Raw genomic sequence first — 144,179 nt, forward strand, 5'->3', positions numbered from 1 at the left:
GTTAAAAGTAGCATCATCATTGTTTCAATATGTAATCCAAATAGTGCTAGAATGGAATTAGCTGGTACGTTTCTTGCTGAGAGGGTGTTCCTTCAGCAGACAATGAGCAGTCTGCAGCAGCAGTCCTAAGACTATATTAGAGTACTTTATATTAGAGCTGTCATTTCCCTGCCCACAGCATACTCTCCCAAGCAATAGTCATTGTGAATGATTCTATTGGAAGCAGCTCCATACTGAACACATTACTTCCCTCTCATGCAGAGTAAAAGAGTACACTATTAGATGAGCAGCTGTCTGGGTCTTCTTCACTCTCAACGTGTGTCAAATCAAGGACAAAGTAGAGCTGATAGGCAGGCTGCCAGGCAGATACTGGATCTGTTCCTGCCCTCCGGCGGTGATTCAGGGAAGGGAGTGACCTCATGCGGCACCTCCAGCAGAGTACCCTCCTGCAGACACACACACACACACACACACACACACACAGTTGACATTGACTTGTACGTATAAACACAGACCTTCATATAGCTGACAACACTGGTGTACTGATAATAATAATACACATTACATGGGAGGGGAATAAGGGACAGTTTACTCATGTTGACATTGATCTTTTGTATTCATTTTATTATATATATATATATTTAAAATATGTACATAAAAAAACATCATGATCAAACTCAGCAGTGAGACAGAGAGCACTAAAGTGGACAAGCGAAAAACTGAAAATAAAAAGTGAGGATCAGGAGGGGACCTGCATGACGCTCGGTATTAAAGAACGCGTGTTCCTTTATTAAGCCATGGGAGAGTCACAAAGAAGTGTGCAAATTACACAGAAAGACTAAGAAAGAAAAGATTTGAGCAGTTCCATCATAATCACATTCAGGAGTACTGCCCAAACAAAGCCCGCCCCTAACTCCACCCCCACGTGTTGTCCCACCCACATTTCCTAAACCCCTCCCTCATATCCGTCGATGGACCGGACACAATATTACCACAGTATATTTTCAATTAATATATTAAAATCAGTAGAATATCAAGAATTCTTGGTAGGAAAAGCACATTCAGAACAAATCAAAAAGGGCACCGTTATGGCGTGAAACCAATTTAGCGAGTCTGTGTGACCGAGTGTGCGTGTGTCTGTGTGGAGCGTTGCAAACAATCGTTTCATTCGCAGAAGGACTTGTGAGATTCAAGAGAAAAGCCAGCCTGTGCTCAGGGAGCAGGAATGTCACGCACACAGACCGTCCCCGACCCCACACACTACTGTTCCCTCCCTTCCTACCAGCGATTACTTAGGCCTACCAGATCCTCAAATTCATCATACCAAACTGAATGAGCATAAAAATGAGAGCTGGTACACAATCCAGTCTGGTTGAGTCCTGCATCACAGGCTTGGCCAAACCACATGTGTAAAAGGCTCTACCAAAAAGACTACACCCTAACATTAGTGCTAAGACGGCTGCTGTATCGACTAGCCTAAATAATCACATCTACAACAAATACTTTCTGTTCACACACAAACAGATACTGATTTCAGCCCTCGCGTCGCTCTTCTAGACATTCACTCCAGAATGGTTGGTAGCCGTGTTCTGCAGACAGTAAGCGCTCACTAACTCGTCAGCATACATTGGACATCACAGGTTTTTAGAGGCCGCAATTGCACGTTACGACATGGAGCTCTGAGTCGGGAGGCTGAGTCACCTTGACCTAAACTATCTGTCGAAGACCGACCGGGAAAGCTCCCAAAGTCCAAGCCAGATTCCGTTTTATCAATGAGTAGGAGGAGCCATTCAGAGAACATTGTTGTAATATTTTGATTGGCTTAAAGAGGAGGATGGGACTTCATATCCGGTCTGCATGCCAAAACCAGTCAATCCCTGCTACCCCTGAACGGTCAAGCACGGTCAAACTCACTCCGACCCAATGAACCAGAATCTAGGACTTATTCTAAGACCGTAACGTGACCATGATGACCGTAACCATGACATAACATGCTCAGACCCAATGAAATGCTCAAAGCCAAACTGAACAAGGCTTTATGACCATATAACACGACCGTACAACATGACCTTACAACACGACCTTACATAGTTGTCGTTAGAGTACGAACCTTCCCGTCTGCTCTTCACATAGTAATAAATATATACAGGTAGAAGGTTAGAACGGTTACACACTGCCTACTGCACCAATGTCAAACTGGCAAGACCAAGGGGCAACCATGAGGACAAAATGGATGTGTCAATTCCCCAACAGGCCCACTATAGTGCTGTAACGAGTCTATGGGTCCAGTCATGGCTAACAGTAAGTCACTCTAATTCCAACCAAAGCCAGAGAATAGATTTTCCTAAAGTCCCGTTGTAACCATGACTACTTCTACAGAAAAATGGATCGAAAACTGAGGTTGTAATAACCGACAAAGGCCAATATTCTTTGTTGTCAAGAACACAAAAGCTTAGTGGCCATATTAGTAGTATAAGCCGTACTGTAGTGCATTACATTAATTCAAAACTAGCGTTGGTTAAGGTCAGGGGCTGGTTAAGGTCAGGGGTTGGTTAAAGTCAGGGGCTGGTTAAGGTCAGGGGCTGGTTAAGGTCAGGGGCTGGTTAAGGTCAGGGGCTGGTTAAGGTCAGGGGCTGGAGTGTTTTCTCCACATTCCTGCTAGGTTCCATAGTTCCATAGGAATGCCTCTGAGAAACAACACACAGCCATGAGAACCATGAGGACAGACTGAGAAGGGAACGGCGCAGAGCAGGTTCCTGTAGAAGGGGGACTAGTCAAGACAGCCAGGCCCATTAACACACATTCTGATCAGCCAAACATACTCCATGTCTTAAGTTATATAGAGGCTACTGGAACTAGCTAGCAGTTAACAATGAAGATTGAAGAACACCAATCACGCACTGATCTAGAGAGAGGTAATGAGTTGGCATGTAGTCATAGTACTGGACGGAGACTTTGGTCTTGAATAGGGACTCCTCTGGAACATAATTAGCCAGGTCTGGATGTCTTAGGCCATTTAAACCATGATGGACTGGCTATGCCTCATAATGACCACACTAACTGACATGAAACCATGACAACCATAAAAGAAATGCACTGTGGGACACGTGATGACAAATGGTGGATGGCAACACGGTCTGAGAAGTCGGTCCTGGCCGAGGCGTGAAGAACCTGTGGTGTGACATGGTACAGAAGTTATGCACGCGGTCAGTATCTTTAGGAGTCCAGTGAGGCACAGCAGGGAACAGTAGCTTTCAGAGACAACTCCCCAACTCCACCGACCAAACCGAAAAACATCCCAACCCACCCGATAAAGGAAGTTGGACAACATTTCAAGCAATTTTTACAAGCTTTTTCGATTAGAAAAAAACTACAGAAAATACAAATATCAAATAATAAAATCTTGTAATAACAATAAAATAATATGAACAATAATCTATGAATATGAAGTCAGAAAATTGCCAATTTCTTGTTTCATATGTCCTGTTAATTAGTTGAATATCGCTTGCCCGGCCACTAATCTGGTTGTACGTCAAGCCCCGTTCTCAGTATGTGTGTACACTGTCTGTTTATGTTGAAGAACCACCTTGGGCATACTGTAATATAGAGTCCTGACAACTTAAAGACATACAAACATGACTTAAGCATATCTCAAATATTTATGTGTCTTTTTTGTGTTTTGTCTTTTTTTACATGTGAAACCCTAACAAGAGGAGTGATGTGAGCTAACTAACACCATACAGTATATTAAAGCACTCAAAAACCAAGTCTCTCTCACTACATCCTCCCATCTGCATGTAGAGGGATGGAGGGATTCCAAGTTCGACCAAAAGTTCTCCTGTTCTGTGTCGAATCAACCTAAAGCTCAGGCTCCACGAGGAGTCAGAGCTATCCTTCCCAGAACCCTCTTCTCCACACAGACAAAGTGTATGTCTCTCCCCTCTCTGCTGATGCCTTCCTTCAGAGTCCGGTCTATTCATTCTACTTCTATGATACCCGTATCCTAGATACCCGTATCCTCATTGATTAATATGATGGATGACTCAGTTGTTAGTACGCTGGTAGTGGTGCATGACTGTCTGCTCCAACGCCAATTCAGTTCGTACAAATGGATGGATGGATACATGGGTATAAATAGTGCATTAGTGTTACTATTGCATGTGGAACGTAGACTGTAGGCTAGATTGAACAGGTCACTCACTTGATACCTACAGACAGACTTAAGATGGTGACACGTCGCCATGGCTACAAGGCACCGCAGCAGTCTGAGATAAAACAGGTCCAATACATACATGACAGATTATTGTAGCACTCTAAACTGAATTTTGCTATAGGACTTCTATTGGGTTGCAATGACAGACATAGCCTAAAGGAAACAAAACCCGGCCTGTGACCACTTCCTATGGGAGAATCACTCCGCCCCCTCTTCTGTGTGTGTGTGTGTGTGTGTGTGTGTGTGTGTGTACACAGGAGAGGGAGATAAGCGCTCGCCGGAATCTAAAAACTAATCTTCTATCACCCAGTTCTCCTCTAAGTCAACACCAATCTTTTCTCATATCTGTTTACGTTCCTGACTCATCGCTCGGGGAAAAAAAGAAAAAAGTTCAACCCAACTCCAACCTAACTTCTCTTCACTTTTTTGGGGGGAGATACGGTCTTAAAGTCAGTCCCCAGTTCTCACCCCTCAACTCCTCCCCCTATCCAACCACCCATCCCGCGGCAAGAGTAAGAGAACGGGAGATGGGAGGGAGGCTGAGGGATGAAGAGGTGGAGGAAGTGAAGCCCAGAGCAGGGAGGGTGAAGAAGAGGAGAGCATCCAGGACAGAGTCCAGTTTAACAGCACCCCCCTCCAGACTGCCTGACAGGGGTGCTGTCTATCTTCAGGTTGGGCTTGTCCCCTCCAGCCGTGGCCCCGGGTCCCATCCTCTTCTTGATCTCAGCAGCCATGGTCATGAAGGCCTGCTCCACGTTGGTGGCGTTCTTGGCACTTGTTTCCAGGAAGGGGATGGCCAGGGAGTCGGCAAACTCCTGCAGGCGGCAAATAGGAACAGAATAGATAGGGGTCAAACGCACGCACGCACACACACACACACACACACACACACACACACACACACACACACACACACACACACACACACACACACACACACACACACACACACACACACACACACACACACACACACACACACACACACACACACACAAACTCAGCAAAAAAAGAAACATCCTCTCACTGTCAACTGCGATTATTTTCAGCAAACTTAACATGTGTAAATATTTGTATGAACATAACAAGATTCAACAACTGAGACATAAACTGAACAAGTTCCACAGACATGTGACTAACAGAAATGGAATAATGTGTCCCTGAACAAAGGGGGGGTCAAAAAGTAACAGTCAGTATCTGGTGTGGCCACCAGCTGCATTAAGTACTGCAGGGCATCTCCTCCTCATGGACTGTACCAGATTTGCCAGTTCTTGCTGTGAGATGTTACCCCACTCTTCCACCAAGGCACCTGCAAGTTCCCGGACATTTCTGGGGAGAATGGCCCTAGCCCTCACCCTCCGATCCAACAGGTCCCAGACGTGCTCAATGGGATTGAGATCCGGGCTCTTCACTGGCCATGGCAGAACACTGACATTCCTGTCTTGCAGGAAATCATGCACAGAACGAGCAGTATGGCTGGTGGCATTGTCATGCTGGAGGGTCATGTCAGGATGAGCCTGCAGGAAGGGTACCACATGAGGGAGGAGGATGTCTTTCCTGTAACGCACAGCATTGAGATTGCCTGCAATGACAACAAGGCAAGTCCGATGATGCTGTGACACACCGCCCCAGACCATGACGAACCCTCCACCTCCAAATCAATCCCCTTCCAGAGTACAGGCCTCGGTGTAACGCTCATTCCTTCGACGATAAACGCGAATCCAACCATCACCCTCGGTGAGACAAAACCACAACTCATCAGTGAAGAGCACTTTTTGCCAGTCCTGTCTGGTCCAGCAACGGTGGGTTTGTGCCCATAGGCGACGTTGTTGCCGGTGATGTCTGGTGAGGACCTGCCTTACAACAGGCCTACAGGCCCTCAGTCCAGCCTCTCTCTCAGCCTACTGAGGACAGTCTGAGCACTGATGGAGGAATTGTGCGTTCCTGGTGCAACTCGGGCTGTTGTTGTTGCCATCCTGTACCTGTCCCGCAGGTGTGATGTTTGGATGTACCGATCCTGTGCAGGTGTTGTTAAATGTGGTCTGCCACTGCGAGGACGATCAGCTGTCTGTCCTGTCTCCCTGTAGCGCTGTCTTAGGCGTCTCACAGTACGGACATTGCAATTTATTACCCTGGCCACATCTGCAGTCCTCATGCCTCCTTGCAGCATGCCTAAGGCACGTTCACACAGATGAGCAGGGACCCTGGGCATCTTTCTTTTGGTGTTTTTCAGAGTCAATAGAAAGGCCTCTTTAGTGTCCTAACTTTTCATAACTGTGACCTTAATTACCTACCGTCTGTAAGCTGTTAGTGTCTTAACGACCGTTCCACAGGTGCATGTTCATTAATTGTTTATTGTTCATTGAACAAGCATGGGAAACAGTGTTTAAACCCTTTACAATGAAGATCTGTGAAGTTATTTGGATTTTTACGAATGACCTTTGAAAGACATGGTCCTGAAAAGGGGACGTGTCTTTTTTTGCTGAGTTTATATATGGAACATACAAGGCAATGCCCAGCTGTTGTTGTATTGTCCGTGGTGATAAAAAAATGGTAGTATCTTCATTAAATATAAAACATGATACCGCAGGTGAGGTTAAAAATGTTGGTATTGTATGTATGTGTTTAATTGTCAAAAAGTACTGGCAGTATGGTGCGTCATTTTGTCTGTGAGTTTAATATGCACTAGTGATGGGGGAAAATATTTATACAGTTGCATATCACAATATTATTTTGGATGATATTATATTTATACTTTTGACATAAAGTATCTTTTTTTTTTATCTGAACAATGAAAAAAAAAAGTTAAAAGATCAAATATTATGCATTCGATCCCCTCAGGTATTACCACATTGATGAGGATATAGATTTCTAGAGATATTGAACGTTCAAAACAAAGAAATTCGATAATTGATTTGTGTAGCCTGAAATCTCCTAAACACTACTCATTGAGCGTGCATTTCATCTGGGTTTGTAGGTGTTGTATGGTAGCTGTACCTTGGCTGTTGTGTAGTCCACTACTTTCTTGGTAGTGAGGTCACACTTGTTCCCCACCAGCAGCTTGTTGACGTTCTCGCTGGCATAGCGGTCGATCTCCTGCAGCCACTGCTTCACATTGTTGTACGACTCCTACAGAGCAGGACGGAGATACACAAGACAGAGAGTGAGATTAGTGACAGTGTATGGCTGCCTATCCTACAGGCATGTGAGAAACCGGTAGAGGGCTAATATGTCCATGCCAAACAACATTTTAGTATGTCAAAAGGACTTGGGAAGTACAGCATTTGATGAAGAATTGTTCAAACCCAGTAGGACTAGGTCTAAGCACAGATCACCTCCGAACTAATAACCCACCTGATCTGTGACATCATAGACCACGATGATGCCGTGGGCACCCCTGTAGTAACTGGAGGTGATGGTGCGGAACCTCTCCTGACCAGCAGTGTCCCACTGACAGAGGGAGGGAGTGGAGAACGACAAAAAGTGACATGGAGGGGAGAGAGTGTTGTTTAATGCCAACAAACGAAACAGACTAGGTTCATTTAAATGACTAAACACACACTCGCCTGTCATCACCCAAGTTCACATTATTCCTGTCCTGAAAGCATCTGGATTAGCACTATGTATGGTCAATAGAACATCACACTAACATCTATAGTTCCTCTCCTTGCATCTAAAGAGGCATGTTGGGAACAGAACTGGATCCCTGTTGTTTAGCCTTAGGGCGAGTCATTAAACTACAGAGCAAACACAGGAGGTAAAACTAAGCAACATAACTAGGTTACTGAACCGTTTATCAAATCTAGTCAAGCCTTTATAACATCAGGAAATGGGTGCCACTGTTGGAATAAAGGCGAGGGGAGTGGGTAGTGGTGGTGGTGGTGGTGTTGTTGGTAGTGGTAGAGGTGGTGTTGTTGGTAGTGATAGTAGTAGAGGTGGTGTTGTTGGTAGTGGTAGTAGTAGAGGTGGTGTTGTTGGTAGTGGTAGTGGTAGAGGTGGTGTTGTTGGTAGTGGTAGTAGTAGAGGTGGTGTTGTTGGTAGTGGTAGTAGTAGAGGTGGTGTTGTTGGTAGTGGTAGTGGTGGTGTTGTTGGTAGTGGTAGAGGTGGTGTTGTTGGTAGTGGTAGTAGTAGAGGTGGTGTTGTTGGTAGTGGTAGTAGTAGAGGTGGTGTTGTTGGTAGTGGTAGTGGTAGAGGTGGTGTTGTTGGTAGTGGTAGTGGTAGAGGTGGTGTTGTTGGTAGTGGTAGTAGTGGTAGAGGTGGTGTTGTTGGTAGTGGTGTTGGTGGTAGTGGTGGTGTTGGTGGTAGTGGTAGAGGTGGTGTTGTTGGTAGAGGTGGTGGTAGTGGTAGAGGTGGTGGTAGTGGTAGTGGTGGTAGAGGTAGGTAGTGGTGGTGGTGTTGGAAGAGGTGTTGGTAGTGGTAGTAGTAGTTGCACTGTTGGTAGTGGTAGAGGTGTTGGTAGAGGTGGTGGTAGGTCGTGGTAGTAGTTGTACTGTTGGTAGTTGTGGTGTTATTGTAGAGGTGGTAGGTAATTTATGAACATTTGAACATCTTGGCCATGTTCTGTTATAATCTCCACCCGGCACAGCCAGAAGAGGACTGGCCACCCCTCATAGCCTGGTTCCTCTATGGGTTTCTTCCTAGGTTTTGGCCTTTCTAGGGAGTTTTTCCTAGGCACCGTGCTTCTACACCTGCATTGCTTGCTGTTTGGGGGTTTAGGCTTCTGTACAGCACTTTGTGGCATCAGCTGATGTAAGAAGGTCTATATAAATAAATGTGATTTTTGGGGGGATTTTTTTTGTAGTAGTGGTGGTAGTGGTAGAGGTAGGTAGAGGTGTTGGTAGAGGTAGGTAGAGGTGTTGGTAGTGGTAGAGGTGGTGGTGTTGGTAGAGGTGGTGGTGGTAGAGGTAGAAGTGGTGTTGGTAGAAGTGGTAGAGGTGTTGGTAGAAGTGGTAGAGGTGTTGGTAGAAGTGGTAGAGGTGTTGGTAGCGGTAGAGGTGTTGGTAGTAGTGGTGGTAGAGGTGGTGGTGGTAGAGGTGTTGGTAGTAGTGGTGGTAGATGTGGTGGTGGTAGAGGTAGAGGTGTTGGTAGATGTGGTGGTGGTAGAGGTGTTGGTAGAGGTGTTGGTAATAGTGGTGGTAGAGGTGTTGGTAGTAGTGGTGGTAGATGTGGTGGTGGTAGAGGTAGAGGTGTTGGTAGTGGTGGTAGAGGTGTTGGTAGTAGTGGTGGTAGATGTGGTGGTGGTAGTGGTAGAGGTGTTGGTAGAGGTGTTGGTAGCGGTAGAGGTGTTGGTAGAGGTGTTGGTAGCGGTAGAGGTGTTGGTAGAGGTGTTGGTAGCGGTAGAGGTGTTGGTAGAGGTGTTGGTAGCGGTAGAGGTGTTGGTAGTAGTGGTGGTGGTGGTGGTAGAGGTGTTGGTAGTAGTGGTGGTAGATGTGGTAGAGGTGTTGGTAGTGGTGGTAGATGTGGTAGAGGTGTTGGTAGTGGTGGTAGAGGTGTTGGTAGTGGTGGTAGAGGTGTTGGTAGTGGTGGTAGAGGTGTTGGTAGTGGTGGTAGAGGTGGTGGTAGTGGTGGTAGAGGTGTTGGTAGTGGTCGTAGAGGTGGTGGTAGATGTGGTGGTGGTAGAGGTGTTGGTAGTGGCGGTAGAGGTGTTGGTAGAGGTGGTAGAGGTGTTGGTAGAGGTGGTAGAGGTGTTGGTAGTGGTGGTAGAGGTGTTGGTAGTGGTGGTAGAGGTGTTGGTAGTGGTGGTAGAGGTGTTGGTAGAGGTGGTAGAGGTGTTGGTAGTGGTGGTAGAGGTGTTGGTAGTGGTGTTGGTAGCAGTGGTGGTGGTAGAGGTGTTGGAGGTGTTGGTAGTGGTGGTAGAGGTGTTGGTAGTGGTGGTAGAGGTGTTGGTAGTGGTGGTGGTAGAGGTGTTGGTAGTGGTGGTGGTAGAGGTGTTGGTAGTGGTGGTAGAGGTGTTGGTAGTGGTGGTAGAGGTGTTGGTAGTGGTGGTAGAGGTGTTGGTAGTGGTGGTAGAGGTGTTGGTAGTGGTGGTAGAGGTGTTGGTAGTGGTGGTAGAGGTGTTGGTAGTGGTGGTAGAGGTGTTGGTAGTGGTGGTAGAGGTGTTGGTAGTGGTGGTAGAGGTGGTAGAGGTGTTGGTAGAGGTGTTGGTAGAGGTGGTAGAGGTGTTGGTAGTAGTGGTGGTGGTAGAGGTGTTGGTAGTAGTGGTGGTGGTAGAGGTAGAGGTGGTAGAGGTGTTGGTAGTGGTGGTAGAGGTGTTGGTAGTGGTGGTAGAGGTGTTGGTAGTGGTCGTAGAGGTGGTGGTAGATGTGGTGGTGGTAGAGGTGTTGGTAGTGGTGGTAGAGGTGTTGGTAGAGGTGGTGGTGGTAGAGGTGTTGGTAGAGGTGGTAGAGGTGTTGGTAGAGGTGTTGGTAGTAGTGGTGGTGGTAGAGGTGTTGGTAGTAGTGGTAGAGGTGTTGGTAGTGGTGGTAGAGGTGTTGGTAGTGGTGGTAGAGGTGTTGGTAGTGGTGGTAGAGGTGTTGGTAGTGGTCGTAGAGGTGGTGGTAGTGGTCGTAGAGGTGGTGGTAGATGTGGTGGTGGTAGAGGTGGTAGAGGTGTTGGTAGTGGTGGTAGAGGTGTTGGTAGTGGTGGTAGAGGTGTTGGTAGAGGTGGTAGAGGTGTTGGTAGAGGTGGTAGAGGTGTTGGTAGAGGTGGTAGAGGTGTTGGTAGTGGTGGTAGAGGTGTTGGTAGTGGTGGTAGAGGTGTTGGTAGTGGTGGTAGAGGTGTTGGTAGTAGTGGTAGAGGTGTTGGTAGTAGTGGTAGAGGTGTTGGTAGAGGTGTTGGTAGTGGTGGTAGAGGTGTTGGTAGTGGTGGTAGAGGTGTTGGTAGTAGTGGTGGTGGTAGAGGTGGTAGAGGTGTTGGTAGAGGTGTTGGTAGTGGTGGTAGAGGTGTTGGTAGTGGTGGTAGAGGTGTTGGTAGTGGTGGTAGAGGTGTTGGTAGAGGTGTTGGTAGAGGTGGTAGATGTGTTGGTAGAGATGATAGAGGTGTTGGTAGTGGTGGTAGAGGTGTTGGTAGTGGTGGTAGAGGTGTTGGTAGAGGTGGTAGAGGTGTTGGTAGTGGTGGTAGAGGTGTTGGTAGTGGTGGTAGAGGTGTTGGTAGAGGTGGTAGAGATGTTGGTAGTGGTGGTAGAGGTGTTGGTAGTAGTGGTGGTGGTAGAGGTGTTGGTAGAGGTGTTGGTAGTGGTGGTAGAGGTGTTGGTAGTGGTGGTAGAGGTGTTGGTAGTGGTGGTGGTAGAGGTGGTGGTAGAGGTGGTAGAGGTGTTGGTAGAGGTGTTGGTAGAGGTGGTAGAGGTGTTGGTAGAGGTGGTAGAGGTGTTGGTAGTGGTGGTAGAGGTGTTGGTAGTGGTGGTAGAGGTGTTGGTAGAGGTGGTAGAGGTGTTGGTAGAGGTGGTAGAGGTGTTGGTAGTGGTGGTAGAGGTGTTGGTAGTGGTGGTAGAGGTGTTGGTAGAGGTGGTAGAGGTGTTGGTAGAGGTGGTAGAGGTGTTGGTAGTGGTGGTAGAGGTGTTGGTAGAGGTGTTGGTGCTGGTAGTGGTAGAGGTGGTGGTAGTGGTAGTGGTAGAGGTGTTGGTAGTGGTGGTAGAGGTGTTGGTAGTGGTGGTAGAGGTGTTGGTAGAGGTGGTAGAGGTGTTGGTAGAGGTGTTGGTAGAGGTGGTAGAGGTGTTGGTAGTGGTGGTAGAGGTGTTGGTAGAGGTGGTAGAGGTGTTGGTAGTGGTGGTAGAGGTGTTGGTAGAGGTGTTGGTAGTGGTAGAGGTGTTGGTAGAGGTAGTGGTAGAGGTGTTGGTGGTAGAGGAGGTAGTGGTAGTGGTAGAGGTGTTGGTGGTAGAGGTGGTGGTGGTAGAGGTGGTGGTAGAGGTAGAGGTGTTGGTAGAGGTGTTGGTGGTAGAGGTAGTGGTAGAGGTAGAGGTGTTGGTAGAGGTAGAGGTGTTGGTAGAGGTAGTAGTAGAGGTGTTGGTGAGGTGTTGGTAGTGGTAGAGGTGTTGGTAGAGGTAGAGGTGTTGGTAGAGGTAGAGGTGTTGGTAGAGGTGTTGGTAGAGGTAGTGGTAGAGGTGTTGGTAGAGGTAGAGGTGTTGGTAGTGGTAGAGGTGTTGGTAGTGGTAGAGGTGTTGGTAGAGGTAGTGGTAGAGGTGTTGGTGGTAGAGGTGGTGGTAGTGGTAGAGGTAGTGGTAGAGGTGTTGGTAGAGGTAGTGGTAGAGGTGTTGGTAGAGGTAGTGGTAGAGGTGTTGGTGAGGTGTTGGTAGTGGTAGAGGTGTTGGTAGAGGTAGTGGTAGTGGTAGAGGTAGTGGTAGAGGTGTTGGTAGAGGTAGAGGTGTTGGTAGTGGTAGTGGTAGAGGTGTTGGTAGAGGTAGTGGTAGAGGTAGTGGTAGAGGTGTTGGTGAGGTGTTGGTAGAGGTAGAGGTGTTGGTAGTGGTAGAGGTGTTGGTAGTGGTAGAGGTGTTGGTAGTGGTAGAGGTAGTGGTAGAGGTGTTGGTAGAGGTAGAGGTGTTGGTAATGGTAGAGGTGTTCATTGTGTCAGACTCACAATCTGTAGTTTGATGGTCTTGCCGTCCAGCTCGATGGTGCGGATCTTGAAGTCTACACCGATGGTGCTGATGTAGCTCTCTGTGTAGGTGTCGTCCTGGAGGGAAGAGAGAGAGAGAACAGTTAGACAGATCCAGGAAGCTGCATTTTTTGACAGAAGGCACCAGAACGCCACTTACTAAATAGCTGTGAACAGTAATAGTATATACAGTAAGTATACTTACAGCAAAGCGGAGCAGAAGACAGGACTTTCCCACACCGGAGTCACCGATAAGGAGGAGCTTGAACAGGTAGTCACTGAAATGAAGGCCTCCAGCATTAGACCAAAGACTAGACATGCTAAACAGTGCTGCTACTTGACTCCAGTAATAAGCCCTACTACTGATGTGAAGTTGCATCAATTTCTTCTATTTAGGATTAGTGTTGTCACGGTACCAAAGTTTTACTAACGATATGATACAGAGTAGTATCGCAATACCACGGGGCTAAATAATTATAATCAGTGGCCTAGAGTCCTGTTTGCCCCGTCCCCTGGACGGCTGTTCCCGTTTTCTAAACGTTTTATGCATGTCCTACGCAAAAACCTGTCACTGAAATTCACACTTCTCACTCAATACAACACATTGAATTTAACTTCACACCCTTCAGTGTATAATAAAATACTGCATAGAATGGCTGATTTGCTCATATTTGCAAAGGCCAACCTGTGATTTGGCTGGAGGAATGGGAGGAAGGAATATATACTGAACAAAAATATAATCGCAACATGTAAAGTGTTGGTCCTATGTTTCATGAGCTGAAATAAAAGATCCCAGACATGATCGATACACACAAAAAGCTTATTTCTTTCAAATCTTGTGCACAAATTTGTTTACATCCCTGTTAGTGAGAATTTCTCCTTTGCCAAGATAATCCATCTACCTGACCAGTGTGGTCTATCAAGAAGCTGATCATTACACAGGTGCACCTTGTGCTGGGGACAATAAAAGGCAACTAAAATGTGCAGTTGTGTCACACAACACCACAGATGTCTCAAGTTGAGGGAGCGTGCAATTGGCATGCTGACTGCAGGCATGTCCAACAGAGCTGTTGCCAGAGAATTGAATGCTCATTTATCTACCATAATCTGCCTCCAATGTCATTTTAGAGAATTAGGCAGTACATCCAACTGGCCTCACAACCGCAGCCACATGTGATCACGCCAGACCAGGACCTCCACATCCGGCTTCTTCACCTGTGAGATCGTCTGGGGGGGGGTGCTGAGAATTCGTTTTTTCTGTAATAAAGCCCTTTTGTGGGCAAAAACTCATTCTGATTAGCTGGGCCTGGCTCCCAAATGGGTGGGCCTATGTCCTCTCATGGCCACTGAGCAGTTATGTGAAATCCATAGAATAGGGCCTAAATAATTTATTTCAATTGACTGATTTCCTTCTTTGAACTGTAACTAAGTAAAATCTTTGAAATTGTCGCGTTTATATTTTCGTTCAGTATACATGCATAATCATCTGCATGTTATTGTAGCAGTAAGGGGAAAACACTACATGAAACCTTCTTTACCCTTCAGTTAACAGACACACACACTTTCCCTCCGTTCCTCACACTCACCCTGGTCTCCCTCTCGCTCATAAACACACACCACTCTCTCTCTCCTGCAAATATATACACACAGCTCCCAACTTTTAAGACGTTAGGAACCAAACAGAATTTAAAGAGCACTTGTAAGAAAAATATGTTTGATATAGTTATTAGGCCTATATGAATCCTACTTTTTGAAGCACATCTCAAGAGCAGCAGACCCTTTTCCTTTCTTCCTGAGCCAATCAAATGTGCCTAGACCTACTGTCAGCTAGCTAGCATGACTGAACAACGCTGTTTGTTATCAAACCAATAATTGACGACCCAGGATTGGTTTAAAAGGGCCTGCGACATGGTTTGTGAAATTATATAAAACGTGTGCTTATCCCCCTGGTAATATGGGTCATATTTGAACCGTTTAGGCTAGAGACAAGACATCTGGTAATATGGGTCATATTTGAACCATTTAGGCTAGAGACAAGCCCTCTGGTAATATGGGTCATATTTGAACCGTTTAGGCTAGAGGCAAGCCCTCTGGTAATATGGGTCATATTTGAACCGTTTAGGCTAGAGACAAGCCCTCTGGTAATATGGGTCATATTTGAACCGTTTAGGCTAGAGGCAAGCCCTCTGGTAATATGGGTCATATTATATAACCATTTAGGCTAGAGACAAGCCCTCTGGTAATATGGGTCATATTTGAACCGTTTAGGCTAGAGGCAAGCCCTCTGGTAATATGGGTCATATTATATAACCATTTAGGCTAGAGACAAGACATCTGGTAATATGGGTCATATTTGAACCATTTAGGCTAGAGACAAGCCCTCTGGTAATATGGGTCATATTTGAACCGTTTAGGCTAGAGGCAAGCCCTCTGGTAATATGGGTCATATTTGAACCGTTTAGGCTAGAGACAAGCCCTCTGGTAATATGGGTCATATTTGAACCATTTAGGCTAGAGACAAGCCATTTTCTTTGCTGTAAAGGTGCAAGCATGCCTGTCGCGAACGGTGCTCCAGTTTCCCTCTCTGGCACTCAGAGGCTGCATGACAGTGAACTTGCAAAGTCTACACAGGCTGGTCTGTGCTCTTGGTAATAACAGGCGATGAAATGATACAATATATCAACATTGCACACTCTGCTCCAATGTAACAAATGTACAACTCTAACAGAAGACTCATCAGGGTGTGCATCCCCGCTCCTCATCACAGCTAAATTCTATTTTAAAAACTGATGGAAAAATAGATGAGCCTGAAGAGTGGATGGAGAGAAGCAGGTGAGTGAGGGCTGGTCGAGGATGTAGCTCAATGATTACAGCGGCCACAAGTGATATGCGCATGAACGTGAAATGGATATTATTGGACCTGCGCATACAAGGAGACTAATGGCTATTGCTTAAATTCAACCGAATTTATGAACAAGAAGTACTTTATAAACATCTTATACCAGGCGCCAGCAGGTTCTTCCGATCGGTAGGGATGAAAATGTGGTAGTGTCATATGAAACCGTACTCTAAAATGTTGGTATCATAAGTTGAATTATGTTTTGGTACTGTGATATTGCGGTGGTACCAGTATACCTTGCAACACTACTTAGGATAGTTTAGGATTGTAGGCCCAATATAGAGAAAGTGTGGAGAAAGACTCCTGAGGCAAGAAAATCATCACATTATGGTGATACCAATATTAACGTGTTCAAGCAACTACTTGTACATAAGTGTGCCTCTGGCTGTACACAGAACTACATGTTTAACATTACGCTGAGCGACTATCATCAATACTGCCATTACGCACAGTACGTACTCCCAAATCCACCTTTGACCAAGTATGGCTAGCTGCAGTCCAATATGGCGACCGGAGTATGGGCAAGTGGGTGTTTCGAAAGGAGTGGGTGTATGGAAAGCGAATCAGCAATCCCTCAATTAACCTGGGTGAGCTAACATTTCATACATTGGTAAATTAGTCTGGCGGCCAGCTGTCTAAACCAATTGATCATCAGTTATCATATTAAAAACTGCAAACATTTGCCTCCACCCTATGTCAAAATGTGTAGAATTGCAGGAAATGAACTTTAAAACGTAAATGTTCTCTTCACTGTCACGAGGGGGGCTGCTAAAATGTTTTGCCTGCAAGGTGGGGGGTATCAATGTGGGTATGCAGACCCATGAGCCACTGCAGCCCCTCATGATGAGTTCCGTTTTTTTGTGGCCCCCCACCCCCATCATTTTTATTTTATTTTTTTAATCACTCATTACTGCCTAGCACAGGTCGGCTGATTCAGCAGCACTACAGTATCGAGAAAGATCATTGGTTTTATTTAGACCTTTTTAAGTACATAACGTTGGTAACGGCAGTAATGACGATAGTTGTTCGGCGAAATTGCATATTTTGGTGAGTACCGAAAGAATTGACATAACGTTTGCACAGCTGGTCAATGGGACTTTGAATTGAAGGATCCTGTGCGTCAGAGCAGATCTCGTCTCCTCAAACCCATGTACTCTGGTTCAGTATAACATAGTTATTATTACCTAGTTAGCTACATTATGTTGCAGCTAGAGACAAAGAACAAAGCGCCTTCACAGAACTGTGGGTTCGTGTGTGTTTCTGACAAAGCGATCTCAAAGCAAGACATAATACTGTAACTACTGCACCGGTGTGACGTTTAGGCACAACGTCCTAATTCTCCGGTCGCCACCGCACCGAGCATTTCAGGGCCACACACACAAGTGACAGATGTTTGAGGGACAAGCAAGCTAGCTATATTTATTGACAATGCGTATATCAATGACGTGATAGCTAGCTAGCTATGTGTATGTAAAACATGATGCTAGCTAACGTCGGCTGGCACGGGAATGCGATCAGCTGACGCTAGCTAGCTTAATAGCTACATACCGCTCGAAACTCAAATGTTATGGAACTGCCCGCGCAAAACAATAGCTTGTAAAATATATGAGTGGTTCTCGGGGCGGCGGGTCTACTCACTATTCTGGATTCATGATTTGACTGACGTTCGGGATGTTTTTCTTTCGGCGATTTGACTGTTCCTTCCTCCTCTCACTCACAAGCAAAATATGACTTGTAGGTCTGGATATCCGAAGCACTTGAATGTCTATTTCACCTTCTTTTTTTACCTAACCTTATCCTTCTTGGGTGTCTAATCGTTATGAGGCTATATAACGTTTAAAGACATTCCTATTTTCTTCTGATTTGACAGGTTTATTTGATCCTTTTGATTTCTTTCTGTGTCCGCTCCTCGCTCGAAGTACAAGATGGCTGCGCAGGTGCGGCAGTGACATCAAATGACGTGGCACTACAGACAAATCTAGAATGGGTCTGATGATGGGAGTTGTAGTTCAAAGTCTACTGCCACGTTCAAAACAACTACGAACTCGGACATTTTCGACTTTAGTGCGTCCAACACAACTGGTAACTCGAAAAAAAAATGAGCTCCAACTCGGAATTCCAAGTCGGGAACTCGGACCTTTTTCTAGAGCTCCGACTTTCCGACCTAAAGATCACTGACGTCATGATTTGACCTCGTTTCTTTTCGAGTTCCCAGTTGTCATGAACACACCATACCTAGACATGGTGACACCACAGAGTTTCTAAGCCCAGAGGCGCAACATGGCGAGACTGCTGCGAACGCTAGCGAAACAGACCAAACAGACCGGCCGGGGTTTGAGAATTCAATGAGAAAAGTGAAAAATTATTCCATGGTTATTACTTTTTCGAAATCTAAAGGCACAACCTAGATCAGAGCCAATGTCTTAAGTAGTTGAACATGTTATTACTCCAACCTAGCGAAAGTGACAAACTGACACGTTTACATTTTTGTGAAAAACAACTTTATAACGGAGTGCCTTTGATTTGACGGCCTGCACATACGCAGTTTGGCACGAGACGAGTGTTAGACCCGATGACGTGTTTCTATGCATGAGCTTTGCAAGCCAACGTCGCCATGAGATCGTATACAAGTGTGATCGGGGATTTCTATTGGAGAAGCAGTTTTAGCTTATCTTCATACTGTACTGTCTTTGGTGACACATCACACTCTATTCTTGCGCAACATCACTCTTTCTTCATGCAAATTTGAATTCAATGGAAAAATGTAATGCTTTTATTTATGGGTTTCAAAGATCATCCCTAAAACAATGTACATTATAAAAAAAAATATAATGGATTATCAAACATTATTTACAGAAGTTGGAGTAACATTGTGACACACCAATCATCAGTAGAGAAGGTAATGCCCAGCAATCTGTCTGCAACACACACACACACACACACACACACACACACACACACACACAGACACAGAGAGAGAGAGATACAGTACATATAAAAGTGTCAAGGTGATTTGAATTGATCGATATTTGATATGTTGATTTGTGCCGTGGTATCTAACCACAGAGATAACACATGGAATAAACACATTCAAGCACGCTTGGATTGTTGTAGGCTATAACCGTAGCTGACAGAACATAAAACACCAAACTGACTGAAACACAAAAACACCAGAGAACGCTTTTAAAAAGCAGAGTCTCTTTCACAAATTGAATCTATAAAACACCCACAACACCATCCTAATGCACTGTCTACACAGCAGACTCAGTTTTCGTACACAACAGATATCCTTCATCATCTTTCTTGGGTGGAGATTTAGCATTAGCCCCAGCCCCCACAGGGGTGGGCAGGTACACGTTCCCCACTGCGCCCCCCTCGAAACCGGGGTTGTCATATCCATCGGCAACCCATGGACTGTGAGTGGCAGCCTCCAGGCCCTGGTTGATGTAGTGGGCCTCCTGGCTGGCCTCCAGCGGGGGCAGCTCAAACAGAAGGGCTTTGAGCATCTCCCCTAGCTCCCTGAAACCAGGCCTATGTCCCGGCTCCTTGTGCCAACAACTCAGCATCACCTCATAACTAGGGGGGAGATGAGAGGTGCAGGGAGAGAGATGAGTAGATATACAGTGAATATATACATTTACATTTTAGTCATTTAGCAGAGGCTCTTATCCAGAGCGACTTACAGTAGTGAATGCATACATTTCATGCATTTATTATTATTTTTTTTTTTTTGTACTGGCCCCCCGTGGCAATCGAACCCACAACCCTGGCGTTGCACACACCATGCTGGCGTTGCAAACACCATGCTCTACCAACTGAGCCACAGTTGCCACCATCTCTCTCCCTCATCTCGCGAAATTGAGCGAGATGAGGGAGAGAGAGAGGGAGGTAGAGAGCGAGAAAGAGGGAGGGAGAGGGAGAGAGAAAGGGAGGAAGAGGGAGAGAGAGGAATACAGTGAGGGAAAAAAGTATTTGATCCCCTGCTAATTTTGTACATTTGCCCACTGACAAAGAAATGATCAGTCTATAATTTTAATGGTAGTTTTATTTGAACAGAATAACAACAACAAAAAATCCTGGAAAATGCATGTAAAAAATGTTATAAATTGATTTGCATTTTAATTAGGGAAATAAGTATTTGACCCCGTTTCAATCAGAAAGATTTCTGGCTCCCAGGTGTCTTTTATACAGGTAACGAGCTGAGATTAGGAGCACACTCTTAAAGGGAGTGCTCCTAATCTCAGCTCGTTACCTGTATAAAAGACATCTGTCCACAGAAGCAATCAATCAATCAGATTCCAAACTCTCCACCATGGCCAAGACCAAAGAGCTCTCCAAGGATGTCAGGGACAAGATTGTAGACCTACACAAGGCTGGAATGGGCTACAAGACCATCGCCAAGCAGCTTGGTGAGAAGGTGACAACAGTTGGTGCGATTATTCGCAAATGGATGAAACACAAAAGAACTGTCAATCTCCCTTGGCCTGGGGCTCCATGCAAGATCTCACCTCATGGAGTTGCAATGATCATGAGAACGGTGAGGAATCAGCCCAGAACTACACGGGAGGATCTTGTCAATGATCTCAAGGCAGCTGGGACCATAGTCACCAAGAAAACAATTGGTAACACACTACGCCGTGAAGGACTGAAATCCTGCAGCGCCTGCAAGGTCCCCCTGCTCAAGAAACCACATATACATGCCCGTCTGAAGTTTGCCAATGAACATCTGAATGATTCAGAGGACAACTGGGTGAAAGTGTTGTAGTCAGATGAGACCAAAATGGAGCTCTTTGGCATCAACTCAACTCGCCGTGTTTGGAGGAGGAGGAATGCTGCCTATGACCCCAAGAACACCATCCCCACCGTCAAACATGAAGGTGGAAACATTATGCATTGGGGGTGTTTTTCTGCTAAGGGGACAGGACAACTTCACCGCATCAAAGGGACGATGGGCGGGGCCATGTACCGTCAAATCTTGGGTCAGAACCTCCTTCCCTTAGCCAGGGCATTGAAAATGGGTCGTGGATGGGTATTCCAGCATGACAATGACCCAAAACACACGGCCAAGGCAACAAAGGAGTGGCTCAAGAAGAAGCACATTAAGGTCCTGGAGTGGCCTAGCCAGTCTCCAGACCTTAATCCCATAGAAAATCTGTGGAGGGAGCTGAATGTTCGAGTTGCCAAATGTCAGCCTCGAAACCTTAATGACTTGGAGAAGATCTGCAAAGAGGAGTGGGACAAAATCCCTCCTGAGATGTGTGCAAACCTGGTGGCCAACTAGGTTGACCTCTGTGATAGCCAACAAGGGTTTTGCCACCAAGTACTGAGTCATGTTTTGCAGAGGGGTCAAATACTTATTTCCCTCATTAAAATGCAAATCATTTTATAACAGTTTTGACATGCGTTTTTCTGGATTATTTTGTTGTTATTCTGTCTCTCACTGTTCAAATACTTTGTCAGTGTGCAAACGTACAAAATCAACAGGGGATCAAATACTTTTTTCCCTCACTGTAAGTCAGAGAGTGCAGAAAGAAAGAGAGAAGGGGAGAAGAAGATGGATTGAGAGAGAAGGATGGTGAGAGAACAAAGGAAAAGTGAGAGAGAGGAAGGAAAGAGAGAGGAAGGAAGATGGATTGAGAGGGAGAGACAGGGTGAACATATAATTAATTACACAGACAATATCACCTCTGTGTACATGCTCCATGTTGCCCAACTCTCAGTTACAGCCTGTCGGGCCAATAAGGCTCACGTTGATTCAATTAGTTAGAGCTACAGAACCACAGGGGAAGTCCAGAAGCTAGCCAATAAATATTTGGGGAGAAACCAGTAGCACCTTATGTCCCACTGGGCACAGACGTCAGTTCAATATCTAGCTTTGATCAGTGGTGTAAAGTACTTAAGTGAAAATACTTTAAAGTACTACTTAAGTAGTTTTTTGGGGTATCTGTACTTTACACTACATTCCTGAAGAAAATATGTACTTTTTACTCCATACATTTTCACTGGCACCCAAAAGTACTTGTTACAATTTGAGTGCTCAGGCAGGACAGCAATATGGTCCAATTCACCCACCTATTAATATAACGTGTTGTCAAACCTACTGCCTCTGATCTGGAGGACTCACTAAACACAAATACTGCATTTGTAAATAATGTCTGAGTGTTGGAGTGTGTCCCTGGCTGTCCGTAAATTTTAAAAACAAGAACATCATGCAATCTGATTTGCTTAATAAAAGGAATTTGATGTATAGCATTTACTTTTACTTTATACCTTTACTCAAGTATGACAATTTAGTACTTTTTCCACATCTGTACTTAAGTACATTTAAAACCAGATACTTTTAGACTTTTACTCAAGTAGTATTTTACTGAGTGACTTTCACTTTTACTTGATGCATTTTCTATTAAGGTATTTTAACTTTTACTCAAGTATGACAATTGAGTAATTTTTTCACCACTGGCTTTGATTTACATTTGGTTGAGTTGTCAAATAACGCGAATTCAACGTGAAATCGACCAAAAATGTCACCCTGTCATTGGATGTAGGTTAAAAGTTGGGTAAAAAAATACAAAAATCCCTTACGTTGATGACTTTTTGGAATTCCAATCAGTTTTCCATGTCGATTCCACGTTACCATGACGTGGAAACAACATTGATTCAACCAGTTTTTTCCCAGTGGGGTTCAAACGTGGCCCAAGTTGTCAACAACTCTGTGTGACTCTGTAAACTAAAGTTTTCACTAAATACAGCTACACATTCAAATTCAATTAATTATTGCACTCACACATTACATTGTAAACGGAGGCTACTGGTTACCATATCTACGTTCACTAAACTAGCATCAGTTCTTGTGAACATGCATTGAGCTACAATCCCCCACTGATTCCATAACAAGTGAGGTCATATTACTAAACTAGACAAGAATAAAGTGAGGACTCACAGTTTGTCATCACACTCAGGAAGCTTGAGTCTGTGTCCAGCGTTCAGCAGTTCCAGGAGCTCATGGTTGTGGATCCCAGGATATGGTGTCCTTCCCCTGGACACTATCTCCCACATGGTGACCGCAAATGACCACTGTAGTAAAGGGACACACACACACACACACATAAACACACGCAAACACACACTTTCTTCAATTTAAACATGCATTGACATAACAGCCAGTTATTTACAGCCATCTTTATGATCACCCTCTGCTAGCTTCAGTATTGAGTAGCATACAGAGTTTGTCCTGGTCAGGTCATAGGGTCAGCTCACACTGCTGGTCCAAGTGATGGGTCAGTCAGATGTCATGCCAGTCATCTCTTAGTCATGTGTGACTTACCACATCACTCTTGCTGGTAAAGATGGACTCTGATAGGCTCTCTATGGCCATCCACTTGACCGGCATTTGGATAGTCACTGTCTGTCTGTAGTAGTTGTTGCTGTATGTCTTCTTGGAGAGGCCGAAGTCAGCCACACACACGCGCAAGTCATCCCCCAACCTGGGAAAGACACACACACACGTCATCCCCCAACCTGGGAAAGCCCCCCCACACACACACACACACACACACACACACACACACACACACACACACACACACACACACACACACACACACACACACACACACACACCCACACGTCATCCCCCAACCTGGAAAGACACACACACACACACACACACACACACACACACACACACACACACACACACACACACACACACACACACACACACACACACACACACACACACACACACACACACACACACACGTCATCCCCCAACCTGGGAAAGACACACACACACACACACACACACACACACACACACACACACACACACACACACACACACACACACACACACACACACACACACACACGTCATCCCCCAACCTAGAAAAGACACACACACACGTAATCCCCCAATTTGGAAAGCCCCACACACACACACACACACACACACACACACACACACACACACACACACACACACACACACACACACACACACGTAATCCCCCAACTTGGAAAGACACACACACACACACACACACACACACACACACACACACACACACACACACACACACACACACACACACGTTATCCTCCAACCTTGGAAAGACACACACACACACACACACACACACACACACACACACACACACACACACACACACACACACACACACACACACACACACACACACGTCATCCCCCAACCTGGAAAGACACACACACACACACACACACACACACACACACACACACACACACACACACACACACACACACACACACACACACACACACACGTCATCCCCCAACCTGGGAAAGACACACACACACACACACACACACACACACACACACACACACACACACACACACACACACACACGTCATCCCCCAACCTAGAAAAGACACACACACACGTAATCCCCCAATTTGGAAAGACACACACACACACACACACACACACACACACACACACACACACACACACGTAATCCCCCAACTTGGAAAGACACACACACACACACACACACACACACACACACACACACACACACACACACACACACACCACACACACACACACACACACACACACACACACACACACACACGTCATCCCCCAACCTGGGAAAGACACACACACGAGCGCAGACACACACAGATACAAACACAGAAAGTATGACTGGTAGTCAACTACGTTATAAACAATTTCATAATATGTACTTACAGCTACAAAGAAAACATGTTTACTATTGCATGGTGATCTGTAGGCATATTCACTGTGACGAGGCTTTGTTTCAATTGATTTACCAACTGGTGTATCCATCCATCCCACTATCCTGATATCAGTCTGTGGCTTGGTACCATGTCCTCGAAGGCCTGGAGGAACCTTACCCATCCTCATTGAACATGTTGGTAGGTTTCATCGTATAGTATTCCCTTATCTGAATACCAATGGTGTGGACATATGGTGTGGTACCAATGGTGTGGACATAGATTCATCGTATAGTATTCCCTTAGCTGAATACCAATGGTGTGGACATATGGTGTGGTACCAATGGTGTGGACATAGATCAGTGGAGGCTGCTGAGGGGAGGATGGCTCATAATAATGGCTGGAATGGAGCAATGGAAGGGCATAAATGTCACGCCGTGACCTTAGAGATTATTTTTATTCTCTATTTTGGTTAGGTCAGGGTGTGACTAGGGTGGGTACTATAGTTTTTGTATTTCTTTTGTTGGCCTGATATGGTCCCCAATCAGAGGCTGCTGTATCTCGTTGTCTCTGATTGGGGATCATATTTAGGCAGCCTTTTCCCACCTGTTGTTTGTGGGATCTTATTTTGAGTCAGTGCATGTAGCACCTCTGTCGTCACGGTTTGTTGTTTGTTTATTTTTTCTTTTTTTATTGGTTGTAAAGTTTCACTAAAATAAAATGTGGAACTCAGAGCACGCTGCGCCATGGTCCTTCTCTACACACAATCGTGACAATAAAACACATGTGTTTGATGTATTTGATACAATTCCACTGATTCCACTCCATCCATTGCCACGAGTCCGTCCTCCCCAATGAAGGTGTCACATAGACGAAGTCTTCCTTATCTGAGGCTCCTGTGTAAGTACACTCTGATTGACTGGCACCCCCTGGTGGACTTACATGCAGTTGCGTGCAGCCAGGTCCCTGTGCAAAAAGCCATGTGAACTCAGATACTCCATCCCTGCTGCAATGTCAACCATGAAGCGCAGAAGACTCTGGTGAGGCACAAACTGTGGGGAGGGAAGAAGTATTCATTTAGATTATACATATTAATCCGAGACTGTGCACGTGTGATGTGCGTCCTTGTGTCCATGCCTCTTTGTGTGTGTGTGTCTCACCATGGGAATATCCCCATAGCGGGTAGCAATGAGGAACCGGCGCAGGTCTGCATGCTTCATGAAGGGTAGGATCAAAAGAGGGACTGGCAAAGGAGAATCCTGCTCCTGCTCCAAAGTGACCCCTGTAGGAAAAACACAGATACTTTCAGAGGATGCCAATACTGCAACAAGAATTTGAATGATGAATGGAATGTTGAGTGATAGCATTAAAGTCGGCATTAAAATACGTTACAGAGTAAGGTGAGCTAGTAGGGCAGAATTACCAAGAAGTTTGACAATGTTGTTATGGTCGAAGTGCTGCATGATCTCTGCTTCCTTCAGAAATGACTCTAAGTCCTCCTGACTGTGGAGTCCAACTGAAGTCACATAGGGAGAAAACATACAGTATAAGCTATACAAACCACAGGTGAGGGCGGGCTCATTAATGGCTGGAATGGAATAAATAGAATGGTATCAAACATATCGGTTCCTGTGTGTTTGATAACATTCCACTCAGCCATTATTATGGGCTGTCCTCCCCTCAGCAGCCTCCTGTGCTACAGACATACAGTACTAAGGAATAGGCTGCATTAATGTCACATGGGAATATTTCAAGATATCCATTCATTTTACATGGGGATAATTCAAGATATCCATTCATGTTACATGGGAATATTTCTAGATATCCATTCATTTTACATGGGAATATTTCAAGATAATCCATTCATTTTACATGGAAATATTTCAAGATATCCATTCATGTTACATGGGGATAATTCCCTGAATGATGCGTACCTCTCATGGTCTTGACAGCTACTTTGATGTCCATCCCTTCCTCTGGAGTAAAGATCCCCTCGTAGACAGAGCCAAACTCTCCTGGAGGTACAGTCGAAACACATTATAATTCACTTGAACAGAATAGAAAAGAAAAGAAGGCTGCAGAGTAGAATAGAATGTTATATGATAAGTCTCCTTGACTGACCAGCTCCCAGCTCCTTTCCCAGGGTCAGCTGGTTCCTGTCCACCAGGACATCCCTAAGACTGGTAAGTAGATTGTCACCAACACTCTCCAGCAACTGGACCACACCAGGTACCACCACCACTATATGAGACGAGAGAAAGGAGAGGGGGAAAAAAGAACGAAGGGGGAGTCAAATGGGGACACAACACTGTTATCTACATAGTTCATTTGACAGTCCTGTCTATCTGAGTCAAATACTGTGTCTACTGTTTGTAGTGAATTCTTGGCAGTGTCACTCACTGTTGACTTCCTGAGGGGCAGCATGTGGGCCCTCATTAGGACCATAGGTCACACCAGTGTGAGAAGGCAGCAGCTCCACCTCCTGGTAATGACTGGAAAATAAATATATATATATGAACCTCTACATCCAAGCTAGATCACGAAGGCTCTGTCCCCAGCAGAGGAGGCTGGTGGGAGGAGCTATGGGAGGACGGGCTCATTGTAATGGCTGGAATGGAATTTTTGGAACAGAGTCAAACGTGATTTCCATATGTTTGATGTGTTTGATACGGTTCCAATAATTCCATTTCAGACATTACAATGAGCCCTTCCTCCTATAGATCCTCCCACCAGCCTCCTCTGGTCCCCAGGTGGGCATTCTGGTTTGCCTGAGCTTTGTGTATTTACCTGAGCTTGGTGTATTTACCTGAGCTATGTGTATTTACCTGAGCTATGTGTATTTACCTGAGCTTGGTGTATTTACCTGAGCTTGGTGTATTTACCTGAGCTTGGTGTATTTACCTGAGCTATGTGTATTTACCTGAGCTTGGTGTATTTATCTGAGCTTGGTGTATTTACCTGAGCTTGGTGTATTTACCTGAGCTATGTGTATTTACCTGAGCTTGGTGTATTTACCTGAGCTTGGTGTATTTACCTGAGCTTGGTGTATTTATCTGAGCTTGGTGTATTTACCTGAGCTTGGTGTATTTACCTGAGCTATGTGTATTTACCTGAGCTTGGTGTATTTACCTGAGCTATGTGTATTTACCTGAGCTTGGTGTATTTACCTGAGCTTGGTGTATTTACCTGAGCTTGGTGTATTTGCGTAGCAGAGAATAAACAGCAGCAGGGACTAGAATCAACAGCAGAAGGACTCCCAGTAGAGCTCCAATGATCACCCAGGGAGAGGGACCGCCGTCCACATGGGAGTGGTGGGGATCCAGGGAGATGGGACCAGGGGTGTTTATCACAAACGATTTCCCTGTAGACAGACGGGTATCTTCACATCATTTGAAGTGGGTTGGATTCATATCTGTCCTGACATTCCATGTCCTTCTAAATCAAAAGGAAATGAGCTGTATATATTATCCATAACCTTGCACATGTGTGCATCGGCACAGTGAGGCTTTTAACAGCCAAGGTTAGTGCTCTGAGTCATGATTATCTTTAAGCAGCGTTGTTTGCATCAGCCGTTTCGGTTTTGTTAATATACCATAACAGAGATGCCAAATGTGATGACATCATCCAAACTCACTATGAAATGTTATGATATGATAAGGGTATGATCACAGTAGGATGGTACAATTCTTATCTTGATCATGACTCACACGTTCTTCCTTAGTTTTAACCAATCAGCATTCAGGATTAGATCCACCCGTTGTATCAGCAGCAGCAGTTACAGCTGCGTTAGAACGAGGTAGAAGTAATGACATCATCCAGACCGACTCACATCTATGAATGATTATGGGTGCTGTTGATGACGCTGCTGCTGCCCCCTGGTGGAATGACATGTCATTTCTTGCCCGGACCGACAGCCGGTAGTCCAACCGTGGGCTGACCCATGTGAGGTTGACTGCAGTGACGGTCAGTCCCGCTGAGGCAGGGAGAAAGATGACCGCCTCCCCACACACTGCCCACTGACCATCAGTCCCTCCCTCTCTCTCTGAGCATTCCACGTCATACATCACTTCCTGCCTCCCCCCCAGGTCAATGGGAGGGTCCCAAAGCAGAGTCAGTATTGAGTCATTGAGGCGCTGGACTGTTACATTTACAGGAGCAGAGGGTGGTCCTGTGGAAGAGAAATACTACATGCCAAACAGCTCGAGATATTGGAACATAAGAAAATTAGGAAATGAAAGAAACATGGTTGTCATCTACAAACATGTTTCCCATTGTCATTAAGATTCATGAATGACCCTCTCTGACTCCTCCAATATGGCACATCCTTATTCAGTTGAAGCAAGTAGTTGAACTATTTACTACATTCTACACAACTCATCCATAAACCTTGTTTGATACTTCTGTGAAATTACAAAACGAATGTGGTTTGAGGAACTCGTCGGAGTGTCTTACGTGTGCACCCCATGACATACGGGTCACCCGGGAGGCTGAAGTACCCCTGACGACAGTCACACCCTTCTGCACCCTCCCTGTCCGTCTTCCTGTTGGGTGGACACGAGCGACAACCCCCACTCTCATTGGCTGCCTTGTAGTATCCAACTCTACAGGCTGTTGGAAGAAACCCAAATAAATCTGTCAAGGCTACTACACAGATAGACGGCTAGCCCTTATAAGATGCATGGGGCCAGGAGCTTTTCCCGATTATGCGACCTGACCTGGAAAAACTCCTGGCCCAAAAAATATACTGTGTATCTACTAGAGTCAAACTCATCATAGTGGTGTGTTTCGGATTGGTCTTCACATACCTTCGCAAGAGTCCACCTTTTCTTGGTGACCTGGGGCGCAGGTGCACCCCCCTTGCAGTGGACCCCACGCCCCATTCACCTGGCACTCCCTCTGAGGGGGCTCCACCTGCCCCTCTACCCCCACAGCGCCCTCAACACAGGACCCTGTCAATGGCCCCGCTCCTGCAGACGCTCCCTCAAACTCAACCAGGTGGCTGACCAAAGGAGGACATCTCCTGTAGTACAGCCTGACAGAGGATAGGAAGACGCAGGGCCCTGAGTAGGTGAATCCAAGATGGAAGCCGTCATGTGAGAGAGGCTCAGTGTTTAACACTAATTCCAGGCTGTTTTTAAGGTACTCCTTGATCCGATGCACTTCTGTTGTTGTGCTGAAAGTCTGAGAAGTGTTTAGATTGAGGGGATTCTGGGATTCACTAAATCTGGACAGTGGAGAGTCTGATTCCAGAAGGTGGACCTGGAGTGGACTCAGCTGATTGGACGATGACTCCTCTTCCTGGGCGAATTGTAGGTCCAAAAGCAGGTGCAGGGCATCCTTCCGTGCAATCCAATGAGTCAGTAGTGATCTTGAACTGGGTTTGTTGTTGACAGCACAGGCTTGATAGACTGGGACTTGGGTCTCTGAACCCATCCTCAGTAATTTCTCACTCCACTGTAGTGACAGGAGAGGATGATACAGCATGTTATTAGGCATACAGCCATAGGTCTACTGTAGGACAGGGCCAAAAACACCAGGGGCCACTTTCCCTCATACAGATTTAACCAAGTAATGGACTAAAAAGCATCTTCAACAGAGATTCTCGTGCTTAAACTGTGTCAGGGAAACCGGCCAAAAGTGTATTTCATGAATGACCTATAAAGTAACTGGTCTAAACCTCCACAGCATCTAGTGTTTCTGCTAGACATAGAGAGCAGAATGGGTAACCATTCTACTTACTGCTTTGGGGTTTGGATAAGATGTCCATTTCAGACTGGCCTGTTTGACTGAGTTGAAGAGCTCCACTGAAAGGAAGAGGAGAGAGGGGACAGAGGCGGGGAACGAAGGGAGAGGATTGGAAGTAAAAGTGGTTTATTTGACCCATAATATAAGCCTATTGCAGCTCTCAAATAATGTGGTGTTCTGGCATGAAATGTAAATACTGTAAAGTGCACAGACAGTGGCAGTCTATTTACATTATACAAAACTTTCTCTTCTATTTCATTTTTTTTTATAAATACAAGTATAATTTGATTCATTTTAGCAGTGTAATGTACAATACAGTAGCATATTACTACCAGGAGAATTAAAAAGAAAACTATTGTTAATCTGAAAATATGATCAAATATACAGTACAGACTATTTGTGTGGCTAGTCAACGTATACACAACAGCTGTATGAATGACTTACCTTCTCGCGAGGTTGTTTGCTCAAAGGTGCCACCACAGTATATACATAACCAAAGTACAACATTCCACCTGACGGCCGACATCGTCCGCACACTTCCCAGTCTTCTCAAGTTCTGTCAAAATACATCAGAACACGCTGTCTTCAAGCGATGAAGACGTGCTATTATGAGGAAGTTTAAACAGGAACCACCTTTTCCACAATGCATTTGGTCTGTAAGACGTCTATAGCTAAGCTGGGCTACATGTCAAATATTTTGGTCGTATTGCGATAGCGGGAACTTCTTTCAGCTTGGAATCCTCAGTTTGACCATAAGAATGTCGCTACGCCTGAAGGCCATTACATTACTTGAGTTCCCTCCTCTACCCACCCCTTGGTAGAATAAAAATAGTACAGAAAGGAAAATTAGAGTGCTGAGGACTGAAGTTAATTTGATAACCTCCATCCTGTCACTCAAATATCCTATAGTAGTAGCTCCATTAAAAGTGCACAGGTACCTAGTCCTACCTTTTTTATCAAAATAATTACATTTTGCAGAATACTTTTCTATTAGAATAATTTACATTAGAAGAATATTATAATTCTGAAAGTGTCAGTGGGAGGGCTGTTACTGTTTTTGTTGTCTCTGTTGTTTTTGTTGTTGATGACGATGATCAACCAATCAAATATTATTTATGGAGATGATTTTCAGTTTGTTAACTTCATCAAGCGTGTTAGAAAGGTGTAAAATCACTCATACAAAAATGCTCATAACAGGTCATATGAAGGCCGAGAAGACTTGAGAAGAGGCATATTATTCAGGCGTTTCTGCTGTCATCCAGGAACAGACTTACTGTTTTCCCATGAAGGATGCTTGTCCTCCCACTGATCAACATATGCCCAGTGTTGGTCAATATCTCCCACTTCTTCTTTTTTTCAGATTTTAAATCATATGACTTTGCTATTTGGGTCAATTTCTGCTTTCCACAGTACAAGTACAAAGAAAACAGATATTTGTGGCCTGCTTATAAGACTCTGAGGTGTAGCAACAATCGTTATGGAGTAATGATAAACAGTAGAAGAAGTAGAAGTCTAATGAAGAATAGCTTCTTAAAATGCACTCTAGGTTTTCATTTAGTTCAATTCAGTTGCGTAGGCAGAAATCTACTGATGGCAGGGCCAGCTAAAATGTGCAGTATGTGGGCCAACTGTCATCGATGACAGTTATGTTGTACAAATGGTCATCTTGGCTGGTTTTGCTTGTAAATACTTTTTTAGTTGTATTACGAACTTTAAAATATTTTTTCTACTGTCATTTATTGCACACAACAAACACGCTGACGTGATTTCACTTTACAGACCAAGTAGTCTTGTAGGCATAGTGGCGACCGGTCATTGTGAGAGACCCACCTGTTTTGCAAATGTTTTGCATGTTAGTTTGGCGACAATACGTATCACATATCAGTTTGCAAACAATGTAGAAAAAAAAAATATTGAGTTAATAAAGCAGCATATAAACTTAGTCTCTTTTTTGCTTTCTTGAGTAAGGCTGCTCTAAAATGCAGGTGTTTCAGCCTAGCTCAGTGCTTTCTGTGATGGTGGGGCAGCCAGCGGGAAATACGGAGCGTAGGGGTTGTTAATGTTCTCTAGTTGCGCCTTGATTGGCTCAGTGTTCTGTCACTCATGGGGACACTACGTCACCACAAAATCTATGGGGAGAACTCGAAAATTCAAGCCCCTTGGGTTCTGCCATAGATTTACATTAGAAGTGCCCATCCAATAAGGCTCAAGGTTATTAGGTACAGATAAAATTACGTCAAATCCCATTATATCTACTGTTGCTTTGATTGGACTGATCATGTCAACATCATACTTTCAAAATCTTAGCTAGCAAGCTAGACAAGCAGTCATCTTCAAGAATTATGTTGACAATCTACTGGCAAATCCTTGTCATGGGAAGAGAAATTATAGATTAAATATAGCGGTGCTCATCGGCAATTGGACATAAACAATATTCAACAAGTTGGAAATCGCTAATTCAACAATGAGTGGTTTGGAAGGAATCAGTGGCTAACTGCAAGCGTTAGCTAACTGCAAAGCAATCACTAGCTTGCTATTCAGTGGAGAGGTGGTCCAAGTCTGAGTTTAAGGCTCTCTTTTCCAAGCTTAAAAGTAAGCATTCACATGCAACACCACTGGCCAGAAAATATTAAATACATTGGCCATGCTGTCAATCCAGCATGACCTCTGCTGCATTCAAAACAACTGCAAACACAGAACGGGGAAATCTCAGACATCAGTGAGTTCAAAATAACTGGGAACTAGGAAAAGAACAAGCTCCGACTGGGAAAATACATTTTGAACAGTTATCCAACTCGGAATTCCAAGTCGGGAACTCGAGGCTCTTCCTAGAGCTCCAACCTGAAGATCACTGATGTCATGATTCAATCTAGTTTTTTTTCAGAGTTCCCAGTTGTCTTGAAAACTCCACAAATCCAGAGAATTCCAGACTTTGATGACAAAGCTTGCCCACAAGAAGGACCGCCGCGCAACCTTGCTGTTCAAGTGAGCACAGCACAATAAGGTGAGTCCAAAAACATATTGTATGCTGCTGCATAAATTATGTAATATTCCAGTGAGATATGTATACTGTAGCTAAGAAAGTAATACTAAGTCTGTGTTTTGTAGTAAGCTGTTAGTAGCCCATGTGCCTCACCTTAATAACTTGGTCCCTTTCCCCATAATAACTTAGCCTACTGTTCTAAATTGGTGGTGCACATGTAGCCTATAGCCTGTTTTAGAGAAATGTCATCATCAAACACTGTAAGAGCTTTCATTGTCTGCTTATATTTCCCCCCTTTATTTATCCTATGGTTCGGACTTGGTGTACAGGGAGAATACTGTAAGAACGGTCCATGTTCTGAATTCTGTCGCTCTACATTTCAAAAGTGCTGAACAAATAGTTATATTGACTACGTCCATCTTAGCTCACTCATTAATGTCAATCAAAATTACAGATTGCCTCTGATCCACTCATTGTCCCCTTATGCCATAGCTTTTACATCTCAATTGTCAGTAGAAACTACATTTGTTTAAGCAAGCCAGCCATGTTTTTTTATGGCAGTAAATAAGGCTGCATGACCTGTTTCGCTGCCAGACAAGGCTCAACTGATAGCCAGGTGTAGCGGTGGTAAGGATTCACTCCATTGTGCTGAAAAGAAATCTCTGCTGTTGGGACAGTTTTATGTAGGCTTTATGGGCACTGTTTGTCACCGTTATAGTGCAGTTCATGTATTGTTTAGTGTTGTGTGGTGGCTTTGCTGGCATGCATCAACAACAAAAATGTGAGTTTGCCCCACCAAAATTTACAAGCTAAAATTGCCACTGTAGGCACACGTAAATTCATTACTCTTGGTTATGTCTCAGTGGAGGGAGGGAGAGAGCGCGAGTCGAAGTGGAGAAGCGTGTCTCATGACTTCCAAAAGTGTTGAATAAAAACCAGCTCTGTAGTGCTGATCATTGTCTCTGTCATTATGGCCCTCAATTAGATCAATGCAATCAATGATTGATATAGAGGGGGATTGGATGCCGGCCCTTCATGGTGAAATCACTGATATCAATAACTTGGCAAATGCTCCAACATCCTCTTCTACAGTGCCTTCAGAAAGTATTCACACTTCTTGTCATTTCTACATTTTGTTGTGTTACAGTCTGAATTTAAAATGTATTAAATTTAGATTTTGTGTAGCTGTTTAACATTATTTTTTGAATGACTACCTCATCTCTGTACCCCACACACAGATAATTGTAAGGTCCTTCAGTCGAGCAGTGAATTTCGATGCCTCGCAAAGGGCACCTATTGGTAGATGGGTAAAAATAAAAAAGCAGACATTGCCTATCCCTTTGAGCATGGTGACGTTATTACACTTTGGATGATGTATCTATCAAGGCACAAGGCGAGACCCAGATGGAGACACAGGAGGCAGATGGTTGGAGTCTTACAATGTTTATTAATCCAAAAAGGGGAAGGCAAGAGAATGGTCGTGTGCAGGCAAAAGATCAAAACCAGTTCAGAGTCCAATAGGTACCGAAGAGCAGGCAGATTCAAGGTCAGGGCAGGCAGGATGTTCAGGCAGGCGGGAAAGTAGTCCAGAGTCAGGCAGTGGTCAAAACCGGGAGGACTATCAAAATAGAATAGAAAATGAGCACGCTGGTTTACTTGACTAAACATACAAGACGAACTGGCACAGAGAGACAGGAAACACAGGGATAAATACACTGTGGAAAATAAGCAACACCTGGAGGGGGTGGAGACAATCACAAGGACAGCTGAAACAGATCAGGGCGTGACAGTATCAATACACCCAATCACTACAGAGATACAGGCATCCTTCCTAGCTCCGTTGACAGAGAGGAAGGAAACCGCTCAGGGATTTCACCGTAAGGCCAATGGTGACATTAAAACAGTTACAGAATTGAATGGTTGTGATGGGAGAAAACTGAGGATGGGTCAACAACATTGTAGTTACTCCAGAATACTAACCTAAATTACAGCGTGAAAAGAAGGAAGCCTGTACAGAAAACAAATATTCTAAAACATGCATCATGTTTGCAATAAGGCATTAAAGTAAAACTGCAAATAATGTGGCAAAGCAATTAACTTTATGTCCTGAATACAACGTTTTATATTTGGGGCAAATCCAACACAACACATCACTGAGTACCACTCTTCATATTTTCAAGCATGGTGGTGGCTACATTATGTTATGGGTATGCTTGTCATCAGCAAGGACTAGGGAGCTAAGCAGAGAGGATAGGGTGCTTGTTCCTGGTCCATGATGTAATATAACTGTTTCATGCTGACAAAGCATTGTGGCTATGGCCCATGGGGATGCATTGTGTAGCCAGACATGCTCCATGTGTGCGGTTCGAGCCTGTTTCCTGAATGATTAAACAAAATGAAGAAACTCTTCATAGTTCACAGGAACATGATTACTTTTCACAGCACTTTCTCACTTTATAATTAAGTATAATATCCTTCTTAGTTTCAGGCCATACCAGTGGCATACAATGCATTACACACAAGCTCTCTGGACATTTTATTTTTGATATGCTCACATACATACAATATAGTTTTAAAAATGTATTGGAGAGGTCAGGGAAGTACATATTTCTCTATGGCCAGGAGCAATTTACATAATCCTTTGACACAAGACAATAAGGGGTTAACAAGTCTTGCATCAGGAGTGGGCAGTCCTGTATTATTCCAGAGATTCAATCTCTTTTCCTTATAAACAGGAAAACATATTTCAACATGATCCAGCACCCAATATAAACAACATACCTTTGATGGGATTCTTCCGATTAACATTGTTTTTATTGTTGGGCAGGCCCCTATACTTCCAGATCTAGAGCTCCGTGCCCTGGACTAACGGAATCATCATGGTGCCAATACGCTGAGACTAACAATGAGGACCAACTCTCAGTGGAATGGAAATGAATGGGTAAAAACAACCAGAAGGGAAATAGCGGCTGTATTTCTCTATTTTGAAAGTTACATATCTTGACATCTTGATTGCTGACATGCAAAACATTTTGGGACTATACCAACAATGGACTAATGAAATAAATACCAAAAGATAGTTTTGGAGTAAAAACAACCCGAAGGGAAATAGCATCCACGCATTGGCACAATAACAATGGCTTTCATGGTAGTAAGTCGATTTCTACGCTCAGCAGTGCTCGACTTGAACTCAAATATGTGCCGGTACTCATTTTGGTTGCTGAAACGTATTATATACTGCTCAAAAAAATAAAGGGAACACTGAAACAACACATCCTAGATCTGAATGAAAGAAATAATCTTATTAAATACTTTTTTCTTTACATAGTTGAATGTGCTGACAACAAAATCATACAAAAATAACCAATGGAAATCCAATTTATCAACCCATGGAGGTCTGGATTTGGATTCACACTCAAAATTAAAGTGGAAAACCACACTACAGGCTGATCCAACTTTGATGTAATGTCCTTAAAACAAGTCAAAATGAGGCCCAGTAGTGTGTGTGGCCTCCACGTGCCTGTATGACCTCCCTACAACGACTGGGCATGCTCCTGATGAGGTGGCGGATGGTCTCCTGAGGGATCTCCTCCCAGACCTGGACTAAAGCATCTGCCAACTCCTGGACAGTCTGTGGTGCAACGTGGCGTTGGTGGATGGAGCGAGACATGATGTCCCAGATGTGCTCAATTGGATTCAGGTCTGGGGAACGGGCGGGCCAGTCCATTGCATCAATGCCTTCCACTTGCAGGAACTGCTGACACACTCCAGCCACATGAGGTCTAGCATTGTCTTGCATTAGGAGGAACCCAGGGCCAACCGCACCAGCATATGGTCTCACAAGGGGTCTGAGGATCTCATCTCGGTACCTAATGGCAGTCAGGCTACCTCTGGCGAGCACATGGAGGGCTGTGCGGCCCCCCAAAGAAATGCCACCCCACACCATGACTGACCCACCGCCAAACCGGTCATGCTGGACGATGTTGTAGGCAGCAGAACGTTCTCCACGGCGTCACCAGACTCTGTCACGTATGTCACGTGCTCAGTGTGAACCTGCTTTCATCTGTGAAGAGCACAGGGCGCCAGTGGCGAATTTGCCAATCTTGGTGTTCTCTGGCAAATGCCAAACGTCCTGCACGGTGTTGGGCTGTAAGCACAACCCCCACCTGTGGACGTCGGGCCCTCATACCACCCTCATGGAGTCTGTTTCAGACCGTATGAGCAGACACATGCACATTTGTGGCCTGCTGGAGGTCATTTTGCAGGGCTCTGGCAGTGCTTCTCCTGCTCCTCCTTGCACAAAGGCAGAGGTAGCGGTCCTGCTGCTGGGTTGTTGCCCTCCTACGGCCTCCTCCACGTCTCCTGATGTACTGGCCTGTCTCCTGGTAGCGCCTCCATGCTCTGGACACTACGCTGACAGACACAGCAAACCTTCTTGCCACAGCTCGCATTGATGTGCCATCCTGGATGAGCTGCACTACCTGAGCCACTTGTGTGGGTTGTAGACTCCATCTCATGCTACCACTAGAGTGAAAGCACCGCCAACATTCAAAAGTGACCAAAACATCAGCCAGGAAGCATAGGAACTGAGAAGTGGTCTATGGTCCCCACCTGCAGAACCACTCCTTTATTGGGGGTGTCTTGCTAATTGCCTATAATTTCCACCTGTTGTCTATTCCATTTGCACAACAGCATGTGAAATTTATTGTCAATCAGTGTTGCTTCCTAAGTGGACAGTTTGATTTCACAGAAGTGTGATTGACTTGGAGTTACATTGTGTTGTTTAAGTGTTCCCTTTATTTTTTTGAGCAGTGTATTTAGGAGCTCCACAATACTTTTGAGCTAATATTCTATAAGATGAACAGGAGCTCAAGCAGTAGAGCATTTGAGGTGTCGGTACTCAGCTCCGGAAAGCTCCTACCCAAGTCAAGCACTGACGTTCAGTTATGGATATGTTTCAGCTTTGAAGCGTAGCCAGGTAAAATTGTTGGTTAAAGAATCGATTGACGTCAATATAATTAACATAATACAAAAATCCCCAGTATTAATTTCTTGTTTTCAATGCTTCCTCTTCCTCCCCTAACTTCATTCTTGGGAACCGTCCTAGAGCTTCAACGTCCCAAAACGTTTGGAAGGCTTTCTATACCCAACTTTAAACTCTATTATTGGACATTTCAGCTGAGGTCACTGAGTATGGACTGCATCACAATCCACCACATCCGCCTATGTCGGCCTTCCACATCTGCTGTGGAAGACCCACAGTGCTGTCTGTCAGACCAGGAGACATCCTGAAAATCAGTATTCTCACGAAAACATCTGTAGCGTTCCAACTGTTTGGGCTACAAACTAATATGACCCCACTATGGAAAGGGGAGACTCTCACGAAACACTTGTCTGAAGGTAACCCTGTTCTGGTTAAAACAATTAATGGAAGATATTATGGAAGTAGTTTTGTGCCGACAAAACAAAGGGGTGAAATCCTGAGCTTTCTTATATCTCTTACATATAGGACAGACACTTCTAAACCTTATTCCTTATGATTTATTTGTTTTATCTGTTTGTTATGCCATTTATGAATGTGTTATTCAACGTTTTTCTATCGGCTATAGCATTAAAGGCCAAATTCAATATAGGGGTTAAGTGAGAATATAAATGTACTTTATATTATATAATGCACAACTGATAATCCTGATGGATTCATAACTTCTTAAATGTATGATATCCATATGAATGAAACAGATGAACATTGAATTAAAATAAACAAGGTGGATGTCGTTTCCAAAAATAGTGATCCAAAATAGTGATCCAAGATACCTTTTAATTCTTCAAACATCACAAATAGTGCAATTGTACATTAAAACAAACAAAACCTTCCCCAAAAGCTATTTCAGAAAACTGAAAGTAAAATCTCTCAAACTCACACAGTGGTAGCAACATTAACACAGTAACTAACAACAGTGGGGCAGAGTGGGAACAAGCTGGAATACAAATTCAAACACTTCTAAAACAAATTCCCTCTCCAGTGTCACCCAAAATAACTCCGGGCAGAATCATGTTTTTACTCGGTTAAGTAGTTCCTCCCACTGAAATAGAAACGCCTGTGCTCATGATAACTTAACATTACACAAAGTGTAGAGGAGCAGATGTCAAACAAATATCAACCTCTGGTGCACTCCTGCCTGGCCAATAATATAGATGTAGGATCTTCATTTGATCACTCTTTTGTTGCAGAGAATTTTCCTGCACAGCAGGAAATGCAAACTTGTAGTGTATTTGAGTTTTAAAAATGCTTCTAAAGTTTGTAATTTCCACTTTCACATTTCAGACAATTATAAATGTATTAACTTATAAATTATAAATTCTTATAATTAAAATAATTATAAATGTATTAACCCCTACAAAAATGTCAATTAATTATAATCCACATAATAATTCACATTTCCTGTTGCTGCAAGATTATTTTGCTGCTGTAGCAACTGGCTCAAATTCAGATCCTACATCTGTAGTAATACTGCTGTAACGAAGTGCTGGAGTTTTAATACTAGAATATATTTTAGCTAAAGTAAAGTGTATTTTTTTAATAATGTATGAGGGTTATTTGTTTAACATACACTTTTGCATATTACAGATTTGCTAATAAGCACGTGCATAAGACTATAGCAATTGATAGTTGTAAAGTTAAGATGGAGACACTAAGAAACATGCAGTTGCCTGATGTTTTCCGTTTGAATATTCCTGTTCTCTAGCATTTTACAGCATCTTGAAATTGTTTTCCGTTTGAATATTCCTGTTGTCTAGCATTTTACAGCATCTTGAAATTGATCATTTTCAGACTCCACCGCTTCCTTATTTAACTTTCAAAACAACAAAAAACAATCAATGGAAAACAAGGCATTACAAGACTAATGTCACAAACAGTAACTGAATTCACTGCATAAACATTTGTGAACTAGGAACAGAGTTGAGTCCTAATTCTGGACATTTGTTTTTACTCTGGATCTGGTTAAAGGCACATTTGACAGGCAGGATATGTAGGATTATCTGTCGAATACCTATTCAATAAATAAAAGCATAAAATATTTCCAACACATTTAAACTGTTTTGTTCTTTTAGACACCAAGCTGCAGTATACTGTAGCTACAGTATAGACTTGTCCTTTTCCCCTTTCATCCAAGATCTCCCACTCTGCATGAGTGTTGGAGCACCGCAAGTAAACATTTAACATCTTCAATCACAAGACCTTGTCAACAATGTCCGTTCTGTTCTTTCGTCGACATCCACATACATTCACCTCAATATAGAATCAGACAACAGATGCTTGCTGTGTGCTGTCTGCACAGTCCAAGGCAACATACTGCAATAAATGAGGAAGCTCCTTTTGGCATTCTTTGTTTGCACAAATTGAGCACTTCACTTCCATCTCGCCATTGTAATTGTCAATAATCAGACTGCTTACTTGACAATAGGTGAAAAGGAGTGAATCAATCCACCTGCTGCATGGGTCTAATGTAGGTATCTGATGTAGCTAACCCCTGGAGCCCTGCCCCTTCCCTAATATCCCATTCAGTGGAAAATACCTTTTTGAAGTAACCCATTGTATAATACACTACTGTAACAGATTCTACAGTATCTTAGAAAGAAAGGTGCTATCTAGAACCTAAAATGGTTAATCGGCTATCCCCATAGGAGAACCCTTTGAAGAACTATTATTGGTTCCAGGTAGAACCCTTTTGTGTTCCATGTAAAACCCTTTCCAGAGAGGGTTCTACCTGGAACCAAAAAAGGTTCTACCTGGAACCAAAAATCCTATGGGGACAGTTGAAGAACCATTTTGGAATGCTTTTTTCTAAAAGTGTAAGGCACTTATCTGGTGATTAGTTAGTTAGGGATATGTCTTTGTGACTTGAAGTTTAAACACTAAATAATGGCATATAGTCATAGATTGTGTAACAAAGTGTAGTGTCCTCTTTGGCACTCTCAATCTCACACGCTAACAAACACACACACACACAATGCACACACACACACACACACACACACACACACACACACACACACACACACACACACACACATTCTGGGTGAAACCATTGAAGACTCATATCACTTAGCTTCCTGCTTAGCAAGAATGACGCAATGTTTAGCGATAAGGTGGAGACTCCACCCATAGTGGGGTATGAATACCACCATGGGGGAAGCCATGTCTTTGTCTGCATTACAGCCGTGTCGACCCTTTGGGAAGAATTAAACTTGGTTAAGCTTCTCTAGTGTCCATGAGTTATTTACTCAAAATTAAAACCTAACCGTACACACACACACTAGGCACAAAAAAACTAAACTTATATCCAATCAAAACACAATCTGAAGAGCAGGGTGACTGTTGACAACCAGTCATAGGTTGCAATGAGGTTCAGTCATATCATAGAGAGGGGCGTGAGTAAACATTGTTTTATGTCCTCTTAGTGCAGTCCCTTCCACTGGGCTGCCTGGTTCAGGTGTGACCTTCCACTGGGCTGCCTGGTTCAGGTGTGACCTTCCACTGGGCTGCCTGGTTCAGGTGTGACCTTCCACTGGGCTGCCTGGTTCAGGTGTGACCTTCCACTGGGCTGCCTGGTTCAGGTGTGACCTTCCACTGGACTGCCTGGTTCGGGTGTGACCTTCCACTGGGCTGCCTGGTTCAGGTGTGACCTTCCACTGGGCTGCCTGGTTCAGGTGTGACCTTCCACTGGACTGCCTGGTTCGGGTGTGACCTTCCACTGGACTGCCTGGTTCGGGTGTGACCAATGCCAGACCTCACTGCAGTGCACACTTCTCCTGCTTGCTCTTCTTGCTGTACTTCCTGCGTCTCTGCTCCAGGCCTCTCTCCAGCCTCTCGTCCTCCTCCAGAGCCCTAGGCGCAGAGAACAGGTAGAGAGACCTGCTAGAACAGTAGTCCCATAGCAAACAGTCACTCTCTCAGACTTAGGTTCAACTGTGTGGCAGAGGAAGACAAAACTCACAGAGACACCTGACATCTCATTCACCCCATAGCATACCGTCCTCCCAGATGAGCGTCTGTGTTTGCTGTGTGTATTCAGCGTGTGTGACTCAGCTGGGCCATGGGATGCATCCCAAATGGCACCAAATTCCCTATATCGTGCACTACTTTTTTACCAGGGGCCAATTAGGCTTTAGTCGAAAGTAGTGCACTATATAGGGAATACCATGGCAGTCTCACCCTTTCTCCTTGGCGTCCATGTCGTGGACCAGCTCGTCCCTCAGGTTGACCAGAGACACCAGCTCCTGCAGGAGCAGCTGCTCCCTGTGTTTATGGGCCACTGTCTTCTGCCACTCTGGAGGACAGGAAAAAGGGAGGGGAAGAGAGGGAGAGAGGAAGAGAGAGAGCAGAGAGGAAGAAGGGAAGAGAGAGGAAGAGAGAGAGGAAGAGAGGGAGAAAGGAAGATAGCAGAGAGGGAGAGAGAGCGGAGGAGAGGAAGAGAGGGAGAGCGGTAAGAGATTGAGGGTGGTACAGAGTAGAGAAGACAGTTGTTGCTTTGCCAACGTGCAATTGAGTTCCATGACCAGCTTTTAATTGCAATGTGTTTCATTTTAAACTATACCCTCATGATTCAACTGGAAGTAAACAAAGAATTACAATAAATGATGTAATTAAAGAAAGGATCACTTCCTCAAACCAGCAGGTGGACGGATACCACGGCATAGTAGGGAAGTCTGACTTTGTGAAACAAATATATTAATTGTGTGAGTCAATCACGTCCAAAGTTTACTGCTGTTGGAGACTATCTGTTTCGAATTCTAAATGAGCCTAGCGGTAGTAAACATGGGTTAGATAGAATGATCTATGAGCATTGTATTTGGGCAGAGGGAAAGTACAAAGGAGGGCTGTCTCTGAGTGCCAGAATGAGTCCATAAGGGTTGAATAGGAGCCATGTGTCTGTGGTTGGAGCTGACAGATCATAAATTACGGTTCTTATACATCTTCACTGTTTTATATCATTATATACTCTTAGAATTAACATACAGTTTCTATATATTCTTAGAGATTGAAAGTAGTGTTAGGTTTAAGCTCTTTGTGTATGAGAGGTGTAATTATCTAGCGGACGGCAGTAGACTGTGGGGATGTGTCCTCCCAATAACTCAAAGTAGTGTTAGGTTTAAGCTCTTTGTTTATGAGAGGTGTAATTATCTAGCAGACGGCAGTAGACCATTTCGAATCCCACCGTACCTTCTCCGCTATGCAATCTGGTTTCCGAGCTGGTCATGGGTGCACCTCAGCCACGCTCAAGGTAATAAACGATATCATAACCGCCATCGATAAGAGACAATACTGTGCAGCTGTATTCATCGACCTGGCCAAGGCTTTCGACTCCGTCAAACACCACATTCTTATCGGCAGACTCAACAGCCTTGGTTTCTTAAATGACTGCCTCGTCTGGTTCACCAACTACTTCTCAGACAGAGTTCAGTGTGTCAAATCGGAGGGCCTGTTGTCCGGACCTCTGGCAGTCTCTATGGGGGTGCCACAGGGTTCAATCCTCGGGCCGACTCTTTTCTCTGTATACATCAATGATGTCGCTCTTGCTGCTGGTGATTCTCTGATCCACCTCTACGCAGACAACACCATTCTGTATACTTCTGGCCCTTCTTTGGACACTGTGTTAAGTAACCTCCAGACAAGCTTCAATGGCATACAACTCTCCTTCCGTGGCCTCCAACTACTCTTAAATGCAAGAAAAACTAAATGCATGCTCTTCAACCGATCGCTGCCCACACCTGCCCGCCCGTCCAGCATCACTACTCTGGACGGTTCTGACTTAGAATATGTGGGCAACTACAAATACCTAGGTGTCTGGTTAGACTGTAAACTCTCCTTCCAGACTCACATTAAGCATCTCCAATCCAAAATTAAATCTAGAATCAGCTTCCTATTTCGCAAACAAAGCATCCTTCACTCATGCTGCCAAACATACCCTCGTAAAACTGACTATCCTACGGATCCTTGACTTCGGCGATGTCATTTACAAAATAGCCTCCAACACTCTACTCAGCAAATTGGATGCAGTCTATCACAGTGCCATCCGTTTTGTCACCAAAGCCCCACATACTACCCACCACTGCGACCTGTATGCTCTCGTTGGCTGGCCCTCGCTTCATACTCGTCGCCAAACCCACTGGCTCCAGGTCATCTATAAGCCTTTGCTAGGTAAAGCCCCACCTTATCTCAGCTCACTGGTCACCATAGCAGCACCCACCCGTAGCACGCGCTCCAGCAGGTATATTTCACTGGTCACCCTCAAAGCCATCTGCTAAATGACTAAAATGTAAATGATCTCCTCGTGTGTGGTTCCCACCGTGAATCACGGAGGAAAAGGTGTGATGGTGTGGTTGCGCTTTGCAGTTGACACTGTCAGTGTATGTTTGTGTGCGCTGCATGTGTGTGCACTGAAACTGCAACACACAGTGTGTTGCATAAATCTAGTTTGAGTTTTTCTCTGAGTCCGTCCATTGTACCAGAAATTAGAACCTAACTCTGCCATACGCAACAGCACACTATTCTCATTTCCTTTGCAGAGATATTTTTGTTATTGTATGGTTTGTAGTGTCACTATGACCACAGTAATGAGCTGAATCACAGAATAGAGTGGCATCATGGGTCTTGTAGTTCAGTATATTGGTACTGTAGTCTTACCTTCAATAGCCATCATGTCTCTCAGCTCTCGGTTCAGCATCTCAAACCTCATTTCCAGGTCCTGCTCTTCTTGCCTGTGGAGCAGAATGCCTTGTGGTTAGATCAATGTAATGTGTCTATAATATGTCAGTGTTTAGGCCTCCCGAGCGGCGCTGTGGTCTAAGGCACTGCATCTTAGTGCTTGAGGCGTCACTACAAACACCCTGGTTCGATTCCAGGCTGTATCACAACCGGCCATGATTGGGAGTCCCATAGGGCGGCACCCAATTGGCCCAGTGTCGTCCGAGTTTTTCCCGGTGTAGGCCGTCATTGTACATAAGAATTTGTTATTAACTGACTTGCCTAGTTAAATAAAGGTTAAATTAAAAAAAGTAAACAGTGTTGTTTAAAGCACTAGGTAACGATGGAGAACACGGTGGAGATGGTGGATCTTACAGTAGCTGTAGTTGGTCTTGTCTCCTGATCAGGGCGTTCTTCTTGTTGACCAGAGTGAACCACTCCTGGATCAGCTTCTCCTCCTGCATCTTCTCACTACCTACATGTACGGAGACAGAGGGGGCATCATTATAAAGATACGTTTTATTCAAGGGTATTTTTCTTTCTCTTTCTCCATCCCTCTCTCACCTGACTCCATCAGTTGCCGTAGTTGCCTTTCCACGATGTCTGCCCTGCTGTCAATGTGCTTCTGTTCAAACTCTAGGGCCTGCATCTCCCTCAGCACATACTGGCTGGTGTCCTGTACACACACACGCACACGGACGCACGCACGCACACACACACAGAGAGAATGATACTTCTTTCTGATACAGAACATTGGTATTTCCAGTGTTTATGACAGTGGCAGACAGCGACTTGTGAAAGTGACAGACCTCCTCAGCCGATCGTCCTTCTTCACCAGCTGTCCTTCCTATATGAAACACACACACACACACACACACACAGCGTAATGAGATACACAGCAACATTATGCAGTAGCTCCAATTACTGGAAGAGCATCAAAGTGGCAAACTAGACTGTGATGACAGGAGGAAATTAACAGTTTGATAGGCTAAGGACTCTAATCCTAACGACAGGAAGCCATCAAAGTAATTAGAGTGAGTCAATGCTCAGGGGATGGACGAGCCAAGTACAACAAAAACTGTGATTTGTGTCTGTACTCTATCTCTCTATCTCTCCTCTCTATCTCTCCTCTTCATCTCTCTCTCCTCTCTATCTCTTCATCTCTCCATCTCTCCATCTCTCCTCCTCTCCATCTCTCCTCTTCTCGGTGGTTCACAATCATAAAGTACCTGGGAAACTGGGGACTCGGTAAGTCTGTATGTATGTATGTATGTATGTATGTATGTATGTATGTATGTGTGTGTGTGTGTGTGTGTGTGTGTGTGTGTGTGTGTGTGTGTGTGTGTGTGTGTGTGTGTGTGTGTGTGTGTGTGTGTGTGCGTGTGTGCGTGTGTGTGTGTGTGCGTGCGTGAACTCAGAACACATCATACAAAATCAATACACTGTATGTACCTGTTTCTGATTTTATTCTGTCAGCTCCACTCTCTTCCTGTGCTGTAGCAACCTGAAACTACAACAAAGCAATCACTCACAGAAAGATTAAGTGGCAGAAAGTGGAGAGAGAGAGAGAGAGAGAGAGAGATAGAGAGACAAAGAGGGGGGATGAGAGGGAGAGAAAGTGAAGAGAGAGAGAGAGAGAGAGAGAGAGAGAGAGATATAGAGAGACAAAGAGGGGGGATGAGAGGGAGAGAAAGTGGAGAGAGAGAGAGAGAGAGAGAGAGAGACAAAGAGGGTGGATGAGAGGGAGAGAAAGTGAAGAGAGAGAGAGAGAGAGAGAGAGAGAGAGAGACAAAGAGGGTGGATGAGAGGGAGAGAAAGTGAAGAGAGAGAGAGGTCGTAGGCCACTGACCTCGGTTGAGTCTGCCTCGTCTATTGACCTGCGTTGTGACCGTCGTTTCTTAACCAGATCTGCATCCTTTAGGTGGGAGAACCCAGACTTGGCAGATAAAAAATGTGTCCTGGGGGGTACGACGGGGGCTTGGGCCCCTCCTGCTTCCCCTGCAGCCTGCAGCCGTTTGGTTCTAGGGGGTGGGACCACTTCCCTATTGGTGCCCTCCTTAGTGTCACTATCCGCCTTCTCTGCAGCGCCCACATTGGTCTCCATTGTGAAGGCCTCATCTTGGACCCGTTGACAATAGCGTGCGGCGGCCTCCGGGTCGGGGCCCTCCCGGCTCTCCCCGGCCATGCCGTAACTAGACTCACTGCTGTCCGCCTCGATGTGCAGCACACTCAGCTCCTGGCCCGTGAAGTAGGTGCGGATCTGGTTGAGGTAGGTCATGACGATGAGGCGGTCAGGCACGGCCAGGAGGACCATGTCCGAGGGCTCTATCAGCCGAGAGATGCCCAACTCTGCGAAACCGTCGAAGGCCTGGGGGGAAATGAGAGAAGATGGGTTGGGTGGGGAAAATATTCAGCAGTTAACCAATTGATGGTCACATTTAAGGCCTGGCTGTTGATAGTGATTATGACATGATGAGATAACATAAAGAAAACAAACTACCTTCTTGTTGTTGCGCTCGATGTCATATGGGTCCAGCATCTCAAAGTTTCTAAGCAGCAAAGAAATAGAGAATCAATACGCACTACAAGAACAGGAAACAAGTTAACACAAAAATGATGATGTCATTTTTAAAGGTTAAACAAGCCATAACACAATGCCTGCTCATGTTTATGTCTAAACGCGTCACAGAGGGGGTACCTACATCCTGTCCGGGTGGAAGTGGTGTAGCAGGGCACAGAAGGCCAGGCCGTTCCTCCAGGACGTGCTGAAGTTGGTGATCTTGACCCCCTTGTGTTCTTTGATGACTTCCTGACACCACTCCAGTAGGGACTGGCTGGAGGTAACAAGGCCAGGACTGGCCATGAGGCCCTAAGACAACAAATTACATCAGATATAATAGGTCAATTCAGAGTAAAATATAGGTGGCACTTCAGTTTTGTTTTTGTCATTGACAAAACGGACAGTTATGATTCAGAATTTCCTTTCAAAGGAAACTGATACAAAATGATGGTGGAGGATTGGTCAGCTGATAGACTATAAATAACATACTTCTGGGGAAGCAGCACTGCCTAGACCCATTTCCTGAGAGTTTACAGGTCTGCCTTTAGGCGTTGTTGGCTCGTCTGCTGCCCCCTGCTGCCTAAAAAGAGAAAGACAGGGATTTAATATGACCTGACTACACAGCATAATCTGGATGTTTAGTTCTAACAGTTAGTAGCAACACATTTCTAATGGTAAAGGATTAAATACATGGCATTTTATCAATCAGTTTCCTTTCATAAAAGCATTCTAGTCACACAGAATTATCAACAACTATATGTAAATGCACTCAAAAATGGCCACGCGTCAATCAACCACTGTATTGCACATGCGTGTCCAACTCAACATAACGTACCTCTCCTCATCTAAGCCACCAGCAGATATGTCTACTGACTCAAAGCCAAAGTCCATCTCTTCACCCCACATGTCTTTGCTCTCTACCTCCAACTGCTCTGTCTCTTTGGCTCCCTCAACATGTAACCAGTCGTCCTCAGCTGGTGTACCGGTGGTTGGAGAGGTCGTGTCAAGCACTTCTGCCTCTGAACCTCTCTCAATATCCTTGATTACAGTGTCTTTAAAAAACTCAGTGACCATAGGGCTTTCTGTGAAGGCCTGAGTGACCATGGTGGTATCTGTAAAGGTCAAGCTTTCCATGCTCTCCTCCAGTCCCTTCTCAAAGACAGCCTCTGCCCCTGAACCCCTCTCAATGTCCTCTCTTACAGTGTCTACGAAGAACTTACTGACCATAGCAGTTTCTGTGAAGGCCTCGGTGACCATAGTGGTTTCTGTGAAGATCCAGCTCTCCCCGCTCTCCTCCAGTCCCTTCTCACAGAGTTGTACTTCTGGTGACATCTCCTCTGAGCGAGAAATTGTGACAAAGCTCCCTTCGGAGGCCATGTTTGAGGTTAATGATATTGAACCTTCTGTAGCTTCCTGGCTGGTGTCTTGTTTGTCTTCCTGAGAGAGAGACAGCGAGCCCTCAAGGGAGTCTGTCTGGCTGGTGAATGAGAAGTCCATTGGAGGATTTCCATCAGAAAAAGAGGAACTAAGGCATTTTTTAGAGCGGAGAACTCTAACAGGCATGCTCAATTGTTCTATGTTTAGTTTACTCCTCCTTTTACGCAGAGGAGCAACCACCACTTCCCCAGATGCTGCAAGCTGGCCACCAGGGGGTACGGGAGCAAGACTACTGCTCCTCTTATTGCGTTGAGGTGGTACCAGCCCAGAGGCTGCAGGTGACTGTCCTCCATCTCTGGTAGACTGGGTGTTATCCCCAATAGAGGCATGCCAGGTCTTTGGTAGGGTAGCATCTGTTTGGACAGGTGGGGTTGGGTCTCGTTTCCCACGAGGCTTTGGGACTGGAAAGATCTCCTGCTTGCCTTCCATCTTTACTCCTGGTGCAGTGTCCTCTGTTGAGGCCTTTTGAGCTGGCTCATCTTCAAGTGAATCATTGGCTGTTTCAGTCACTTCCAAGGTCTGCTTCTCCGCCTCAACCTTTTCAAATGAGTCTGTGACTTCTGGTGAGGCCTTCTGAGCTGGCTCATCTTCAAGTGACTCAGTGGATGTTTCTGTCAATTCCGGAGACTGCTTCTCCACCTCAAACTTTTCAAATGAGCCCGTGACTTCCGGAGACTGCTTTGCTGCCACACCCTTTTCAAATGAGTCTGTAACTTCCGGAGACTGCTTCTCCGCCTCAACCTTTACAAAGGAGTCTATCATAAGATCCTCTATCTGGGCTGGAGCTGTAGACCCCTGGTTGGCAGCATTCAGGGCCTCTAAAGCCATAGCTTCATCTGCGCCATCCTCTGCTTTGCTTGATTCCACTGGGGGAGAATGAGGTTTCTTGCTGCGCCTGGGCGGGGCTATTTTTCTGATGATCGAGAGGGGGGCAGTCTCTCCCACACCAAAGTCGGGGTATAACTCTGTAGGTACATGATATGGAGTTAGGGGAACAATTGTGGCCTGACCAGTAGCAGTCTTTAAATCGTCAGCTTTCTGTCGCGGTTCGGAAGAGAGAGATGCTTTCCTGGTGCGTTGAGCTGGAATCAGCTTAGCGACCGCCTGGGCAATCAGATTCTCTGGCTCATCAGCTTTCTGAGATGGCTCTGGAGTGAAGCTGTCTTGTTTCTTCCCAGGGCATGGTAGAATCAGTTCAGTGGCTAACTGGCCAGGTTTCTGTGAACGTTCTGCACTGGAAGCACTATAGGTTCCCCTTGTGCGTGGAGCTGGGATAACGCCGGTTGCCTGTGGTGTCTCTTTAGTGAGGCTTGTCTTAGTATGGCGAGGAGGGACCAGTTCAGTGGGCACCTGGACAGGGGCATCAGTTTTTTGTTGAGGCTCTGTTGAAAGACAACGATCTATTTTCCTACCAGGATGTGATGGTACCATCTCAGCTGGTGCCTGGGCAGTGAAACCCTTCTGGCCATCATCTTTCTTTAGAGGTTCTGTCGAAAGACTACGGTCTCCTCTCACTTCAGTAGGCTTCTGTACAGATACATTCTCAGATTTCTGTTTGCGCTCTGAAGTGAGACAGTCTTTTCTCCTTGGAGGCCGTGAAGGGACTACCTTAAATACAATCCCTTGATCATCAGCTTCCTGTTGAGTTTCTGGAGAAAGACTACCGTCTCGTTTCTTTGCATGATGAGGAGCGACCAGTTCAGTTGTTACCTGTGCAGGGACAGCCTGGCCAGCGACAACAGCGGCAACTTCCGATTGTGTTTCATCTGAGGTGAGTGTCTGATCATCAGAGGGTTTATCTGGGATGGGTACTATATGTTCTTGAGCCTTGTCCTCTAACAGCAACTTGTCTGTAGAAGGTTGTGAGGTAGGGGCAGAGGCTTCCTCTGTGCTTGCATGTTGGGTGCTTAAGGTTAAAAAAAAATAAAAGGTGAGAAAATATCATGGCTCAGATCTTGCTATAGAATTACATTCTATTAAATTACTTTTGAAATGATAATATCAGTAAAGCAACCCCTCACATTCCACAAGCTGGCACACCTCACAGCACCGATTACATATCTCACTCCACTGAGCTGGAGAAACGTTCCAGATGTAGAAAAACTCAACACATTGACTGATTATAACTAACAAAAAGCCACAGGTTTTTCTTTACAAGACAAACATGCATGACATAGGTAGCAGCATAAACAGTACACACAGAGACACTGAAGACCTTAGTTAACATTAGAACACCTGGGCCCACAAACAAGTGCCTTAAAAATCAAGACGGAGCTTCAATTTGACACATACTGTAGACTTGTCCATCACAGTTCACTGAGTAGCAAGCATGGCTGAGCCAAACATTATGCGAACGAAAGACAATGTTATGACTTAATTCCGCATTTGTATTTTCAAGCAGTGCAGCCAAATAGTTCAGACACCGGTTTGCTGCCAGGACACTCACCCCTTGTCCAGGTGTAATGAAGTTGATAATTCTGTCTCGATAGGTGACATGGCTGAAGAAATGTCAACATAACCTGTTATCTGTCCAGAGTCCTGTGCTTTTAATGTTGATTTCTCCCCTATTTGCGCCCACAAGTCAAGGTAAATCTCCTCTTCCCCAGTTACCACAAATTTTCCTCTGGAGATCTCAGTAAGGTCCGCCTCCGTTAATGACGGCCATTTTCTCATACTGCTTAGGACTTTAACAAACCCATCCTCAGTGTCTTGTCTCATTGCCTCACTCATTGACTGTTTGTCTTCCAGATTCAACAAGCATGGCTCAACGGTGGTTGGGAGTTCAATCGTTTTTTTGGTTTCACCCTCAAGGTGCGGTGCCTTTCCAGACAATGCTTCCTGGGCCAGGGTAGATGTATCTGGGACAGGTTCAGAGGAGCTCTCTGATGGGACTGCATCTTCTGTTGGAGAGGAGCCAGACGGACCCAACATGGCTGCTACTGTTTCATAACTGTGAGAGAGGGATTACTTACTGTAATTGAGGGACTGAGCTTTAAAACAGACATGGTAAACATTCGGAGCATTCAAAACCATATAAAAAGTCTCAACACATTTAAAAATCTGAGAGATTAAACCCACATTATTCAAACTTCAATCCATCAATTGTATTAATTGTATGTGAGAGTTGCTAAAAGTACTTGATTTGACCAAAACAGGATTTGTTAAATCAATGATGAAGATCAAAAATAGAAAATGCCATTATAAGCAAACATTAATATAAATAAACTAGTGAACATGAGGGTGACACTGGTGACAATTAGACTAAGAATCTACAGAACACACCACACACTTTGCCGTGCTACATAGGAGCCTACAATCTCCCACTTACCCTCTGGAGAAGACACCCACAATGGTCTGTACTAGGCCAGAGGCCTCCTGCTGCTTCTCTGCCACAGACCCCTCAGCCTCCAACACCTCCCATCCTAAGACTAGCTCTGGTTCTAACACTGCAGAGGACTTCTGGATCTCCTCAGATTCCTCAGATGGGATTTTCTCTATTTGTGGGCTGTCGAGGACACTAACATGAGAGGTGAACATTGAAAAGAACATCCCTACAGAATCCATGCTACACACAGAAAAACACACAGTTATTGGCATGCACCACAACAACTCATCCGTCACAAATTTAGTAAGAATATCACTCTATAATATATTATCTCCATGTAACAGGTTCACAGACCTAAAACACATCTCAGATGCAGAGCATCACACCACGTAAAATGACCAAACACGCCATGTAGTCTTAAGAGGTTTGCCAGAGCTAAAATATCTGGCAGCAATGTTTCACTACCACTGCCACTGCAATCCATGCAGAGAGTCATATGCTCAAACACTTACCCCTTATCTAGAACATACTCTGCTGGTTCTCCAGTAACCTCTTTCTTCTCTGTCTGCATACTTGTCTCTTACAAACCAAAAAACAAAGTACGTTGCTTTCCACTTGCAATGTGAGACACTGGAAAACATATATATTGCATGCCTAACCACACACATCTTACCATTTGCCTCTATAGACTCTAGACTGTGAGGAGGGGCAGACGGGAAACCAGGAATGCTTGCTGCCTCGGGGCAAGATGGTGCCAGTGCAAGCATAGTTTTTAGGTTTTCATCTCCAACTGCACTGCCTAGGTCAGGCTTGGAAAGCACCATATCCTCTGACCTATTATCCTTCAATGGTTTTTCCCACAATGGCTGCATAGAACTCACTGATTCTTCTCCCCGAGTTCGAGCTAATTCAGATGGCTGTCTAGAAGGTAATCCTGGTTCTCTAGATTCACTTGGACAAGCTCGCATTAAGGAAAACACGGTTTGTTCTTCTATTGCTTTGAGTTGTGTAAAGGACGGGAACCCAGAAGTGAGACTCTCACATGGGCAAGATGGCGCCAGTGACACCCTATTTTCTCTGTCTTCTGGTGACCTATCTTTGATTATTACGGTCTTATCTTTCAGCTTCTTCTCAAACAATGGCTTCTGTTCAACGTGCCAATCTCCTGTCTGGAATTTGGCCGTCGATGGGAAACCTGGGAGACTGGAGCTTTTGGGGCAAGATCGTGCAAGATCCACACTATTAAGCTCCCTCTTAGGTTGTGGTGCAGAGCGGAAGCTAGGAATCCTGGCTTCTTCTGGCCAACATGGCACCAAAGCAACCCTTGCTTTCGTTTTGCTAATGCCTTTTGGGAGAATGTTTTCTTCATCTTCCTTCTTCTTTTTCAAGTGCTCAAACATAGGCTTTGGGTCAACAAGCCACTCTAATGCTGTAGCCCCGTCAGTGTATGCAAAACCAGGGAGACTGGACATTTTGGGGCAAGCGAGCACAAGACTCAACATATTTAGCTCTACCTCAGCTTTGGGATGTGGTGCAGAGGGGAAGCCAGGAATACTTGCTGCAGTAGGACATGATGGTACCAGAGCCACTATTCCTTTCATTCCTTGTTTGTCTTTTTCTGATATTTCCATCAATAACTTCTGCTTCTTCTTCATTTGCTTCTCCCATAATGGCTGATGATCTCTGGGTGGATCTGTGTGCCAATATTTTCTGTCAGTTTGCTGACGGGATGGGAAACCTGCAATACTGGAGACTTTTGGGCAAGATGGAAGAAGGTTGACTACAGTTTGCCCCAAGCAGACATCTTTGGGTTGTGGTACAGAGGGGAAGCAAGAGGGGAAGCCAGGAATGATGGCTGCTTCTGGGCAACATGGCACCAAAGCAACTACTGGTTTCATTTTGTGAATGTCTTCTTTTGATTTGTCTTTTGGAAAAACATCATCTTTCTCCTTCTTCTTCTTCTTCTTCAGCAAGTGCTCAAACATAGGCTTGGGGTCAACAAGCCACTCTAATTTTGTAGCCCCCTCACTGGAAGCTTTAGAGCAAGCAGGCAAAATAATCATCATATTGGGTTGTGGTACAGATGGGAAGCCAGGGATCCTTGCAGAGTGTGGACATGATAGCCTCAAAGGAACATTGGTTTTCATTTCCTCTTGGTCTGCTTTTGAGCTGTCAATAATGACTTTCCTCTCCTTTAGTGGTCTCTTCAACAATGGCTTCTGGTCAACAACCCACCCTGCCAACCTATCCTTCTCAATGGATTGAAAACCAGGGAGACTAGAAACTTTATGGCAGGTGGGAACAAGATTCACACTACTTGGCCCCACCTCAGTTTTTGGATGTGGTGGAAAGGGGAAGCCAGGAATCATGGATACGTCTGAGCCACATGACACCATAGCAACCATTGCTTTAACTTTCTCACTGTGTTCTTTCGATCTGTATTTTGGACAATCATTTTCTTCTTTATTCTCCTTATTTTTCTGCAAGTGCTCAAACATAGACTTTGGGTTAACAAGCCACTCTAATGTTGTAGCCCCCTCAGTAGATGCAAAACCCGGGAGACTGGACACTTTAGGGCAAGCTGGCATAAGACTCAATATACTTGGATCTACCTCAGCTTTGGGATGTGGTGCAGAGGGGAAGCCAGGAATACTTGTTGCAGTAGGGCATGAGGGTACCAGAGCCACCATGTGTTTCATTAGCTCCGTGTCTTCGTTTAATCTGTCCAAATGTGGAGTGGACATAAAGGTCATCCTTTTTTTCCCCTTCGGGGGCTTCTCCCAAATGGCCTCAATGTTGATTGTACACTCCTTTACTTGACTTTCAAGAGAAGGGAATCCGAGTGTGCCAGCCACTCTTGGGCAGGATGGCATCAGATCTGCCATGTTAGGTTCCCTCTCTAACTTTACTTCCTTGGACAGATGTGGTGATGGAAATCCCAGAATGCTGGCAGTGCTTGGACAAGATGAGACCATATCTGCCATTCCTCTCACCATGTCTCTCTCCTCTTTTGATCTATCGATAGAGAGCTCTGAACCATCCTTTCTTGGCATCTCCCATAATATGCTATTGTCCACTGGACAGTATTCTAACTGAGCCTTTGAACAGGATGCTTGAGTGGATAGAAACCCTGGTGCACTGGCAACTCTTAGGCATGATGGCGGCAGAGAAACCATGTTTTCAGGTCTGAGGAGAGGGGAGACCATGGTCAGAGGTGATTATGAAAACCAAGAAAGCAGAGTCTTCCAGTAAGAACAAAGCAATCAAATGGAAAGTTCTAAAACTATCACACACAAACCAAAACTCTTGCTCAAAAATATTATTTCTGACTATTCACAAAAATGACAGTTAATAATGCAACCATTTAAATCGAGATAAGAGGTGCATAAATACCATACAACGCACAACACAATCAAATGTAAATCATTTTTCAAAGCCTTTGCTCGCAAAATGTTATATATTCCTTCAAATTAAAATTCAGAATGCAAAATATTGGAAAATATAATGAATAAGTCTAGAAGCACAAATTCTACAATGTGATTTTATTCCATTGCTGCAGGGGGCTAAATGCTCTGTTTAAGTTGTTTTAAATCCCAACCCCAAAAACGGCAATAGAAATGCAACACCATGCAGATCAACAGTACTAAACCAGCACCCTGCAGATCAACACTACTAAACCAGCACCATGCAGATCAACACTACTAAACCAGCACTCTGCAGATCAACACTATTAACCAGCACCATGCAGATCAACACTACTAAACCAGCACCATGCAGATCAACACTACTAAACCAGCACCATGCAGATCAACGCTACTAAACCAGCACCATGCAGATCAACACTATTAACCAGCACCATGCAGATCAACACTACTAAACCAGCACCCTACAGATCAACACTACTAAACCAGCACCATGCAGATCAACGCTACTAAACCAGCACCATGCAGATCAACACTACTAAACCAGCACCCTACAGATCAACACTACTAAACCAGCACCATGCAGATCAACACTACTAAACCAGCACCATGCAGATCAACACTACTAAACCAGCACCCTGCAGATCAACACTAGTAAACCAGCACTATGCAGATCAACACTACTAAACCAGCACCATGCAGATCAACACTACTAAACCAGCACCATGCAGATCAACACTACTAAACCAGCACCCTGCAGATCAACTCTACTAAACCAGCACCATGCAGATCAACACTACTAAACCAGCACCCTGCATATCAACACTACTAAACCAGCATCATGCAGATCAACACTACTAAACCAGCACCCTACAGATCAACACTACTAAACCAGCACCCTGCAGATCAACTCTACTAAACCAGCACCATGCAGATCAACACTACTAAACCAGCACCCTGCAGATCAACACTACTAAACCAGCACCATGCAGATCAACACTACTAAACCAGCACCATGCAGATCAACACTATTAACCAGCACCATGCAGATCAACACTACTAAACCAGCACCCTACAGATCAACACTACTAAACCAGCACCATGCAGATCAACTCTACTAAACCAGCACCATGCAGATCAACGCTACTAAACCAGCACCATGCAGATCAACACTACTAAACCAGCACCCTACAGATCAACACTACTAAACCAGCACCATGCAGATCAACACTACTAAACCAGCACCATGCAGATCAACACTACTAAACCAGCACCCTGCAGATCAACACTACTAAACCAGCACCCTGCAGATCAACACTACTAAACCAGCACCCTGCAGATCAACACTACTAAACCAGCATCATGTAGATCAACACTACTAAACCAGCACCATGCAGATCAACACTACTAAACCAGCACCATGCAGATCAACTCTACTAAACCAGCACCATGCAGATCAACTCTACTAAACCAGCACCATGCAGATCAACACTACTAAACCAGCACCATGCAGATCAACTCTACTAAACCAGCACCATGCAGATCAACACTACTAAACCAGCACCATGCAGATCAACACTACTAAACCAGCACCATGCAGATCAACACTACTAAACCAGCACCATGCAGATCAACACTAGTAAACCAGCACCCTGCAGATCAACACTACTAAACCAGCACCCTGCATATCAACACTACTAAACCAGCACCATGCAGATCAACACTACTAAACCAGCACCCTGCAGATCAACACTACTAAACCAGCACCATGCAGATCAACACTACTAAACCAGCACTCTGCAGATCAACACTACTAAACCAGCACCCTGCAGATCAACACTACTAAACCAGCACCATGCAGATCAACTCTACTAAACCAGCACCCTGCAGATCAACTCTACTAAACCAGCACCATGCAGATCAACACTACTAAACCAGCACCATGCAGATCAACACTACTAAACCAGCACCCTGCAGATCAACACTACTAAACCAGCACCCTGCAGATCAACACTACTAAACCAGCACCATGCAGATCAACACTACTAAACCAGCACCATGCAGATCAACACTACTAAACCAGCATCATGCAGATCAACACTACTAAACCAGCACCCTGCAGATCAACACTACTAAACCAGCACCCTGCAGATCAACACTACTAAACCAGCACCATGCAGATCAACACTACTAAACCAGCACCATGCAGATCAACTCTACTAAACCAGCACCATGCAGATCAACACTACTAAACCAGCACCATGCAGATCAACACTAGTAAACCAGCACCATGCAGATCAACACTACTAAACCAGCACCATGCAGATCAACACTAGTAAACCAGCACCCTGCAGATCAACACTACTAAACCAGCACCCTGCATATCAACACTACTAAACCAGCACCATGCAGATCAACACTACTAAACCAGCAACCTGCAGATCAACACTACTAAACCAGCACCATGCAGATCAACACTACTAAACCAGCACCATGTAGATCAACACTACTAAACCAGCACCCTGCAGATCAACACTACTAAACCAGCACCATGCAGATCAACACTACTAAACCAGCATCATGCAGATCAACACTACTAAACCAGCACCCTGCAGATCAACACTACTAAACCAGCACCATGCAGATCAACTCTACTAAACCAGCACCCTGCAGATCAACTCTACTAAACCAGCACCATGCAGATCAACACTACTAAACCAGCACCATGCAGATCAACACTACTAAACCAGCACCCTGCAGATCAACACTACTAAACCAGCACCCTGCAGATCAACACTACTAAACCAGCACCATGCAGATCAACACTACTAAACCAGCACCATGCAGATCAACACTACTAAACCAGCACCCTGCAGATCAACACTACTAAACCAGCATCATGCAGATCAACACTACTAAACCAGCACCCTACAGATCAACACTACTAAACCAGCACCATGCAGATCAACACTACTAAACCAGCACCCTGCAGATCAACACTACTAAACCAGCATCATGCAGATCAACACTACTAAACCAGCACCCTACAGATCAACACTACTAAACCAGCACCATGCAGATCAACACTACTAAACCAGCACCATGCAGATCAACTCTACTAAACCAGCACCCTGCAGATCAACTCTACTAAACCAGCACCATGCAGATCAACACTACTAAACCAGCACTCTGCAGATCAACACTACTAAACCAGCACCATGCAGATCAACACTACTAAACCAGCACCATGATGGCAGGTAGTGAGGTTGAGCGCTGTGGCCCTTATACACTTACCGCATCTCATACACCTCCACCTGCCTAGCCACAGTAACCTCTTCCTTCCCAGAATGCTCTATGACTTCCTCTTCCATTTCTTCCTTACATATCATCTCCAAGTCCTCTACAACTTGACACTTTGCCAGGGCCACAACCTCACAAGTGGTTTGGCTGTGTGAAATTTCTTTTGGCTCATTGTCAACAGTTGCTCCCATCCCATACTGCAATGTCTGTCCCCCTTGGATGGGAGACTGACACGAAGGGCTGAAAGAGAGCGACACGAAGAGAGATACTAAATAAATGAGGGAAAAGAGCACAGGGCATGCGCCTTGCAGGAATAGTGCAAAAAGCACAGTAATGTCAGTCAGATGTGGATGAGATGGTTCAAAAGCGTTATCGTAAGCTGCCAAACAAGAACAGCTGCACTCCTGTAGCAAATCAACACAACCCACCTATCTCTGACAGTCAAGAATAATGGCATGTCTGCAGGAATGGCGAGCCACATTCTGGAGTGCAAGTGTCTGAAAACAGGGTTGAAATTCAACTGACAGGCATAGAAATGTACTTTAAAGTTTTAGAAAAACGCCATAATGCAGATTTGGAATTGTTTGCTCTCCTACTCCAACTCACTCACCCTTTTTCTAGAACGCCCACTTCCTATGCCTCATATCTGATCTGAATTCCCCTCTCCTCTTTGAGCCCCTCAAACACTGAGCCATGTTCAGATTCTTGTTTGTTCTCATTCAGCACTACTTTGGTTAGTTGAGGTTTGTAGCTAGGCTCTGTATCGCTCTCCTTCTTGCAGTCATAGATTTTTTATCTTTTTTATTTAACTAGGCAAGTCAGTTAAGAGCAAATTCTTATTTTCAATGACGGCCTAGGAACAGTGGGTTAACTGCCTTATTCAGGGGCAGAACGACAGATTTGTGAGGCGTTTGAGAATGTGTCCATGGAAAACCAGGGGCAATGGCCTCACTTGGGAAAGATGGCAACATAGCCACCATTCCCTTCTTGAATTCATCATGCGCAGGAGCCAGACTTCACTGTTTTCTCTTTCAGTGTATTTTCCCAAAATGGCCTCTCCTCCACAGGCCACTGTTGAATCGGAGTATCCTCTTGACTTAGCGTTTTTGTAGATGGGATCCTTTAGACATGTGTAACCATTGGGCAAATTGGCAAAAGACTGAATCAATCAATCAATCAAATGTATTTATAAAGCCCTTTTTACATCAGTTGATGTCACAAAGTGCTATACAGAAACCCAGCCTAAAACCCCAAACAGCAAGCAATGCAGATGTAGAAGCATGGTGACTAGGAAAAACTCCCTAGAATGGCAGAAACCTATGAAGAGACCTAGAGAGGAACCAGGCTCTGAGGGGTGGCCAGTCCTCTTCTGGCTGTGCCGGGTGGAGATTATAACAGAACATGGCCAAGATGTTCAAATGTTCATAGATGACCAGCTGGGTCAAATAATATTAGTCACAGTGGTTGTAGAGGGTGCAACAGGTCAGCACCTCAGGGGTAAATGTCAGTTGGCTTTTCATAGTCAAGCATTCAGAGTTAGAGACAGCAGGTGCGGTAGAGAGAGAGAGAGTCGAAAACAGCAGGTCCGGGACAAGGTAGCACGTCCGGTGAACAGGTCAGGGTTCCATAGCCGCAGGCAGAACAGTTGAAACTGGAGCAGCAGCATGACCAGGTGGACTGGGGACAGCAAGGAGTCATCAGGCCAGGTAGTCCTGAGGCATGGTCCCTGAACATGTTCGACTCTTGTGGACTGACCATGTTTGGCTCTCGTGGTTCTATAATTGGATGCTGTGCTAAAGGGAAACCAAGCACATATAGCTGCCATACCCTTTGCATCGCCGAATCTACTGACTCCAAAAGCTGGAATCTCTTTCTGTCTTTTTTCCCCAGAATGGCCTTTGATCTACAGCCCACACTTCATGGGCATCAATATGGAGTTGATCCCCCCCTTTGCTGCTATAAGAGCTTTTGCTTGTGGTGCAGAAGGGAAGCCAGGAATCCTGGCTTTCTTTGGGCAAGATGGTAACATATCTACTGTACCATGTTATTTGTAAGTTCTTTGTTCTCGTATGGCATTGCCTGTACCAAAACTGTTATTTTCTTCAATGGCCTCTTCAAAATTGACATGCCAGTCAACATTATCTGACTTAATTGGCTGTTTAGAGGGTAAACCAGAAACTCTAGCCATTAAAGGGCATGTAAGCAGAAGGTTAACCATACTCGGCTCTGATTCAGAAAGGCTTATTATCCCAACATTGGGTCATTTGATTGGCGCTTGCCCTAGTGCAGTGGGAAAGCCAGGAATACTGTCTGCTCTTGGGCAGGTCGGTGCAAGAGACACTATTTCCTTGTTCTTTTCACTATCATGATAGACTGTGTCAACATCCTCTAAACAGACCATCAATAATTCTACATTTGTGACCTCTTAAGACAGAGACTTAATATCTACTGACCAGTCTATTGCCTTCGTTTGGTCTATGGTTGGCAATCCAGGAACTCTAGATACCCTTGGGCAATTTGGCATTATGTAAAGTATGCTTGGCACAACCTGGGCTTTGGGCCTTGGAACAGATGGAAAACCAGGAAAAGTACTCTCACTTAGACAAGATGTGACAAGTGCTACCATACGTTTCAACATCTCCATACACCTTGTCTAAAGCAACTGATGGAGAAAGCCCTATTACTGTTTTTTTCAGCATGTGATTTCTCCCATAGCAGCTTTTTATTTACAGCCCAGCTTACAGACTCAGCCCCTAGTCTTCTTTGGTTTCCTGGAGCGTGCACGTTGGTATAAAGGGATCGGGAGATAGGCGCAGCAATGCGTAATAGGGTTTTTTATTTACCCAAATTACGGCGTGCCGTGTAAAGGCACGGGGATCGAAGCCCAAACAAACACTATACAACATACAGGGTTGAAACCCAAACAAAAGAGCGAGGAGTACCTCGAATAAATACACCGGGGCGAGCCCCGTAATCATCTGCGCAATACATGCGGCACGAAAGCCAAAACACAGCACAGGTACTCCCACGACCAACGGACATAGGAACAATAATCGACAGCCCAATGGAAACCAAAGGGCACATTTATACAATTCAAATTAAGGAAATGGGGACCAGGTGTGCGTAATGACACAGTTCCCGGAGGGATTCGTGACAGCACGCTTCAATGGGGCAGTTGTTTGTGAGTTGTTGTGATTCTGGATGGACAGACAGCTAGCAACAATGACAAGAAGCTGCCATGTGGGGAATTGTCAGAGGCTCGTTTCAGCTAGTTTCATCTTGTTCTTGATACCATGTCTTGTTTTGAGATGTTTTGACTGATTTCATTTCAATGCTAATATGGCTAAAATTCGCTAGCTAGCTCACCAACAACTGTAATTATGTATTTTAGAGACAACACGTGCTCATTGTGCAAATGTATTTATGTTTATGAAATATAGTTTACATGTAGTCAACATTCCAAGCCAACCCCGTCTGTTTTGCCCCATAGTTGCGGTTTTGTTGCTAAACAACCACAGGTCGGTTTTGTAGCTAGACAACCACAGGTCGGTTTTGTAGCTAGACAACCACAGGTCGGTTTTGTAGCTAGACAACCACAGGTCGGTTTTGTTGCTAGACAACCACAGGTCGGTTTTGTTGCTAGACAACAACAGGTCGGTTTTGTTGCTAAACAACCAACCAGTCTATATCTGTACAACCTTTGAATTTACTCACCCTGCCATTGCCTGGACAACCTCCACTCCAAACATTGAGAATGCCCCCTGCCTTCTCTCATGGACTGTTGTCCCAAAGGGCTTAGCCAATGGGTCAAGTGTGGATATTGATGGGTCTGGGGATAACAGAGGAAGACATCATGAGGCTGAAGTCAACCCTGATGATACACTAGCTACAGTTAAAGTCGGAAGTTTACATACACCTTAGCCAAATACATTTAAACTCAGTTTTTCACAATTCCTTACATTTAATCCTATTACAAATTCTCTGTCTTAGGTCAGTTAGGATCACCACTTTATTTTAAGAATATGAAATATTAGAATAATAGTAGAGAGAATGATTTATTTCAGCTTTTATTTCTTTCATTACATTCCCAGTTTGTCAGAAGTTTACATACACGCAACTAGTATTTGGTAGCATTGCCTTTAAATTGTTTAACTTGGATCAAACGTGTCGGGTAGCCTTCTACAAGCTTCCCACAATAAGTTGGGTGAATTTTGGCACATTCCTCCTGACAGAGTGTCACGTCCTGACCAGTAAAGGGGTTATTTGTTATTGTAGTTTGGTCAGGACGTGGCAGGGGGTGTTTGTTTTATGTGGTTCGGGCTATGTATTTAGGTAGAGGGGTGTTTGGTTTATGTGTTCCGGGGTTTGTTGGTTTATGTTCTATGTTAGTTATTTCTATGTTCTAGTCTAGTCCTTTTATTTCTATGTTTAGGGTTTTGATGGACCTTCAATTGGAGGCAGCTGTTCCTGTTGCCTCTGATTGAAGGTCCTATGTATAGGGGTGTTTTGTATTGGGATTTGTGGGTAGTTGTCGCCTGTTTAGTGTATGTTCGCCTGACAGGTCTGTTAGTGTCGTTCGTTGCGTTTGTATACGTGTTTTGGTTGTTTTTTCCTTCTTTTTATATAATAAAGAAGATGTGCATACACGTTCCCGCTGCACCTTGGTCCAATTCTTACAACATCTTTGACACAGAGCTGGTGTAACTGAGTCAGGTTTGTAGGCCTCCTTGCTCGCACACACTTTTTCAGTTCTGCCCACACATTTTCTATAGGATTGAGGTCAGGGCTTTGTGATGGCCACTCCAATACCTTGACTTTGTTGTCTTTAAGCCATTTTGCCACAACTTTGGAAGTATGCTTGGGGTCATTGTCCATTTGGAAGACCCATTTGAGACCAAGCTTTAACTTCCTGACTGATGTCTTGAGATGTTGCTTCAATATATCCACATAATTTTGCTTCCTCATGATGCCATTTATTTTGTGAAGTGCACCAGTCCCTCCTGCAGCAAAGCACCCCCACAACATGATGCTGCCACCCCCTTGCTTCACGGTTGGGATTGTGTTCTTCGGCTTGCAAGCATCCCCTTTTTTCCTCCAAACATGGTCCTCCAAACGATGGTCACTATGGCCAAACAGTTCTATTTTTGTTTCATCAGACCAGAGGACATTTCTCCAAAAAGTACGATCTTTGTTCCCATGTGCAGTTGCAAACCGTAGTCTGGCTTTTTTATTGCCGGTTTTGAAGCAGTGGCTTCTTCCTTGCTGTGCGGCCTTTCAGGTTATGTCGATATAGGACTCGTTTTACTGTGGATATAGATACTTTTGTACCTGTTTCCTCCAGCATCTTCACAAGGTCCTTTGCTGTTATTCTGGGATTGATTTGCACTTTTCGCACCAAAGTACGTTCATCTCCAGGAGACAGAACACGTCTCCTTCCTGAGCGGTATGGCGGCTGCGTGGTCCCATGGTGTTTATACTTGCGTACTATTGTTTGTACAGATGAACATGGTACCTTCAGGCGTTTGGAAATTGCTCCCAAGGATGAACCAGACTTGTGGAGGTCAATTTTTTTCTGAGGTCTTGGCTGATTTCTTTTGATTTTCCCATGATGTCAAGCAAAGAGGTAGGTACACAGGTACACCTCCAATTGACTCAAATGATGTCAATTAGCCTATCAGAAGCTTCTAAAGCCATGACATAATTTTCTGGCATTTTCCAAGCTGTTTAAAGGCACAGTCAACTTAGTGTATGTAAACTTCTGACCCACTGGAATTGTGATACAGTGAATTATAAGTGAAATGATCTGTCTGTAAACAATTGTTGGAAAAATTACTTGAGTCATGCACAAAGTAGATGTCCAAACCGACTTGACAAAACTATAGTTTGTTAACAAGACATTTGTGGAGTAGTTGTAAAACGAGTTTTAATAACTCCAAACTTCCAACTTCAACTGTATTGTTTTATGCAATATTGCCGAGCTATGTTGCCATCAATGGTTGCTGCAACATTCTTCCATTGAAAATGAGCAACTTGTGGGCAACTTTTAGAAATCCTCCAATCAGAGCGCAGATATTGGTATAGGAGATGAGTAAATAAATGTGGAAATTAAGTTTTTAGTTGATCTACGTTTCATATGACATCTATTATTCATGTCCCCATTGCTCATTGCTCCAGTGTCTCATACCCCTATCCGTTGCCAAGCAACATTGCTTAGCAATATTGCCACAAAAAATTGCTTTTAACACTGTGCCCTATAAATTTGAAGTTTTGAGCAAAGTTAAGCACACGGATCTCAAGTTAGGATTTGTCCCTGTTGTATAGATTTAGGGATGTTCCTAAATGGCATTGTGTTTGCATTAGGTCTTACTCACTGGGAGTTGTGGCCGAGCTGTATTCCTCCTCTGTCAGAGTGCTCAACTGCCTCTGAAACTCTAGAAGGGAACAGACAGGACCTGGTTAGACATGATTATCTGAACGAGAGAGTTGGCTTGGCAACCGGCTTGACACCTGTGAAGCGACCAATGAATGAAGGAAACATATAATGCTAACATACAATTCTTACATTCAACTAGAATTTGCAAGACTGTTACAACCAAAACAACTAGCCAGGTGCCAGGTGTTCTCATGTGAAGAATGAGAAGGGAATACATGTTTTCATCATAACATTCTGTCATTTATTTTCCCCATTTTTAAAAAGAAGGACTTTGTCAGTGAATGCCTTCTCTGTTTGTTGCCTCAGGTTGTATAGCTGTCTTTTGGACAGACAGGCGAGCAGTGACTGGTACTGGGAGGGGGGAATTGGGGACTTGAGGCTGAGAGGGCTGGCCAGGAGAGAGCCCAGGAGTAGGGGCCGGATAGGGGGTGAGAGGAGAAGGTGAGGGGGGAGTGCCGGAGGAGGGGAGAGAAAGAATAGTAGGACACAGGGAAGACAAGGAGGAAAGGAAAGGAAAGGAGAAGAGAGAAAAGAGGGAGTGGAGGAAAGAATTTGATTCATAAACGTATCAACCAGCTGCGGTCATAGTATAATTTTGTAGACTGGTTAGACAAGCATTCGTCCAATGTCAATGCTGGGGACTGAGTCTATCTTTGAGATCTGTACCTGACTGGGGGACATTGGCAGAAGCAGGATCTGCAGCACACGGAGAAGCACCAATAGCATCAGGGGAGGGACCAGGAGCGGGGTCACAACATGGGGCAACAGGTGAGAGGAGAGGAGAGGAGAGGAGAGGAGAGGAGAGGAGAGGAGAGGAGAGGAGAGGAGAGGAGAGGAGAGGAGAGGAGAGGAGAGGAGAGGAGAGGAGAGGAGAGGAGAGGAGAGGAGAGGAGGAAGTCAGGGAAGGGGAGAGGGTGGTGGAGGGAGGAGAGGGTATAGGGACGTGAGGGGACAGGAGACTGCGACATGGGAGAAGGGGACACATCAAGGGAGAAGGACACGGAGGGACACAAAGCAGGATTACATGTTGCCATGCTCTGCTTTGTCTGCTCCAGGGGCACCAGCTCTACTGGCTCAGGGGGAGAGGAGTGCAGAAATTTGGCCCGACTGGGCTAGAGGGGCCTGGGTTTTGGGTGGCCTCCATTCACTCTGCCAAGGAACTGTGAGGGAGGGATGAGGAGGGGTAGAATGGAGGGAGGGATGAGCAGGGGTAGAATGGAGGGAGGGATGAGAAGGGGAAGAATGGGGGGAGGGAAAGGTAACAAGGGATTAAAATAAGGCACAAGTTTGAGAGAAAGAGGGACAGGAGAGAGGATGTGAGGGAGAAATAGGAGGTGAGGGAGAAATAGGAGGTGAGGGAGAAATAGAGGGGGTGAGGAAGAAATAGAGGGATGTGAGGGAGAAAAAAAGAGATGTGAGGGAGAAATAGAGGGGGTGAGGGAAAATAGAGGGAGAAGTAGAGGGAGAAGAGGGAGAAATAGAGGGATTGTATATGGGTGGTTAGAGAAGAAAAGGTATTAAGATTGGAATAAAGAAAGAGAGAGAGCGAGAGAGAGAAGATTGGAATAAAGAGAGATACAATTGGAATAAAGAGAGAGAAAGAGAGATAAGATTGGAATAAAGACAGGGAAAGAGAAAGAGCGATAAGATTGGAATAAAGAGGGAAAGAGAGAAGATTGGAATAAAGAGAGAGAAAGACAGATACGATTGGAATAAAGAGAGAGAGAGAAGGGAAAGAGAGATCAGATTGGAATAAAGACAGGGAAAGAGAAAGAGCGATAAGATTGGAATAGAGAGAGAGAAATAGAGATAAGATTGGAATAAAGAGAGAGAGAAGATTAGAATAAAAAGAGAGAAAGAGAGATACGATTGGAATAAAGACGGAAAGAAAAAGCGAGATAAGATTGGAATAAAGTGAGAGAAAGAGAAATAGAGATAAGATTGGAATAAAGAAAGAGAAAGAGAGATAAGATTGGAATAAAGAGAGAGAAAGAGAAAGAGAGATAAGATTGGAATAAAGACAGGGAAATAGAAAGATAAATAAGATTGGAATAAAGACAGGCAAAGAGAAAGAGAGAGAAGATTGGAATAAAGAGAGAGAAAGAGAAAGAGAGAATATTGGAATAAAGACAGGGAAAGAGAAAGAGAGAAGATTGGAATGAAGACATGGAAAGAGAAAGAGAGAAGATTGGAATGAAGACATGGAAAGAGAAAGAGAGAAGATTGGAATAAAGAGAGAGAAAGAGAAAGAGAGAATATTGGAATAAAGACAGGGAAAGAGAAAGAGAGAGAAGATTGGAATAAAGAGAGAGAAAGAGAAAGAGAGAATATTGGAATAAAGACAGGGAAAGAGAAAGAGAGAAGATTGGAATGAAGACATGGAAAGAGAAAGAGAGATAAGATTGGAATGAAGACAGGGAAAGAAAAAGAGACATAAGATTGGAATAAAGACAGGGAAAGAGAAAGAGAGAAGATTGGAATAGAGAAAGAGAGATATGACTGGAATAAAGACAGGGAAAGAGAAAGAGAGAAGATTGGAATAGAGAAAGAGAGATATGATTGGAATAAAGACAGGGAAAGAGAAAGAGAGAAGATTGGAATAGAGAAAGAGAGATATGATTGGAATAAAGACAGGGAAAGAGAAAGAGAGAGAAGATTGGAATAAAGTCAGGGAAAGAAAAAGAGAGAGAAGATTGGAATAGAGAAAGAGAGATATGATTGGAATAAAGAGAGAGAAAGAGATAACATTGGAATAAAGAGAGAGAAAGAGAGATAAGATTGGAATAAAGACAGAGAAAGAGAAAGAGAGACGATTGGAATAAAGTCAGGAAAAGAAAAAGAGAGAGAAGATTGGAATAAAGAGGGAAAGCGAAAGAGAGATAAGATTGGAATAAAGACAGAGAAAGAGAAAGAGAGACGATTGGAATAAAGTCAGGGAAAGAAAAAGAGAGAGAAGATTGGAATAAAGACAGAGAAAGAGAAAGAGAGACGATTGGAATAAAGTCAGGGAAAGAAAAAGAGAGATAACATTGGAATAAAGACAGGGAAAGAGAAAGAGATAACATTGGAATAAAGACAGGGAAAGAGAAAGAGAGAAGATTGGAATAAAGAGAGAGAAAGAGAAAGAGAGAATTTTGGAATAAAGACAGGGAAAGAGAAAGAGAGAATATTGGAATAAAGACAGGGAAAGAGAAAGAGAGAATATTGGAATAAAGACAGGGAAAGAGAAAGAGAGAAGATTGGAATGAAGACATGGAAAGAGAAAGAGAGAAGATTGGAATAAAGACAGGGAAAGAGAAAGAGAGAAGATTGGAATGAAGACATGGAAAGAGAAAGAGAGAAGATTGGAATAAAGACAGGGAAAGAGAAAGAGAGAAGATTGGAATAGAGAAAGAGAGATATGACTGGAATAAAGACAGGGAAAGAGACAGGAAACAGAATAGTCCCTACGTGTCTGGAAAACAGCAGCAACATTAGTATTGATGTGGAAACCCTGCTGCACATAATATAGGCTACTTTACTGTTTAATTGATGGATTGACTGTAATCATTGATAAAGAAAATCTGACACTGTCCAGACAATCATTTATACAGTGCCTGTATCTTTGCTGAACAGTCTAAAACAGTGCAGTACATTTCCCAGATTCAACAAAACATGTTTGCTGTTGAATAAAATGACCTTGATAGATTAAAGGACAGTAAGTTCCACACTGAGTGTATTAAGCAGTATTGCTATGGAAACGTAATGTTAGACCACCCCAGCATTCCTATTTTCTGAGCACCCTAAAAAGTGTGTTAAGATTCTGAGATTCAACTACATACAAATATAAAATGGCTTCCCTGATGGTATATGTTGTATAATGTCCTTTGCTGTGGGCCTATGTTGTACCTGTCTCGGGGGCCGAGGGCAGGCTGGGGGGCCTAGTGAGGGCTCTGCCTGGCTCCGCCAGGGAGGTGATGTAAGCTTTGGGCAGACGGGGGACAGGGAGGAGCTGGGAAGCAGGAGGGGAGGTGTCGAAAGTGATGAAGGAGGAAACACTCTGGGGTCTCCAGGCACTGGTGCGAGCAGCAGCAAAGGTGGCTGAGAGAGGAGTGGAGGATGAAAAGAAGAATGTGGGGGGAAGAGAAGAGGAGAGGAAAGAAAGAAAAGAGGATGGTGATGAATGGCCACTACAGACAGTAGGGAAAACGTACAGAATCAAAGACAAATCGCGTCCATGCAGTAAATTACAATTACGGACAAATTCCTTGAAACGACCCCATCAATTTTTTTCCATGCAGTACCTGTTTGTGGAATATCAGGGGAAGAGGGATGTGGAAGAACGGATGGGGAAGAGGGGGAAGAGGAGAGAGGAGAGGTGGAGGAATGCCCAGTGATGGAGGCTGAGAGGGGTCTTGATTGAGAGACGGTGGAGAGACCAGGAGCCACGTGGCCCTCAGAAAGACTGTCAGGGTCCAGAGTCAGGTCACTCTGGAAGCCAGGGGGCTTCTGGGCTACAGATATGGGCACTGAGAGAAAACGGTAGAAGAGAGAGTAAAATTGCAAGAGTTCAACTTTAACACTATTTTGGGGTTTATACGGTCCCACCCCTATTTTGTGTTAAATGTACTCTGGTCTTGGTGTTGATATTTTTGGAATTAAAACGATACCAAATGGAGTAAATATCCAACTCTCAGAGAGTTTCTTAAATTGAACTCCAATTGCCATGTTACTGTTTTCACTGTCGTTTTTAACCATCTCCCTTGCCATTCTACACTTTTCTGTGTTGTTTTTCATAAAAAATCAAGTACAGCAAAGTACATTTCTGTTTCAGTTGACTTCCTTTGTGTTATAAGGGTGGTTTGCAATGTGATATCCAATCTCTGTTGGACAATCTCTGTTGGATATCCATCACTTTTCCATCACTCACAACTTGCATTTAAAATGCCGGAGAGTAGGTTAAAAAATATACTACAAGCAGACTACCTCCAACAACAACTAACAGTTGTTAGAGATTTGATTAGTTTAGAAAAATTTACATTTCTTATCCTTGTGGAGCTCAAGATAAAAAACAATCAATGCACATGCGAAAACACAGATATTGAAACAAACTTGCAACAGAGCATGCTGGGAAATATGCCAATGAGGCCACTCCCACATCTGTGGATAACCTCGTAGATTTAAGTCCCTGTCACTGGTTTCTCTTAATGGAGTTAAAAGTACTCCGACCAGTACGAGAAAATACAGAAAATACATTGTCATTAAGCTTGGCTAAATGTTCTCAAAAAAAGAACATGCTTTCTCTTAAAACTAGCCTAAATAAAGTCAAGTACTCAACAAGTAAACTACTCCACATATAAATCCAGCAAATAAGCATTCCTCTAGCGTGTCCAAAAATCTCCCTGAACAGCCCTATTAACTGCGACCTCACTTCCCTAGCAACAGTCATGACAGGAAGTAAATGGACCAACGCCAGAAACTATAAAATATGTCACCGCTTTGATGAACAAATTCACTGCGAGCTAGGACAGTTGCTATGGAAATGAGGCAATTGCCCCTGGCAACCTCGGCAATACATTTTCAGTCAGTGGAGAAAATAATTATTCCAGACCTGTGTATGTCTCAAGGTAATTCAGCACATTCAGGACATTCAGTTCATTCCTCCAGGAATCTGTCGACATGTTTTTCTCAATCTTGCTCTGGCTGAACTGTTTTAAACAGCAGGGGGTGCCTCAGACCATAGAAAGTTACATTATATAACAAGTCTGAGGCCCCTTTAATGTCTTCCCATGAGTCAGAATTCCCAAACAACAAATGCCTCTCTCAATTTCTCAGAACTCTCTCTTGTCTTTAAAGCAATCAACTTTCAATCATTTATCAAATGTCAAACAAATATTCTACCTGATGTACTAGCTAACGTTATGCACAGAATCAAACATGCAGGTATTCACTCCTTGAATAAAAGCTGCAACTTGACTATTTACTTATTACAATAGGTGTGGTCTATGATTCAAAATCACAGTGATAAGACCGTGAGTCAGTCAGTCTGTTTGCCAGTACCTGAGCCAGCGGCGGGCTGGAAGATTTCTGGCAGTGCAGGTGGGTGGGAGCAAACACAGGCTGGCACTTGGTAGGCATAGGGGGAGGGCCGTGCCGGGTGAGTGGTGCCCTCAAGGTCGGTGTTGAGTCGGGAGCGGGCGGCAGAGGCGGGAGGCGGGGCAGAGGGGTCGAGGGGTAGGGGCAGAGGGGGGCATGACAGGAGTGAGATGGTAGAGACAGTGCCAAATGAGCTACTCCAATCTATCTCACTGGCAGCTGGGTGAAAAAGATGAGGGCGGGGTAGGAGGAGAGATGATGGGCAGAAAGAGGGAGGCAGGGTGGGGTCAGAGATGAGGGCGTGGCGGAAGGGGAGGTGATGGGCAGAAAGAGGGCGAGGGGGGTGGAGGTGATGGGGTGGGAGAAGAGGTGATGGGCAGAAAAAAGAGGAAGAAAAAAGAGAGTTGGAGCAGCAGATAGAAAGGAGGACAGATGCAGGAGAGAACAGAAGAGAAAGTAGAGACAAAAAGTGTTGTAGAGATATACAGGTATCAAAGACATTAAAAGAGGTGAAATGCAGTTGAGGAAGAGGGTTCCAGAGAAAAGAGAGGAGGGAAAATGAGAACAGCAGGGAAGGGGAAGTGAGAAAAGGAAAGAGGGGAATAATGAAAGTAGATAAGAAATGGAGAGGGATAGTACTCAGATACTCATCCCAGACATTCAAACTGTACAGTTGCTGAAATAAATGTTTTCTCTCACTGTAACTCTTCATTATAAATGACTAAATCCTAGTCCCATCCCAACAAACCAGGGACCAGAATTCCTGGTCAGGCCCCAGTATTCAGTCCCACAGTTTAATTATAGTACATTTGATACTTGATAGGATTTTAAAAGGAAAAGGTGAGCTCTTATGGGTGTAGGATACCTTAGGAATCCATATTGTGTAACTATAAAGATTAACACGTAACAGATTCCATCACTTCAAACAGTTATTGAAACGACTACTAATTTGTTTACTTACACTACCGTTCAAAAGTTTGGGGTCACTTAGAAATGTCCTTGTTTTTGAAAGAAAAGCATGTTTTTGTCTGTTAAAATAACATCAAATTGATAAGAAATACAGTGTAGACATTGTTAATGTTGGAAATTACTATTGTAGCTGGAAACAGCAGATTTTTTATGGAATATCTACATAGGCGTACAGAGGCCCATTATCAGCAACCATCACTCCTGTGTTCCAATGGCACGTTGTGTTAGCTTATCCAAGTTTATCATTTTAAAAGGCTAATTGATCATTAGAAAACCCTTTTGCAATTATGTTAGCACAGCTGACAACTGTTGTCCTGATTAAAGAAGCAATACAACTGGCCTTCTTTAGACTAGTTGAGTATCTGGAGCATCAGCATTTGTGGGTTTGATTACAGGCTCAAAATGGCCAGAAACAAAGAACATTCTTCTTAAACTCGTCAGTCTATTCTTGTTCTGAGAAATGAAGGCTATTCCATGCGAGAAATTGCCAAGAAAATTAAGATCTCGTACAACGCTGTGTACTACTCCCTTCACAGAAAAGCGCAAACTGGCCTAACCAGAATAGAAAGAGGAGTGGGAGGCCCCGGTGCACAACTGAGCAAGAGGACAAGTACATTAGAGTGTCTGGTTTGAGAAACAGATGCCTCACAAGTCCTCAACTGGCAGCTTCATTAAATAGTATGCGCAAAACACCAGTCTCAACGTCAACAGTGAAGAGGGGACTCCGGGATGCTGGCCTTCTAGGCAGAGTTGCAAAGAAAAATCCATATCTCAGACTGGCCAATAAAAAGAAAAGATTAAGATGGGCAAATGAACACAGACACTGGAGAGAGGAAGATTGGAAAAAAGTGTTATGGACAGACAAGTTTGAGGTACTGCCTTGCAGAGAGTATCTGATTTAATGATTTAACATGAGAATGTAATGAGGTATACAACTTCATTTGACACCTCATTGGCTAATATCCATTGGGTTTAATAAATATGATTAATCAAACCATACAAATGATGTGAATAGTTTGATGATCAATATTTAGATAAACGCTTATAACACATAAATATTAACATTTCAAATGAGGGATGGGATGTTATATAGGAGGAGAGGGGATAGGACCAGAGCCAGGGAAAAGATCCAATCAGGATTCATAGGAGGCGGGAGCAGGGGCGGAAACAGGAAATTACCTGTGGTCTCTGGGTCAATCACAGGCCTCCATGCCTGATCACGTATTCTTCTCATGGGTGCTTTCAGAGTTGAAGGAAGGGAAGGAAGGAAGGAAGAGGAAAATATTAAAGAAAAGAAAAGGAAGGAAAGGATATTGATTTATTACGAAAAGGGAAGCTTGGCGTGGAAAGAGATTTGACGTGGAAAGAGATTGGCTTGGCGTTCATACATTCGAAAGGGAAAATGTATAGAAGGGCAATTGTGACTTCCTACTGGGCAACCGTAGTTGAGACATTACGTGTGAGGCTGGAGAGTGGAGCAATATGCCATGCAGGTGTATTGAGCAATGTTTTCAAACATTAAACACTTCAAATCTGTCACACCTCAGAAGGCTGGCAAACATATGCAAAGTAAGCATCTCCTATGGCAGTTTTGTTTACCTGTGAGATGGACTGGATAAGTGGGCTTGTGTTTTCGGGTGTGCATGCAAGGTTAGTACTGTACAAAGCTACTGTATTTATCAGTGTGGCAGTACTCAAGACCAGAGCATTTTGAGTGTCTCGGTCTCATACACATTCTTCTCCGTCTTGACTCGATCCTGGAATGCGAGAGCTGATGACTTGTCATTTGTGTCGAGACCACTACCTGTGACGGCAGTGGCAGGGCCCACGCCGGCTCCGATGCTGACCCTCCTCTCGCCCTCCTCCTCGTCACTATCGTTGAAGTCGTCCAGGTTGCCGATGTCACTCTGCTTCAGGCTCATCAGACTGGCCAGACTCTGCATGTCCTCATCTCTGTTGGATTAGAAAGGAAGAAGCCTTGTATTTTAACTCATCCAGAAACAGTAATATTGTCTAATTGACTGTATATGACTAATCATTAAACACCATTAACTGACTATAATGTTACAGGTCAGCAATGACCAACTCAAAAGGTTATATACCATCACAAAGCTTTGTTTTTTTTAACAGTAAGCTTTGTTGAGAGACAGTTGCCTCAAGGCTTTTTCTACTTCACGTAATGTGGTAAACCATTTAGTATCTCAATCTCTGTCTACTTGACATAATACAGTAAACATTTTAGTAGCCAAGGGACTCGACATAATACGGTAAGTCTGTGATAAGTGACTGATTAGATAAATGGCAACTCACGTGGCCTTGCCCTCTTTGAGGAAGACGCAGGTCAAGGTCAGTTTGAGTGTGGCTTCCACCACCTTCACAGACAGGGGCTTGAGCTTCAGCATCAGGTCGTACTGGGCATGGGTGGCGCTGGCAAACTTCTTCATGTTGACGTCCACCGACGCCAGCACCTTCCTGTGGCCCTTGTTAGTCTCCTGAGGGGCAAAGGTCAGGGGTTAACTCAGGCTTTCCTACTGATGCTGTTTAAATCCAATACTTTGATATATTCAAGAGGAAATGTTTTTCCTAAACTGTATTAAGAAGGCTTAAAGCCAGGAAATGTTTTTGTAGCATGCACTATGTCATTCGCAACAGCTCTGTCAAACTTTAAACACTCAATGTACAGTATGTGTGTTTTGACTCAAAATTCGAATTAATAGAAACATCTATTCATGCCACCATATCAGACAAAAAGACTCACATTCTCAATGATGAATGTCCAGTCTTTGTCTTCAAATTCATCTGCAGTTGGGTCCTAACAGAAGAGTGATTTTGAGAATAAGGAAACATGTTTTTTCCATCCAAACACAGATTCATCTAAATCATTTCCCAATCATTTGCACATATCTTTCCAGGGGTGAGATTCCATACCTTGAAGAGTGTGACGGTGATGTCCAGGTTTTCGGGCACCTGCCACACCACCGTGCCCCTGTAGGGGTTCTTGATGCCAGGCTGCCACCCATGCAGCTGAGGAAATGGGGTAAATATCAAGTCAGGGAAAGGATCTGATAATACGCTGACTGGGGGAACCCAGTCATACCTATGAATTGTACTGTATACTGAATAAGCCACGTGTGGTTTGTAGAGTGTTGAACGTGATAAATAATGAACACATTGTGACTATAAGCAACTAAGCTTAAAGCTGCACTGTCACTTTTTGGGCGACCTGACCAAATTCACATAGAAATGGGAGTTATAGATCTGTCATTCTCATTGAAAGCAAGTCTAAGAAACTGTAGATCTGCTCTATGTGCGATATTTCTATGCTTCCCGTTCATAAGTTTGATTTTTGCGTCTTTTACTTTTGTTTTTCTACACCAGCTTCAAACAGCTGGAAATACAATATTTTTGGTTATGGAAAATATATTTTACAGCGGTTTAGATGGTACAATGATTCTCTACACTATACTTGCTTGTGTTGTCACAAACTGAAATAAGGCAAACTATTCGTTTTAGCAACCAGGAAATGGCGGAGTGATTTCTGCATAGTGCACCTTTAATGTGATGTGATTAATGAAGCAATTACTGTGATCAATAAAGCCAGAATGAGTTATGGCTGAACTCAAAACATGCCACACTTCTACATATACATGGTTCCATTTCCTCAAACACCAGAAAATCTGACCTTTCACCTTATAGGCTACACACCCTCAGGTAGGCTAAATACAGTAGGGGCCTTCACACACTTTATCATGATGACAAGTGCTAGACAAACAGGCCTACATATGTCACTAGTCTACTTGTTGAATGAAGTTCCTTCCCCATAATACCTTGGTGCAATGTCTCCTGTTTCTCCTGCTCCATACTACTCTCAGGCGGCTGCCTGTGTCCGCGGTCGCGCGTGCCCCCCTGTAAGCCTCCACGAAAGCACACAACACACGAGCCAACACACTGATGCACACATCCACGGGCCCATCCACGATAAGCCCATCCCTGTGCACACATACACACTGTATAAGCATACATACACACTGTATAAGCACACATACACACTGTATAAGCACACATACACACTGTATAAGCACACATACACACTGTATAAGCATACATACACACTGTATAAGCATACATACACACCGTATAAGCACACATACACACCGTATAAGCACACACACACACCGTATAAGCACACATACACACTGTATAAGCACACATACACACTGTATAAGCACACATACACACTGTATAAGCATACATACACACTGTATAAGCACACATACACACTGTATAAGCATACATACACACTGTATAAGCATACATACACACTGTATAAGCACACATACACACTGTATAAGCACACATACACACTGTATAAGCACACATACACACTGTATAAGCATACATACACACTGTTCTAAGCAAACATACACACTATATAAGCACACATACACACTGTATAAGCACACATACACACTGTATAAGCATACATACACACTGTATAAGCATACATACACACTGTATAAGCACACATACACACTGTATAATCATACATACACACTGTATAAGCATACATACACACTGTTCTAAGCACACATACACACTGTATAAGCACACATACACACTGTATAAGCATATATACACACTGTATAAGCATACATACACATTTTCTTAAGCATACATTAACACTGTATAAGCACACATAAGCATTGTATAAGCATACATTAACACTGTTAACGCTTAAGACTGATTCCATGCCAGCATAGCCCGAAAATATTTTTGGTAACTCCAATTTTTCTGCCAATTCTCACTTAATTGAGAGGAAGTATGTTTGATATGCTTTTTACATTAGCATCTTTCAGAAAATCATGAGGCCATTTTAGGCCCTTTTTAGATATATACTGTTGGCCTACAATACTCTACAAGTGCATCAAATGTCTAGAGTGGGCTCGCTGCTACATTTTATGACCACCACCAACATAGCTGAATGGGAAAATGGATGCAATGGGACCTCCATCTGCTGGTGATTTGCATTTGAATGTGTAATCCTACAGGAGGGCTGCGATGTCAATTTCTATGTATCAAATGTAGAACTTCTTCAAAAAGTAGCAGAAAGCACACTCTGTATATTTGATGTGTTTGAAGAGTATTCCAAACAATGTGTCTCAAATTAGCAGCATAAAAAAAGGGTACTTTTGAGATAATAATATTTGTAATGTTGAATAAATTAATGTGCATATTTATTTTCTCACAATATAGACATACTCCATATTTTAAAACACACCATTAGGAGTATAATGACAATGTGTTGTCTGTATCATGTACGGTTCACAGATCATTGGGTCCTACAGGAAGCAGGACTGTATAGGTCTGAAAAAGAGCCTAAGTTGTCCATGATTTTCCCAAAAATGGTTTGTGATACAAATGTAAAAACGATGTTAAACATCCTTCCTCCCAATTAAGTTTCTATGTGAGAATTACCAGAACAATCTGAGATACCCCCAAAAAAAATTCCGGCCATGCTGGTGTGGAATCACCATAACACAAGCAGGGATATCCCACTGGGCACACACACACTGGTTGAATCAACGTTGTTTCAACCAGTGACGTTGAACCAATGTGGAATAAATGTTAATCTAACATCTGTGCCCTGAGGGATCAGTGTTTCCTTTGAAAATGCACTATTTGGTTACCTAACCCACTTCAGGTAATAATAGATATACATTTATTTAACTAGGCAAGTCAGTTAACAACAAATTCTTATTTTCAATGACGGCCTAGGAACAGTGGGTTAACTGTCTTGTTCGGGGCAGAACGACAGATTTGTACCTTGTCAGCTCGGGGATTCAATCTTGCAAACTTTTGGTTACTAGTCCAACGCTCTAACCACTAGGCTACCTTGCGTTCTTCATATATACCGCATACTGGGGTGTTTGGAAAAAGCCACAGGATGATTTTTCCATACCGTCAATACCGCCAATACCGTCAATACCGTCAATACTATTTATTTGAAGATGTTCAATAAATGTGAATATTTACCTGCAGTCAACTTGTGCAATACGTTAGGAGATGACACAGATTGCGCTCTTCATTTCACCTGTCACATTATTTTACATGATGAAGCTTACCGTAGTTCCCCAGAACAGTTGAGCCAGGCATGTGTTTGTTTGTAAATAGCACAACGGGAGCTGCTGAGTTCATAGCGTTCAATATCTATCAGCGAGTCTCTGTTGTTCAGCGTACATGAGGTGATGAAGTTATTCAATTCACTACTAAATGTTTGCCATCAGATATCTTATAATGGATTTCTGCCAGAAGTCAAAGAACTCTAGATGAGTTATCTGTACAGTTGCCATTTCTTCCCTGTGCTTCCGACTAGGGTTTTCTTCTCCCCTCTGCTCCATGTACACATGCTGCTCTTCCTTCAGAAAAGCATGCATAACAACTTTGTTCATTTGCACAATTTATATCGTTCCCTTTCACTTGTAAATGTCCACACTTACCGAAAATTTGATTTAATAACTACTAGCTATGCTTGTATAACCTTGAGCCGTCTTTGCAATTAGTTTATGTTAGTTTTCTTATGTGATTTCGCTATTAGTTTGTGAAAATGTTATTAGCATTCTGGTAATAGAGGACCAATGGGCTTTTCTTGCATTTTTAGCACCCCCTTGTGTGCTACACCCGTAATACCGTAAATCCCCGGGATGAGAGAAGGACGGTATGACGAAATTAACATCTGGATTCCGCCCAAGCCTAGCCTGAGGTATTCAAATGTTGTACAGTGAATAGGAAGGTACCGGTACTATAGCACAGAATAACTATCAGCACAAAGCTCTCAGTGTATCCTCTGTTCCTTCCTTCTGGTCACAGCACATACTATGAACAGTATTCACACCCCTTTATTTTTTCCACATTTTGTTGTGTTAAAGCATGAATTTAAAATGGATTAAATATATTTTTTTTAAATTGTGACTGGCCTACATACAATACTCCATATAATGTGAAAGTGGAATTACGTTTTGCAAATTAATAAAAAATGAAAAGCTGAGTCAATAAGTATTCAACCCCTTTGTTATGCCAAGCCTAAATAAGTTCAGGAGTCAAGATGTGCTTAACAAGTTGCATGGACTCACTCTGTGTGCAATAATGGGGTTTGATGTGATTTTTGAATGCCTACCTCATCTCTGTACCACACACATACAATTATCTGTACAGTTGAGCAGTGAATTTCAAACACAGATTCAACCACAAAGACCAGGGAGGTTTTCTAATGCCTCACAAAGAACGGCACTTATTGGTAGATGGGTAAAAATAAAAAAGCAGACATTGAATATCCTTTTGAGCATGGTGAAATTATTAATTACACTTTGGATGGTGTATCAATAAACCTACTCACTACAAAGTTACAGGTGTCTTTCCTAACTGAGTTGCTGGAGAGGAAGGAAACCACTCAGGGATTTCACCAGGCCAATGTTGACTTTAAAATAATTACAGTTTAATGGTTGTGATAGGAGAAATCTGAGGATGGGTCAACAACATTGTAGTTACTCCACAATATTAAACTAATTGACAGAGTGAAAAAATGAAGGAATACAAATATTTCTAAACATGCATCCTGTTTGCAACAAGGCACTAAAGTAGTACTGCAAAAAATGTGGAAAAGCAATTCAATACAACACATTACTGAGTACCACTCTCCATATTTTGCAAGTATAGTGGTGGCTGCATCATCTTATGGTTATGCTTGTAATTGTTAAGGACTGGGGAGTTTTTCAGGATAAAACATTTACAGAATGGCTCTAAGCACAGGCATAATCCTAAAGGAAAACCTGGTTCAGTCTGCTTCCACCAGACACTGGGAGATTAATTCACCTTTCAGCAGAACGATAACCTCAAACACAAGGCCAAATATACACGAGTTGCTTACCAAGAAGACAGTGAGTGGCCGAGTTACAGTTTTGACCTAAATCTGCTTGAAAATCTATGGCAAGATTTGAAAATGGTTGTCTAGCAATGATCAACCACCAATTTGACAGAGCTTGAAAATAATAATTGGCAAATATTGTACAAATCTAGGTGTTCAAAGCTCTTACCAAGAATGGCTCACAGCTGTAATCGCTGCCAAAGGTGATTCTAACACATATTGACTCAGGGGTGTGAATACTAATGTAAATTAGATATTTCTGTATTTAATTTTCAATACATTTGCAAAATGTTTACACTTTTGTCATTGTCGGGTATTGTGTGTAGATGGGTGAGCAAAAAATGTTTTTATCCATTTTGAATTCAGGCTGTAACACAACAAAATGTGGACTAAGTCAAGGGTTTATGAATTCTCCCCCCGCCCCCCATAAAGTGTTTGGAATTAAGGGACACTAAGATAAAAGCTTAAGAAAGGACCCGTTGGCTTTCTCTCAAATACACACACACACACACACACACACACACACACACACACACACACACCACACACACACACACACACACACACACACACACACACACACACACACACACACACACACACACACACACACACACACACACACACACCTGTCTGCTGCGTAAACACAAGAGAAGGAGGGGAAGCGTCAGCCATCTTGTGACTCTGTTCAGGGCTGTAACTCAGGGTTTCCTAAACTTGGTCCTGCCCCCGAGTGCACGTTTTGGTTTTTGCCCTAGCACTACACGTCTGATTGAAATAATCAAACTAACAGACTGAGGTATAGAATGAACTCCACAATGGGATCAACATCAACAAACTAACTACAGCCTGAGTGTCAGAGGGGAGGCCTCCTCTGGTTGCTTCTGCTATGAGACACATGATGAGCGTAGTGTTCAGCAGGTCCCACTGTAGCAAAAACGTTCTAAAACATCCTCATTGGACACGTTTGGGCTAGGTAGAACCTCCGTGTTTCACACCTCCTTGCTCCCTACTGAACAAAACCCAGCTTGGACATGTTTTCTTTTTTTCACTTGTGAGATTACAGTCCTCAGGGCCCTCAGGGTGTGGTCCCTAGCAACCATCAGGCCACAATACTTCACCTTGTCTCCAGCAGCTGCGGCCAGCTACCTCCTACCTGTACGTCACACAAAGATGGTTGTCTACCAACAGACCTAGTCTAGACTAGAGCAGCTATTGTGTGATCCTAGAAGAGATTCGTTGTGTGGATGTGAAATAACCTAGTGCCATGTTGTTGACCTTTTTCAACTCCCAATAACAAGAACCAATAGTGAGAGTCAGCATGATAGTCAGTCCGGCGACTCCAACAGAAAACAAGCAACAGACTATTTGCATGTGGAAATGTAACAGAATGTACTCTTAAGTCTTCTTAGTATGCTAGAATGAACATAGGTTCTTAAAAGTTGAACTGCCTGTGAGTAACTAACTACTTGTTTGTTGGCTGAGGATGTGAGAAGTAGGGAGGTAGAGAGTAAGGGGAGAGTAAACAGTATGAATGGACGGGATGGGCCTCTCTCATGTTGCAGGCCAGTTATAGAAGCTGGGAGGATCGGAGCGTAAGGGCAAAGTGGAGGAGGCTGGGGAAAAGGTGAGGTGGTGGGGGGCCACAGAAATAGACCTGTGGAATGGTGGGGCTTAACCATTAGGTTAACTGCTAACTCACCCACCAGCCAGCCAAATATAAGCCTGCCCCACACACCAGCCAGCCAAATATCAGCCTGCCCCACACACCAGCCAGCCAAATATCAGCCTGCCCCACACACCAGCCAGCCAAATATCAGCCTGCCCCACACACCTGCCAGCCAAATATCAGCCTGCCCCACACACCTGCCAGCCAAATATCAGCCTGCCCCACACACCAGCCAGCCAAATATCAGCCTGCCCCACACACCTGCCAGCCAAATATCAGCCTGCCCCACACACCTGCCAGCCAAATATCAGCCTGCCCCACACACCTGCCAGCCAAATATCAGCCTGCCCCACACAACGCCAGCCAAATATCAGCCTGCCCCACACACCTGCCAGCCAAATATCAGCCTGCCCCACACACCTGCCAGCTAAATATCAGCCTGCCCCACACACCTGCCAGCTAAATATCAGCCTGCCACACACACCTGCCAGCCAAATATCAGCCTGCCCCACACACCTGCCAGCTAAATATCAGCCTGCCCCACACACCTGCCAGCTAAATATCAGCCTGCCCCACACACCTGCCAGCTAAATATCAGCCTGCCCCACACACCTGCCAGTTAAATATCAGCCTGCCACACACACCTGCCAGCTAAATATCAGCCTGCCCCACACACCTGCCAGCTAAATATCAGCCTGCCCCACACACCTGCCAGCTAAATATCAGCCTGCCCCACACACCTGCCAGTTAAATATCAGCCTGCCCCACACACCTGCCAGCTAAATATCAGCCTGCCCCACACAACGCCAGGTAAATATCAGCCTGCCACACACACCTGCCAGCTAAATATCAGCCTGCCCCACACACCAGCCAGTTAAATATCAGCCTGCCCCATACACCTCCCAGCTAAATATCAGCCTGCCCCACACACCAGCCACCTAAATATCAGCCTGCCCCACACAACGCCAGGTAAATATCAGCCTGCCCCACACACCTGCCAGCTAAATATCAGCCTGCCCCACACACCTGCCAGCTAAATATCAGCCTGCCCCACACAACGCCAGGTAAATATCAGCCTGCCCCACACACCTGCCAGCTAAATATCAGCCTGCCCCATACACCTGCCAGCCAAATATCAGCCTGCCCCACACACCAGCCAGCTAAATATCAGCCTGCCCCATACACCTCCCAGCTAAATATCAGCCTGCCCCACACACCAGCCAGCTAAATATCAGCCTGCCCCATACACCTCCCAGCTAAATATCAGCCTGCCCCACACACCTGCCAACCACGCGCTCTAGAGTTGTTACAAACAACAGTCTACCTTTGGGATGTATTGTACGGTTTCTGTACTTTTCTAGAGACAATATTATATAAGAGGTGCCGGTACTCAAGCAGTAGAACATTTTAGGACCTGCCCAACTTCAGCACTGATGTGTTGCACAATGAAGGTACCTAATTGGGAAATACATGAGATGGTAATGGTCGGTAAGTAACCCGAGCTTGCCACTGACTGACCTGTCACCTAATTGGGTCACTCAACATGCTGATGCCACTGAAACAAGTGTTTACAGCGGTAGCTATACCAAGTAGCCTAAGGGAAATATCCATAGTTGTGTGAATTGGACCACATCATCTTATAGGTCACGGTGTTATAAGAGATAATCTGTACCATAACATTTCCATATTACATCCTGTCACATGAGTGTATGTTTTTGTTCCCACTCCCAGCATGCATTCTTGAGGAAAAACACTTGACAGACTAATGTGCTGTATTTGGAGAGAACGTGCAGAACGAACCAGGACATACGGTGCATTCAGAAAGTATTCAGACCCCTTGACTTTTTCCACATTTTGTTACGTTACAGCCTTGTTCTAAAATTGATTCAATTGTTTTTTTCCTCATTAATCTACACACAATACCCAGTAATGACAAAGCAAAAAAGAGTTTTTAGACATTTCTGCAAATGTATTAAATATAAAAAACTGAAATACAACATTTACATAAGTATTCAGACACTTTACTCAGTACTTTGTTGAAGCACCTTTGTCAGCGATTACAGCCTTGAGTCTTCTTGGGTATGACGCTACAAGCTTGGCACACCTGTATTTGGGGAGTTTCTCCCATTCTTCTCTGCAGATCCTTTCAAGCTCTGTCTGGTTGGATGGGGAGCGTCGCTGCACAGCTATTTTCAGTTCTCTCCAGAGATGTTTGATGAGTTCAAGTCTGGGCTCTGGCTGGGCCGCTCAGGGACATTCAGAGACTTGTCCCGAAGCCACTCCTGTGTTGTCTTGGCTGTGTGCTCAGGGTCGTTGTCCTGTTGGAAGGTGAACCTTTGCCCCAGTCTGAGGTCCTAAGTGCTCTGGAGTAGGTTTTCATCAAGGATCTCTCTGTACTTTGCTCCATTTATCCTTGCCTCGATCCTGACTAGTCTGCCAGTCCCTGCCACTGAAAAACATCCCCACAGCATGATGCTACCACCACCATGCTTCACCGTAGGGATGGTGCCAGGTTTCCTCCAGACGTGACGCTTGGCATTCAGGCCAAAGTGTTCAATCTTGGTTTCATCAGACCAGAGAATCAGGCTGTCAAGTGCCTTTTACTGAGGAGTGGCTTCCGTCTGGCCTTCCGAAGGTTCTTCCATCTCCACAGAGGAACTCTGGAATTCTGTCAGAGTGACCATCGGGTTCTTGGTCACCTCCTTGACCAAGACCCTTCTCCCCCGATTGCTCAGTTTGGCCAGACGGACAGCTCTAGGAAGAGTCTTGGTGGTTCCAAACCTCTTCCATTTAAGTATGATGGAGGCCACTGTGTTTTTGTGGACCTTCAATGCTGCAAAAATGTTGTGGTACCCTTCCCCCAATCTGTGCCTTGACACAATTCTGTCTTGGCGCTCTACAGACAATTATTTCGACCTCATGGCTTGGTTTTTGCTCTGACGTGCACTACTGTCAACAGTGGGACTTTATCTAGACAGGTGTGTGCCTTTCCAAATCATGTCCAATCAATTGAATTTACCACAGGTTGACTCCAATCAAGTTCTAGAAACATCTCAAGGATGATCAATGGAAACAGGATGCACCTGAGCTCAATTTCGAGTCTCATATGTAAGGGTCTGAATCCAATTTTAGGTCAGCTTTAATATTGCAGATAGATTCTAGCTTCCATCAATGTAATTGTCTGCATCATTTCCAATCCCCCAAATTGTCTGCATCATTTCCAATCCCCCAAATGAGAACTTGTTCTCAACTGGCCTACCTGGTTAAATAAACGTAAAATAAAAAATACAAAAATAATAAAACTAAATAAATAAAATCATATATATATATATATATATATATATATATATATATATATACTGCTCAAAAAAATAAAGGGAACACTTAAACAACACATCCTAGATCTAAATGAAAGAAATAATCTTATTAAATACTTTTTTCTTTACATAGTTGAATGTGCTGACAACAAAATCACACAAAAATAATCAATGGAAATCCAATTTATCAACCCATGGAGGTCTGGATTTGGAGTCACACTCAAAATCAAAGTACAAAACCACACTACAGGCTGATCCAACTTTGATGAAATGTCCTTAAAACAAGTCAAAATGAGGCTCAGTAGTGTGTGTGGCCTCCACGTGCCTGTATGACCTCCCTACAACGCCTGGGCATGCTCCTGATGAGGTGGCGGATGGTCTCCTGAGGGATCTCCACCCAGACCTGGACTAAAGCATCCGCCAACTCCTGGACAGTCTGTGGTGCAACGTGGCGTTGGTGGATGGAGCGAGACATGATGTCCCAGATGTGCTCAGTTGGATTCAGGTCTGGGGAACGGGCGGGCCAGTCCATAGCATCAATGCCTTCCTCTTGCAGGAACTGCTGACACACTCCAGCCACATGAGGTCTAGCATTGTCTTGCATTAGGAGGAACCCAGGGCCAACCGCACCAGCATATGGTCTCACAAGGGGTCTGAGGATCTCATCTCGGTACCTAATGGCAGTCAGGCTACCTCTGGCGAGCACATGGAGGGCTGTGCGGCCCCCCAAAGAAATGCCACCCCGCACCATGACTGACCCACCACCAAACCGGTCATGCTGGAGGATGTTGCAGGCAGCAGAACGTACTCCACGGCGTCTCCAGACTCTGTCACGTCTGTCACGTGCTCATTGTGAACCTGCTTTCATCTGTGAAGAGCACAGGGCGCCAGTGGCGAATTTGCCAATCTTGGTGTTCTCTGGCAAATGCCAAACGTCCTGCACGGTGTTTATTTTATTTTTTTCACGTTTATTTAACCAGGTAGGCCAGTTGAGAACAAGTTCTCATTTACAACAGGCCAAGATAAAGCAAAGCAGAGCGACAAAAACAACACAGAGTTACACATGGGATAAACAAACGTACAGTCAATAACACAATCGAAAAATCTGTATACAGTGTGTGCAAATGAAGTAAGGAGGTAAGGCAATATATAGGCCATAGTGGCAAAGTAATTACAATTTAGCAATTAACACTGGAGTGATAGATGTGCAGATGAGGATGTGCAAGTAGAAATACTGGTGTGCAAAATAGCAGAAAAACAAAAACGGGGATGAGGTAGGTAGTTGGATGGGCTATTTACAGATGGGCTGTGTACAGCTACAGCAATCGATAAGCTGCTCTGACAGCTGATGCTTAAAGTTTGTGAGGGAGATATAAGTCTCCAACTTCAGTGATTTTTGCAATTCGTTCCAGTCACTGGCAGCAGAGAACTGGAAGGAAAGGCGGCCAAAGGTGGTGTTGGCCTTGGGAATGACCGGTGAAATATACCTGCTGGAGCGCGTCCTATGTGTGGGTGTTGCTATGGTGACCAGTGAGCTGAGATAAGGCAGAGCTTTACCTAGCAAAGACTTATAGATGACCTGGAGCCAGTGGGTTTGGCAACGAATATGTAACGAGGGCCAGCCAACGAGAGCATACAGGTCGCAGTGGTGGGTAGTATATGGGGCTTTGATGACAAAACAGATGGCACTGTGAGAGACTGCATCCAATTTGCTGAGTAGAGTGTTGGAGTCTATTTTGTAAATGACATCGCCGAAGTCAAGAATCGGTAGGTCATGAATAGTCACTTTTACGAGGGTATGTTTGGCAGCATCAGAGGAGGCTTTATTGCGAAATAGGACTAGTCTTGGTCAAGGAGGTGACCAGGAATCCGATGGTCACTCTGACAGAACTCCAGAGTTCCTCTGTGGAGATGGAAGAATCTTCGGAAGGCCAGACGGAAGCCACTCCTCAGTAAAAGGCACATGACAGCCCGATTCTCTGGTCTGATGAAACCAAGATTGAACACTTTGGCCTGAATGCCAAGCGTCACGTCTGGAGGAAACCTGGCACCATCCCTACGGTGAAGCATGGTGGTGGCAGCATCATGCTGTGGGGATGTTTTTCAGTGGCAGGGACTGGTAGACTATTCGATGCTCGTGCAGTACGCCACAGGATGTTTTTGTGCTGGTCAAGGGCAGTCAAGTCTGAAGTGAACCAAGGGCTATATCTGTTCTTAGTTATACATTTTTTGAAAGGGGCATGCTTATTTAAGGTGGAGAGGAAAGCACTTTTACAGAACAACCAGGCATCCTCTACTGACGGGATGAGGTCAATATCCTTCCAGGATACCCGGGCCAGGTCGATTAGAAAGGCCTGCTCGCAGAAGTGTTTTAGGGAGCGTTTGACAGTGATGAGGGGTGGTCGTTTGACCGCGGACCCATGACAGATGCAGGCAATGAGGCAGTGATCGCTGAGATCCTGGTTGAAGACAGCAGAGGTGTATTCAGAGGGCAAGTTGGTGAGGATGATATCTATAAGGGTGCCCATGTTTACGGATTTAGGGTTGTACCTGGTAGGTTCCTTGATAATTTGTGTGAGATTGAGGGCATCTAGTTTAGATTGTAGGATGGCCGGGGTGTTAAGCATATCCCAGTTTAGGTCACCTAACAGTACGAACTCTAAAGATAGATGGGGGGCAATCAAGTCACATGTGGTGTCCAGGGCACAGCTGGGAGCTGAGGGGGGTCTATAACAAGCGTCAACAGTGAGAGACTTATTTCTGGAGAGATTCATTTTTAAAATTAGAAGCTCGAACTGTTTGGGCATAGACCTGGATAGTATGACAGAACTCTGCAGGCTATCTTTGCAGTAGATTGCAACTCCGCCCCCTTTAGCAGTTCTATCTTGACGGAAAATGTTGTAGTTGGGGATGGAAATTTCAGAATTTTTAGTGGCCTTCCTAAGCCAGGATTCAGACATGGCTAGGACATCAGGGTTGGCGGAGTGTGCTAAAGCAGTGAATAAAGCAAACTTAGGGAGGAGGCTTCCGATGTTAACATGCATGAACCCAAGGCTTTAACGGTTACAGAAGTCAACAAATGAGAGCGCCTGGGGACACACAGGGCCTGGGTTAACCTCTACATCACCAGAGGAACAGAGGAGGAGTAGGATGAGGGTATGGCTAAAGGCTATAAGAACTGGTTGTCTAGTGCGTTGGGAACAGAGAATAAAAGGAGTAGATTTCTGGGCGTGGTAGGATAGATTCAGGGCATAATGTACAATCAAGGGTATGGTAGGGTGCGAGTACAGTGGCGGTAAACCTAGGCATTGAGTGATGATGAGAGAGGTTGCATCTCTGGAGGCACCAGTTAAGCTAGGTGAGGTCTCTGCATGTGTGGGGGGTAGGACAAAGGAACTTTCTAAGGCATGTTGAGTGGGACTCCGCAGTAAAATAAAACAATGAGAGCTACACTCAACAACAGTATACAATGCATATTGACATTAGAGAGAGCCATAAAGCAATCACATGTGTTGATTGGGGGAGCTAAGACAACAACGGGTAAACAGCTAAGACAACAACAATGGGTAAATGGCGATGAAAGGGCAGAGAGGGTCAGTTAGCTACACACAGGGCCTGAGTTCGAGGCTGGGGCCGACAGATAAACAAAATGAAGTACCGTGTTAATGAACAGTCCAGCAGGCATCAGCTGTGTAGCCGAGTGATCATAGGGTCCAATGAGCAGCAACAGATGAAACAAGGAGCCGTTCGGTAGTCGTTACTATGCTAGGCGAGCGGGAGACATGGCATTCAGAAACTAGAGGGCCGGGGAAAGCAGATGGGTCTTCACCGACATCCACAACGCACATCGGCCGAATTACGTCAGCAGACCAGTAGTGGTGGATCAGCGGGGCTCGTGTCGACAAAGGGTCCAGGCCAATTGGCAAGAGAGGTACTGTAGTTGGTGTACTTCGTTGGCTAGCCGGGAGATGGGCCTAGCTCGAGGCTAGCTCGAGGCTAACTGGTGCTTGCTTCTGGACAAAGGCGTTAGCCACAATGGCTACTCGGTAGCAGCTAGCTAGCTGTGATGATACGGTGTAATGTTCCTGAGCTTGCGGTAGGAATCCGGTGATGTAGTGGAGAAAAGCAGTCTGATATGCTCATGGCTGATATCGCGCTGTGCAGACTGGCAGGTATTATCCGGGCTAAAGCGTCTGGTGTCTGAGCTAAAGGTAAAGACCACTAGCTGTGGCTAACAATGACTAAATAGCTAGTAGCTAATTAGCTGGCTAGCTTCTGATGTCTAGCCTCTGATAGAGGTTCCAGTTATAAGGTCTAAAAAATAGCAGATCCGTACCACATTGGGTGAGGCGGGTTGCAGGAAGGTATATTTAATTTGAAAATGGAAAAAAGAAATTGAAATATATTGAAATATATACAAAAAAACGGGAAAATGTGATTATTTACATGGGACAAAACAAACACACGTCTTACTGCTACGCAACTGTATATATACAGTTGAAGTCGGAAGTTTACATACACTTAGATTGGAGTCATTAAAACTCGTTTGTCAACCACTCCACAAATGTCTTGTTAACAAACTATAGTTTGTCAAGTCGGTTAGGACATCTACTTCGTGCATGACACAAGTAATTTTTCCAGCAATTGTTTACAGACAGATTATTTCACTTATAATTCACTGTATCACAATTCCAGTGGGTCAGAAGTTTACATACACTAAGTTGACTGTGCCTTTAAAAAGCTTGGAAAAATCCAGAAAATTATGTCATGGCTTTAGAAGCTTCTTATAAGCTAATTGACATCATTTGAGTCAATTGGAGGTGTACCTGTGGATGTATTTCAAGGCCTACCTTCAATCTCGGTGCCTCTTTGCTTGACATCATGGGAAAATCAAAAGAAATCAGCCAAGACCTCAGAAAAAGATTGACCTCCACAAGTCTGGTTCATCCTTGGGAGCAATTTCCAAACTCCTGAAGGTACCACGTTCATCTGTACAAACAATAGTACGCAAGTATAAACACCATGGGGCCACGCAGCCGTCATACCGCTCAGGAAGGAGACACGTTCTGTCTCCAAGAGATGAACGTACTTTGGTGCGAAAAGTGCAAATCAATCCCAGAACAACAGCAATGGACCTTGTGAAGATGCTGGAGGAAACAGGTACAAAAGTATCTATATCCACAGTAAAACGAGTCCTATATCGACATAACCTGAAAGGCCGCTCAGCAAGAAAGAAGCCACTGCTCCAAAACCGCCATAAAAAAGCCAGACTACAGTTTGCAACTGCACATGGGGACAAAGATCATACTTTTTGGAGAAATGTCCTCTGGTCTGATGAAACAAAAATAGAACTGTTTGGCCATAATGACCATCATTATGTTTGGAGGAAAAAGGGTGAGGCTTGCAAGCCGAACACCATCCCAACCGTGAAGCACGGGGGTTGCAGCATCATGTTGTGGGGGTGCTTTGCTGCAGGAGGGACTGGTGCACTTCACAAAATAGATGGCATCATGAGGTAGGAAAATTATGTAGATATATTGAAGCAACATCTCAAGACATCAGTCAGGAAGTTAAAGCTTGGTTGCAAATGGATCTTCCAAATGGACAATGACCCCAAGCATACATCCAAAGTTGCGACAAAATGGCTTAAGGACAACAAAGTTAATGTATTGGAGTGGCCATCACAAAGCTCTGACCTCAATCCTATAAATAATTTGTGGGCAGAACTGAACGTGGGCGAGCAAGGAGGCCTACAAACCTGACTCAGTTACACCAGCTCTGTCAGGAGGAATGGGCCAATATTCACCCAACTTACTGTGGGAAGCTTGTGGAAGGACTACCGAAACGTTTGACCCAAGTTAAACAATTTGAAGGCAATGCAACCAAATACTAATTTAGTGTATGTAAACTTCTGACCCACTGAGAATGTGATGAAAGAAATAAAAGCTAAAATAAATCATTCTCACTACTATTATTCTGACATTTCACATTCTTAAAATAAAGTGGTGATCCTAACTGACCTAAGACAGGGAATTGTTACTAGGATCAAATGTCAGGAATTGTGAAAAACTGAGTTTAAATGTATTTGGCTAAGGTGTGTGTAAACTTCCAACTGTACATACCCACATACACTACCGTTTAAAAGTTTGGAGTCACTTAGAAATGTCCTTGTTTTCCATGAAAACATATATGAAATTAGTTGCAAAATTAATAGGAAATATAGTCAAAACGTTGACAAGTTTATAAATAATGATTTTTAATTGAAATAACAATTGTGTCCTTCAAACTTTGCTTTCGTCAAATAATCTTCCATTTGCAGCAATTACAGCCTTGCAGACCTTTGTCATTTTAGTTGTCAATTTGTTGAGGTAATCTGAAGAGATTTCACTCCATGCTTCCTGAAGCACCTCCCACAAATTGGATTGGCTTGACGGTCAAGCTGCTCCCACAATAGCTCAATAGGGTTGAGATCCGGTGACTGTGCTGGCCACTCCATTATAGACATTATACCAGCTGACTGCTTCTTCCCTAAATAGTTCTTGCATAGTTTGGAGCTGTGTCATTGTCCTGTTGTAGGAGGAAATTGGCTCCAATTAAGCACCGTCCACAGGGTATGGCATGGCATTGCAAAATGGAGTGATAGCCTTCCTTCTTCAAGATCCCTTTTACCCTGTACAAATCTCCCACTTTACCACCACCAAAGCACCCCCAGACCATCACATTACCTCCACCATCTTTTCATTTTTTCTGCATCTCACGAATGTTCTTCTTTGTGATCCGAACACCTCAAACTTAGATTTGTCTGTCCATAACACTTTTTTCCAATCATCCTCTGTCCAGTGTCTGTGTTCATTTGCCCATCTTAATCTTTTATTTTTATTGGCCAGTCTGAGATATGGCTTTTTCTTTGCAACTCTGCCTAGAAGGCCAGCATCCCGGAGTTGCCTCTTCACTGTTGACGTCGAGACTGGTGTTTTGCGCATACTATTTAAGCCAGTTGAGGACTTGTGAGGCGTCTGTTTCTCAAACTAGACACTCTAAGGTACTTGTCCTCTTGCTCAGTTGTGCACTGGGGCCTCCCACTCCTCTTTCTATTCTGGTTAGGCCAGTTTGCGCTGTTCTGTGAAGGGAGTAGTACACAGCGTTGTACGAGATCTTCAGTTTCTTAACAATTTCTCGCATGGAATAGCCTTCATTTCTCAGAACAAGAATAGACTGACGAGTTTCAGAAAAAAGTTATTTGTTTCTGGCCATTTTGAGCCTGTAATCGAACCCACAAATGCTGATGCTCCAGATACTCAACTAGTCTAAAGAAGGCCAGTTATATTGCTTCTTTAATCAGGACAACAGTTGTCAGCTGTGCTAACATAATGGCCAAAGGGTTTTCTAATGATCAATTAGCCTTTTAAAATGATAAACTTGGATTAGCTAACACAACGTGCCATTGGAAGACCGAAGTGATGGTTGCTGATAATGGGCCTCTGTACGCCTGTGTAGATATTCCATTAAAAATCTGCCGTTTCCAGCTACAATAGTCATTTACAACATTAACAATGTTTACACTGTATTTCTGATCAATTTAATGTGATTTTAATGGACAGAAAATGTGCTTTTCTTTCAAAAACAAGTACATTTCTAAGTGACCCCAAACTTTTGAACGCTAGTGTACATATACACACACACACACACACACACACACACACACACACACACACACACACTTCTTATTAAAATATATTTCCTTTATTATTTTCCGCTAACCCTACCACTCCTCCCCTAATTGGTGTAAACTAATGAACAACAACACTTAGGCTTTTACTTCTACCTTATAAACACTATATACCTTTTACGGACACAATTTATTTAACAATAGTAATATTTTGTTTGTTTTTAGTCCTGTCTTTCCACTACCATCAACCTCTCCACATCTATTTCTGATTTTCCATCCATTTTGATTTCTATTTGCCATATATTTTTAACTGCTGTTTCACAAAAGTTCTGAACCTATATACATTTTACAGTCACAGTATATTTTACATTTGTTATCTTGTTGTTATTAGTCCCACCCTTCAGCTCCGTTCAACCCCTCCCATCTATCTCTTAACATCATCCATATTGGATTTCTATTTGCCATATATTTTCAAACTGTGCTGTGATGTTTCACAAAAGTTCTGAACCTTTCTATTCTCATAGTTTCTACAGATTGTAATTATAGATAACATTTTTTACTAAAAGTGTTATTATATTATTGACCGATTGACTATGGCTTTTCAAATCACCCAGTATTGCTATATGCAGAGTTAGCTCCAGGTAAATGTTGCAATTCTTCAGCCATTCCTGGACCTGTGACCAAAATAAAGCTACATATGGACAGTACCAAAATAAATGATCTAATGACTCTGCCTCCTCACAGCAAAATCTGCAGAGCTGGGAAGATTGTATCTCCCATATATATATAACATTCTATTGGTTGCAAGAATTTTGAATAATAATTTAAATTGAAAAATTTGAGGTTTTGAATCCGGCGTCATTTTGCATATCAGTTCATAAACCATGTGCCATGGAATCGATACATCGAAGATTTCTTCCCAACTATTTAGCAATTTATATGAAACAGCAGTCAATTTTTTTGGTCCTTAAATGAAAATGGTATATATTTTTTTGATCACAATTTTCTTTAACCAATTTTGGTCTTTAGTGCAAGGCCGACTTACAAGATCCTTACTTTTCCCCCTTCCACTTTGCGGTAATGCTGCAATTAGTTAGTTGTAAGGGTCTGAATAGTTATGTAAATAAGTTATTTCAGTTCTTTTTTTTGTATAAATTTGCACAAATGTCTAAACACCTGTTGTCGCTTTGTCATTATGGGGTATTGTGTGTAGATTGATGAGGATTATTAAAAATACATATATTTTAGAATAAGGCTGTAACGTAACAAAATGATGGAAAAAGTCAAGGGGTCTGAATACTTTCCAAATGCACTGTATGCACACACACCTTCTCTATTGTTGCAAACTGAACAGTCATTTTGCTAATCAGTTAAGCAGGACGACCTGTCTAGCTGATCCACATTTTTCACATTCTTCTTGCGAACAGGAAACATGGAAACGTACACCACGACTGGTAACATTACTGCTATTCTCTGTTGAGTCCAACCAATATATAATTGAATCGATATTACCTGCCGATATTGGCCTTTTAATGCTGTGCTGCTGGGGCTTGTTGAGTGACTGATGTGATGTTGTGTGGTCTGTGGTTTCACAGCATCACATCATATTACTGCTAAACAGTGAACAAGCAGAGGCCCATACAGAAGCACAGTTTGCTGCCAAGAGTCAGATCACCAAAACATACTGACTCCATCACCGGCCGACATAACACCACTTGTGTTAATCTCATACATCAAACAGTCATAAAAGCCATGCAACGCAATTGATGACTCGTTTTCAAACTGGTCAAACTTGACTCTTATCGCATTAAAATTTGACTGTACTGAATGATGTTATCATCAAGCTGAATATGCATACACTAGGTATAGGAGAATGGTTCGATAGACAGCAATACCAAAAACATGCTGATACTAGTAAAGTTGGTGTATAATACAACAATGAGGGTAGAGAGACAGGAAGGTAGTCTGCAAGCTAGGGCTGGGCGGTTGGAGGAACCACATTCTAGGTACAATGTGAGTAATGCTAATGGAGTTAATGCAGAGCCAGGGCCCAGACAGGAACCACAGCCACAGCACCACTGGCTGTACGCGCATTCCATGCATACATAAGAACTGACTTAAGTTAAAACCCTGCTGTGTGTGTGTGCAGCACCTGGCTGCACTGCAGTCATATGCAGCAGGGCATCGGGTCGTCAGAGGGGCGGAATAGCACTCTGCCTCACCAGCCTGGCAGTCTTTATTCCACATGAGCAATTGATTACATGATTACATTAGCTTAGGTTAGACTAAGAGATACAGTATCAGCTTAAAATGCTGAAATAACATCCCACTGGGCAAAAACTGGTTGAATCAACGTTGTTTCCGCATCATTTCCACAACAAAAATGTTATGTGATGACGTTGAATCAACATGGATAACTGATTGGATTTGCAAAAAGTCATCAAGGTAAGGTCATTTCTTGTTTTTTTCACCTAACTTTTAAGCTAAATCCTATGATAAGGTGAACATTCTTGGTTGATTTCACATTGAATTCACGTTAGTTGACAACTCAACCGAATGTAAATCAACCTAGACGTTGTACTGCCTGTTCTCAGTGGGTTAGGACTATTGTACACTAAGAGATTAGGGAACCACTCTGGGCAGGACTTTGGGACTAAGGCAACACACCTGTCTTAAATAGGCCTATAAAGGTAAAATGAGATAGAAATTAAGGTAACTGTTCAAAAAACTCCTAAGCATGTGGACAACTGGCCAGTTAAGCGAGAGAGGACACAATGAGGAAGCAAAAGTGGTCAAATTGTGTGAGGTTAACACACAGCCCAGCTGCTGTTGTAAGTTGAAACATTTAGAGGAAACGACATCCCCATCAACTTAATTCTGCATGAAACAAGAACACACACACTCACACACACCCCTGACCCTTGAGAGGCGCAAGTTCTTTCAGCACTGCCACCTACATACTCCATTATTATAAACAGTGCATTCAGAAAGTATTCAAACCCCTTCCCTTTTTCCACATTTTCTTACGCTACAGACTTAACCTAAAATGGAGTAAATCCTCATCAATCTACACAGATTACCCCATAATGACAAAGCGAAAACAGTTTGACATTTTTGCAAATTTTTTTTTTTTTTAACCTCTCTGGGCTAGGCGGGACGAATTCGTCCCACCTACGCAACAGCCAGTTGAATCCCGTGGCGCGATTTTCAAATACCTTAGAAATGCTATTACTTCAATTTCTCAAACATATGACTATTTTACAGCATTTTAAAGACAAGACTCTCGTTAATCTAACCACACTGTCCGATTTCAAAAAGGCTTTACAACGAAAGCAAAACATTAGATTATGTCAGCAGAGTACCCAGCCAGAAATAATCAGACACTCATTTTTCAAGCTAGCATATAATGTCACAAAAACCCAGAAGACAGCTAAATGCAGCACTAACCTTTGATGATCTTCATCAGATGACACACCTAGGACATTATGTTATACAATACATGCATGTTTTGTTCAATCAAGTTCATATTTATATAAAAAACCAGCTTTTTACATTAGCATGTGACGTTCAGAACCAGCATACCCCCCGCAAACTTCCGGGGAATTTACTAACAATTTACTAAATTACTCACGATAAACGTTCACAAAAAACATAACAATTATTTTAAGAATTATAGATACAGAACTCCTTTGTGCAATCGAGGTGTCCGATTTTAAAATAGCTTTTCGGTGAAAGCACATTTTGCAATATTCTCAGTAGATAGCCCAGCCATCACGGCTAGCCATTTAGACACCCACCAAGTTTAGCCCTGACCAAAGTCAGATTTACTATTACAAAAGTTTGATTACCTTTGTTGTCTTCGTCAGAATGCACTCCCAGGACTGCTACTTCAATAACAAATGTTGGTTTGGTCCAAAATAATCCATCGTTATATCCAAATAGCGGCGTTTTGTTCGTGCGTTCCAGACACTATCCGAAATGGTAAATCAGGGTCACGAGCATGGCGCAATTCGTGACAAAAAAATTCTAAATATTCCATTACCGTACTTCGAAGCATGTCAACCGCTGTTTAAAATCCATTTTTATGCAATTTTTCTCGTAAAAAAGCGATAATATTCCGACCGGGAATCTCCGTTTAGCTAAACAGAGGAAAGAAAACAAAGCATTCGGTCGACGCGGGCACGCGCCTGAGTCTCACAGTACTGTAACCAGCCACTACCCAAACGCGCTACTTTTTTTCAGCCAGAGCCTGCAAAGCCACGATTCAGCTTTTTGCCGCCTTCTGAGAGCCCATGGCAGCCGTAGGAAGTGTCACGTAACAGCAGAGATCCTTTGTAATGGATAGAGATGGCAAAGAAGGCCAAGAAATGGTCAGACAGGGTACTTCCTGTACAGAATCTTCTCAGGTTTTGACCTGCCATTTGAGTTCTGTTATACTCACAGACACCATTCAAACAGTTTTAGAAACTTTGGAGTGTTTTCTATCCAAAGCCAATAATTATATGCATATTCTAGTTACTGGGCAGGAGTAGTAACCAGATTAAATCGGGTACGTTTTTTATCCAGCCGTGTCAATATTGCCCCCTAGCCCTAACAGTAAAGAAAATCTTAAATTGAACATTTGGAACCACCAAGATTCTTCCTGGAGCTGGCCGCCTGGCCAAACTGAGCAATCGAGGGAGAAGGGCCTTGGTCAGGTAGGTGACCAAGAACCCGATGGTCACTCTGACAGAGCTCCAGAGTTCCTCTGTGGAGATGGGAGAACCTTCCAGAAGGACAACCATCTTGGCAGCACTCCACCAATCAGGCCTTTATGGTAGAGTGGCGAGATGGAAGCCACTCAGTAAAAAGCACATGACAGCCCGTTTGGAGTTTGCCAAAAGGCATCTCTTGTTCTGATGAAAACAAGATTGAACTCTTTGGCCTGAATGCCAAGTGTCACATCTGGAGAAAACCTGGCACCATCCCCGCAGTGAAGCATGGTGGTGGCAGCATCATACTGTGGGGATGTTTTTGAGTGGCAGGGACTGGGAGACTAGTCAGGATCGAGGGAAAGATGAACTGAGCAAAGTACAGAGAGATCCTTGATGAAAACCTGCTTCATAGCACTCAGGACCTCAGACTGGGTTGAAGGTTCACTTTCCAACAGGACAACGACAATAAGCACACAGCTAAGACAACGCAGGAGTGGCTTCGGAACAAGTCTCTGAATGTCGCTGAGTGGCCCAGCCAGAGCCCGGACTTGAACGCTCCCCATCCAACCTGACAGAGCTTGTGAGGATCTGCAGAGAAGAATGGGAGAAACTCCCCAACTACAGGTGTGCCAAGCTTGTAGCGTCATACCCAAGAAGACTCGAGGTTGTAATCACTGCCAAAGATGCTTCAACAAAGTACTGAGTAAAGGGTCTGAATACTTATGTAAATGTGATATTTCAGTTTTACATTTGTAATACATTTGCAAACATTTCTAAAAACCAGTTTTTACTTTGTCATTATGGGATATTGTGTATAGATTAATGAGGGGGGGAAAACGATTTAATCCATTTTAGAATAAGGCTGTAACGTAACAAAATGCACTGTATGGTCGAAAAATAATAACACCTGCTTGGAACAAGGGGAAATTATATGCACTACCGGTGATGATGATGATGACAACGATGATGACAACAATGATGAACCATGAATAAATGACATCATCATCATCGTACAGCATCACCTGTAGTTCATTCACCTGTTATAGACATGTGACACTTCATAGTTTAGGGTTACACATTTTTATATTTGAATTTGGACACATCTATTGCTTACCCTCAAAACAACCAGTTTTAATGCTTCCCCTCTGAATAACTGAACGTCAATTAGGATGCTTGTCGCATGACGATGATTAGAATAGGAAAAGAGCAAATGCGGAAGTGTATTGCTGTCAAAGGCGTACGCTCACCCAATGCTGTACAGTACAGTATAATACACGATGCACTGATGGTATACACTTGTACAATCAACAACAACAAAAAGTAATGGGGAAGACAATGTGATAGCAGTACGCAGCTGACAACATTAAACCATCATTTAGCCTATAACTGACAACATAGCTTTGCACCAACCAAATGTGAATCTGAAAGTATGACCTAAAAACATCACAGCTCGAGCTGGGGACAGAGTCAGTGACAAAGGTCCCACGAGGTTGCGTTTTATCGGTTCAGACATGACAATTTTATCACAGCAAAAAAAAAAAGCATGTTTACTTACCACTTCTTCGTGCATTCTACTGTCAGTTCTTGAAAAGTCACCGCAAACTGGAACTTCGATGCTTTCTTGCCGACACGCTGAAGTCTCTTCCACACCGAAGTCATGTTTAGAGACCCTTTAATGTTATTTCTCAAGAGACATTACTAAAATCGTCGTCACAGTACCCCCTCTGTCCTCCTCGCGTTCTGCTAAGGAGTCTGTTGATGCAGCACTTGCGTTTGCTGCGCAAGAAAGACAGTCGATGTTCACTCAACGTTCAACAGTCTTACTGACGTGTTCACAACTTCACGTCTAGAATGTCACACACGGAACTGAGGCAAAACAAACGCACGACAGATACGAGCAGTGACACCCCAAACACAAAACTTAATAGCTAATTATAACATTTGTAATTAAAAAATATTAGCGTGAATGCATTATCCCTAGTAGCCTATGACTTTATTAAAAACAATTCACATTTTACATTTGACCAGAATGTTGTTTAAATCATATTTTACTGATATATATATATATATATATATATATATATATATATATATATATATATATATATATATATATATATAATATATATATATTTTAAGTCTGAAAAAAACAGAACGCATTCCCTGGTTTAGACCATTGCTTGAGATGAATGTAGGAAAGCAATGTAAATTATGTTGGTCAATTATGAAAATGATGTTGGTCAATTATTCAAAGCATGAGGTCATCCCATGGTAATAAACACACTCACTAGGTTTCTTGTTTTTTCTTAGGTGTGGTAAGAGATATTCAACAGGTACCAATAGCCTACAAAAATAACTGGGGAACACACAAGACCTGGAATTGTTGTGGGGTCAGGAAACATGTTAGGACAATATGCTGGAGTTTAGCTCCTTCATACAGCAAACCATTGGCTACAGTCCACTGTCCCCTATAACAGATCCTGTTTAATCTGGAGTTTAGCCCCTTCATACAGCAAACCATAGGCTACAGTACACTGTCCCCAATAACAGATCCTGTTTAATCTGGCGTTTATTTATAAACAGTGGCGCAACGCCGACAGACACAGGCAGCTGGGGATTTTCTTACTGGCCCTAAGAAAAAAATGAGAAGCAATACAACCATATCTCTTCCCATGGCTGTCCAATACATTATATGATGTAACAGTTTATATAAGATTATTCTATGATTGAATATGAATCAATAATATTCCGTTTTTTTTTATTTCTATGAGTCTAAATCCTAATATGTTGCCATAGGGTTACTTTACCTAGTCATATTGGTGGAGCAATGCCATTGGTCAGTTCCTAGACTCTTTTTGTGAGGTCATGGATTTGGCCCCTGTAGGCAGTAAATCTGTCGTGAAATGTAGGCTATGGTGTGAGTCCTTGACAGACGCTGAATGATGGGTTCTGTTCCCAGCCCATTCCTATGAGCAGCTTCCATGTGTGCTTAACCTCGCCCGTCTGCACACACACATCCTCCTTCTCAGCAGGGTTTTAGTTGGGAAGCAGCTGGATTCGGGTTGGAAAAGTCCAGCCAGCTAAAGGCAGACATAAGGAAGAAATGAGAGGGTTCAGCACACATGGGAATACTAGTCTTTTTCTAGTTGGTCCTTTGCCAAAGGTCCATTATGGTGAGGTTATGTTTATCTGATAAACTATTCTTGGAATTGTATTTCCTGGTCCCAAATAGCTATAATTACAGAGGTTTAAATTCTGGAAATGGACAACAGTTCATCAAACCCAAGCAGTGATATTACAGTAGTAGTAGTGTTATAACTATTTAATACACTAGTGTAGACCTTTAGGAATGGATTTTATTGGTTTATTTGAAGCTACATTAGGACTCTGATACCTATACTAACTTGTTGAAATGTTCCCTGCAAAGCATCATCCCAGGACATCCCACAACGTAATACGTTATCTCTACTAAACCAATACGTTAACTATATTCACCAATACGGTAACTATAACCCATATGTTATCTCTACTAACCAATACGTTAACTATATTCACCAATACGGTAACTATAACCCATATGTTATCTCTACTAACCAATACGTTAACTATATTCACCAATACGGTAACTATAACCCATATGTTATCTCTACTAACCAATACGTTAACTATATTCACCAATACGGTAACTATAACCCATATGTTATCTCTACTAACCAATACGTTAACTATATTCACCAATACGGTAACTATAACCCATATGTTATCTCTACTAACCAATACGTTAACTATATTCACCAATACGGTAACTATAACCCATATGTTATCTCTACTAACCAATACGTTAACTATATTCACCAATACGGTAACTATAACCCATATGTTAACTATACTAACCAATACGTTAACTATATTCACCAATACGGTAACTATAACCCATATGTTATCTCTACTAACCAATACATTAACTATATTCACCAATACGGTAACTATAACCCATATGTTAACTATACTAACCAATACGTTAACTATATTCACCAATACGGTAACTATAACCCATATGTTAACTATACTAACCAATATGTTAACTATAACCAAAACGTTAACTATATTAACCAATACGTTAACTATATTCACCAATATGTTAACTATAACCAAAACGTTAACTATATTAACCAATACGTTAACTATATTCACCAATATGTTAACTATAACCAAAACGTTAACTATATTAACCAATACGTTAACTATAACCAAAATGGTAACTATAACCAATACATTAACTATAACCAAAATGTTAACTGTACTAACCAATACGTTAACTATAACCCTATGTTAACTATAACCAATACAATAACCAAGTTAACCAATATATTAACTATATATTTAGAAATGTGAAGACTCTGATACCAGTACGAGTACAAATATCTGCTCTGGCCTGTAAAACAGCAGGTCATCCCAGGACCTAATCCCATTCCAATATGTTAACAATATTTTTGGTAATGTGGGTCAGGGAGTTCATAGATTCTACTTCTATGGTTCATGTACGCTGAGCTGCCCATATATCAAATGAGAACAAATATGTACCTGTTGGCCAGTGGTGTAATGGTGCTGGAAGGGTTAGGTAAGGTTTATTGTTAAGGTTAGGGTAAGAGTTAAGGTTAGGGTTTAGGGTAGGGACGTCCCAAGGAAATCTGAATAGCACGGAACAATTCAATTGACACATGCACATTTGCACTGAGCTGAGCAACACAAATGCGGGGGAAAAAATTTATAAGAAAAAAATTGCTGGTTGTATTCGATAAAAGTTTTTACTAAAAGTATGAATTTCAGCACCCCGCGAAAGGACCTTGGTTGTACAGGACAAACATACTGTAGGTACAGGTAAGCGTTTTCAGAATTTATATTTTTACAAGAATCGACTGATGGTGACCAGTGGCGTGTATTCATGGATGGCAAGGGCAAATATTTGACCAATAAAACAATTAGTCTCTGTCTGTGTTTTCATCATTTTTCTGTCAATTCACAAGTGGCTGAATCTCACCGGAGAAATCATTGGAGGTAGGGAAACCAAGTCCCTCTGTCTCAGTGTAGCCCATGTATCTGATGCTATTTGGACCAAAAGAGTATGACATGTTTTTACCATAGCATTTGTTTGATTGATTGATGCCAGCAAGCATTTAGTCTCCCTTGATAATTTTATAAATGAAAGGATTAGCCAAATCAGCTTTGAGCTGACCTCAACTGTGGTGCAACAAAACGCCCTCCGAGGGAGGCCAGTTTGGATTTGGCTTCACACCAATCAAATCACTTCCTAAGCAAAATGTCATTTTCAGAAAAAGGTGTCTGTTTTTGGTCCGCTTGTGTCGATGTCCTGCAGTAGCTAGCTTTCTAAATCACTCCTTTCCTAAACCATGGATAGAGATGGGGATTTGGACTTGTGGTTTTGACTTAATTCTCTGTACAGGCCAATGATTATGATGGCGATTCTGATCTAAACATAGATTCATATGTTGTGCCACTAGATGTAGCCTAGCAGGCTCACGTTAACTAGCTAGCTAACTTAGCTAGTTCATTATTGCCAATGCAAGGAAGCTAGGCTAGCAAGCATTTTAGCTAGGTAGCCTATGACAACAAAAACTACAAGTGTACTGAATGACAGAGCCATAGACCGTTTCGCCAACATGAAAGACAGAAGGATGGCATTGGCGGTCAACTAGTCTACAAGTAGAGTGAGTCCAAACATTTTATTTTACTTGCACAAACATACACACACACAGAGAGACAGAAATCAGTACCATGGACAGCCATGTGATATTTAGCTAAATTCATTGGACTAAATTGTTTTTGGTATCTTTAAGTTTGTGTTCAGTGTATTAACCTAAACACATATAGCCTTGTTGATTTGATGATGTTTAAATGTTTAAGTTGAAATGGTGCTGGACTAGCGGAGGCGGTGCTCCTGTTGTCTTTGTGCTGACTTGCGGTAACTCTGTGGTTGTAAATCAGTAGTTATTTAATAAACTGTCGAAAAAATGAACTTGCTTGACCATGCTGCAGGTGATATGAATGTTTGTTACATGCTATATTTGCTTTGTTGCTCTCCGGTTTTGTGATGAAACAAAAGTATGTGTAGTTAAATTTATTCTGCCACTGTGTGACTGTTGCCTTTTTGTTCTCACGGCCTTGTAAATTGGATATCACGGTGGCGAAATGAGTTATAGAGAAAACAATGCAATTATCACAACATAGGTTGTAATATGGCCTTTTTACTGGCTTGGCTTTGCATCCTCAGTGATTTTACCCACGCACCGCTACTGATGGTGACTCAATGTTGTTGCTAGCAAATCCCGCAACGAGTTACCAAACTCAACTCCGCCTCAATATAAGAGAACAGGGTTGAGCTTTCCTCAGCTAGGAAAAAATGTAATACATTTTGATTTGAGTGTAATTACCCAGTGTCGTGTCTTTGGCTATGGATTAAGTGATATGACATGCTATTCTATAAAATCCTTTCTCTGTAATTAATATTACCTGATTGAGCTAATCATGTAAATGTAATTAACTAGAAAGTCGGGGCACCACGAAAGAGTGTTTATAAAGCTGTTATCTTCCGAATAAACTCTAAAAGACCTAGTAATATTTTACATCAATAGCAGTCAATATTAATCGTCACCTTATTTCAGTCTCATCTGAAAGTTGTAAATTCTTGGTTATCTTCACGAACCCTGGCTAACAAGTTGAATCAGCAATAGAAAATTGGGTTTAATTATTTATTTACTAAATACCTAAATAATCACACAGAATTACATATACACTGAATGCAAATTATGTCATACAGAAAACATCCCTGGTGGACGGAGCTGACATGACGGCTGGTTACACAAAGGAAAGGGGGTTGAGTGAAAGAGCGGGAAGACTGAGGAACAAAGGGGAAAATCTATGCTATCTTATGCATTCTAAATTACCGCCCATTTGGAAAAGGAAAATGCAATAAACATTTACTCTGAGCTGCGCTTTGGTAGGTTGGTCGTAGATGCTGGCCGTGTTGGCCAACAGAGATCTTCCTGTCCTCGGAAGAATGTCTCTGGTGGTAAATTGGATACGTTGTAGTATTGTCGTTGTTTGTTAGACTAGATACGTTGTCCGTCCTTTCCTAGCCCACGTTTACAGTGGCCGCTGCTAACTCAACGGCTAGGAGGTATCACTTCTGTAGTGAATAAGAGTTCAAAGTTCATACCATTCGCAACCAAAGCTCACGCTGAGGTTGGCTTAGTTCTGTAGTGATTATCTGAATCCTTCTGACATCGGACCGTTGCCCTTATGTACCCGGAACAGAAAGTTATTTGCCCTTTTAACGCAGAGGCTGCAGGCCTCGCGTACTCGGAACAGGAGGTTACATTTTCGTCAAGGGCTTATATAGTGGAGGGAGAGAAGGGTGTGTTTCATAGTTTATAACCAATGTCTCTTCACAGGGGCGGGCCACTGATTGAGCAGAGCTCTAACCTTATGAAAACCCAATTCTCTCATTTGGAAGCTAAAATTACATTTAATCTTTTCACAAATAGTTTCATATTCAAACATTTAAATTGCACAACAATTCCATGTGAATCTGATAACTAGAATGTGTAGACTTTCCCAGATACAGTTTATGTCGTCCTGTCATCAGTCATAATGTCTCAGATGACAACCGAACTGACATCATATTCATTAAGTACCAATTAATATTTTCAACTGGTTCTATTACCGAAATATGGTTGGGGATGGAAGGGAGAAAGGTATTTATGGGGGGGTCATAAACCTTACCCACAGGCCAACGTCATGACACCAGTTTGCAAAACAAATGGCCACTGGATTGATGCAAATAATCACATAATTCTGCCAGGCTTCTTTGTAGCTAATTAACATTAATAGAGAAGGTTTTTGGGAAGCCTTTCCATCTACCAGAAGACAGTTAGTCCTATCATTACCAGCTCTATATTTTCCTGTTCCTTAATAGTTTGAAACTTGGACGTTTTACTTCATATTATGAGGCATGGCTTCCCTTGCTTCAAAGTAGTCTATAGCCAAAATTCCACCATAGAAACATAGAGGCAATTATTTTATAAAGACTCATATGTGTTCTCCTGTTCTATTGGTTTTCTTCCAACCTTCTTTCATTGTCTAACAGCCAAAGGCATTATCCTAATCACATTAGCAACCCATGATAGTTGTTGCATCTTTAGATCTCCCCTCTTTCTACATTTCTAACGAATGTTTCCATCTCTGTTTCCAATTTGATCTTAACTGGCTTGCCTAGTTAAATAAAGGTTAAAAAAAAATAATAATAAAGTCCATAGATCATGCAATATTGACACATTCCTAGAGTAATGTAGGTCAAGTCATTAAAATTGCAAACATTTAGTGTGCATGGAAAGGCTACACCTTGGTGGTCATTGTAAAGCAATGCATTTCCTTCTCCGTCCACATTACCTTGAATGTATCCTCCGCATGCGCCGTTTAGCTAGGTCATCGCGGAAGCAAGCAGAGAGACAGGTTAGTACAGTTGTTCCTAAACTTGTACCAATCTTATCAAACAAGTTAGGAACTTCAAAAAATAAGATATTGAAACACACACACATACATACATATACACATATATATATATATGAACATATCCACGTTGCCTATCTTCCCTATAGGCCGATATTACATTTACATTTACATTTAAGTCATTTAGCAGACGCTCTTATCCAGAGCGACTTACAAATTGGTGCATTCACCTTATAATATCCAGTGGAACAACCACTTTACAATAGTGCATCTAAATCTTTTAAGGGGGGTTAGAAGGATTACTTTATCCTATCCCAGGTATTCCTTAATGAGGTGGGGTTTCAGGTGTCTCCGGAAGGTGGTGATTGACTCCGCTGTCCTGGCGTCGTGAGGGAGCTTGTTCCACCATTGGGGTGCCAGAGCAGCGAACAGTTTTGACTGGGCTGAGCGGGAACTGTGCTTCCTCAGAGGTAGGGACGCGAGCAGGCCAGAGGTGGATGAACGCAGTGCCCTTGTTTGGGTGTAGGGCCTGATCAGAGCCTGATTAAAATGCTATCAAAATTCAAACAATACAGTTTCAAAATGTCATACGTTTTTGTTTTGTCACTGATGCTACATGTCAGTGTGAATAATTTCTCATATTTCCCCACTTTTAGGGGTATAGCATTCCCATTGTATAGCTAAATATAGCCGAATGTACCTACAGCAGCCATGGTGGTAATGGAAAGGGTCCTTTTTGCTTGTTTTTGCTGTTCTCCAAATAGCATTTTCATTATATATAAATGCAGTAAACAAGCTTCAACTTTCAAAAGATATCCTGGGGAGAATTCCCTCCTTCCGGACCTAACTAACGACTCAAACCCCAGTTATGGCACTGCCATCCTGTGCACATTGCTGCACCTAAAATGTGAATGATTTATATTTTAACATTTTCAGATAAACATTCTGATCTGTTCCATCAGCCTTATTAATTGATATGGCGTGTACCTCCACTACACCACTGCTGTTGTCTGACAAGCTTTTATACAATGACCATTCACTTTGTCCCAAGAATTGACTTGACTTACTTTACTTAGCACAAACTATCACACTCTCTGCCCCAAGAGACGAGAATAACTCCCTTATTAACTATTGTAGACAGGTTCTAGGGCGTTTTTTAATTATTTATTTATTTATTTCACCTTTATTTAACCAGGTAAGCTAGTTGAGAACAAGTTCTCATTTACAACTGCGACCTGGCCAAGATAAAGCAAAGCAGTGCAACAGAAACAACAACACAGAGTTACATGGAATAAACAAGCATACAGTCAACACAATAGAAGTAAAAGAACGTCTATATACAGTGTGTGCAAATGGCATGAGGAGGTATGGCAATACATAGGCCATAGTAGCAAAGTAATTACAATTTAGCAGATTAACACTGGAGTGATAGATGAGTAGATGATGATGAGCAGATGATGGTGTGTAAGTAGAGATACTGGTGTGCAAAAGAGCAGCAAAGTAAATAAAAACAATATGGGGATGAGGTAGGTAGATTGGGTGGGCTATTTACAGATGTACAGCTGCAGCAATCGGTTAGCTGCTCAGATAGCTGATGTTTAAAGTTAGTGAGGGAAATGTAAGTCTCCAGCTTCAGCAATTTTTGCAATTTGTTCCAGTCACTGGCAGCAGAGAACTGGAAGGAGAGAGAGATATACCTGCTGGAGCGCATGCTACGGATGGGTGTTGTTATTGTGACCAGTGAGCTGAGATAAGGCGGAGCTTTACCTAGCATAGACTTGTATATGACCTGGAGCCAGTGGGTCTGGCGACAAATATGTAGCGAGGGCCAGCCGACTAGAGCATACAGGTCGCAGTGGTGAGTGGTATAAGGTGCTTTGGTAACAAAACGGATGGCACTGTGATAGACTGCATCCAATTTGCTGAGTAGAGTATTGGAAGCTATTTTGTAGATGACATCGCCGAAGTCGAGGATCTTTAGGATAGTCAGTTTTACTAGGGTAAGTTTGGCGGCGTGAGTGAAGGAGGCTTTGTTGCGAAATAGAAAGCCGATTTTAGATTTGATTTTGGATTGGAGATGTTTGATATGAGTCTGGAAGGAGAGTTTACAGTCTAGCCAGACACCTAGGTATTTGTAGTTGTCCACGTATTCTAGGTCAGAACCGTCCAGAGTAGTGATGCAAGTCGGGCGGTCGGGTGCGGGCAGCGAACGGTTGAAAAGCATGCATTTGGTTTTGCTAGCGTTTAAGAGCAGTTGGAGGCCACGGAAGGAGTGTTGTATGGCATTGAAGCTCGTTTGGAGGTTAATTAACACAGTGTCCAAAGAAGGGCCAGAAGTATACAGAATGGTGTTGTCTGCGTAGAGGTGGATCAGGGAATCACCCGCAGCAAGAGCGACATCGTTGATATATACAGAGAAAAGAGTCGGCCCGAGAACTGAACCCTGTGGTACACCCATAGAGACTGCCAGAGGTCCGGACAACAGGCACTCCAATTTTACACACTGAACTCTGTCTGCGAAGTAGTTGGTGAACCAGGCGAGGCAGTCATTTGAGAAACCAAGGCTATTGAGTCTGCCAATAAGAATACGGTGATTGACAGAGTCGAAAGCCTTGGCCAGGTCGATGAAGACGGCTGCACAGTACTGTCTTTTATCGATGGCGGTTATGATATCGCTTAGTACCTTGAGCATGGCTGAGGTGCACCCGTGACCAGCTCGGAAACCGGATTGCACAGCGGAGAAGGTACGGTGGGATTCGAAATGGTCAGTGATCTGTTTATTAACTTGGCTTTTAAAGACTTTAGAATGGCAGGGCAGGATGGATATAGGTCTGTAACAGTTTGGGTCTAGAGTGTCACCCCCTTTGAAGAGGGGGATGACCGCGGCAGCTTTCCAATTTTTAGGGATCTCGGATGAAATGAAAGAGAGGTTGAACAGACTGGTAATAGGGGTTGCAACAATGGCGGCGGATCATTTTAGAAAGAGAGGGTCCAGATTGTCTAGCCCAGCTGATTTGTACGGGTCCTGAGGTAATATTTAGAGGTAATATGTCTCCACATCAATATATTTCCTGTTGGTGGGTGCTCCACTTCCTGTTTTCCAGCTGCACTGTCATTCAGTGCCACCTGGGTCCACAAATTGTCTGTGATACAAAAAATTGGGGCAAAAAAGTATTTAGTCAGCCACCAATTGTGCAAGTTCTCCCACTTAAAAAGATGAGAGAGGCCTGTAATTTTCATCATAGGTACACTTCAACTATGACAGACAAAATGAGAAGAAAAAAAATCCAGAAAATCACATTGTAGGATTTTTAATGAATTTATTTGCAAATTATGGTGGAAAATAAGTATTTGGTCAATAACAAAAGTTTCTCTCAATACTTTGTTATATACCCTTTGTTGGCAATGACACAGGTCAAACGTTTTCTGTAAGTCTTCACAAGGTTTTCACACACTTTTGCTGGTATTTTGGCCCATTCCTCCATGCAGATCTCCTCTAGAGCAGTGATGTTTTGGGGCTGTCGCTGGGCAACACGGACTTTAGACTCCCTCCAAAGATTTTCTATGGGGTTGAGATCTGGAGACTGGCTAGGCCACTCCAGGACCTTGAAATGCTTCTTACGAAGCCACTCCTTCGTTGCCCGGGCGGTGTGTTTGGGATCATTGTCATGCTGAAAGACCCAGCCACGTTTCATCTTCAATGCCCTTGCTGATGGAAGGAGGTTTTCACTCAAAATCTCACAATACATGGCCCCATTCATTCTTTCCTTTACACGGATCAGTCGTCCTGGTCCCTTTGCAGAAAAACAGCCCCAAAGCATGATGTTTCCACCCCCATGCTTCACAGTAGGTATGGTGTTCTTTGGATGCAACTCAGCATTCTTTGTCCTCCAAACACGACGAGTTGAGTTTTTACCAAAAAGTTATATTTTGGTTTCATCTGACCATACGACATTCTCCCAGTCCTCTTCTGGATCATCCAAATGCTCTCTAGCAAACTTCAGACGGGCCTGGACATGTACTGGCTTAAGCAGGGGGACACGTCTGGCACTGCAGGATTTGAGTCCCTGGCGGCGTAGTGTGTTACTGATGGTAGGCTTTGTTACTTTGGTCCCAGCTCTCTGCAGGTCATTCACTAGGTCCCCCCGTGTGCTTCTGGGATTTTTGCTCACCGTTCTTGTGATCATTTTGACCCCACGGGGTGAGATCTTGCGTGGAGCCTCAGTTCGAGGGAGATTATCAGTGGTCTTGTATGTCTTCCATTTCCTAATAATTGCTCCCACAGTTGATTTCTTCAAACTAAGCTGCTTACCTATTGCAGATTCAGTCTTCCCAGCCTGGTGCAGGTCTACAATTTTGTTTTTGGTGTCCTTTAACAGCTCTTTGGTCTTGGCCATAGTGGAGTTTGGAGTGTGACTGTTTGAGGTTGTGGACAGGTGTCTTTTATACTGATAACAAGTTCAAACAGGTGCCATTAATACAGGTAACGAGTGGAGGACAGAGGAGCCTCTTAAAGAAGAAGTTACAGGTCTGTGAGAGCCAGAAATCTTGCTTGTTTGTAGGTGTCCAAATACTTATTTTCCACCATAATTTGCAAATAAATTCATAAAAAATCCTACAATGTGATTTTCTGGATTTGTTTTTCTCATTTTGTCTGTCATAGTTGACGTGTACCTATGATGAAAATTACAGGCCTCTCTCATCTTTTTAAGTGGGAGAACTTGCACAATTGGTGGCTGACTAAATACTTTTTTGCCCCACTGTAGTTGACTGAGAAAAGGCCATAATGTCACTCTCTTTCTCTCTTTCTAAGAGTGAAAAAATAACATGGTGTTAATGGAGAGAGATGAGTCATGGAGAGAGATCAGAGACACGGCAGCGTTATAACCCATAATCCCGACCTTGACAAATATAGATGTGCAGGGCCAAACACCTGCCGACTGTCCATCAAAATGAAAGGAAGGTTGAGGCGAGAACCACAGGGCTTGTGTAATGTATACAATCACGTTGTTGGATTAAAAGAGCAGCTATATTATTCCTTGATCCAGATTCCACATTTACATGTCAGACCACCATATTCCCTCTTCATTTAGCACTAACAACTACCTACGGCCTTTGAGAGTGCACTATGATATGATAGCTAGGGTATATGTAATAAAAATGTCATAAGACATCAAATGTCTTGGCATATGCACTCATTTATTCATCTATTTATCAGTGTAGTTGGGGCAGCTTGAGTGAATGTGTTGATGTCCTCTTTGTGTACAGTATGTGTATGTAGTGTGCTGGACTGACAGGTTTCATGTGTGTGATGAATATGTGTATGTACATTGGACACCCTTGATAAAGATGAGCAATAATGATTGTATAAAATAATTAAATTACTGAGCTACTGTATTTTGTATGCCCTAACAAATGGGGAAATTATATTATTTTATACTAATACAATTGCTCAGAGAAATAGATTTTTTTAACAAGTAATACTTTTTTCTCTCAGAAATTTAGAGGTCAAAATTGACACCCCTAAATATTATTATAAAGTAGTCAAAGGTTTAGCATTTGGTCCCATATTCCTAGCACGCAATAATTACATCAAATTTGTGACTATACAAACTTGTGTGCATTTGCATTTGCAGTTTTGGTTGCGTTTCAGATTATTTTGTGCCCAATAGAAATTAATGGTAAATAATGTATTGTGTCATTTCGGAGTCACTTTTGTCATAAATTAGAATATGTTTCTAAACACTTCTACACTCATGTTAATGCTACCATAATTAACAATAATCCTGAATGAATCGTGAATAATGATGAGTGAGAAAGTTACAGAGGGTCAAAGATCATCCCCCAAGACATGCTACCCTCCCCTGTTATTGGTAATGGTGTCGGTCGTTAACACAACGCTTATGAACCCGTCTGGTGACATTACATGACCGTCACGTCACCTCTCATCCCTCCGTCGTTGTTCCTCTGACCAGAGCATATCAGCCTGTCCATCTCACAATCCAATTCGGGATTGCAAATGCGGTCTCAAACCAGTGACTCCACCAAAGGGAGGCACATGAGGAGACAGTTAATCCATGACCCAGGAAAGAGTGTGGCGTGTTTGACGGCATCAATTCTGGTCAGTCTGTGACTGGCTGATCTTCAAATCACCTTGCATCCCTAAGTAACTACTCATTAGTCTGATTAGTCGGTGATCAACGACTAAGCAGAATTGATGCTCTCGAACATGGTCATTTATTTTACACCATTCTACATTTAGCTATAAGGATAAAGATAACATATACGCTTGGGTCAGAGGTCAAGTCCTTTCAGGGGTCATCATTAACCTCTACGGCAGCGGTCCCCAACCACCGGGCCGCGGACCTGTCACGGCACATTCGCTACCGGGCCGCATGGAAAGGATACATTTTTATTTTTTATTTACATTTTTTTTAAATCGGTAAAATAAAATAATAATTATATACAATTATATGCTATTTGTGCAGTAATTACATTGAACTTGGTGCAGTCTTCACAGTTCATCACGGTCTGCGTGAACTGTGTTGCCCGCAGGTTCATCACGGTCTGCGTGAGCTGTGTTGCCCGCAGGTTCATCACGGTCTGCGTGAACTGTGTTGCCCGCAGGTTCATCACGGTCTGCGTGAGCTGTGTTGCCCGCAGGTTCATCACGGTCTGCGTGAGCTGTGTTGCCCGCAGGTTCATCACGGTCTGCGTGAACTGTGTTGCCCGCAGGTTCATCACGGTCTGCGTGAGCTGTGTTGCCCGCAGGTTCATCACGGTCTGCGTGAGCTGTGTTGCCCGCAGGTTCATCACGGTCTGCGTGAACTGTGTTGCCCGCAGGTTCATCACGGTCTGCGTGAACTGTGTTGCCCGCAGGTTCATCACGGTCTGCGTGAGCTGTGTTGCCTGACAACTTTGTACTAGCTAGCTACGTTAGCTGACATGAATAAAAACAAACAAACGTCGCTGGAGAGCTACTTCGGAAGGGGTAAGGGAGATAAAAGGCCCAACGACGATGTCAATAATGCAGAGACAGCAGAGCCCGAGACTACAAAAAAAAGCAAGCCACATTAAATATAAAATATGATGAATCCTACCGAAAATATGGCTTTATTGCAACAGGTGACTCACATGGTCCAAGCCCCCTATATGTAGTATGTGGAGATAGGCTGTCTAACGAGGCAATGAAGCCTTCAAAACTGCTTCGGCACATCGAATCCAAGCACCCTACACTTAGAGACAAAACTGTTGAATTCTTTGAGCGAAGAAAACGTGAACAAGAAGGACAGAAGCAAGTCTTGAAAGCCACTGCATCAACAAACGTGGCTGCACTGAGAGCTTCATACTTAGTGGCTAGCTGTATTGCTAAGGCCAAGAAGCCTTTCACTATTGGTGAGGAGTTGATTATACCTGCTGCTAAGGACGTTTGCCGTGAACTCTTAGGAGTGGCTGCAGCTAAAAAGATAGCACAGGTTCCTCTTTCGGCTGCCACCGTCACTAGGATAATTGATGAAATAGCAGAGGACGTTGAGGCACAATTGTTAGAGAGGCTTAACGAGTCACCGTGGTACGCAATCCAGGTTGACGAATCTACCGATATCGACATCAAGGCAATACTGCTTGTTTATGTGCAATGTATATTTCAGGATGATGTGCATGAGGATATGTTATGTATGCTTCCCTGCCGACTAACACAACGGCCACAGAACTATTCAAGTCTTGGATGATTACATGTGAGGAAAATTGTATTGGTCATTCTGTGTTGGCGTATGCACGGATGGGGCTGCTGCCATGACTGGACGGCTGTCTGGTTTCACTACCCGGCTAGCCAGAGAAATACTGGCTAGACGAAAAATGTCACCTGAATTTAACGTCGTATTGAATGATGTTATTAAAGTTATGAATCACATCAAAGCACACGCCCTTAACTCACGTCTGTTTGGGCAGCTTTGTGAGGAAATGGATGCAGACCACAAACACCTTCTCTTATACACAGAAGTCAGATGGCTATCCAGGGGGAGATCGCTTGCCAGAGTGTTTGAGTTACGAGAGCCGCTGCAGAGGTTTCTTTCAGAAAAAAAGTCACCACTGCCAGCACATTTCAATGACAAGGAATGGGTCGCAAAACTCGCTTACCTGTGCGACATATTCGACCTGCTCAACGAACTCAATCTGTCACTTCAGGGGAGAATGACATCTGTCTTTAAATTGGCAGATAAAGTGGTTGCATTCAAAGCCAAACTGGAACTGTGGGGACGGTGAGTGGACAGGGACATATTTGACATGTTCCAAACATTAGCGGAGATTTTGGGAGAGACTGAGACTGAGACGTCTTTCTCCCAGCTGGTGCGCGATCACCTAGCTTCGCTGTCAACGGAGTTCGAGCATAACTTCCCAACCGCCAAAGACCGACGAAGTGCGAAGGAATGGATCTGTGACCCATTTGTGAATGTCCCAGGTGAACCGTCCATGTCCGTGCAGGAGGAAGATCAACTTCTTGAGGTTGCAAATGATGGTGGCCTTAAAAGTATGTTTGAGATAACGTCATCATCTCTGCCGACCTTCTGGATTAAAATCAAGGCTGAATATTCTGAGAGAGCCACAAAAGCACTGAAAACGTTGCTTCTATTTCCAACATCCTATTTCTGAGAAGCAGGGTTTTCCGCAATGACGGCAACAAAAACTAAATTACGGAGTAGACTAGACATAAGGAACACCCGTCGGGTGTCACTGTTTCCCATCACCCCTAGATGAGACCATCTTGTTGTCGGGAAACAAGCTCAGGGCTCCCACTGATTCAGCGACATGGTGAGTTGTAATGTTTTTATTATATGGTCATTAGAGAAAAATATGCACTTTATGTTTTTATAATATCATCACATTAGACCTACTTAAACTAAAATGTTATGAAAAAGCGGCTGTACTAAACTAAACTTATAGGCCTAATTGATATTCCGGTCGTGTCGTCATCTTAAAATCTGTATATCATTCATATAGACAGTACTGAAATGACCGAACACAATCTCATACCCATATTACAAATCTCACCAACAGTGAGATTACACCAAAAACATATTCCTATATCCAATGATAACTAGGAAGATACCACCTCAATGCATACCCACATCCAGTTAAACACCCTCACAATGACCTAATTCAAGAGAATGACCTAATAAGCACTGCTGTGGATGATGTGTTAACAGAGGCAATGTGGGTGCCTGGGAGGCTGGGCAGCTGGCTGGTGGGGTGCCAGGGCAGGGTTGCCAGTACTGGGCACAGGCTCTGAGTCATGGTCCATGGGCCCCCACTCTTTCACACAGAAACAGTGTCGAAGCAGGGCAGAACTACTACTAACTGGGCTGTTGTCAATGACAAAGCATCATCAGAGAGCTCCTCTCACAAGATAGGCTACATTTCCTATTTGATTTGGTAAAAGAAAGGTACATTATGAAACTGCAAGAAAAACATGTACAGAGCATGTCCAGTACAAAAATAGGGTTCAATTGTGGATAAGGAAAAATTATACCACAACTGTTTAGTGCATTTGTGATCATGACAGTCCTAAGCCATTGCATTCATTAGGGACTGACTGTATTGTAAGTCATTTAGATGACTACCACTTGTAATAGCAAAGTGTAGGACTTTGATTCTAACCACAATAGTTTTTGGAGTACCTATAGTCATGCAATTCTTGTTAGTTTTGAGTCATAGTATGGAGTGGGAGAAATGAAAATGCTTTGTTTCTCAAGACACACCTTATGACAAAGATAGCACAGCTGACCCTGCAAATGCCAACTGTGTCTGTTATTAGTTATTGTTAAGACTGTCTGTTATTAGTTATTGTTAAGACTGTCTGTTATTAGTTATTGTTAAGACTGTCTGTTATTAGTTATTGTTAAGGCTGTCTGTTATTAGTTATTGTTAATACTGTCTGTTATTAGTTATTGTTAAGACGGTCTGTTATTAGTTATTGTTAAGACTGTCTGTTATTAGTTATTGTTAAGACTGTCTGTTATTAGTTATTGTTAAGGCTGTCTGTTATTAGTTATTGTTAAGACGGTCTGTTATTAGTTATTGTTAAGACTGTCTGTTATTAGTTATTGTTAAGACTGTCTGTTATTAGTTATTGTTGACTGTCTGTTATTAGTTATTGTTAATACTGTCTGTTATTAGTTATTGTCTGGCTTCTCTTATCTCTTATCTTTTTAAAACACACAGAGGATGTAGAAAAACATTGTCACTAAACTGTATTGTACATTCAAACACAAGCAGAATACACAAACACAAGCAGAATACACAAACAAGCAGAATACACAAACACAAGCAGAATACACAAACAAGCAGAATACAAACACAAGCAGAATACACAAACAGAAGAAGAATACACAAACACAAGCAGAATACACAAACACAAGCAGAATACACAAACACAAGCAGAATACACAAACACAACCCTTCTATGGGTTTTACATTCATAAAAGAAACTCATCGCATCACATGATTTACATCATTCTACATAGTCGAAATAAATAGTATCTGTTGAGTATGAATATATAATCTGTTAAACATATTTACAATCAAGATGACTTTAATGACCGTTAGCAGCCTACGTGTAGACTAGATTACCATCTGGTGGTCATACTCACATATCTGTTACAGTTGATATAAACAAATAAATATATCTATCCATCCCCAAGATGAAGACTATTAGCGAGGACCAAATCACCATATACTGTATATTTCGATGTCTTCGAATGACTGAAATGTAATGCTAATAGGGAGAGTTGGGAACCGTGTTCTGGTGACCTCAGAATAGAGTAGATATGTAGGCTTGCTTGCCCCATCTATAGTTCTGACGATGAGGTAGGTTGAAAGTCAGGCTCTTTCTTGTTGTACTGTAGTTTGTTATTGAGGATAGTTTAGAGTAGTATCTGCTATTCAAAGACGTCTTTAGGGCCTATGTACACTCAACGCAACATTGAACAATTTCAAAGATTTTCAAAGAGTTACAGTTGATATAAAGAAATCAGTCAATTGAAATGAATTCATTAGGCCCTAATAGATGGATGTCACATGATTGGGAATACAGATATGCATCTATTGGTCGCAGATACCTTTTGAAAAAAAAGGTAGGGGCGTGGATCAGAAAACCAGTCAGTATCTGGCATGACCACCAGTTGCCTCATGCAGCACGAAATCTCCTTCGCATAGAGTTGCTCAGGTTGTTGATTGTCGCCTGTGGAATGTTGACCCAATCCTCTGTGCAAAGTTGCTGGATATTGGCGGGAACTGGAAAACGCTGTCATACACCTTGATCCAGAGCATCCCAAACATGCTCAATGGGTGACATGTCTGGTGAGTATGCAGGCCAGGGACATTTTCAGCTTCCAGGAGTTGTGTACAGATCTTTGCGACACGGTGCTGTGCATTATCATGCGGAAACATGAGGTGATGGCGGCGGATGAATGGCACGACAATGGGCCTCAGGATCTCGTTACGGTATCTCTGTGCATTAAAATTGCCATCTATAAAATGCAATTGTGTTCACTGTCTGTAGTTTATGCCTGCCCATACCATAACCCCACCACCACCATTGGGGCACTTTTCACAACGTTGACATCAGCAAACCACTCGCTCACACAACGCCATCTGCCCGGTACAGTTGAAACCGGGATTCATCCGTGAAGAGCACACTTCACCAGCGTGCCAGTGGCCATCGAAGGTGAGCATTTGCCCACGGAAGTCGATTACGACGCCGAACTGCAGTCAGGTCAAGACCCTGGTGAGGACAACGATCACGCGGAGGAGCTTCCTTGAGATGTTTTCTGACAGTTTTTACAGAAATTCTTTGGTTGTGCAAACCCAGTTTCATCAGCTGTCCGGGTAGCTGGTCTCAGACGATCCCGCAGGTGAAGAAGCCAGATGTGGAGGTCCACGGCTTGCGTGGTTACACGTGGTCTGCGGTTGTGAGGCCGGTTGGAGGTACTGCCAAATTCTCTAAAATGACGTTGGAGGTTATGGTACAGAAATTAACATCCAATTATCTGGCAACAGCTCTGGTGGACATTCCCACAGTCAGCATGCCAGTTGCACGCTCCCTCAAAACTCTGTGGTATTGTGTTGTGTGACAAAACTGCACATTTTAGAGTGGCCTTTTATTGTCCCCAGCACAAGGTGTACCTGTGTAATGATCAAGGTGCATAATTAGCTTTTTGATATGCTTGGCAAAGGAGAAAAAGTCACTAACAGGGATGTAAACACATTTTCTTTTGTTTCAGCTCATGAAACATGGGACCAACACTTTACATGTTGCTGTTATAGATCACGTTATATATAATCGGATCCGTTTTATTTTCTTCAAAATCTTAAGCTAACAAGAGGTTGGCCTGTGCTTTTTGCCATTTTCTTTAATAAAAAGTAGGCATATGGCATACCCTCTCCTACTCCCTGAATTCAAGTCGTGGTTTTAACTTAACAGCCCTTCACTGCCATAGTGATCGGTCGATCGCGAAGGAACGGCTCTTTTTGGTGAACGCATCGAAAAAAAGAGCTGTTCACTTGGCTCCCTGATTTACATACAGATGCTACTGCTTGTTGAGCACAAAAAAGTGTTTTTCCACAGATACAAAATAATTATGAATCTTCACTGAAGAAACAAAAAAATAGTGGGGAGACCGGTCAATCTGGTCTATACAAATTTTTTCAGTGTTAAAAAAAAGTTGTATTTTTTAAAAATTATTAAGACATGTCAAAATGTATTTGAACACGCATTTCACGATCTGACATAACGGTAGCCTACATTTTGGGCTTTACATTTGCTATATCTAGGCTTCTAGGTAGACTTTTTTTCTTCACGTTTTAAGGTATGACCCATGTGCAGACAGTGTTGAAGAAACAAAAAGTTTATCCCTAAACAGGGGCAGGCAAACGACAAGACGAGGCAGGCAGGGGTCAATAAACCAGAGAGGGTGTAAGGTACAGGACAGCAGGTGGGCTCAGTGTCGGGTGAGGTCAGGCAGAACGGTCAGAACCGGGAAACTAGAAAACAGGCGCAAGGAACAGGGAAACAATACGCTGCTCGGTTCTACGAACAAAACGAACTGGCAACAGACAAACAGAGAACACAGGTATAAATACACAGGGGATAATGGGGAAGATGGGTGACACCTGGAGGGGGGTGGAGACAAGCACAAAGACAGGTGAAACAGACCAGGGCGTGTCACTTTTAAGCATTTTGAACGAAGAGCGGTTTGGAGCCAAATGAGCAGGCTCACCGAAAAGACTCGGAAAGCCTGTCACTTCACTGACACGGAGATAGGCTATTTAAAGAGTGTATTGTGGGTGGAGGAATTGACCGACAAATCTATGGATATAGCAGCCTACAGCCTACCTGTTATTTCTTAAATAGGAAGAAATAAACTCCAACTCAATCAAATGTATTTATAAAGCCTTTTTTACATCAGCAGATGTCACAAAGTGCTGTACAGAAACCCAGACCAAAACCCCAAACAGCAAGCAATGCAGATGTAGAAACACAAAACCTTCTTCTTAGTAAAGTCTGATTAAAATGAAGACGGTTGAAATGAATTATGCCTAATTTGAGGTCGATAACCCTGATAAATAGGCCTACATCCTGGATAAGAAACATATTGTTTTTAATCAAATCAATTACAGTAGTAGCAAGCTAGCAAAGTTATTATCAGGTCCTCCTCATCTTTGTGCTCTCTTTCTCAAACTGAACAGAACATAGGCTATAGGCTAGTCCAAGCAACAACAAAAATGTTACTCTTCTCCTGAACTGCCACTGTAAGCCTACACAGCACAGCCATTGTTAGGCAGCACACAAAAAACGTTTTTCATCAGCAAGAGCAGAGCAGGCCGGGGCTCAGGGTTGGAACATCCATCACAGTGTGTAATACAGCCTAGTTTTATTTACACCATCCCAGCAATTATAACTTTGCTCTGTGCATGCACTTCGTAGCCTATAGGCTATGGATAATGTGATTGAGACCGCTCACCTGATATTGCGCAGCCAGCAGAGAATCAGAGATGTGGGGCGGCATCGGGCATATCTATATATATAGCCTAATAAGCAACTGAGAAATATTGACATTTCATAAATTACATGACCCTCCCTTGGACTAGATTTTTTTTAAATGAAACCCCTTGACTGAAATGTTAAAAGCATGACCCTCCAACATTTTCCTTCAGGTACCCATTATGTAAATGTCGATCCATCCCTAAGCAATAGAAGTTGCTTCTTTTCAGTTTGATTGTCCACCAATCCCAAGGACAATGTGTAAGATGATAGAAAGTAATGACATGTTTGCACAGAGAAGTGCATTGTAAATTGTACAGTTATTGTATGCAACTTAATAAAATATCCAACTAAATCAAATATTTAGTTGCATAAAATAGAGACAGCTGTGCCTTACAGGTGCAATTAGACTTAAGTGTCTTGCTCAAAGGCACAGACAGAAAATTTCACCTCGTCGGCTCGGTGATTGGAACCAACAACCTTTTGGTTACTAGCCCAACCCTCTTAACCACTAGGCCACCTGCCACCCCACCCGCCCTGCCCCGCCCCGCCCTGCCCTGCATTATGTTCCCGGAGCAGTGGCAGCAAAGATGGGTGGAGAGGGCTTGGTGCAAGGGCTCCCGTCCTGCCGGGAGTTGATTTTGAGGTTAGCGGTGAGCTGGGGCATCTTGTACGTGGTGTCTGGATTGGCGTATTAGCGGGCTGGGAAGGGGCTGAGGGGAAGGCAACCTCCCAAGTCGGGGTCCGTGCTGAAACACACTGCCAAGTTGTTTTCCAGAGGAGAAGAGCTCACAGTACATGGCGGGCAGGGGGATGGGGTCCAGTCATTCCAGGGGGTGCCAGCTCCCCCAGGTCCCTGCAGGTGACTGGCGATGCCCAGGGTGGCCTTGGAGAGAGGCTGAGCCCGGCAGAAATCACACTCCCGAAGTGTGGCTGGGTGCTGCCGCCCCCCTCTGCTGGCAGGGACAGAGACAAGGCTCTAATCTTTAGCAGGTGCTCCACTGCCCCCTGCAGGACAGAGAGGTACTTGGTGGTTGACGGAGTTTTACCAACATAAAATGCAAAGTGCTTTGACATCGGGTGAAAGGTAATACATAAATGCAATTTGTAACAATTCATTATTGGCATTCTCTTGTATTACTTTGGACAGCTCTGTTTGCATCACAGAAAACGTTTCAGACTCAGTGACTGGTCTGCTGTACTCACCAGGATTGCTCCATAGACCTTGTGTCCATCTGCTTTCACCTGGGCATTGGAGACAGAGTAGTCATCCAGGACAGCTTGCAGGTAAGGATATATGGCTCGCTCAACAGCCTACAAAGACAGACAACACACACAGTGATTAGCAAAGCCAAGGATCTCTAAATGAAAGAAATTCAAATTTCATACATAGATAATCAAGACGGATGGAAGATGGATACATTTCCTCTAAGTGCATGTAGTCCCCTACAGCTCCATAGTGAGAACACAGCGGGCGGACCGGGTCTGATAGAACCTTCTGCAGAACCAGCAGAATCTGGTGGTACAGACCACTGACCAGGTTTCCATGGGTCCTGGCAAAGACACGGGTTTAGGAGGGAATTAGATCAATGGTGGAAGCATGGCCATGTTTCTATTAGGAGGGAATTAGATCGATGGTGGAAGCATGGCCATGTTTCTATTAGGAGGGAATTAGATCAATGTGGAAACATGGCCATGTTTCTATTAGGAGGGAATTAGATCAATGTGGAAGCATGGCCATGTTTCTATTAGGAGGGAATTAGATCAATGTGGAAGCATGGCCATGTTTCTATTAGGAGGGAATTAGATCAATGTGGAAGCATGGCCATGTTTCTATTAGGAGGGAATTAGATCAATGGTGGAAGCATGGCCATGTTTCTATTAGGAGGGGATTAGATCAATGTGGAAGCATGGCCATGTTTCTATTAGGAGGGAATTAGATCAATGTGGAAGCATGGCCATGTTTCTATTAGGAGGGAATTAGATCAATGTGGAAGCATGGCCATGTTTCTATTAGGAGGGAATTAGATCAATGTGGAAGCATGGCCATGTTTCTATTAGGAGGGAATTAGATCAATGTGGAAGCATGGCCATGTTTCTATTAGGAGGGGATTAGATCAATGTGGAAGCATGGCCATGTTTCTATTAGGAGGGAATTAGATCAATGTGGAAGCATGGCCATGTTTCTATTAGGAGGGAATTAGATCAATGTGGAAGCATGGCCATGTTTCTATTAGGAGGGAATTAGATCAATGTGGAAGCATGGCCATGTTTCTATTAGGAGGGAATTAGATCAATGTGGAAGCATGGCCATGTTTCTATTAGGAGGGAATTAGATCAATGGTGGAAGCATGGCCATGTTTCTATTAGGAGGGAATTAGATCAATGTGGAAGCATGGCCATGTTTCTATTAGGAGGGAATTAGATCAATGTGGAAGCATGGCCATGTTTCTATTAGGAGGGGATTAGATCAATGTGGAAGCATGGCCATGTTTCTATTAGGAGGGAATTAGATCAATGGTGGAAGCATGGCCATGTTTCTATTAGGAGGGAATTAGATCAATGTGGAAGCATGGCCATGTTTCTATTAGGAGGGGATTAGATCAATGTGGAAGCATGGCCATGTTTCTATTAGGAGGGAATTAGATCAATGTGGAAGCATGGCCATGTTTCTATTAGGAGGGAATTAGATCAATGGTGGAAGCATGGCCATGTTTCTATTAGGAGGGGATTAGATCAATGTGGAAGCATGGCCATGTTTCTATTAGGAGGGAATTAGATCAATGTGGAAGCATGGCCATGTTTCTATTAGGAGGGGATTAGATCAATGTGGAAGCATGGCCATGTTTCTATTAGGAGGGAATTAGATCAATGTGGAAGCATGGCCATGTTTCTATTAGGAGGGAATTAGATCAATGGTGGAAGCATGGCCATGTTTCTATTAGGAGGGGATTAGATCAATGTGGAAGCATGGCCATGTTTCTATTAGGAGGGAATTAGATCGATGGTGGAAGCATGGCCATGTTTCTATTAGGAGGGAATTAGATCAATGTGGAAGCATGGCCATGTTTCTATTAGGAGGGGATTAGATCAATGTGGAAGCATGGCCATGTTTCTATTAGGAGGGGATTAGATCAATGTGGAAGCATGGCCATGTTTCTATTAGGAGGGGATTAGATCAATGTGGAAGCATGGCCATGTTTCTATTAGGAGGGGATTAGATCAATGTGGAAGCATGGCCATGTTTCTATTAGGAGGGAATTAGATCAATGTGGAAGCATGGCCATGTTTCTATTAGGAGGGAATTAGATCAATGGTGGAAGCATGGCCATGTTTCTATTAGGAGGGAATTAGATCAATGGTGGAAGCATGGCCATGTTTCTATTAGGAGGGAATTAGATCAATGTGGAAGCATGGCCATGTTTCTATTAGGAGGGGATTAGATCAATGTGGAAGCATGGCCATGTTTCTATTAGGAGGGAATTAGATCAATGTGGAAGCATGGCCATGTTTCTATTAGGAGGGAATTAGATCAATGGTGGAAGCATGGCCATGTTTCTATTAGGAGGGAATTAGATCAATGGTGGAAGCATGGCCATGTTTCTATTAGGAGGGGATTAGATCAATGTGGAAGCATGGCCATGTTTCTATTAGGAGGGAATTAGATCAATGTGGAAGCATGGCCATGTTTCTATTAGGAGGGAATTAGATCAATGTGGAAGCATGGCCATGTTTCTATTAGGAGGGAATTAGATCAATGTGGAAGCATGGCCATGTTTCTATTAGGAGGGGATTAGATCAATGTGGAAGCATGGCCATGTTTCTATTAGGAGGGAATTAGATCAATGTGGAAGCATGGCCATGTTTCTATTAGGAGGGAATTAGATCAATGGTGGAAGCATGGCCATGTTTCTATTAGGAGGGAATTAGATCAATGGTGGAAGCATGGCCATGTTTCTATTCCACCATCTTGTGTAGAGGAAATGACAAGACATTAGCAGGAGGATCAGTTCAGGGAAGAGAATGGCAAGACATTAACAGGATGGATCGGTGTGGTGTCTGACTTCCGTTTGGCGTCTAATGTCATGGTCACACAATAATATATGTTATTTAGCAGACGCTTTTATCCAAAGTGACTTAAGTCATGCGCGAACACATTGTTATGTATGGGTGGACCCAGTGGGAATTGAACCCTATCCCTTGCGTTGCAAGCGCCATGCTCTACCGACAAAGCCACACAACACATGAAGATCAGATTGGTATAAAGGGAGAGGACAACGACACTGGGTACGTAACTTTCAGGGCCCCGTGTATTGAGAGCTGGACAACATTCCAGAACATGTGGCTGACCCGCAGAGCTGCGTACTCCCTAAGGGTCCAGTGGTCGTTGAGGGAGTTGGAGGCGGCCAGCGGCTCCAGGATGTGTACGTACGAGCCGAGGTACAGGTAAAGGTTCTGAACCAGGTTCTTCACCATGTGGAGGAGACAGTTAAGCTGCTCTAGTTCATGGCTCATAGACTTCACCTGGGGGGGGGGGGGGGCAGAGTGGAGAGAGGAGTGGATGAGAGGAGAACAGACTTCACCTGGGAGGAAGAGTGGAGAGAGGGGTGGATGAGAGGAGAACAGACTTCACCTGGGGGGGAAGAGTGTAGAGAGGAGTGGATGAGAGGAGAACAGACTTCACCTGGGGGGCAGAGTGGAGAGAGGAGTGGATGAGAGGAGAACAGACTTCACCTGGGGGGCAGAGTGGAGAGAGGAGTGGATGAGAGGAGAACAGACTTCACCTGGGGGGCAGAGTGGAGAGAGGAGTGGATGAGAGGAGAACAGACTTCACCTGGGGGGCAGAGTGGAGAGAGGAGTGGATGAGAGGAGAACAGACTTCACCTGGGGGGGGGGTGAGTGGAGAGAGGAGTGGATGAGAGGAGAACAGACTTCACCTGGGGGGGAAGAGTGGAGAGAGGAGTGGATGAGAGGAGAACAGACTTCACCTGGGGGGGGGGTGAGTGGAGAGAGGAGTGGATGAGAGGAGAACAGACTTCACCTGGGGGGCAGAGTGGAGAGAGGAGAACAGACTTCACCTGGGGGGCAGAGTGGAGAGAGGAGTGGATGAGAGGAGAACAGACTTCACCTGGTGGGCAGAGTGGAGAGAGGAGTGGATGAGAGGAGAACAGACTTCACCTGGGGGGCAGAGTGGAGAGAGGAGAACAGACTTCACCTGGGGGGCAGAGTGGAGAGAGGAGTGGATGAGAGGAGAACAGACTTCACCTGGTGGGCAGAGTGGAGAGAGGAGTGGATGAGAGGAGAACAGACTTCACCTGGTGGGCAGAGTGGAGAGGAGTGGATGAGAGGAGAACAGACTTCACCTGGGGGGAAGAGTGGAGAGAGGAGTGGATGAGAGGAGAACAGACTTCACCTGGGGGGCAGAGTGGAGAGAGGAGTGGATGAGAGGAGAACAGACTTCACCTGGGGGGAAGAGTGGAGAGAGGGGTGGATGAGAGGAGAACAGACTTCACCTGGGGGGCAGAGTGGAGAGAGGAGTGGATGAGAGGAGAACAGACTTCACCTGGGGGGGGAAGAGTGGAGAGAGGAGTGGATGAGAGGGGATATATGAAATACAGTACTAGCTACATTTAGTATAGAAAGGAAGTATAGATTTACTACAGAAAGGGGGAAAAGATGCTACTCAATCAGTTATTATGGTGACTGCGGTCATTTGGCTGGCCAATTACTGTCATCCAAAATGATCAGCCCTGGTCAGGTCATGTGGTCAAGAGAAACTCTGTGCCCTATAGGCACTAAATGACTGGACAATTGAATGTATGAAGTGACATTAATGAAGTTAGATTTTTTTTATGTTTCAAATGACTATAACATACCCCACTGATGACATGTACAAAATATTGCAGGAGGGCAGCAATCTTACAGTTGGACTGGAGACCCAGCAAAGCCACCTGTAGAATAAATAGTTAATCCTCCATGGATTACATGTTAGAGCGATTTCAACCGTTTCTCCATTCAATTGAGTTGTATTACATGGAGATCTCAGGGAAAAACTGTAGTGTACCTTCATAAGGGGTGGGTCCTCTCCTAGTATGACCCAGGTGATCTGCTGATTGTACTTAAGTAGAGAGAGTTTGTACAGCACCTGATAATGTGAAGGAGGGCCAAGAGAGGGCTCAACAACTCTGCAAAAGCTATGGGAGTAAATCTCACTCAACGTTCACATTTACTCAGAGCCCTTACCTGTACCTTAAACTTCCAGGTTCCCTTTCCTATCCAGATAAGACATGTTCACGAGTAGGAGAACAAATCATAGTCACTATAAATGTTACTACATCTCATAAACACAGAATGCACATTGATTTGACTTGAATATGGTGGCTTTGGAAGTATGCTTGTGGTCATTGTCCATTCGGAAGACCCATTTGCGACCAAGCTTGAGCTTCCTGACGGATGTTTTGAGATCTTGCTTCAATATATCCACATAATTTTCCTCCCTCATGATGCCATCTATTTTGTGAAGTGCACCAGTCCCTCCTGCAGCAAAGCACCCCCCACAACATGATGCTGCCACTCCTGTGCTTTACGGTTGCGATGATGTTCTTCAGCTTGCAAGCCTCCCCCTTTTTCCTCCAAACATAACGATGGTCATTATGGCCAAACAGTTCTATTTTTGTTTCATCGGACCAGAGGACATTTCTCTAAAAAGTACTATATTTGTCTCCATGTGCAGTTGCAGACCGTAGTCTGGCTTTTTTATGGCGGATTTGGAGCAGTGGCTTCTTCCTTGCTGAGCGGCCTTTCAGGTTATGTCGATATAGGACTCGTTTTACTGTGGATATAGATACTTTTGTACCTGTTTCCTCCAGCATCTTCACAAGGTCCTTTGATGTTGTTCTGGGATTGATTTGCACTTTTCGCACCAAAGTATGTTCATCTCTAGGAGACAGAACGCGTCTCCTTCCTGACTGGTATGATGGCTGTGTGGTCCCATGGTGTTTATACTTGCGTACTATTGTTTGTACAGATGAATGTGGTACCTTCAGGCGTTTGGAAATTGCTCCCAAGGATGAACCAGACTTGTGGAGGTCTACAATTTATTTTCTGAGGTCTTGGCTGATTTCTTTTGATTTTCCCATGATGTCTTGCTTGAAGGTAGGCCTTGAAATACATCCACAAGTACACCTCCAATTGACTCAAATGATATCAATTAGCCTATCAGAAGCTTCTAAAGCCATGACATCATTTTCTGGAATTTTCCAAGCTGTTTAAAGGCACAGTCAATTTAGTGTATGTAAACTTCTGACCCACTGGAATTGTGATACAGTGAATTATAAGTGAAAAAATCTGTCTGTAAACAATTGTTGTAAAAATTACTTGTGTCATGCATAAAGTAGATGTCCTAACCGACTTGCCAAAACTATAGTTTGTTAACAAGAAATTTGTGGAGTGATTGAAAAACGAGTTTTAATGACTCCAACCTAAGTGTATGTAAACTTCTGACTTCATATGTATTTAAGGAGTGCATGAGAGAGTATTGAAGGATTTGGCTATACCGACATCTATGGATAGCATAATAGTGTTTGTCAAACAGGTAGGCCTACCACGTTTTTGAATAGGACGAAATAGGCTACAATTCTACATGTAATTATATGATTTGGCCCATAAAAATAGTTGGTGCGCGCGTGCACATATAGGAGGTCCCTTACCGGGCAAAAATGAATTTTACTTTAACCCCTGCATCAGAGTTACAATGTTGCAATCACTATTCAGCCAGCTGCCTATAGTAGGAAACATACTTTCTTACTAATAATATGACATCTGTTATCACACAGTAAAAATTACACTTTTATTTAACATATCTAACATGTAATTTAATATTCCTTTAGAACTGTAAAAAGAGTGAGATCATTAGAGCTTTGGAAACAAGTGCTTTCATAAATGCATGGCGGGCCTCGTTTGCTGGAGCAGTGTAAAATACGCTTTCTGTCAGTGACCCAGCCGTACCAAATGTGGTTTATTTACATACCGAATTTGATTGTCCAACATACATTTCAGCATTTCTTCAATTCGTGGCCCGCCGGGAGTGGTCTCTTCCCTCTGCTGTGACGCTGCATTGCAGTCAGCGATGTTTTCTCTCGGTAGCTGTCCATGGTCCTGAAATCAAATCAAAGAAATCCAGCATTTCCACAAACTTCAGAAAGTTCACATTATTTGGCTCGTTCAGCCTGGTCCCACGTAGCGCAATGTTTTGGGTGGCCATCACACGTATCAGGGCTATGAGCCTCTGCAGCACATACTGCCAATGAAGAGTCTCTCCGTCAATAGCCCGTTGGGCTTGGGCATCGATAGTTTGCTTGGACACCAGCCTGATCTCCAGCTCCTTCCACCTCTGGAAACTATCCAGGCCGTCATGCGACATCTCATGCGAGCTGAGGATGTGGCACATTTTCTTCCAGTCCCTGGTTCCATCCATGACCAGCGCAGATTTGCCCTCATGTGAAAAACAGCAGAAACAGAAGGCCTCATCGTTTTGCTTGGAATAAACGAGGCATGGTATCTCCACTCTCTCCCCGTTCGCCATTCTCATGTTGTAGTGGGCCACCGAACATTTTCGTTGCCCCTCAACTCTTGGGAAATTCCCCACCTTATCCTGATATGGCCCAGCCTGCACTAACATATCCAGTAAAGATCCATTCATATCGCGACGAATCTGAGTCCGGGTCTCAGATAGTAGGGTCTTTGGAGGTGTGGCTAGGCGACCACCTGTTCTTGTCCACCCAGAGAGCTGTCATCGGTGGAAGTGGATGGCTCGGACTCATCCGGTTCGCCCTCTTCGCTGCTAGAACCAGCGAACGGCGGCTCGTCCGTCTCTACGAATGAACGTCCTTGGAGGCTTGTTCGCCACATCGGTTGGACATTTCCATTCTCGTTAGTTTAAAAATATATTCGCTTCTGGCCCCACTAACAATCTCAATTGATTTTGTAACTGCTTCATTGTGTACCTTTGTGGCTTCCCTAAGCCGGTAGCAGACATCTTCAGCCAGCAAAGCAGCCACATGGTCTAAACTCAACTCCCGGACTTTCGGCCATGACTCAGGAGTTTGAGACTCGCTGTGCGCTGTAGTGAAGCGCCTCTGTCCATGCTTACAGCGCCGCATCGTGGACATCCGCAAAATAAACCGGTGTAACTCGTGTAAGCTAACTAACATGGTTTGTTAATTCGTAAACTAGCCACTAGACGTGCACCAATGCCAACTGATTCGTGCAAAGCGACACAACACAAATTCCAGACTTGCTCACCAGATCAGAGATTGTCCATCACGCCGACAACCAAGCCCCCGCCCTTTAACTGAAAACAAGACCTAACGGTGGAGGAAACGCGTAGAGCAGCAATGTTGCCACAGCTGTCATAAAGTTGATGACCAAGCTCAGCTAAACGCGTCCGTTTGAATTGATTCAGATTTGAGCTTAAGATTCAATGGGACTTTCTAAATTAGTCAGTGCAATCACGCTCAAAGAATAACGTGATTGCAACTAGTCCGTTTAAAAATAGAGGCCAGCAGCAGTCAGGAAGTGACAAACATCATGCCCTTTAAGGGCAGTCTAAATCAGATTTTGGGATTACGTCCCAAACGTCAAGTACACAGTTAAGTCTGCATTAAGAGCATAATTTAGGCAATTAAAACCTACCCAGACAAGTTAAAAGTAATTACATATTACCCAAAAACAGATTACTAAAATGGAATGCATGATAGCAGTGAGAAGTTCTGGCTAGTTCAGTGAATGAAGGACAAATCATAAAAAATTGTGGTTTATTCAAGGCAGAAGTATCACAATAAATAAAAACTTAATTAAAACTCATAAATAATAAACACGTATAACCTCATTCAAATGTACAGTTACAAGGCCTAATCTACATATAAACAAGATGAGTGGATCAGTCACAACACCAATGACGCCATGCAAGTTGTAATGCAGGACGGTCTAATCAGTCTCTCCAAACTACCACTGAAGACTGGGGTGTTTCATGTGGCAAAAACATTTCCACCACCCCCTTATTAAAATACATATGGCTTCCAAGATCATAGCAAACCATAACAATATACAGTAGGCTATACATCACATTAGTTACAATAGCATTCTTGCCTAGTGACTAAAGCTTGTCCCCCCAGACACCCTGCATGTTGCAGGCAGCCTCCAAGGCCTGGCTGTTCTCCAGCTGCTGGAGCCTGAGGGCCAGAGGCAGCAGCACATCATTTAGCTGACTGGAGAAGGTGAAGGCATTGTGGGCCACGGGGTTGTTCAGCGGGGTGGATGAGTCATCGGGCCAGACCGGGGAGGGCAGTCCAGATGGGGGAGAGGAGGAGGATGAGGAGGAGCAGGGAGAGGAGAACCTGTCTGAAGCTAGGGACAGCAGATGGGTGCGGGCAACCCCCTGGATGCTGCTCGGCAGGCCATGTTGGAAGCAGCAGCGGGTGCCGTAGAGGCAGAAGCCAAAGGAGCTAAAGGTGCGGCACAGGGCCCCGCGGGGCTTCCAGTCCTGGGATTGTGGCTGGGGCCTGGCAATGGGGGCCTTCTCAGGAGCACTGTCTGGGGACTCCAGGCCACCATCACTGAGGCCACCACTACCTCCACCCTCGATGTGCAGGAAGTTGCAGCGTGTGCCAAAGGGGCACACACCAAACGAGCGGTAGGTGCGGCAGGGGATGTCGCGGCGCCGGCGGTGGGGGGGGCGCTGCTCCTTGGCAGTGTGGGCGAACAGGCAGCGGGTGCCATAGACGCAGTAGCCTGCTGTGTGGAAGGTGCGGCACAGTTCCGTCTTGTACTTGGGGTGGCGGGACTGCACGTGGAGGTCGTGGAGGCCATGGGCAAACTGGCAGCGCTCAGCATACTTGCAGAAGCCCGAGTCGGCATAGCGGCTGCACAGCTCTGTCTTATAGCGGGTGGAGGACAACCAGGGGATATGGGAGGGTGACTCCACTAGGGGCAGGAGGGCCTCAGCCAGGGACATGCCTCCCCCACCTCCAGCGGAGCAGTGCTCCCTAGGGGACAACAGGTCATCTAGTCCCTCATGGTAGGGGAACATGGGCAGGTCATCACTGCTTCTCTGAGGAGTAGAGAACCATATTAAAATGTCAGGTTTGAAAGGATTTATTTGGATGGCAAACCACTGAAAAACTAGGACAGTCAAAATGCAACAGTACACTAGCAAGTAGCTCTATGTACACAACACTGACTGCAATCATGCAGTAAAAATAAAAAAAATAAAGGCTGACTTGACACTAATCTCATCACATGACAGAATACTGTCTCAAACATAGTTCCCCCATGTTCCTTTGAAGTAGAGAACGTCTTAAATGAGACTAACCTGGATACAGAGGTTGAATGAAAACAATCAACTGCCACAGCCATGTCTAATTTAGAAAGCGATCTTAATTCAGAAAATCCAATAAAAAGCAGGGTAGGCTACTGAAAAAGCATCACATTGAAAAAGTATTTCTGAAACAAAGTATAAAACAAGCATTACTATACCTCAAACATTGTTGCGAATTGAAGATATTTCCCAACGACTGTGGCCCCGGCGCTCTCCACCTGTTGTTAGACTGTAACCTCAATGTCCAAGCCAAATTCTAAAGAACTGAGTTATCAGTATGAAACTCGTAGAAATAAAAGAAACGTTAAAACCTATTCTAGCCTACAGCCCGTTAACGAAGTGAACTACCGACCACCCTACTTGCTTTGTTATGAAGTCGCACGTATCTTGCGCCTGTGTCCTCTGTATTTTAACTTGACCCAGTTCCTACTCCCGCCTTCCCTTTAAAACGACGATCAGCTGTGCAACATTAAACGCCAGTAGGGCGTTCGAATCCACCAATCAGATGCAATGTAGCTGGTATTCGATTAGCAACGGCCAATGGCGTTGAGTCTCTGCGACAACGTTGCAGTTTTAGCGCCGGATGAAATGGTCCTTAGCAGGGGCGCAATAAACATATGCCAATTAATGCCCTGATTACTAACGTCAAGCCCATTGGGTACATAAACAGTTATTTTGTTCTGCGTCAATTCACACCACAGTTGGAGGTCAACCTCACACCTGAGTAATTTGTTAATTAAATGCTGTCTGTTAGGGGGGAATATAAACCTTTGTGTGGCATATAGGCTGCTTACACAGGCAGCCTAATTCTGATATTTTTGGTCTTTTGACCAATCAGATAAGATCTTTCGCCTATAATTATAGGGGAGAAAAAAATCAGAATTGGTCTGCCTGTGTGAATGCAGCCAATGTGTATTTATGATTGATCAAAGTATTATTCAGTTTAAAAGTAATACAATAAATTGTTCTTGTTTGGCGGAACTAGTCTAAGGTTACAATATTTATTTTCTACAGAATCCAACACCATCGTGTGGCTCATATGTATTCCTCAAAATGTTCAATTGATAAAGGATATCATTAAATTATTTAACTAGGCAAGTCAGTAATGAACAAATTCTTATTTACAATGACGGACTACACCGACCAAACCCGGACGACGCTGGGCCAATTGCGCGCCGCCCTATGGGTCGCCCAACCACGGCCGGTTGCGATACAGCCTGAAATCGAACCAGGGTGTCTGTAGTGACGCCTCAAGCACTGAGATGCAGTGCCTTAGACCACTGCGCCACTCGGGAGCCCGTTAATCATGCGTGTTTACATTTGACACTGACATCTAAGCAACATTGCATCATACACATCCAGAAAAAGCACACACCAGATAAATGTATAGGACCACAAAGAAAAAAAAAATCTTTATTTATTTTCTTATCAAGATACATTAAAAGGATACAGAGACATTGGAATAAAAAACACTTGAGAAAAACCATTAATTGTAGCATAATTCTCTCTCCAACATACAAAATTCTAACCCCCTCTACATCCCTCCCACCTGCTCTGATTTGCCCCCCCCGTCCCCCTCCTCCAAACTCACCCAATGGAGAGCAATGTTCACATGTACAGTATTTTAACCCTCTCCACAATATGGAGTAATTACAAGCCTTCTTCCCCAAAGATTTAATATAAAAAAAACTACTTTTCAATAGGCCAAGTTTTTCTTTTTCAGATTGTTATTTTTTCACTAAGCATTTTAACACTTCAAATTGTTTTAGAAACATTACAAAAGCCCACATTGGGACCAAACTTGCTTATAAATCAGTCATTTCTACCCCCATACTGGCTGCCATTGTACACAGGGCCCGAGGGAGAAAGAGGAATTATAATATCCAATTAAGAATTAATTTAATCTAAACTCACCCTTTCTTCATAATAAACACAAAAAGGGAAAATAAAGATTCAAACCAAATCAAGCCACAAGTAGAGACATCACTGGAGATTCCTCTCCCATCAAAGACATGACTCCAGCACCCAAGCCAATACATATTGCTGCTTTAGTAACAACATTATCTGACAACAACCAGCTTGTAACATAATTTGCCAGTTTCATTCAAACCCAAGAGCCAAACAGTCCATTGTCATAATTGCTGTGGCCTATGATTTATTGGTACAGGTGACAAAATGAACAGGGCCTGTCTAAGAATGGAGTTTCACACCTAGAATGTTTTCTTTTTTTATGGCTCAATTCTGACTCCACTAAAACAAACCCATATTTCTCACAATAAGGACCTCAAAGACAACAGTATCTATTTTGCATGTCCCAAACAACTTTAAACCATCAGATCCACATCCAGAACCACCTTTGTTTGAATATCTTCCAAACCTACACAATATGAATCTCATCTACATCACCCTTTCCTAAACCCTTACTTTTCCCTCTCTCCTACCATAGTGTTGAAGACACAAGACCGCTGAACTCAAGCGGTTGCCTGACGACTCATCCTGAATTGAATTCCTCTGCTCTATCGATCGCTACATTCATTCAGTCTAAAACTGCCATCCTAGACGTTGCTTGTTTGACTTCAAAATGAGGGGTGTTGAACAAAACAAATCCATCAGTGATTGGATAGTCTAACCAATCAGTGTATCAGAGTTGATAACGTCAGCATGTAGGCAGGCTCTGGCCCAACCCATAGGTTTCTGGGACCAATCAGAACGGTCAGTATGTGTTTGCGTTCTAGAAATCGTTGGGGGAGGCAGGCAAATCCAGAATCATCGTGGAGAAGGAACGTCAGTTAGTGGGAACGATGTGGCTGGGTAGCCAGGAAACTCAAGCGGTCTTTCTCAGTCAAAACCAAAACGCACCCAAATGCATTACAGAGAAGGATCCCGACGGTCTCTCTCCAGATGGGTAAATAAATGGCTGTAAAAAGTGTGACAATCAAGTGATGGTAAACAAGACAGGACTCAAATTGATTGTGACGACAATCAACTAGAAAAACAGAGCTCAACACCTAGAGGTTATGGGAGGGATTTGGGTGGAAAGCTGCTGATGTTAAAAAGACCCGGGGGTGTGGGGGTTCAACAGAATTCATTTCCTCACTATCAAACCCTCAAACGTAACTTCTGATAGGATTGTGGAGAGATAGGGGGGCAGGATCAGGTCTAATTTAGGTGTGGAGAGGGGGTGGGGCCTGATGTGATGGTGTAAGAGAAGACGGGTGTCTACAGTAGAATCTGACAAGTATCCTTGAAGGATGGGTCACACAAAGCACTTTACTGCAACCTCCCAGACCTGTGATGGAACAAGTGGGTGAAACTTTGATCAAAATAGACTTTCCCATAAACATGCTAAAAAAGTGCCCTCCCTATAGAATATGAATAACTAGAACTGACATTTAGTCAAATTGCTGTGGTTCTAGTATTTCTATATTTCCACGGCCCTCCCACAACCACACCCCTACCAGTCCCCAAACAATTAGGTGTCAACCCCTCTAAATGCTGCTAATATTTACACAGATAAGAAAGGACCTGGAGGGAAAAAAAATATTTAAGTGTGCTTAAATCACCATTATTTCAGGATGAGAAATATTTCTGATTTTAAATTACACAGTTAAAATTATTTGCCATTAAAAAAAGGGGAGAAAAAATAATGAAGCAAAAAGAACCGGAATAAAATAGTAAAGCCCAAAGCCTAGTGCGTGTATGTGGGGGGGTGTTGTGTCTGTGTATACACTCAGTGTACAAAACATTAAAAACACCTGCACTTTCCATGACCAGGGGAGGCAATCAGGCCCCGAGGACTGGAGTTGCCCACCACTGACATAGACGGACCAGGTGAAAGCTATGATCCCTTATTGTTGTCACTTGTTAAATCCACTTTAAATCACTGTAGATGAAGGGGAGGAGACAGGTTAAAGAAGGATTTAAGCCTTGAGACATGGATTGTGTATGTGTGCCATTCAGAAGGCGAATGGGCAAGACAAAGTATTTAAGTGCCTTTGAACAGGGTATGGTAGTAGGTGCCAGGTGCACTGGTTTGAGTGTGTCAAGAACTGCAACGCTGCTGGGTTTGAGGCGTTCTTGAGGGCAAAACGGGGTGTTCCTAATGTTTGGTACACTCAGTGTATGCGTAGTGTGTGTAAAGACTTGATGCCATGTACTAGATGTAATGCATACATGTGGGTGTCACTCGCGTGCGCGTGTGTGTGTGTGTGTGTGTGTGTGTGTGTGTGTGTGTGTGTGTGCAGCACCACGTCAGCTTTTGGGAGGTAACAGAACAGAAGACGAGATTTAAAAAATACGACGAGAGAAAACAACTACTGGTATGGGGTTGTGCTGCTACACTAGCAGGTTGGTGCACGGTGGTGCGCCCTCCCTGTTTCGCAGTGGGGGGGTTAGTCCTCCAGGACGATGGGTTCGCTGGTGCTGGAAGGCAGGATGGCTAGAGCCAGGGGCCGGGGAGGCAGGGGCAGCTTGACCCTGACGGGGAGGTGTGGTTTCCTGGCTGCCCGCCGCATCTCAGACTGGGTCAGGTGTTTCCTCAGAGCCCTGGAGGGAACAGAAATACACACAGTGAATTATCTGTAAAACTCAGATCAACATTGGCACACCTAGAAGTCCAAGGCTTTGTTGACACAGGTAGCACCTTCTCATTTTTTGCCCAATTATTGGCAAAAGATCTGATCAGAATTGGGCTGCCTGTATAAAACACAGGTGCAAAGAAGAAAAACCTTAATCTTAAAACTAGTTAAATGCAATATTAAACATTCATCATTTTCATTCTGTGCTTTTTGGTTGAGAAATCTACATAGTACTATATTGAACACCTGACAAAGGGATCAATCAGGTCTATGGCAAAAAATTCAGTGGGAGAATTTCTTTTGACTAAGATTGATCCCTTTGTCAGGTGTTCAATATAGAACTATGTAGATTTCTCAACCAAAAAGCACAGAAGGTGATTTGTATCTTCCGGAGCTGACTGCTACTAAAGAGAAGAACAGACGCTCAGAGACCAGGACCTACCTGGTGTATTTAGTAGCAACAAAAACCACGGGGTTTGGCGCGTCTCCTTGGTTCACTTTCTGACGCTTGATCACTGACTGAGAGGTGGTCCTCATGCCTGATGTGAACGGCCTCCCATTGGTGGGGAACGGCAGTGCCAACGCCTGTGACCAATAAGAGAAGAACGGTGAGAGGTGTGTGTGTGTGTGTAGCCACTTGGCCCAAGCTGTGGTCATGCTGCTATGCTCAGCGGTGATGGAGAGAGACAGATGGTCAGTAGATCTCCCACTGTTACAGAGGAACCAGAACCAGCGCCAGTCTGTCCCTCTCTGCAGTCTGAGTAGACAGGGACATGAGTCACTACCCAAGGTTACAGTAAATGAGGCCGTCTATACCAAACAAGAACTTGTCAGTGTCACATGTATGGACAGACAGACAGAGGAAGTAAAAATGGCGGTTGTGGTTTGTGTGTGTGCGAGGAGTACTCACGCTGCTGTCAAAGGGCCTCTTCCCGAGCAGGGCCGATCCCCCGCGGGGCTGGTTGGCCTGGTTGCGGTTAATGGGGGTGGGGGTGCCTCTGGGGGCCTTCAGCTTCAGTGGAGCCTGGATGGCTGGAGAGAGGAAAGGAGAACCCCAATCAAAAACGAAGCCACTTAAAATAAAAGCGCATAACACTTCATTATACAGTACCAATCAAAAGTTTGGACACACCTACTCATTCCAGGGTTTTTCTTTATTTGTACTATTTTCTACATTTTAGAATAATAGTGAAGACATCAAAACTATGACATAACACATATGGAACCATGTAGTAACCAAAAAAGGTGTTAAATCAAAATATATTTTAGATTCTTCAACGTAGCCCTGACTAGGTAGTCAGTCACCTGGAATACATTTCACTTAACAGGTGTGCCTTGTTATAAGTACATTTGTGGAATTTCTTTCCTTCTAATGCGTTTGAGCCAATCAGGTGTGTTGTGACACGGTATCGGTGGTATACAGAATATAGCCCTATTTGGTAAAAGACCAAGTCCATATTATGTCAAGAACAGCTCAAATAAGCAAAGAGAAACGACAGTCCATCATTACTTTAAGACATGAAGGTCAGTCAAAGTGGGAAATTTCAAGAACTTTCAAAGTTTCTTCAAGTGCGGTTGCAAAAACCATCAAGCGCTATGATGAAACTGTCTCTAATGAGGACCGCCACAGGAAAGAAAGACCCAGAGTTACCTCTGCTGTAAAGGATAAGTTCATTAGAGTTAACTGCACCTCTGATTGCAGCTCAAATAAATGCTTTGCAGAGTTCAAGTAACAGACACATCTTAACATCAACTGTTCAGAGGAGACTGTGAATCAGGCCTTCATGGTCGAATTCCTGCAAAGAAACCACTACTAAAGGACACCAATAATAATAAGAGACTTGCTTGGGCCAAGAAACATGAGTAATGGACATTAGACCGGTGGAAATCTGTCCGTTGGTCTGATGAGTCCAAATTTGCAATTTTTGGTTCCAACTGCCGTGTCTTTGTGAGACGCAGAGTAGGTGAACGGATGATCTCCGCATGTATATTTCCCATCGTAAAGCATGGAGGAGGTGGTGTGATGGTGCTTTGCTGATGACACTGTCAGTGATTTACTTAGAATTTAAGGCACACTTAACCAGCATGACACCCACAGAATTTTGCAGCGATACACCATCCCATCTGGTTTGCGCTTAGTGGGACAATGATCCAAAACACACCTCCAGGCTGTATAAGGGCTATTTGACTAAGAAGGAGAGTGATGGAGTGCTGCATCAGATGACCTGGCCTCCACAATCACCCGACCTCAACCCAATTGAGATGGTTTGGGATAAGTTGGACCGCAGAGTGAAGGAAAAGCCGCCAACAAGTCCTCAGCATATGTGGGAACTCCTTCAAGACGGTTGGAAAAGCATCCCAGGTGAAGCTGGTTGAGAGATTGCCAAGAGTGTGCAAAGCTGTCATCAAGGCAAAGGGTGGCTACTTTGAAGAATTTAAAATCTAAAACATATTTTGATTTGTGTAACATTTTTTGGTTACTACATTTACATTTACATTTACATTTTAGTCATTTAGCAGACGCCCTTATCCAGAGCGACTTACAGTAGTGAATGCATACATTTCATTTCATACATTATTTTTCTGTGCTGGCCCCCCGTGGGAATCGAACCCACAACCCTGGTGTTGCAAACACCATGCTCTACCAACTGAGCTACAGGGAAGGCTTACTACATGATTCCATATGTGTTATTTCCTAGTTTTGATGTCTTCACTATTATTCTACAACATAGAAAATAGTAAAAACAAAGAAAAACCCTTGAATGAGTAGGTGACCAAACTTTTAACTGGTACTGTAATTTCGACAGCTGGAGCATGGAAACGTAAACGCAATTAGGGAGAAAAACTACACAAGTTATTTTAGTGTCCGTGCCAACCGTGGGTAAATACACACAGTGTCAGCAGCGTAAGACCTCTCAGGATTTCAATGATCATTTCTTCTGTGACTGGACTATTTTCTTACCCAGTTCCTTTACTATGGTGGCCAGCGGTGGTCGAGGGATCGAGCAGTTCTTTATAGGGGCCTTGGTCGCTTTAGGCAGCCTTATCATACCTGAGAAAATAACACCATAAGCATTACAGAAAGTGTGTGTGTGTGTGTATGTATGTATGTATGTATGTATGTATGTATGTATGTATGTATGTATGTATGTATGTATGTATGTATGTATGTATGTATGTATGTATGTATGTATGTATGTATGTATGTATGTATATATATGTGTGTGTGTGTGTGTGTGTGTGTGTGTGTGTGTGTGTGTGTGTGTGTGTGTGTGTGTGTGTGTGTGTGTGTGTGTGTGTGTGTGTGTGTGTGTGTGTGTGTGTGTGTTCATGCGTGTCCATATACTCACACTCGGCCTTGACGGCATTGGCGTTGATGGAGGCGTAGGGGCGGCGTGCGGCGCTGCGGGGCTGCAGGATGTCGGTGCAGACGCGGCGGGCGATGCGCGTCAGCTTGGTGGTCTGCAGGATGAACGTCTGCCGGTTTTTGGCCAGCAGCTTGGCCCGCCCCCCACTAGTCGTGAACGGTGACAGGCCCTGCACTTCCTGGCGGGTCATGTGACCTCGGGGGGTTGACTCCTGAGGGGCCAAGAGTTAACATATTGTAATATCATGATTGAATATCTCAGTCTACATTGGCTTCCTCTCCTCTGCTGCCGCTGTAATGATCTGATAACACCGGCTAGGCAGCCAAGAATTCGGAAATTAAAATGATATTAACTCGCTCTTCTCTGTCCTATGCAGATAAAGGAAAGCTAGGCTATTAAGGTGCACCCAGTATTTCAGTGGTTTAGGGTAGCAGGTTAATGAAAGCAGACGTACTGAGCCAGATCTTGCGGCCCCCTCTAGCTGTGTGGGGGTCTTCAGGCCTCCGTACTTCTTCCAGTAGATCCAGCAGGATGCACACAGTCTGCACTGCATGTTGGGAGGACCCCACGCGTACCACTGGGCTGACTGGGCGGCTGCAACAGAGGGGAGATCTGTTAGATGTCCAGAAAAAGAAATATGTCAAAATCACTTACACTACACACATGGGATTGTTCACTACAGTTAGTCAGACAGACAATAGACCAGACACAAAACACAAACTAAAGTCGGCAGAATGTATGGCAGAATACTCACTACGGCAGCTCTCACAGCTCAGTCCTTTCTGGAAGCCAGCGGCCCCGTTCATGCCAGGCTTGTTACCAGGAGCCATGATCTGGTTGGGGTTGGGCTTGGTGCTGGAGGTAGAGAGAGAGAGAGAGTTGATGTGTTTAGTTACCGTGGTAATGATGGAGATTGTGCATTGGCTCTGCTGCAATTCAGACTGTTACTCACTAGGTGGGGATGTAAACCTGCTTCAGCTTGCTGTCTGCTTCCGCTGCCTTGAGTCGTTTCTGAAACAAACATAATTCAATTTGCAAAGTAACAACAAGTAGCTCTGCTTGTGAAGACAATTCTGCATTATATATATATCACTTAAGCCAATGCATAGTATTATCTCATTGTTTCGTAAGAGTGTGGCTCAATGGCAGAGTGGTGTATTTTACCTGTTGAATGTAGCGGTCGGTGGTTTTCCACATGTAGTAGAACTGAACCACGCTGGCTAGTGACTTCCACGGTAACTGGGGACAACAGAGTCAGAACATCCTTCAACACCGACCAGATTAAAGCACATAGGATACAGTTAATATAGAGTGGTGTTCCGGAGGGGCGTTTTGAAACGGAGGAGGTACTTCTCTTTCTAGATTCAAAATATTTGACCTTACTGTTCCTTCTGAACACAAGCCAGATATCTATTAGTGGAATACGGGAGGACACTTACAAAGTCCTGGCGGATGTCGTTGAAGTCCTTGCCATACTTCTCCAGGGCCTCCTCGAACAGCATGGCCTCCGAGGCGCTCCACTCCTCCATCTCGTCACGGCAGAGCACGGGCCCGCCCTGCGGCACCAGCGTGGACATGGCCTTGGCCAGGTCGTAGCCGTTCTTCTGCAGGGTATCCATCGCATGGAACTAGAGGGGGAGAACGGGGACCATTAGATATATTGGTCAGTTTAGACACAGGTTACCGTATTGAAATGTTTTAGAAATGTGAAATGACATTACATGGTAATAGAGTGGTAAACTAGGTTTATTAGGTACACCCATCAAGTACTGGGTCGGACCCCCCTTTGCCTCCAGAACAGCCCGAAATATTGTTTTATTTAACTAGGCAAGTTAGTTAATAACAAATTCATATTTACAATGACGGCCTACCCCGGCTAAACCCGGACGAAGCTGGACCAATTGTGCGCCGCCCTATAAGACACCCAATCACAGCCGGTTGTGATACAGCCTGGATTCGAACCAAGGTGTCTGTAGTGACGCCTCTAGCACTGAGATGCAGTGCCTTAGGTCCTGAGTGGCGCAGCGGTCTAATGTGTACCAGGAGAACATTCCCCAGCAGTCTGTACCGTTGACACCGGGCAGGATGGGTCCATGGACTCATGCTGCTTGCGCCAAATCCTGACTCTGACATCAGCATGACGTAACAGGAACAGGGATTCTTCGGACCAGGCAATGTTTTTCCACTCTTCAAATTATCCAGTGTTGGTGATCGCGTGGCCAATGGAGACGCTTCTTCTTCTTATTAAGTGATAGGAGTAGAACCCTGTGTGGTCGTTTACTGTTTGTGGCGCGCCTGTTAGCTTGCACAATTCTTGCCATTCTCCTTCGACCTCTCACCTCTCAGCTGTTTTCATCCACAGGACTGAGTGGATGTTTTTAGTTTGTTGCACCATTCTCAGTAAACCCTAGACACTGTCGTGCGTGAAAAGCCCAAGAGGCCGGCCGTCTCTGAGATACTGGAACTGGCGCGCCTGGCACCGATGATCATACCATGCTCAAAGTCGCTGAGGTCACTGGTTTTTCCCCATTCTAACGTTCAGTTGAACAGTAACTTAATGCTTCCATGCCTGTCTGCATGCTTTATATAGCAAACCACGGCCACGTGACTCACCATCTGTAGGAATCAACCATTTTCATGAACGGGGTGGTGTACCTAATAAACTGCCCGCTGAGTGTATAGTCCAATATAATGAATAACATTACATGTAGTAATTAGGACAAGGTAGATGTCCATTGTTTTAAGAGTTATATGTAGAGCGCTTAGTGACTGTCTCGTCACCATGGGACATGGACAAAGTGTATGTGTCTCACCAGCGTGATGTCTCGGGAGGCGGCCGCAGCACTCATATGCAGGCTGGGTTGACGGATAGAGCTGCTGCAGTCCAGGGCTCGGGCAAACGTCCCCACAGCACTGGAACACACAACCATCAAATATCATCATTAGAATCAAATGACAAACCCAGTACTGAAACAGACAAACTCCTAACTTATCAAGAACTAGACAAAAATACCCTATCGAATGCGGTTTTGTAAATCAGTGTGAATTTTCACCATTTGGCCACTAGATGGTGCTGCAGCTTGAGGTCGTTCCCTACATAATGTCGATTCCCTCCAAAAACAGACTTGGGCCCAAACATGCTGTATGTTGACTGGGGTCCTACTGCTTCTACACCGCTTAGGCAAGACCCTTCAAAGATGTCTTGAGAACACTGCAAAATCTCAATACACTAATATCAGGCTCAAAAAGGGTCGACACTTTGCAACTCAAAGCCATCCAGTTTACCTTACTTCAGTTCAGAATGTGTTCCAAGCTCATGACAAGGCCCTGACAAGGACCTCCATAGCAACAGGGCGTAACCATGGCAACGTGTGACAGATGGAGGGGGACTGGGCCAGAGGACACTCACCGAGCCACCACCAGAAACTGGTCGATCTGTGGGTCTTTGAGCTGGTTGTCGGGGTGCCACACCTTGACCTCCAGCTTCTCCTGAATACGGGTGTCTTCTTCCCCTGGGAGGGATGACACCAAGAGGACAACCATCAGGCATGTTAACTAATGTTGCAGACAGACAGAGACACTGGTTGCGTGACCCACTATTTGGGAAACAAGAGAGAGAGACTTGAGAGGAGAGGCAATGGTGACATAAATTAATAGGAGAGCGATGAGTCAAGGAGAAATAGAAAAGGATGAACGAGAGCAGAAGGTGAGAGAGAGAAAACAACAAACTGGACAAGTATGCATGTCTTGTCTGACCAGACTGAACTAGTGTCACAAGGGCACAAACAACCTTCACAAAATGGCAACCTTCAACTTAACACTGGCTAGGTTACACAAGGGAAGATAAAACAAGAGGGCAACATCTAACTAAACCAGGAGGTGATGTCGTGTTCAGTGGGCAGAAAATTGAGTTCTCCAACAGGAACACAGATTCCCCTTTTCCATTCCAAAACATGACCGATTTCTCCCTACTCATGATTTACGATCCAATACAACTCAAATCATTTAGACAAGTGATGGATAGCAGACATTCTTCAAACCCAGCACTTTTAAAAATGGGGCCCAACTTAAATGTGTGTGTGTAGCCTGAGAGCACTATGATCACTATAATAGGCTGCAACCTGATAGGCCGGTGTAAAAGGTCAGAGTTCAGCCACCCAAACACCCCCCCCCCCCCCCTCTACACACAGACAGACACAGACCTTCGGCTAACTTGTCAGGGATCTCAGCCTGGTACTTGGAGCCCACCCGAATCTCTCCTTGGTCCGCCAGCAGGGTCTTCTGGACCGGGTCAAACACCAGCGAGTAGAAGAAACACTCCTGGAGCACAGAAAACAGAGGGAAGGACGGGGCTAGAGAATTTACATCGGGGATGGGCAACTGGCAGCCAGCTCCCCTTCTGACCAATTTCCACTCAGAAACTCAGTAATATAACTCTTAACTTACTGTTGAGAGTTAGAATAGCAAAACATATGGTTGTGCGCATAAGCAGTTTCTCTTTTGTCAGACACTGACAGTTACTCAATTAACCCATATCAGCTAACTTTAATAAAAATAAATAATTGGTAAGTTACTCTAGCCAGGGTTCATATACATTTTGAAAGATCAATTTCAT

At 43.8% G+C, this 144,179-nt stretch overlaps 5 protein-coding genes and 1 pseudogene across 7 annotated transcripts in view; all 6 read right to left on the bottom strand.

Annotated features, from left to right (window-relative positions):
* Positions 1 to 597: 597 nt before the first annotated feature.
* Positions 598 to 17,629, bottom strand: LOC106608583 (zRAB1B, member RAS oncogene family a). Its single transcript, XM_014206596.3, has 6 exons — positions 17,319 to 17,629; positions 12,987 to 13,059; positions 12,764 to 12,859; positions 7,568 to 7,663; positions 7,211 to 7,342; positions 598 to 5,028 (listed from the first exon to the last, which is right to left on the bottom strand). Exons 1-6 carry the CDS (start codon positions 17,330 to 17,332, stop codon positions 4,834 to 4,836), a joined length of 606 nt encoding a protein of 201 aa, XP_014062071.1. The 5' UTR covers positions 17,333 to 17,629; the 3' UTR covers positions 598 to 4,833.
* Positions 17,630 to 18,430: 801 nt separating this feature from the next.
* si:ch73-40a2.1 (tyrosine-protein kinase receptor TYRO3) lies at positions 18,431 to 30,823 on the bottom strand. Its single transcript, XM_014206630.3, has 15 exons — positions 30,594 to 30,823; positions 30,144 to 30,208; positions 29,210 to 29,858; positions 28,857 to 29,012; positions 28,234 to 28,572; positions 27,591 to 27,765; positions 26,805 to 26,896; positions 26,526 to 26,645; positions 26,339 to 26,419; positions 25,828 to 25,920; positions 25,565 to 25,686; positions 25,347 to 25,456; positions 23,005 to 23,164; positions 22,621 to 22,754; positions 18,431 to 19,256 (listed from the first exon to the last, which is right to left on the bottom strand). The coding sequence occupies exons 1-15, from the start codon at positions 30,673 to 30,675 to the stop codon at positions 18,932 to 18,934; spliced, it is 2,703 nt and encodes a 900-aa protein (XP_014062105.1). The 5' UTR covers positions 30,676 to 30,823; the 3' UTR covers positions 18,431 to 18,931.
* Positions 30,824 to 38,930: 8,107 nt separating this feature from the next.
* Positions 38,931 to 113,086, bottom strand: LOC106608584 (uncharacterized). Its single transcript, XM_082977278.1, has 29 exons — positions 112,697 to 113,086; positions 76,230 to 76,409; positions 75,331 to 75,426; positions 75,161 to 75,214; positions 74,713 to 74,894; positions 74,207 to 74,355; positions 73,582 to 73,641; positions 71,398 to 71,652; positions 69,642 to 69,866; positions 69,247 to 69,438; positions 65,297 to 65,356; positions 62,640 to 62,754; positions 58,920 to 59,165; positions 52,877 to 55,389; positions 52,716 to 52,782; positions 52,207 to 52,383; positions 51,325 to 51,828; positions 48,277 to 50,784; positions 47,931 to 48,021; positions 47,584 to 47,750; positions 47,382 to 47,430; positions 46,731 to 47,249; positions 46,334 to 46,391; positions 45,691 to 45,728; positions 45,446 to 45,557; positions 45,257 to 45,356; positions 44,822 to 44,895; positions 42,350 to 42,464; positions 38,931 to 42,022 (listed from the first exon to the last, which is right to left on the bottom strand). Exons 1-29 carry the CDS (start codon positions 113,084 to 113,086, stop codon positions 41,926 to 41,928), a joined length of 9,393 nt encoding a protein of 3,130 aa, XP_082833404.1. The 3' UTR covers positions 38,931 to 41,925.
* Positions 113,087 to 119,629: 6,543 nt separating this feature from the next.
* LOC106608561 (TAF6-like RNA polymerase II p300/CBP-associated factor-associated factor 65 kDa subunit 6L) lies at positions 119,630 to 129,403 on the bottom strand (annotated as a pseudogene). Its single transcript, XR_014392847.1, has 10 exons — positions 129,248 to 129,403; positions 128,511 to 128,736; positions 126,486 to 126,514; positions 126,307 to 126,387; positions 125,558 to 125,605; positions 124,876 to 124,926; positions 124,593 to 124,766; positions 121,664 to 121,809; positions 121,449 to 121,556; positions 119,630 to 121,250 (listed from the first exon to the last, which is right to left on the bottom strand). The product of XR_014392847.1 is annotated as a TAF6-like RNA polymerase II p300/CBP-associated factor-associated factor 65 kDa subunit 6L (transcript).
* A 640-nt stretch (positions 129,404 to 130,043) lies between these two features.
* On the bottom strand, positions 130,044 to 132,081 carry LOC106608603 (mRNA decay activator protein ZFP36L2-like). The gene is made up of 2 exons (XM_014206631.3): positions 131,778 to 132,081; positions 130,044 to 131,352 (listed from the first exon to the last, which is right to left on the bottom strand). The coding sequence occupies exons 1-2, from the start codon at positions 131,784 to 131,786 to the stop codon at positions 130,399 to 130,401; spliced, it is 963 nt and encodes a 320-aa protein (XP_014062106.1). The 5' UTR covers positions 131,787 to 132,081; the 3' UTR covers positions 130,044 to 130,398.
* Positions 132,082 to 133,004: 923 nt separating this feature from the next.
* LOC106608586 (metastasis-associated protein MTA2) overlaps positions 133,005 to 144,179 on the bottom strand; it is a 33,627-nt gene continuing 22,452 nt past the window's right edge. Inside the window, exons 6-18 of one of the 2 annotated variants that reach the window (XM_014206610.3) lie at positions 143,767 to 143,884; positions 142,974 to 143,076; positions 142,378 to 142,477; positions 141,004 to 141,192; positions 140,729 to 140,803; positions 140,517 to 140,575; positions 140,319 to 140,419; positions 140,019 to 140,176; positions 139,547 to 139,775; positions 139,159 to 139,248; positions 137,107 to 137,228; positions 136,639 to 136,781; positions 133,005 to 136,164 (exon numbers count right to left, since the gene is read on the bottom strand). In XM_014206610.3, the coding sequence (XP_014062085.1) occupies positions 136,011 to 136,164; positions 136,639 to 136,781; positions 137,107 to 137,228; positions 139,159 to 139,248; positions 139,547 to 139,775; positions 140,019 to 140,176; positions 140,319 to 140,419; positions 140,517 to 140,575; positions 140,729 to 140,803; positions 141,004 to 141,192; positions 142,378 to 142,477; positions 142,974 to 143,076; positions 143,767 to 143,884 (1,641 nt within the window). In that variant the 3' untranslated portion in view covers positions 133,005 to 136,010. The remainder of the gene's footprint in view (positions 136,165 to 136,638; positions 136,782 to 137,106; positions 137,229 to 139,158; positions 139,249 to 139,546; positions 139,776 to 140,018; positions 140,177 to 140,318; positions 140,420 to 140,516; positions 140,576 to 140,728; positions 140,804 to 141,003; positions 141,193 to 142,377; positions 142,478 to 142,973; positions 143,077 to 143,766; positions 143,885 to 144,179) is intronic. The other variant, XM_014206611.3, reaches the window with a different exon arrangement.

Source organism: Salmo salar, chromosome 07 (assembly GCF_965601325.2).
Source record: "Salmo salar chromosome 07, fSalSal1, whole genome shotgun sequence".
Classification (NCBI taxonomy): Eukaryota; Metazoa; Chordata; class Actinopteri; order Salmoniformes; family Salmonidae; genus Salmo; species Salmo salar.

Excerpts from the sequence above, each read along its gene's own strand:
- LOC106608583 (XM_014206596.3), bottom strand. Across the intron at positions 12,860-12,986 it reads GTCTTCTGCTCCGCTTTGCT|GACGACACCTACACAGAGAG; the intron begins GTAAGTATACTT and ends TCTTCCCTCCAG. Across the intron at positions 7,343-7,567 it reads TCTATGATGTCACAGATCAG|GAGTCGTACAACAATGTGAA; the intron begins GTGGGTTATTAG and ends CCTGCTCTGTAG.
- si:ch73-40a2.1 (XM_014206630.3), bottom strand. The coding sequence starts at position 30,675 with ATGTCGGCCGTCAGGTGGAATGTTGTACTTTGGTTATGTATATACTGT. Across the intron at positions 29,859-30,143 it reads CTTATCCAAACCCCAAAGCA|TGGAGTGAGAAATTACTGAG; the intron begins GTAAGTAGAATG and ends CTGTCACTACAG. Across the intron at positions 25,687-25,827 it reads CAACATTGTCAAACTTCTTG|GGGTCACTTTGGAGCAGGAG; the intron begins GTAATTCTGCCC and ends TTTTTCCTACAG.
- LOC106608584 (XM_082977278.1), bottom strand. The coding sequence starts at position 113,086 with ATGAACCTGCGGGCAACACAGTTCACGCAGACCGTGATGAACCTGCGG. Across the intron at positions 47,431-47,583 it reads CACTTCCACCCGGACAGGAT|AAACTTTGAGATGCTGGACC; the intron begins GTAGGTACCCCC and ends TTTGCTGCTTAG. Across the intron at positions 47,250-47,381 it reads TCGAGCGCAACAACAAGAAG|GCCTTCGACGGTTTCGCAGA; the intron begins GTAGTTTGTTTT and ends ATTTCCCCCCAG.